Source organism: Salmo salar, chromosome 10 (genome assembly GCF_965601325.2).
Source record: "Salmo salar chromosome 10, fSalSal1, whole genome shotgun sequence".
Lineage (NCBI taxonomy): Eukaryota > Metazoa > Chordata > Actinopteri > Salmoniformes > Salmonidae > Salmo > Salmo salar.
Genome location: NC_138300.1, coordinates 63,365,095 through 63,491,514, shown reverse-complemented (window position 1 = coordinate 63,491,514; position 126,420 = coordinate 63,365,095). Strand labels below are relative to the sequence as shown.

Sequence of the window (126,420 nt, the reverse complement as noted above, 5' to 3'; positions counted from 1 at the left end):
AGCAATTTGAGTTAAGTGCCTTGGTCAAGGGCACAACAGATTTTTCACCTAGTCAGAGAGATTCGAACCTTTCAGTTACTGGCCCAATGCTCTTAACCGCTAGGCTACCTGCCGCCCCCATGGATCAGTGGTTTATCCAGTTAACTGTCCCCCAAAAAATATGTATTACTTAATCTCTTCAAGATAGTCAAAAGATTGGACACACCTAGTCAAGGGTTTTTCTGAATGTTTTACTATTTTCTACATTATAGAATAGTAGTGAAAAAACTATGAAATGATACATATAGAATCATGTAGTAACTAAAAAAGTGTTAAATCAAAATGTATTTTATATTTGAGATTCTTCAAACTAGCCACCCTTTGCCTTGATGACAGCTTTGCACACTTGGCCTTCTTTCAACCAGCTTCATGAGGTAGTCACCTGGAATGCATTTCAATTAAACAGGTGTGCCTTGTTAATTTGTTGAATTTCTTTCCTTAACGTGTTTGAGCCAATCAGTTGTGTTGTGACAAGGTAGGGGTAGTATACAGAAGATATACCTATTTGGTAAAAGACCAAGTCCATACTATGGCAAGAACAGCTCAAATAAGCAAAGAGAAATGACAGTCCATAAGTCCAAAAGGTCAGTCAATACGGAACATTAAGAACTTTCCACCGTACTTTAGTTTTTCGGGGGCACAGCTTGACAAGGTATACGGGGCACAGGGGGTGGCATCCCGTCGCATTGCTTCAGACTGAGCTGGTGTGGACCTGCCCATGGTTTTGGCTGCTGGGGAGCCCCATGCAGAGCTCATAGATGAAATTCTTGCTACGGCCGATTTCGTCTTGCGCATTTCCCGTTGCAGCATCTCGGTGGCACCTTTGATTGACTTTGTCGCAGGTGCCAGAGAAAGACAGGCAGTTGTACTTGGATGAGCAGATTTCTCCTACGGGGTTGTTTGGCTTGGCCCTGTAGTTTATGCAGTCTCGTTTTGGGGATAGAAACCAGGAAGCGGCGCTCCACGTGGTCCTTCTTTGGAGGACCATTGCTGCTGCAGTGACATCGTCTGCAAACAGAAGCCTTGTTCTGTTCTACAAGAGCAGCACCAGTCTGCTTGGCACAGGCACTGTTTTACTCCCATGGGTGAAGCTGGTCCACCCGCAGAGCAGGGGAGGCAGCAGCCCCTGTGCACCTAGCTCGATGAAAGGAGAGATGGCACGGTCCCCTCCCCAGATGTTCGCTGTGACAACAGTACTCCCAAATAGCATGACCAATTGGGGTACGTCACTGGAAGCCGAAGCCCTCGAACCCAGAGTGGACCGGGCTTCAGGCAAACGTTGGCACTTAGACACATTGTTTAAACTTGGGGTACGGTGTTCATGGGTGTCAAGAGTGTTGTGTCCTCCATATGTAAGCTTAATAAAAAGAGTCAATTCCCCACAGTCAGACACTCGGTTGTTCAGAGTGGTGAAAAAACAAAAGAGGCATGGAAAAATAAACAAATTCCCACAATCCACAAGGTGCCATTCCACCACTTTAAATGGCGCATTACGGGAGACTCTCTGTTGTCAACCAATGGTGCGCATGCTCAGTGTCGCCCTGGATTATGCGAACATTGACGTTGGGGTACAGGCTACAATTCGTTGTGCGTCCCCCACGTTTTTACAGCATCATTACCTTGACTCTTCCAGAGGCATCAGCGCCCGTTTTGAGGGAGGAGATTTCTTCCCTTCTTAAGAAGCAGGCAATCCAAGTGGCTCCTATGTCAGAGGGTCCTGGGCCTCTGGCTGGTTCCCAAAAGGGGCGGGACTTTGCTTCCCATTTTTATCCTGCGTGCCCTAAACAAGCACCTCAGGTCCTACAAATTCAGAATGCTCACGATCATCAGGGATGATTGGCTGGTGGTAGCGGAGTCAAGGAAGCAGGTGGTGTTACACACACCCATACTGAATCAAGAGAAGAGCTATTCAACTCCATCTCAATGCATTCCATTTCACACTGTAGAGCAGTGTGCACACAACCCGGGAGCCTCAACACAGGTGCAGATCTGCTATCCAGTGGGGGCCTCCGTTCCGGGAGTGGAGGCTGCATCCCTGGGTGGTCTCCCAGAGATGGGAAATGTTCGGGAGGGCCGACGCACTGTGAGGAAAAACTTGTGTCTGTTTCTCAATAAGCGACCTGTGCTCTGTTGAGAACGGACGCTCTCGCGCACACCAGTGGCCTCTGACACTCCTTTATGCGTTTCCACCAGTGGACATGGGGTGTATTCATTATGACAATTTTGTTGCAAAACATTGTCTGTTGCAAAATGTTTTGCAACAGAAATCATTTACTGCAAAGCCTGTTGAGTTTTATTTCTTAAATGGAAGTTGTAGTTCACTTCACGGCTGGAAGAAGTTAGAAGTAACCCTGTGGATTTCACTCCACTTTAGAGCATGGAAAAATCGATAATTTATAGACGTGCAGCTTGTGCCAAACACTTCACAGACAATTCGGATTGGAATGTAAACTCCTGGAAACCATACAATTAAAATGAACTACAACTTCCATTTAAAAACCCAACAGCTTTTACGTCATGTTGAAGAGCCTTTAGAGTAAACTGTTTCTGTTGCAAAACATTTTGCAACAGACAAAACTTATTGCAACAGAATTGTTGTAATGAATACACCCCTGATTCAGCCCATGCTGGGAAGGGTGAGTCATTGATCCTTTGTCGCTCGTGGAAATCATTCGCCTTTTAGGCAGGGACCCGTGGCAACTCCCGTTGAGCAGGGACCTGTTGTCCCAGGCGCATGGGCAGGATGGAGATTTGGAATCTGGGCCCTGAAAGGTCCATTCTGATGGCAAGGGGTTTACCTCTGAACATTATTGCTACTATACAGTCCACAAGGGCACCCTCCATAAGAGGGTTGTGTTGATATACAGTTGAAGTCGGAAGTTTACATACACCTTAGCCAAATACATTTAAACTCAGTTTTAAACAATTCCTGACATTTAATACTAGTAAAAATTCCCTGTCTTACGTCAGTTAGGATCACCACTTTATTTTAAGAATGTGAAATGTCAGAATAATAGTAGAGAATGATTTATTTCAGCTTTTATGTATTTCATCACATTCCCAGTGGGTCAGAAGTTTACATACACTCAATTAGTATTTGGTAGCATTGCCTTTAAATTGTTTAACTTGGGTCAAACGTTTCGGGTAGCCTTCCACAAGCTTCCCACAATAAGTTGGGTGAATTTTGGCCCATTCCTCCTGACAGAGCTGGTGTAACTGAGTCAGGTTTGTAGGCCTCCTTGCTCACACACACCTTTTCAGTTCAGCCCACACATTTTCTATGGGATTGAGGTCAGGGCTTTGTGATGGCCACTCCAATACTTTGACTTTGTTGTCCTTAAGCCATTTTGCCACAACTTTGGAAGTATGCATGGGGTCATTGTCCATTTGGAAGACCCATTTGCGACCAAGATTTAACTTCCTGACTGATGTCTTGAGATGTTGCTTCAATACATCCACATAATTTTTCTCCCTCATGATGCCATCCATTTTGTGAAGTGCACCAGTCCCTCCTGCAGCAAAGCACACCCACAACATGATGCTGCCACCCCCGTGCTTCACAATTGGGATGGAATTCTTCGGCTTGCAAGCCTCCCCCTTTTTCCTCCAAACATAACAATGGTCATTATGGCCAAACAGTTCTATTTTTGTTTCATCAGACCAGAGGACATTTCTCCAAAAAGTACGATCTTTGTCCCCATGTGCAGTTGCAAACCGTAGTGTGGCTTTTTTTATGGCGGTTTTGGAGCTGTGGCTTCTTCCTTATTGAGTGGCCTTTCAGGTTATGTCGATATAGGACTCGTTTTACTGTGGATATAGATACTTTTGTACCTGGTTCCTCCAGCATCTTCACAAGGGCCTTTGCTGTTGTTCTGGGATTGATTTGCACTTTTCGCACCAAAGTACATTCATCTCTAGGAGACAGAATGCGTCTCCTTCCTAAGCGGTATGACAGCTGCGTGGTCCCATGGTGTTTATACTTATGTACTACTGTTTGTACAGATGGACGTGGTACCTTCAGGAGTTTGGAAATTGCTCCCAAGGATGAACCAGACTTGTGGAGGTCTACAATTTTTTTTCTTAGGTCTTGGCTGATTTCTTTTGATTTTCCCATGATGTCAAGCAAAGAGGCACTGAGTTTGAAGGTAGACCTTGAAATACATCCACATGTACACCTCCAATTGACTCAAATGATGTCAATTAGCCTATCAGAAGCTTCTAAAGCCATGACATAATTTTCTGGGATTTTCAAAGCTGTTTAAAGGCACAGTCATTTTAGTGTATGTAAACTTCTGACCCACTGGAATTCTGATACAGTGAATTATAAGTGAAATAATCTGTCTGTATACAATTGTTGGAAAAATTACTTTTGTCATGCACAAAGTAGATGTCCTAACCTACTTGCCAAAACTATAGTTTGTTAACAAGAAATGTGTGGAGTAGTTGAAAAATAAGTTATAATGATTCCAACCTAAGTGTATGTAAACTTCTGACTTCAACTGTACATAGCGGGTGTTTACAGCGTGTCATGTGGGAGAATTATTGGTGCCACTCCAAGGTTTTTAAGGGGGTGTATGCCGTCTCAGGCCAGTTTCTAAACCTATTGCGCCCACTTGGGATTTGACTTTGGTTTTGGATGTGCTGTGAGGCCCCATTTGAATCAATAGACACTGCTAAAGACACTGTGGATCCTCTCCTACAAGATTGCACTGCTCGTGGTTTTGGTCTCGACTAAACGCGTTGAAGCTCTCCACGCGTTATCCGTTCACCCCTTTTGTTGGAAGTTGCCCTTGGCGACTCTAAGGTGACGTTGTGTCCTAATGCAGCCTTAGTCATGACTATGTCCTACAGGTCTCCAGCTCTACCCTTTCGCCTCCTCAGTTTGCTTCTGAGGAACCGCGGAGGTTACATGCCTTGTGTCTGGTATGAGTGTTATGCATGTACATTGAGTGGACCAGGGGTCGCGCAATACCCAGATACCACAGGTTGGCTTAGAACTCTGGGTGGTCTGCCGTGGGCCATTTCATTTGATGTTGGCTTGGGGCTACCCCCATAGCTGTGTTGTACAAAGTTGACAAAGGAAACGTACAGTTATGACTATAACTACTTTTCCCTGAAGGAGGGAAACGAGGTACACCTCTTCGGCCACGTGCCGCCCAGTTCTGGGCTTGGTGAAGAGCGGTACTGAATTGAAGGAATGAATCCGTGACTCTGGTTTATCGCCTGTGGAAGGTGGGGCTTACAGTTTGTCACGGTGTTCATTGGTCAGGCGTGATTCTAATGTTCTTCAGTAGAGGGCGCTAGCACGCAAGCTCCCGGTAGCTGTGTTGTACCTCATTTCCCTCCTTCAGAGAACAGTGGTTATAGTCATAACTGTACGTTTGTAAACGTGTGGTATGGAGGGTTGGAGCCTTGCTGTAGGTAAATCACAACAGTGTCCAAATTTCAGCTGTTGCAGATGCACCTCCCCCGACATCACTCGTAGACTTTCTGCAGTCGGTTGTGTTAGCCTTACTGCTCGAACATACCCAGTAAGTTGACAACAACCACCAATAAACAAATGTAGCTTTCTTAATCAGACAGAAAAACAGTGGCAGTTTATCAAAATTAGCTGGTTAACTTAATAATCCTGCTTTCTGTAATACCATACAGGGAAATACAGACAAGTAAATAACAGGACGATGACAGAGTTGGTGTTGAAGTTTTTTTTGTCCATTTAATGTTTTTTTTTTTTAATATATATATATATAAGGAAAAGCACAATTACTACAAATAACACTAATAGCGAATCACAGCCTACAAAGCAGATATTATGGATATTAAATGCTATAATACAAGATCTCATTCAAGTATTTTACATTTATTTGTATTCTTTTTCCCCCCCTGATGACAAGCCTAGGATATTGTGATGGTAATGAACTATTACAAAATGTGTGGTTCATATACAGCTATTTTTATTTATATGGCTTTATGGAATTGTGTCCTTTTCAGTCCCCAGACGATATCGCCATTCATAACCTCTGAATATTGACAAACCCAAAGTGGGTTACGTCCTCCCTTCCCCTCTTTCTCTCCAGTGTCCGGCCCAGTCCATCTGACGCTAGGGGGCCATGCCTGGTGTCTCTGCTGAGTTCATTGGAGCACCAACTGTTCCACCCACAGGGTTTGATGCACTATGCTAACGATTAGACTGGACCCCAAAGGACAGGTCTTACCTGTCCCCTCTATCCTGGTCTAGGACGAGTGGGAAACACACACACACACACACACACACACACACACACACACACACACACACACACACACACACACACACACACACACACACACACACACACACACACAGCCATAGGTCACATTCACTGGGGGTGCATTCGGAAAGTAATTTGTCTTTAATTCCTTGAGTAAACAATTTGAGTGATTCAATCAAGCCTATAAGCCCACTCAATTGACTCACAGCTCCCTTGAGTTAAACCCACAAGACAGGGAATAAAAGCTTAAAAAGAAAGTTAATTCTCGTGAAACTCAACTTTTTCAACAATGACAGTTAATGAAAATAGAATGTCCAATTGTCTTCATGTTTGTTTTAAATTTTAACACAGCAGAACCACCTGTGAATATGAATCACTTCTCAACCTCCAGCAGAAGGAACAGTTATAACTCTTATTTATGCCAATTGATATTTAATTAAAGAGGACCATTACACTGATCAATAACTAGTTAGGGGGAATATTTTGACTTTGGCTCATGATATGATTTGTGGAAAGTTTGAATTGCCGTGGCATGAACACACACACTAGTGCTTCACATCATGCAATTTGTAAACGGAATTCATCATAAAAAATATTTTAAATTCTGCAAATTAGCTATGTTTTGAAAATGAACTTGTTCTGGAAATGTGTGATTTGTTGTTGCATTGAATGTCAGTTGACGACCGAATGTAAATGTCCCTCCCTTTATTTGTACTATGTTCCCATTTCTGAAAGTCCAGAGGTTTCAACAAATGCATAGCAATACTGAGACATACCCACAGCATAGCTAGAAACACAGCAAATAAAAAAGCATTAGAATTTCAGACCCTTTAAAATAAAAAGTATGTACACATGTAAGGCGAATATATATAAACTGATCTATAAACAATAAAACAAGTAGCCGGGAGGTGTAAGTTCTGTCCCATTCACATTTTAGTGAAGAAAATTTTTAAATCACTCATATATTTGATACCATCAGTCCTCTGTCGGATAAAGATGATGTTATCCACACCAGATTATTATAGTTTATCTGACTGTAGTCAGCTGTTCATGGGAAGGTGGGTTGGGTTCAGGGCTCTCTGGAAAAAAAACATACTGAGGGGTGTGTGTGTGGAAGCGGTGGTGGGATGCAATGTTAAAGGCCATGCTAAGCTGCAGACTGAAACCCTGCCTTGTTTAGCCCTGGAAAGCAGGCCACAACCCCCAAACATAACCCACCACACATCTCCCCAAAGCAACCACCGCAGCACACCAGATCTACTGATAAACCTTTCCGCTCTTTTTTTTTCTTCAAGTAATCCAGATTGGTGATTCCAGTCCTGTAGCCTCAATGGTGATTGATGGATGGATAGATGTGGGGGGATGTCAGGAGCGGCTGCGCCCCCCCCAGCAAAAGCATTTTAGCACAAAGAGCCACAAATTGCAAACACACTGAGGTGTGGGCGAAGGGGTAGGCTTTAGGACACTTGGAAGACAGTTCAGCAGGTTGTGTTCAAAACTGTTTGGCAGGCAGGGAGTCACTGAGTGGCCACTACTGTAGGTGGTGACCAATGTTGCATATTTGCAATTATCAATGCTGTACAATCGACATCACGGTGGCGGGCACAAGTAAAGCAGAAAAAACATTAAAATAAGGCAACTTTCAATGATCTTGTTCATACTGAGGGATCGGTACAAGTCATTTTTTTAAATCATTTGGTTTGTGTTTTTTCATCTATTTTTTCTCCCTCTATTTCTCTCTCGCGCAAAAACAAGTTAAATATGTATATTTCAAAGCATCAATTTCTAATCCACCAACTAGATGTGTCAAGTGGAATGGGGGTCCATCAATAGAAAGGAATCACAAGGTTCGCAGTTGCCATCAAACGACCTCAGAAACCATGTCCATTCCCCACATTGTAACCACGGAAGAATATATGCCAAGGTTTGCAAAATAAAATACTTCATCCACTCCTTCAATAGTCATTCAGTTTCGTCTCTAATAAGTCAAAACGCTGGGTGTTTCAAACAAAATAAATCAAAATGGAAGAGCCTTGACTTATTCAATCACAAGCCGTTCGTCAGAAAGCCATTCTCTCATTCTTGCGGCGCCGAAAATATTTAATGACGTTGAGTTGATCCAAGTGGCTGAGGGTTGTCTGGGGTTACTTTGGTGGCTGGGCGTCTGATGCGGTTGCCGAGGCCTGGGCTGCGGGTCGCTGGCTCTGGCAGCTGATTTTGGCATCCTCCCTGGTGGGGCCCTGGGCGAACTGGGCTGGGCCGAAGCCAGTTTGGCTGTGGGGGCGGCTGGAGCCCTGGGAGGGGTGGTGGCGGCGACCGTCTCCGCTGGATGAGTGTCTCTTGCGGCCTCCCTCCTCCATCGGGGGCTGCAATGAAGGAAAATGGTGAGGTGTGGGATTGACTGGGGCTCTACAGACGTTCTAAAAGGGCAATTCCACATTAACGGAATTACACTGAGTCAGATTTTTCTCTTTAAAATCTATGCTAAACAAAAACTATTGATTTCAAAGTTTAACAAAGCAATAAACTATGCACACGGACTACTATGAACAATTTACACAGAACATTTCACAAAAACACATTTACTGGATAAACTGTGCAGATGCAGTGTGGTAACAGAATTACGGTAAAATATCCCTGTTTTCACGTGACCACATTTTCTCAAAACTTTGTTAAATATCTGCTTCGAAATAAAATTCAAAAGATGTCTGCAGAAAGAATGGGGTGTCAGCTATGACATACAAATCAAAATGTATTTGTCACATGCTTCGTAAACAACAGGTGTAGACTATCAGTGAAATATTTACTTCCCAACAATGGAGAGAAAAATAATAATACCATGGCTATACACGGGGTACCAGTACCAACTCTATGTGCAAGTGTACGAGGTAATTGACGTAGATAGAGTGCATTCGGAAAGTATTCAGACCCCTTTGCTCGAAATTGAGCTCAGGTGAATCCTGTTTCCATTCACAATCCTTGAGATGTTTCTACAACGTGATTGGAGTCCACCTGTGGTAAATTCAATTGGTTGGACATGATTTGGAAAGGCACACACCTGTCTATATTTACATTTACGTCATTTAGCAGACACTCTTATCCAGAGCGACTTACATATATAAGGTCCCACAGTTGCCAGTGCATGTCAGAGCAAAAACCAAGCCATGAGGTCGAAGGAATTGTCTGCAGAGTTCCGAGACAGGATTGTGTCGAGTCACAGATCTGGGGAAGGGCGCAAATTTTTTGGGGGCAGCATTGAAGGTCCCCAAGAACACAGTAGCCTCCATCATTCTTAAATGGAATAAGTTTAGAACCACCAAGCCTCTTCCTAGAGCTGGCTGCCCGGCCAAACTGAGCAATCGGGGGAGAAGGGCCTTGGTCATGGAGGTGACCAAGAACCCGATGGTCACTCTGACAGAGCTCCAGAGTTCCTCTGTGGAGTTGGGAGAACCTTACAGAAGGACAACCATCTCTGCAGCACTCCACGAAATCAGGCCTTTCTGGTAGATTGGCCAGACGGAAGCCACTCCTCAGTAAAAAAGGCACATGACAGCCCGCTTGGAGTTTGCAAAAAGGTACCTAAAGGACTCTCAAACCATTAGAAAAAAGATTCTCTGGTCTGATGAAACCAAGATTGAGTTATTTGACCTGTATGCCAAGCGTCACGACTGGAGGAAACCTGGCACCATCCAGCATGGTGGTGGCAGCATCATGCTGTGGGGATGTTTTTCAGCGACAGAGACTGGGAGACTAGTCAGGATCAAAGCAAAGATGAACGGAGCAAAGTACAGAGAGATCCTTGATGAAAACCTGCTCCAGAGCGCTCATGACCTCAGACTGGGGGGGAGGTTCAACCTTCCAACAGGACAATGACCCTACGTACACAGCCAAGAAAAAGCAGGAGTGGCTTTGGGACAAGTTTCTGAATGTCCTTGAGTGGCCCAGCCAGAGCCCGGACATGAACCCGATCGAACATCTCTGGTGAGACCTGAAAATAGCTGTGCAGCGACGCTACCCATCCAACCTGACAGAGCTTGAGAGGATCTGCAGAGAATGGGAGAAACTTCCCAAATACAAGTGTGCCAAGCTTGTAGCGCCATACCCAAGAATACTCGAGGCTGTAACCGCTGCCAAAGGTGCTTCAACAAAGTACTGAGTAAATGGTATGTACATGTAAATGTGATTTATATGTCTTTTTTTGTGCAAAAATTTCTAAAAACCCAGTTTTAGCTTTGTCATTGAGGGAGGGGGGGGGAATTTAATCCATTTTAGAATAAGGCTGTATCGTAACAAAATGTGGAAAAAGTCAAGAGGTCTGAATACACCGTATGTACACTACCGGTCAAAAGTTTTAGAACACCTACTCATTCAAGTTTTTTTTTTGGTCCATCCGCAGTGTCTGTGAGATGTGGTGTGGGTGAACGGATGATCTCCGCAAGTGTATTTCCCACCGTAAAGCATGGAGGAGGTGGTGTTATGGTGTGGGGGTGCTTTGCTGGTGACACTGTCTGTTTTTCATTTAGAATTCAAGGCACACTTAACCAGCATGGCTACCACAGCATTCTGCAGCAATATGCAATCCCATCTGGTTTGGGCTTAGTGGGACTATCATTTGTTTTTCAACAGGACAATGACCCAACACACCTCCAGGCTGTGTAAGGGCTATTTTACCAAGAAGGAGAGTGATGGAGTGCTGCATCAGATGACCTGGCCTCCACAATCCCCCGACCTCAATCAAATTGAGATGGTTTGGGATGAGTCGGACCGCAGAGTGAAGGAAAAGCAGCCAACAAGTGCTCAGCATATGTGGGAACTCCTTCAAGACCGTTGGAAAAGCATTCCAGGTGAAGCTGGTTGAGAGAATGTCAAGAGTGTGCAAAGCTGTCATCAAGGCAAAGGTTGGCGACTTTGAAGAATCTCAAGTATAAACTATATTTTGATTTGTGTAACACTTTTTTGGTTACTACATGGTTCCATATGTGTTATTTCATAGTTTTGATGTCTTCACTATTATTCTACAATGTAGAAAATGGTAAAAAGAAAATAAAAACCCTTGAATGAGTAGGGGTTGTAAAACTTTTGACAGGTAGTGTACATATAGGTAGGGGTAACGGGATAGATAATAAACAGTAGCAGCAGCACCGTATGTGATGAGTCAAGAGTTAATGGAAAAGGGGGTCAATGCAGATAGTCCGGGTAGCAATTTGGTGAACTATTTAGCAGTCTTATGACACCTTGAGTTTGAACATTTTTATTTTGGTTATTGAGCTACAGCAGGTGAAGTGTATTTACATCCGGTAACAGAATTATAGTACCGGATTTACATAATGGGTCCCTGATCTGTACTATACAAAAATGCAAATGATGGCAATGAATATCACTCTATTTGTGGTGATGTATGCTGAATAGGTACACAAAGGAAGAAATATGCAATATCCTTCTTTTGCATATTTGATTATTCATCAATACACTGGCTGTTATTGTAATGAGCTCTGCCCCTAAACAAGACCACATTTGGTTGGTCCAGACAAGGCCAAATCTTACACAATCAGACATCTACGTTTCACAAATTTGGCCATATTAGTAAAGCACAGTAGATATATTCAGTACATTACTGTACTCTTAACGTGTGCTATACTTAACGCTACTTTTATTTACTGCTGTACTGCGCTCTACTGTACTGTGCTGTCCAAACTTGTAAAACATAGATGTTTATGATTGGTTCAGATTTGGTCCGGCCAGGGCGGACTGACCAAAATTCAACTACTTTTCAAAGTCAATGGACGTCCGGTGTCGGTGCTCAGTTGGTGAGGACGCTTGTTACAGTAAATTGAAAGAGAGTAGGTGGTAGGTGTCATTGAGCTGCGAGAGCTGACATTTACTGGAGAGAGAGAAAGAGAAGAGAGGGAGGGGTTGTCCACAGTCTTGTTTTGACCAACAGACGACAGAAAGAGAGAAACATAACAGTATGCGAGTAGAAGGGAGGACAATAGCAGGTGACCCAACTGTGGTTTGTGACTACTAGGATTCCCAATTGTAGCAAATTCACTTGCAGTAATTCTGTTACAGATTTGGTAACAGAATTACAAGTTTTAATCACTTAATAATTCATAAACTTGATGTCAGTAAAAACACTAACTAATTGGTAGGTCAACCTTTACTTGTTACTTCTGTGAACATTCATCCTCCCTCATGAGAGAAATGAGAAAATATCATATGGGTTTTTGGTAACGGAATGACATGGCACAGGGCAATGTTTCTTAATCTTACAGAAGGCAAATAATTTATCCAAAATGAAATATAAGTGTTGAAATTACTTCAACATGATTGATTGTGTTTTGATCCCTTTTCCATTGGTTTGACCAGAATGCAAAGCCTTTGCTTATTCCACATTGTTAGGATGGAATATGGTTTAAAAATGTATATATGCCTTCATTTCTCAATTATATAGACTCTTGGCTTTCATTTGACATGCTCCTATGAACTTCACATGTTGGTGCTCATGGGTCCTTTTAGATGGAAATGCCTCTTACAGTTCGTTCTGTAACAAAGTCTGTCTCAAATGGCACCCTATTCCCAATATAGTGCACTAGTTTGACCAGGGCCCTATGTGCACTGCTCAAAAGTAGTGCACTATGTAAGGAATAGGGTGCAATTTGCGATGCAGACAAAGAGTACAGGTTGAACAGGGCAGGCCTGTTCTTTGTTAAAGGGATACTGAGAGAATTGTGTATTTTTATTTCTCTGCGTGCAGTTTGGAGATTGAAGTTAGCATATTGTTAGCTTAGCTGAAAGTCGCCAGCTCCTCTCAAAAGCAGAGGTAAAAACTGTGTGGTTGGTCATTTATAGTCTTATAAAGCTATACATAGTAATCAAATGTTATTCGTCACATGCGCCGAATACAACAGGTATACAAATACAACCTTAGAGTGAAATGCTTACTTACAAGCCCTTAACCAACAATGCAGTTAAGAAAAATAAGTGTTATATCGATGTTATAAAATCGTTAATTTCACTGATAATCATAAATGAAATTCTATCCACTTCCTCATTCTTTCCCCGTTACCGCATAAATATTTATAGAGATCGCAACTTTTCACCTGTCCCATTATGGCGTCTGAGCGCACGGGCAGCACCCTTGACAGATAACCCATGGGGTTAGGTTGCTGGATCGAAAGGTTGCTGGATCGAATCCCCGAGCCGACAAGGTGAAAATCTATCGTTCTGCCCTTGAGCAAGGCAATTAAACCTAATTGCTCCAGGGTCGCCCTCAATAATGGCTGATCCCCTGGCTGTGACCCCATTCTCCAAGGGTGCCTCAGAGGGAGTGGGATTTGCCAAAAATACATTTCCATTTCACACCCAACACTTGTCCAGGTTACCACCTTGTACATACATTGAAACAGGACTATATAAGCACCACCTAATTATTCTATTATTAAATACAACATTGATATTAGGTATGTCTTAACGTTTAAACAGCAAAGAATAAATAAAAAAATTACGTGAATTCAAAATTCAGATATGGTCCTGCGTATGACCGCTAGCGGGCAATGCAGTTCAATCTACCGCTGACCTGGCTACCTACCAGACCGTCGTCACCAGTTACTAAGGCTACAAAGTCAGAAGCCTGCAAATTTCTACAACTTATCTTCTTAAAATGTTATTTTAAACCTAACCTTAATCACAATGTTAACCTTATGCATAACCCTAAATGAAGACCAAAAAACACATTTTTGTTTTCATGAATTTATGATATATCCAATTTTAACTTTGTGGTTGTGCTATCTAGTGGAAACACTACAAGACAGCGCTCACCTTACTGCTGTCCCCCACCCACTCAGCAACAATGGTGCCATTTTAGGTTCACTAATGTGTGCCTCGCCTCTCCATGTTCTCAGTAGTGATGGGACTTCATTGTAGGCCTACTTGCATAACAATCATTGTACTATTTCATGTCATCTTGTGGTCTGCTTCTAGACATGTCATTAGGGCAACATTGAAGCCGACATCCTCTACCATTGACAATGGCTGCATATCAACTGCAATCATTTCTATAAACAGCGCTGTGATTTTCTCACTGTATTCCTTATCCCCCTGCTGCCAGCAACCGGTTGGGTCTCAAGGTGCCTCCTTTTCAGCATTGCACCTGTACTGCCACTGTAGCTCAGTTCCACCTCGCAAAGTTCACAATTCACCACCTTCTCATTTAACTTCTTAAAGTATTGGCATACAGGACTTCGCTGCTGTCACTTCCCTGTCTCACTCGGACATTTTTTTCAACGGTAAACGAGGATGACGTGCGGAGCGCTTTATATCCGTGGCAAATCATCTTAAAGATGCCCATCTCCTCCTACTAACTTTGCAGCATCATTGCTTTAGGTATTTGTTTAATTTAACATGTTCCCTTTATGATGATGATTGGGACCTGTTAGTGGTAGTTGTGATAACTGCACTGTGATTTTCGTTGTCAACAACAACAAAAAGTTTGGGATTTTTTGTAAATATTAAGGGTCCCTATTTTGTTTAAACGTCACACCCCTACTCTAAACATCTCTATGCAACAGGGATTCTTTGTTAACAAACCCACTTGCTCAGTACTTCGACCCTACAAAAGCCTGACGAAGCATGACAGCAATCACGTAGCCAGCAGTGAAAAAGTTGTAGTAAAGGTGTCTAAACGTGTACTCTGACAGGTTTCCCTAGTAGTAAAAAGCAGAAGAGAACATTCATTTAACTTTCTTTGACAGGTTTCCCTAGTAGTAAAAAGTAGGAGAACATTCATTTAACTTTCTTTGACAGGTTTCCCTAGTAGTAAAAAGTAGGAGAACATTCATTTAACTTTCTTTGACAGGTTTCCCTAGTAGTAAAAAGTAGAAGAGAACATTTAATTTTGACAGGTTTCCCTAGAAGTAAAAAGTAGAAGAGAACATTCATTTAACTTTCTTTGACAGGTTTCACTAGTACTGAAAAATAGAAGAGAACATTTAACTTTGACAGGTTTCCCTACTTACATCGATTCTGAAATCCTCGAGACGCTTAAACTTGCTCAAGCACTCCTGCAGCTTGGGGTCGATCCCCATGTTCTTGTTTTTGGAGTATTTAAGAAATGCCCAAAACTTCTCAAGTCCATACAGCTGGCCTGTGGGAGATGGGGACACAGAGACAGGCAGGTGTTGGCGAGAAGTCTAAGACTACGTCCCAAATGGCACCCTATTCCCTATATAAGCCTCTGGTAAAAGTAGTGCACTATATGGGGAATATGGTTCCATTTCGTACACTGTTTGTACTCATTGTGGAGGAACAGTAGTAACCAAATCGAGAGTTATTGCGCTGTGTGAATGTGTATGGTTGAAGTTCCCTAAGTGATGCATCTCACCAGCTTCGTAGTCTTTCATGGTCTCCTCCTGGAAGTCCTTGAAAATGTTTGGCCTGAATTTCCTTTCCAGTCCGTAGCTGTAGTACCTGAACAGGCACTCCAAACCGTACCTGCAATACAGACAACAGGTATTAATCAGCTGTGTGTGGTGATCGAGCAGACTAAACAAACACCCATTTACTAACACTAGTGGTGGTACCCGAATATGGTACTGGAATTTTCTATTCACCCTGACTGTCTAGCTTTTATTTTGGTGATTGTTAGTTCTTAAAGATTTTCAACTCAATAAAAAAATTAAAAGTCCCTTCTTCAGTACTCTGTCTTTCAAAGATAGTTCGTAAAAATCCAAATAACTTCACAGATCTTCATTGTAAAGGGTTTAAACACTGTTTCCCATGCTTGTTCAATGAACCATAAACCATTAATGAACGTTAAGACACTAACAGCTTACAGACGGTAGGCAATTAAGGTCACTGTTATGAAAACTTAGCACACTAAAGAGGCCTTTCTACTGACTCTGAAAAACACCAAAAGAAAGATGCCCAGGTTCCCTGCTCATCTGCATGAACGTGCCTTAGGCATGCTGCAAGGAGGCATGAGGACTGCAGATGTGGCCAGGGCAATAAATTGCAACGTCCGTACTGTGAGACGCCTAAGACAGCGCTACAGGGAGACAGGACGGACAGCTGATTGTCCTCGCAGTGGCAGACCACGTGTAACACCTGCACAGGATCGGTACATCCGAACACCACACCTGCGGGACAGGTACAGGATGGCAACAACTGCCCGAGTTTCACCAGGAACACACAATCCCTCCATCAGTGCTCACACTGTCCACAATAGGCTGAGAGTGGCTGGACTGAGGGCTTGTAGGCCTGTTGTAAGGCAGGTCCTCACCAGACATCACTGGCAACAATGTTGCCTATGAGCACATACCCACCGTCGCTGGACCAGACAGGACTGGCAAAAAGTGCTCTTCACTGACAAGTCGCAGTTTTGTCTTACCAGAGGTGATGGTCGGATTCGTATTTATCGTCGAAGGAATGAGCGTTGCACCGAGGACTGTCCTCTGGAGCGGGATCGATTTGGAAGTGGAGGGTCCGTCATGGTCTGGGGCAATGTGTCCCAGCATCATCGGACTGAGCTTGTTGTCATTGCAGGCATTCTCAACACTGTGCGTTACAGGGAAGACATCCTCCTCCCTCATGTGGTACCCTTGCTGCAGGCTCATCCTGACATGACCCTCCAGCATGATAATGCCACCAGCCATACTGCTCGTTCTGTGCGTGATTTCCTGCAAGACAGGAATGTCAGTGTTCTGCCATGGCCAGCAAAGAGCCCGGATCTCAATCCCATTGAGCACGTCTGGGACCTGTCGGATCGGAGGGTGAGGGATAGGGCCAAAAGGTCTCCTTTTTTCAGGGACACATTATTCTATTTCTGATAGTCACATGGCTGTGGAACTTGTTCAGTTTATGTCTCAGTTGTTGAATCTTGTTATGTTCATACAAATATTTACACGTTAAGTTTACTGAAAATAAACGCAGTTGACAGTGAGAGGACGTTTCTTTTTTTGCTGAGTTTATTATGAAAAAAATACACTGAACAAAAATATAAATGCACCGATTTTACTGACTTACAATTAAATAAGGAAATCAGTCAATTGAAATACATTCATTAGGCCCTAATCTATGGATTTCACATGACTGGGAATAAAGATATGCATCTGTTGGTCACAGATACCTTAAAAAAAGATGGGGGCATGGATAAAATAAGAAGTCAGTATCTGGTGTGACCACCATTTGCCTAACGCAGCGCGACACATTTCCTTAGCATAGAGTTGATCAGGCTGTTGATTGTGGCCTGTGGAATGTTGTCCCACTCTTCAATGGCTGTGCATAGTTGCTGGATATTGTCGGGAACTGGAACACGCTGTCGTACATGTCGATCCAGAGCATTCCAAACGTGCTCAATGGGTGATCTTGTCACGGTATCTTTGTGCATACAAATTGTTATCAATAAAATGTCATTGTTTTCGTTGTCCGTTGCTTAATCCTGCCCATACCATAACCCCACCACCACGGGGCACTCTGTTCACAACGTTTTCATCAGTAAACTGCTCACCCACACGACGCCATACACACTGTCTGCCGGTAGAGTTGAAACCGGGATTCATCCAGGAAGAGCACACTTCTCCAGCGTGCCAGTGGCCATCGGTGGTGAGCATTTTCCCACTAAAGTCGGTTATGACGCTGAACTGCAGTCAGGTCAAAACCCCAGTGAGGATGACTAGTAGCAGATAAGCTTCTGACAGTTTGTGCAGTTTCACAGTTTCATCAGCTGTCTGGATGACTGGTCTCAAGACGATCCCGCAGGTGAAGAAGCCAGCTGTGGAGGTCTTGAGCTGGTGTGGTTACACGTGGTCTGCAGTTCTGTGGCCGGTTGGACGTACTGCCAAATTCTCTAAATTCTCTAAAACAACATTGGAGGTGGCTTATAGTAGAGTAATGAACATTAAAGTCTCCGGCAACAGCTGTGGGGAACATTCCTGCAGTCAGCATGCCAATAGCACGCTCCCTCAACACTTGAGACATCTATGGCATTGTGTTGTATGACAAAACTGCACATTTTAGAGTGACCTTTTGTTTTATTGATCATGCTTTTTAAATCAGCTTTTCGATATGCCACACCTTTCAGGTGGATGGATTATCTTGGCAAAGGAGAAACGCTCACTAAACAGGGATGTGCACAAAACTTGAGAAATAATCTTTTTGTGCATATGGAAAATGTCTGGGTTCTTTTATTTCAGCTCATGAAACATGGGACCAACACTTCACATGCCGCCTTTATATTGTAGTTCAGTAGGTCCATTATCTTTTCTACATACTTTATATCTGGCTTTAGTTGTTTAAGCTTACACAAAACGTTTTTTTTTTCTTTCTGAAAAATTATTTTGTACACTGTTCAGACTTAGACAGCCCAAAAAAAACACTTAGGCAGACCACCCAAGGATTTAATTGGCAGAAATGTGCTTGATTGAGTCAGGTGTGTTAGAGCAGGGCTGGAACAAGTGTCTGCCCCTGTTGCCTCCCCTTCCCAAACACCATTTTAGGCCCAAACAATTTTACGGGTCAAAAGCCTTCACACATTCCGCTCTCCTTGCCCAACACGCAATTTTAGGCTCTTTACAATCAAAGTTCTGTGTATAATTGGTAGATGGGTAAGTATTAAGCAAAGAAGGAAATGAAGCATTACCTGTATCCCTCCTTGCTGTCCTCCACCACCAGATGTCTGAACTCCTCGTACATCTTCCTGTTGAAGTGATCCCTCAGGAAGAACGACCAGAAACGGAACAGTGTGTTCATCTCCTGGGATTGGCCAATGCCCAACCGCTTGCGTTCTGTGATTAGTGGGGTGGAGGGGTGAAAGGTCAGTCAGACACTGTAGCTGTGTCCCAAACGCCACCCCATTCCCTATATTTTCAAAAGTAGTGCACTATGTAGGCCATTTGACCATTTGGGATGCAACCTGTGTGACAAAGCAAGCAACATCTATTGTTTCTATACGCAGTGTTTCTAACTATTTACACACATGTATAATGTGACGTGTGTGACATTACTTTCTAGTCTCTGAATAGGAGATAGTAAACAATGGAAGAGGTATATGAAATGGTGTGGGTCATTTTTTTGAAATGGCAAAGGCTCTATGGCTCTACTGTGTAAGCGTGTGAATGAGTGATCATGTCTGTGTGTGAATGAATGAATGAATATGTCTGTGTGTGATCTATGTTCAGGGAAAAAGATATGGGTAGCTATGAGTACCGTTTAGGCAGCGTCGACGGTACTTGTGATAAACGTGTTGCGTGAAGCCGTTCTCCTTGAGCAGCTCGTGGGAGGGGTGCTGGAAATTGGGGAGCGACTGAGGGGTGCAGCCAATTCCCCCCAATGCAGGTGTACCCTCTGAGGGGCTGGCGTTGGAGCTGGAGAGAGAGGGAAGACGAGTGATTAAACGCACATACAAACACCACCGACAAATTAAGCCTGTATGAAATGGGTAAAAGTCAGCATTTTCCAAGCTCTGTCTTGGGGACCCCAATGTGTGCACATTTTGGTTTTTCCCCCAGTACTACACAGCAGATTCAAATAACCAACACATCATTGGGATCTGATCGTTTGAGTCAGCTGTGTAGTGCCTTGTGGGAAAAGAAGAAAACATCCTTGGGGTCCCCAGGACCGAGTTTGGGAAACGCTGGTATAAGTGATAAACAATTCTGTACGACTTCAACAATTCTTATTGCATTGAAATGTTCTAAAGAAGACATAAAGCCTTTTGTAGTAATATGAACAAGTGCACACGTTAGCAACAGGAGATGAGAGGTGGCTTGACTCACCTGATGGAGGTGGTGCGAGATCGGTGCTCCCGCGAGTCCATCACCCAGCCAACGTGGCACTCCATGGGGGGATTGGAGCTGTGCCTGGTCTTCCTTTTCCTGGGGGTCTGGAGACAGAGGGGGATAGAGAGAGGACAGTTAACCAAACAGTACCCACAGCAGTCAAGATTCCCAGACCCAAATCCGCCCCTAGTCGGAGGTTTCAGATGTAAATGAAAGACACTTCACAAATTAAATGTATTAGCATAAATAGAGGAGCAGTGTGCCGCCTCACAGATGTCAGATATGTCCAAATCAATAACCAATAGACAACTGTACCCTGGTAGATCTACGGGATGTGTGTAAGTCTAAGCAAAATGTCAGAAACAAAATTGTTACCTTGGCGTCGACGGGCCAGCTCTCCTTCACAACAGGGTAGAAACGGGGCGTCATGGCTGGGTCCTTCCGGTGCGGGGTGCGAGGCGTGCGGGGTGTCCGGGCAATGCGGTAGTTGGGCGAGTCAGGTACAGTAGTCGGGAGGGAGCGTGCTATTGTGGAAGGCTCAGGGGCACCGAACAGTTTGTTCGCCAAGGCGTCTACGGGAACTGAGAGATGAGTCACGTGTTCATATGGGTCATTTCTGTATCACAGCTTCAATATGCACATGAATAAGACTTATGTGGAGGTATTCCTATAGCCATAGAAACACCAATTTATTGAATGTATTATTCTGCTCTCTATATCTGGTGTTATTTCCCAATGTTGGTTCAGTAGAGTGCTTGTGTTTGGCATGTGATTAAGCCATAGCTGTGTGACCCCCACCTTAGTAAAAAAGGTCTGTGTCTCATCTGTTCATGTGTCTGTGGTACTCACTCTGCTGGGGCTTTGGGGGTCCAGGGGGCACCTCCTGATTGGGGTCGACGGGGGGTTCTGGGGTTAGGCAGTCAAACTCCTCTCGGCTGATCAGGTGAACCTTTTTGAAGTTCTCCACCTCTTGCTGCAGAGACAACCACATGACAGGGAGGCTCAGTGAAACAGCGGTGGTAAACTCAATGGGCTGGTTCGTTTCAGGGAGGCAGATCTAGTCCTAGAATAAAAAGCATGTACAATGGAGATTTTCCATTGAAAGTGCTTTTTAGTAAAAAGGTCTTCACGGGTCCTGGTTGACCTGATATACCCGAGACCCAACCGAAATTCTAACTTGTCCCTCGAGACCGAGTCCTTTTTGATTGTCATCGGGTCTACATAACTACAGCTGATAGACCCGAATGGACCTGACCACAGCTCTGCATAGCTTAAAGCATATTTATTTTCCACTAATAAGGTGCATTTATTTACTTATAGATGGCCCAATCTAGACCCGGATCCATTAGGGTTCAGGTCGGGTCTAGGTTGTTGTCCTCTGGGCCATTCGGGTCCGTTCGGTCGCCATTTTATTTTTTATGATCAGGTCAGGTCCAATTGTCCTTGGGTCCATTTAGATTCAGAGACCTCTACTTAGTCCAGGACTAGCCTTTATTTGTGTCCGATAAATCGTCCCAATATCAATCAGACCAGGTGATGAACATTCAAAAGCAAAACACTTGATCATGTCATCATTTACACCGCCTCATTGCATGTCCAAAAAACAGTTTTTCCTTCTTCAAGAGTCAAACAAAAGATGGGGGAAGTAGGAAATAGGCTGTAATCAACAATCTGTGTAGCATAATGTACCTTCTTCAAAGTTTGGTAACGGTCAGACATGCACCAACATGGCATGGTGACCAAGAATACTACTGGGCTATATTAACTTGGAAGTTCAATAAAGGCTCTATTTCAAACTAGGGCTTTGTCAACAGTAACAACCTCCAAACACAACACAGAACCCTCAACTTTACTCAGACAAAACTGGTGTAAAAATAGCAACAAAATTATAGGAACTAAACTACAACTTGGCTTCTACACACTGAGCTTTTGTCACAAATGGCACCCTATTGCCTATATAGTGCATTACTTTTGAACAGGGCCCATACATTTCTGGTAGTGCAGTAAATAGGAAATAGGGTGCCATTTTGGATGCAACCTAGGAAACAAGACTTACTTTTCAAGCACGAGCCATCTCTGACCTAGTTACCTCTGAAGACATCTGAAGAGCCATTTCCCCCCCTGAAACCCACTCCACAGAGCCCTTAGCTAGGCAGAGGCAGCCCAGGTAGGGTTTATTTATTAACACACCACTGGATTGGGGGGGGGCACGTGAACGGCACAAATTGCCCTGCCACAATAACTGGGACAAAAACAGCCCACTTAAGTTATATCAGTGATACGCGTTTGTTCATTGTTCATAACCGATTGGTTTATTATTGTTGTCAATTTGTTGTTGTTTTTTTATCTCTGAAGACTGTCACAAGAGTGTATTTTGTTTAAATGGTTTCCTGGTGGAAACTAGGCACATGCCTCATTTAGAGAATCTGTAATTACTTAGGCTGTCCCCAAATATTTAGTTACGACCTATTGAAAATTCTGATATCCATCCTCACAGTCCTCAAATTAATGCACCTATTCTAGATAATAGTGCTTGCTACCTGACTACAGAGTTAAAGTCCAAGTGAAAGGGACTGACCTTGATGGTGGCGTACTCGGGTTCGTAGTTGTCATCCCACAGGTCCGCTTCGTAGTAGTACAGGCCGTCGTTGATCACCTTCACCAGCTCATTGGTCAGCTTGGAGCGCGACGTGTGGTGGCCTGTGCGGTCACCCCCTGGGTGCTTGCGCAGGTAGGGCGGTGTCTGTGTCACAATGAGGATCTTGTTGACGTCGTTGTCGGCGATCTCGCAGTCCGAGTCCTCATCGGACCAGTCGGTAAATGTGTTCCTGCGGCCATCCATCTGCTCCATCTCCTCGTCAAACATGAAGTCCAGCTCCTCGGGCTCATCCTGCTCCTCCTTGGCTGAGGCGGCAGAGGGGACCAGGCTGAGGCCTGCCTTTGGCACCGGGGAGAGAGCGTCTTCCTTCTGCTGCAACGAAGGGGTCTACCATCAGTCAACGTCCATGGGAGAAGGCGTGGAGGGATAGATGGGTGCCAAGGTGGAGAGGGAGACAAGGAAGTAGAGAAAGGGCAATGTAGAGGTATGGAGCAGGCAGACAGTCACACTGTATACAGGCAGGGACACCATGAAGAGAGGTGCTGGTGAGAGGATGAATAGATAACACCACAGGCAGGGGGAATGGACTGGTGATGAACAGTAACATATTGAACATACCCCAAATGGCAACCTATTCCCTATGTAGTGCACTACTTTCAACAAACGCTTTAGTCTATGCCTACTACCTGGCAGAATTAGATCATGATTACTTGCATCAATCAAGTGGCGATTTGTTTAGCAAACTCTGCAATTGCATGTGCACTACAAAAACACCCTAATCAAACAAATCCCTGGCTGGTGAGCACTTGAATTAAAGGGTATCTACACCAAAAAATAAACATTTCTTAGATTTTTCGCAGAAAGTGGTCACCTGATGTGGTTTAAGCATTGCTGTGGACTTAAAGCTGCACTATTCAGAAATTGCTCTGCCATTTTCTGGTTGCAAAAATTCTAATACATAGCCAAATGTCAGACTCTACAATTGTTATATTGTACAGACTCATAGTACCATCTAAACCACTGTGAAAGATATTTTCCATAACCAAACATATTGTATTTTCAGCTGTTTGAACCTGGTGTACAAACCGAAAGTAAAAGAAACAAAAACAAAACTTAAGAACCGTAAGCATAGAAATAGCGCACATAAAAACTGCTTCTTAGACTTGTTTTCAATGAGAATGACAGATCTATAACACACACACACCTTTCCATGTGAATTTGATAATGTCATCAAAAAAGTTACATATTGAAGTTTTAAAACATTACATTGTTGTTTTTCTATTAAAAAAGGTGTAATTTTGAGAACAATCCCCCACACATAGGGGTGCAAAGGTTCCAAAACTTTCCAGTACATTTCTGGAATTTTTCCATGGGAAGTTAAAGCCAGGGAATTTTGATTCAATTCATTAAAAAAAAGTTAGCTTATAACAGTGAACCTTTTTTGTGGGATACACAAGGCAATTCTAGGTCTTGTGGCATATTTTGGTTAATCTACCCCCAATTCAATGGAATTGCAACCCTCTGCATGCACAGTGCATTCTTCCATCACATGTGCAGCTGATTGTCAAGATCTGGTACACTAATGAGATGCTATTGAGCCCACACTACTACACTGTCTGAGCCAAGGACTACATGCTTTGTGGTACATTTGGATTACAATACTGGGTGAGGTGAATATATTTTATAGGACATATATGATTTTTTGTTAACTAGTAAATAGTAGCCTACAACAAAGTGTGTTTAAATCATTTCTAACTTGTTAATTTCTGCTAGTAAGTTTTTGCTACCATGTGGGTTTTAGCTTGCTTGAGCCTGCTAACTGAGGAGTGTTAATTCACCTGTTTCCATACATGTTTCATTGTAAAACATTTATCTTACAAAGGAGTTGTTTAATCTAACTGCTTACCTACACTGCTCAAAAAAATAAAGGGAACACTTAAACAACACATCCTAGATCTGAATGAAAGAAATAATCTTATTAAATACTTTTTTCGTTACATAGTTGAATGTACTGACAACAAAAATCACACAAAAATAATCAATGGAAATCCAATTTATCAACCCATGGAGGTCTGGATTTGGAGTCACACTCAAAATTAAAGTGGAAAACCACACTACAGGCTGATCCAACTTTGATGTAATGTCCTTAAAATGAGGTTCAGTAGTGTGTGTGGCCTCCACGTGCCTGTATGACCTCCCTACAACGCCTGGGCATGCTCCTGATGAGGTGGTGGATGGTCTCCTGAGGGATCTCCTCCCAGACCTGGACTAAAGCATCCGCCAACTCCTGGACAGTCTGTGGTGCAATGTGGCGTTGGTGGATGGAGCGAGACATGATGTCCCAGATGTGCTCAATTGGATTCAGGTCTGGGGAACGGGCGGGCCAGTCCATAGCATCAATGCCTTCCTCTTGCAGGAACTGCTGACACTCCAGCCACATGAGGTCTAGCATTGTCTTGCATTAGGAGAAACCCAGGGCCAACCGCACCAGCATATGGTCTCACAAGGGGTCTGAGGATCTCATCTCGGTACCTAATGGCAATCAGGCTACCTCTGGCGAGCACATGGAGGGCTGTGCGGCCCCCCAAAGAAATGCCACCCCACACCATGACTGACCCACCGCCAAACCGGTCATGCTGGAGGATGTTGCAGGCAGCAGAACGTTCTCCACGGCATCTCCAGACTCTGTCACGTGCTCAGTGTGAACCTGCTTTCATCTGTGAAGAGCACAGGGCGCCAGTGGCGAATTTGCCCATCTTGGTGTTCTCTGGCAAATGCCAAACGTCCTGCACGGTGTTGGGCTGTAAGCACAACCCCCACCTGTGGACGTCGGGCCCTCATACCACCCTCATGGAGTCTGTTTCTGACCGTTTGAGCAGACACATGCACATTTGTGGCCTGCTGGAGGTCATTTTGCAGGGCTCTGGCAGTGCTCCTCCTGCTCCTCCTTGCACAAAGGCGGAGGTAGCGGTCATGCTGCTGGGTTGTTGCCCTCCTACGGCCTCCTCCACGTCTCCTGATGTACTGGCCTGTCTCCTGGTAGCGCCTCCATGCTCTGGACACTACGCTGACAGACACAGCAAACCTTCTTGCCACAGCTCGCATTGATGTGCCATCCTGGATGAGCTGCACTACCTGAGCCACTTGTGTGGGTTGTAGACTCCGTCTCATGCTACCACTAGAGTGAAAGCACCGCCAGCATTCAAAAGTGACCAAAACATCAGCCAGGAAGCATAGGAACTGAGAAGTGGTCTGTGGTCTCCACCTGCAGAACCACTCCTTTATTGGGGTGTCTTGCTTATTGCCTATAATTTCCACCTGTTGTCCATTGCATTTGCACAACAGCATGTGAAATTTATTGTCAATCAGTGTTGCTTCCTAAGTGGACAGTTTGATTTCACAGAAGTGTGATTGACTTGGAGTTACATTGTGTTGTTTAAGTGTTCCTTTATTTTTTTGAGCAGTATATTTATCTGTACATGGAATTGTATTTGTTTGTTTTTTACTCATTTTTTTTGTAATCTTTACAGGAAAATGCCACAGGCCCTATCTGAAGTGTGGAGACATTTCACTGCAGCTAATGTAGAAGAAAAAGCTGTGTACATTTGCAAATACAGTGCCAAATCATGTGAATGCAACAAAGATGCAGAATCATCTGGCCAAGTGCATAAAGTTCCCTCAGCGCTCACAACAAGCAACCTCTGACAAAACTCCCTCTACTTCTATTCGAGGTGAAAATGATGAATCAGACCCCTTATCCATAGCAACAGCTCATAGTCCTCCTGGAATCTGACTTTTCTTTTACTCAAATGGAGGAACGAAGTCAGAAAAATGCTGATGAATGTCTTGCTTGAGCTGTGTATGCAACTGGTTCACCTCTGATGCTCACAGGCAATGTGTATTGGAAGAGATTTCTGAATGTCCTTCGCGCAACATACACCCCTCCAACCAGACATTCTTTATATACTCATTTGCTGGATGCAGAGTTCCACAGAGTTCAAGTGAAGGTCAAGCAAATCAAAGAGAAAGACTATTGCAATCATCTCTGATGGGTGGTCGAATGTTCGTGGGCAAGGAATAATTAACTACATCATCTCCACCCCTCAACCAGTATTCTCCAAGGGACAACAGACACACCGGTCTCTACATTGCAGATGAGCTGAAGGCAGTCATCAATGACCGTGGACCACAGAAGGTATTTGCACTGGTGACAGACAATGTTGCAAACATTAAGGCTGCTTGGTCTAAAGTGGAGGAGTCCTACCCTCACATCACACCCATTGGCTGTGCTGCTCATGCATTGAATCTGCTCCTCAAGGACATCATGACACTGAAAAAAATGTATATACTCTACAAGAGAGCCAAGGAAATGGTTAGGTATGTGAAGGGTCATCAAGTTATAGCAGCAAAGTGAGAAGAATAAGAGCACCACATTGAAGCTGCCCAGCAACACCTGTTGGGGTGGTGTTGTCATCATGTTTGACAGTCTCCTGGAAGGGAAGGAGTCTCTCCAAGAAATGGCCATATCACAGTCTGCCGATATGGACAGCCCCATCAAGAGGATCCTCATGGATGATGTATTTTGGGAGAGAGTGGTAAGCAGCCTGAAACCTATGGCAGTCGTGCCAACATATCTCATCAGCCACCTGGTGGAAGGGACTTTGTGGGTCTGCTCTTTCCCCGGTTGCCTCCATCATTCTCCAAATCCCACCAACATCAGCCGCCTCAGAGCGCAACTGGTCCTTGTTTGGGAACACACACACACCAAAGCACGCAACAGGCTGACCAATACAAGGGTTGAACAATTGGTGGCCATCCGGGCAAATTTGAGGCTTTTTGAGCCTGACAACGAGCCATCCTCAACAAGGTTGGAAAGTGACAGTGAAGATGAGGCCTCAGAGTTTGATGTTCAAGAGGAGGTCCAGGGAGAAGACATGGAAGCCTGAGAGGAAGACAACCAAAGCTTTAGTTTCTTGATGTATGTTGAAAACGTTTTTGGGAGATGCGATGGATCATTGGGGATCATTTAATATTCCCTTTCGTTGTTCAGCAAAATCATCCCATGTGAAGAGTCAACTCATTTAACTAAAGTTCAATTTGTAACTAAATTGTTTTATTTAGATTAGAAGGATTTAATAATTTGCAATTTGTCTACTTACGATAAGGTAAAAGGTTTCTGTTTCCATATGATAAATATATACAACGCAAAAGACGACTACATTTAAATGGTATTAATATTAATTACCATATTTTCCCATTAATTCCAACGGAAAAAATACAAAACCTTGAAAAACAAAACTGAGAAAACGGAATTTGGGAAAAACAAAAGTGAATTAGGCAACAAACAAAAAATGACTGATTTTATATGGCCCTAATCAAATAGAACCGACATTCATCTTTGTTATAGAGATTTTGTTTTACAGGTATCATGTAGGATAATGGTGTGCGGTGAGAGCCATTACGCTGTATCCTCTTTCATTGCCAGACCACTCAACTGGACATAGAGTGACTGGATTAAGGGAGAGGAAGGCCAACACACAATCAGGTCATATCTATTCATCTCCACTCACCTTGGTTCTGGTCGGGGAGGGCTTGGGTCTCTTCTTCACCTCAATCCAGGACTCAGAGTCCAGGTCGGGCAGGCTGGCTGACAGTCCCTTGGGCATGCTCTTCAGGTTGGACACGTCCTGCTCCATCTTGGGCTGCATGGAGGCCCTGGTCATGCCCCTGGTGGGCGTGGAGGACCGGGGAGACCCTGGAGCAGACTCTGTCGATTAGATTGACTCTATAGGTGAGCACGAGACTAGACAAGCCTACAGAGTGGACTAGTGAGTGTAAGCTCACTCTATATCAGCTACCTTTCAATAGTTGTGTCTCAAATGGCACCCTATTCCATTTATAGTGTGCGCTTGGGATGCAGTCATAGCTACCACTCATACCCCTTGAACTACCTACCAGTCCTACCTGATTAAATAAGTGTTTTCGAATCATTGTCTATTAGACACAAAGCAGGAGAGCACTTGACTGAATCAGTGTACACAGAGAAGCGGTAAGAAATAAGCCCTTTATCCAATGGTTTTACACCTCACAGTATTACACTGTATCACAGTATTACACTGGCTGGCGGAGTACAGGGATTTTTCTGATATTGAAATCATTCCTTGAGCATATAAAAATTCACTGAATAACAGTAACGAGTAAAAACAACATGGCTATATACAGTAACGAGGTGATGTGCAGGGCTACGAGGTAGTTGAGGTAGCTACAGTGCATTCGGAAAGTATTCAGACCCCTTCACTTTTTTTCACATTTTGCTACGTTACAGCCTTTAAATGGGTGTCCTGACTCTGAGGTCATTACAGATCCCATGGCACTTATCGTAAGAGTAGGGGTGTTAACCCCGGTGTCCTGGCTAAATTCCCAATCTGGCCCTCATACCATCACAGCCACCTAATAATCCCCAGTTTACAATTGGCTCATTCATCCCCCTCTCCCCTGTAACTATTCCCCAGGTCGTTGCCGTAAATGAGAATGTGTTCTCAGTCAACTTATCTGGTAAAATAACACATAAATAAATAAAAAATGAATTCTAAAACGGATTAAATTGTTTTTTCCCCCTCTTCAATCTACACACAATGCCCCATAATGACAAAGCAAAAACAGGTTTACATTATTTTGCAAATGTATTAAAATTAAAAAACTGAAATACCACATTAACATAAGTATTCAGATCGTTTACTCTGTACTTTGTTGAAGCACCTTTGGCAGCGATTAGAGCATCGAGTCTTCTTGGGTATGACACTACAAGCGTGGCACACTTGTATTAGGTAAGTTTCTCACATTCTTCTCTGCAGGTTCAGGTTCAAGTCCGGGCTTTGGCTGGGCCACTCAAGGACATTCAGAGACTTGTCCCGAAGCCACTCCTGCGTTGTCTTGGCTGTATGCTTAGGGTTGTTGTCCTGTTGGAAGATGAACCGTCACCCCAATCTGAGGTCATGAGCGCTCTGGAGCAGGTTTTCATCAAGGATCTGTCTGTACTTTGCTCTGTTCATCTTTCCCTCAAAGTCGCCTAGTCTCTCCATCCCTGCCACTGAAAAACATCCCCACAGCATGATGCAACACTACCATGCTTCACCGTAGGGATGGTGATGAGCGGTGCCTGGTTTCCATCTGACGTGGCACTTGGCATACAGGCCAAAGAGTTCAATCTTGGTTTCATCAAAACAGAGAATCTTGTTTCTCATGGTCAGAGTCCTTTAGGTGCCTTTTGGCAAACTCCAAGCGGGCTGTCATGTGCCTTTTACTGAGGGGTGGCTTCCGTTTGGCCACTCCACCATAAAGGCCCAATTGGTGGAGTGCTACAGAGATGGTTGTCCTTCTGGAAGCTTCTCCCATCTCCAAAGAGGAACTCTGGAGCTCTGTTACGAGTAACAATCAGGTTCACGATTTGTTTAACACTTTTTTGGTTACAACATGATTCCATGTGTAATTTCATAGTTTATGTCTTCACTATTATTCTACAATGTAGAAAATAGTAAAAATAAAGAAAAATCCTTGAATGAGTAGGTGTTCTAAAACTTTGACCGGTAGTGTAGACAGGTGAGTGCCTTTCCAAATCATGTCCAATCAATTAAAATTACCACAGGTGGACTCCAATCAAGTTGTAGAAACATCAAGGATGATCAATGGAAACAGGATGCACCTGAGCTCAATTTTGAGTCTCATGGCAAAGGGTCTGAATACTTATGCAAATAAGGTTACAACATTTTTTTTTCTCGCTTTGTCATTATGGGGTATTGTGTGTAGATTGATGAGAAAAATATATAACATTTTAGAATAAGGCTGTAACGTAACAAAATGTGGGAAAAAGTCAAGGGGTCAGAATACTTTCTGAAGATTTCCCTTTACTGTAACTAAGGGGGCTAGACCAAACCCTGAAACAGCCCCAGGCCATTATTCCTCCTCCACCAAACTTTACAGTTGGCACTACGCATTCAGGCAGGTAGCGTTCTCCTGGCATCCGCAAAACCCAGATTTGTTTGTCGGACTGCCAGATGGTGAAGCGTGATTCATCGCTCCAGAGAATGCATTTCCACTGCTCCAGAGTCCAATGGCGGCAAGCTTTATGCAACTCCAGCCGACACTTGGCATTGCACATGGTGATCTTAGGCTTGTGTGCGGCTGCTCAGCCATGAAAACCCATTTCATGAAGCTTCTGACGAACACTTCTTGTGCGGACGTTGCTTCCAGAGGCAGTTTGAAACTCGTTAGTGAGTGTTGCAACTGAGGACAGACAATTTTTACGCCCTACAGCACTCAACGGTCCCGTTCTGTGAGCTTGTGTGGCCTACCATTTCGCGGCTGAGCCGTTGTTGCTCCTAGACATTTCCACTTCACAGTAACAGCACTTACAGTTGACCAGGGCAGCTCTAGCAGGGCAGACATTTCACGAACTGACTTGTTGGAAAGGTGTCATCCTATGATGGTTCCACGTTGAAAGTCACTGAGCTCTTCAGTAAGGCCATTCTACCGCCAACATTTGTCTATGGAGATTGCATGGCTGTGTACTCGATTTGTACCTGAAATGACAAATTCACTAATTTGAAGGGGTGTCCACATACTTTTGTATATATAGTGTGTGTGTGTTGGGTTGTCAGTGTATGTGTGTGGGTAGAGTCTAGAGGGTGTGGATAGAGTCAGCACAAGACAGTTAGTTAAAAGAAAAAGGGTAAATGCAGGTATTCCGGGTAGCAATTTGATTAGCTATTTAGCAGCCTTGTTTAGCAGTCTTATGGCGTGGGGGTAGAAGCGGTTCAGGGTCCTGTTAGTTCCAGACTGGTACTGCTTGCCGTGCGGTAGCATTGAGAACAGTCCATGGCTTGGGTGGCTGGAGTCTGACAATATTTTGGGCCTTCCTCAGACACCCCCTGGTATAGATGTCCTGGAAGGCAGGGTGCTCGGCAGTTGCCGTACCAAGCGGCAATGCAGCCAGTCAAGACACTATCAATGGTGTAGCTGAAGAACTTTGAGGATCTGAGAGAGCCCGTGCCTAATCTTTCCAGCCTCCTGATCGTCCAAAATGTTCACATTTTGACTAATTCTTCCAGGAGTCTTGATCATCCAGGTGCTTTTTGGCAAAACTTAAGTCAACTTTTTGGACGACATGGGTCACGTTATGTCTGGTGAAAACCAAATACTCCATCCCACAGTAAGAACATCATAACAACGGTCAAGCGTGGTGGTGGTAGTAGTGTGATGGATTGTGGATGCTTTGCTGCCTCAGGACCAGGATGACTTGCTGTCATTGAAGGAACCATGAATTCTGTTCTGTATTAGAAAGTTTTAACGGAGAATGTCAGGCAATTCGTACGTGAGTTGAAGCACAGCTGGGTCATGCTGCAAGACAAAGATCCAGAACACACAAGCAAGTCTACATGAGAATGGCTGAAAACAAACAAAATGTAAATTTCTGGAATGGCTTAGTCAAAGTCTAGATCCGATTGAGATGTGGCAGGATCTGAAACAAGCAGTTCATGCTCAAAAACCCACAAATGTTGCTGAGTTAAAGCAGTTCTGCATGGAAGAGTGGGGTGTTAAGAGACTGATCATCAATTACAGGAAGCATTTGGTTGCAGTCAATGCAGCTTAAGGTGGCACAACCAGTTAGAGTGTAAAGGGGTAATTACTTTTTCACGCAGGGGCATTGGGTGTTGCATACGTTTGTTAATTACAGTGCCTTCAGAAAGTATTCACTTTCTTTTTCCACATTTTGCTGTGTCCTAGCCTGAATTTAAGATCTATTAAATTAATATTTTGTCACTGGACTACACACAACAGCCCATAATGTCAGTGGAATTGTGTTTTTTGACATTTTTACTAATGAATTAAAAATGAAAAGCTAAAATTTCTTAAATGGGTTGAATACTTATTGACAAGGCCAGCCTGAATAAGTTCAGGAGTAAAAATGTGCTTAACAAGTTACATGGACTCTGTGAGCAATAATAGTGTTTAACATGATTTTAGAATGACTACCTCATCTCTGTACCCCACACATACAGATAATTGTAAGGTCCCTCAGTCGAGCAGTGAATTTCAAACACAGATTCAACCACAAAGACCAGGGATGTTTTTGAACGCCTCACAAATAAGTGCACCTATTTCGTAGATGGGTACAAAAAAGCAGACATTGAATATCCCTTTGAGCAAGGTGAAGTTATTAATAACACTTTGATGGTGCACCCAGTCACTACAAAGATACAGGCGTCCTTCCTAACTCAGTTGCCGGAAAGGAAGGAAAGCGCCTCAGGGTTCTCACCCTGAGGTCAATGTTGACTTTAAAACAGTTAGAGTTTAATGGCTGTGATAGGAGAAAACTAAGGATGGATCAGCAACATTGTAGTTTCTCCACAACACTAACCTAAATGACAGAGTGAAAAGAAGGACACCTGTACAAAATTGTATTTCTTACAAAACATGCATACTGTTTGCAATAAGGCACTTAAAACTGCAAAGAATTTGGGAAAGAAATGTACTTTATGCCCTGAACACAAAGTGTTATGTTTGGGGCAAATCCAACACAGCACATCACTGAGTACCACTCTTCATATTTCCAAGCATGGTTGCGGCTGCATCATGTTGGGGGTATGCTCGTCATCGGCAAGGACTAGGCAGTGTTTTGGGGGAAAAAAGAAAAGCAATAAAGCGAAGCACAGGCAAAATCCTAGAGGAAAACCTGGTTTAGTCTGCTTTCCAACAGACACTGGGAAACAAATTTCACCTCTCAGCAGGACAATAACCTAAAACACAAAGCCAAATATACATTGGAGTTGCTAATCGAGTTACAGTTTTGACTTAAATCAACTACCAATGATCAACTTGACAGAGGTGGAAGAATTAATAACATGTGCAAATATTGTACAATCCAGGTTTGCAAAGCTCTTAGGGAGACTTACCCAGAAAGACTCACAGCTGTAAATCGCTACCATAGGGGAGTCTAACATGTATTGACTCAGGGGTGTGAATACTTATGTGAATGAAACATTTCTGTATATCATTTTCAATAAAACTTGCAAAAATGTTTTCACTTTGTCATTATGGTGTATTGTGTGTAGATGATTAAATACATTTTGTTTCTCACCCCTTTTAGAATTCAAGCTGTAACAACAAGAATGTGGAATAAGTCAAGGGGTATGAATACTTTCTAAAGGCACTATAAATAAATGAAATAAGTATCAACATTTTGTGTTATTTTCTCAATCGGTTTTACTTTATTAAATTGTAGGTTTTGGTTGAAGATCTGATCACATTCAGTGTCAGAAAAATGCAAAAATTTAGAAAATTAGAAATAGGGCAACAACTTTCACGGCAGTGTACCCTGTTTTTATAGTGAGAGGTGAAATAGATGGTTGAATGTATAGCCACCCATTTTGATAGTGAATCTGCATAGCTAAGTCTCTATCAGTTGTATAGTGTGAGGCTGGCTAGGGGGTATAGCTACTATACCTGTCTGCTTAGTGGGCATCTGCCGGGGCACGAACTCAGGGCAGTGGATGAGCTGGGTCAGGTCCACCTGGTTGTGGGCCGGTCCCATGGACAGGCCAGGAAGTGGCCACTTCTCCGGCTCCACCTTCCGACGGATCTTCATGTCAATTATTTCCACCTCTTTGCTGTCCTTCAAAGACTACGGGTAGAATTTTAAAAAGTGTTGAGGGTATGAAACAATGAAATAGTATGCAACTGTCAAAATAAATAAAACACTTGAGTAAATGAGGTATATAAAGTATATTGAAAGCAGGTGGTTCCACACAGGTGTTGTTCCAGAGTTCATTAAGCAATTAACATCCCATCATCAAATCAAGCTTTATTTACGGTGCCTTTGGAAAGTATTCAGACCTCGACATTTTCCCACATTGTTACGTTACAGCCTTATTATAAAATTGATCAAACACACAATACGCCATAATGACAAAGCGAAAATACGTTTGAATAAATTTTGCAAATGTATTACACAAAAACTGAAATATCACATTTATATAAGTATTCAGACCCTTTACTCAGTACTTTGTTGAAGCAGTCTTCGTGGATATATCTTCTTGGGTATGACGCTACAGGCTTGGCACATCTGTATTTGGGGAGTTTATCCCATTCTTCTCCGCAGATCCTCTCAAGTTCTGTCATGTTGGATGGGGAGCGTTACTGCACAGCTATTTTCAGGTCTCTCCAGAGATGTTCGATCGAGTTCAAATATGGAATCTGGCTGGGCCACTCAAGGACATTCAGAGACTTGTCCTGAAGCCTCTCCTGCGTTGTCTTGGCTGTGTGATTAGGGTCATTGTCCTGTTGGAAGGTGAACCTTTGCCCCAGTCTGAGGTCCTGAGCGCTCTGGTACAGGTTTTCATCAAGGATCTCGCTGTGATTTGCTCTGTTCATCTTTGCCTTGATCCTGACTAGTCTCCCAGTCCCTGCCACTGAAAAACATCCCCACAGCATGATGCTGCCACCACCATGCTTCACCCTAGGGATGGTACCAGGTTTCCTCCACACATGACGGTTGGCATTCAGGCCAAAGAGTAAAATCTTGGGTTCATCAGATAAGAGAATCTTGTTTCTCATGGTCAGAGTCCTTTAGGTGCCTTTTGACAAACTCCAAGCAGGCTGTCTTGTGCCTTTTACTGAGTGGCTTCTGTCTGGCCACCCTACCAGAAAGGCCTGAACTCTAGAGGTCTGTCAGAGTGACCATCGGGTTCTTGGCCACCTCTCTGACCAAGGCGACTCTCCCCCGATTGCTCAGTTTGGCCGGGCAGCCAACTCTAGGAAGGGCCTTGGTGGTTCAAAACCTTTTCCATTTAAGAGCGATGGAGGCCACTGTGTTCTTTGGGACCTTCAATGCTGCAGATATTTTTTGGTACCTTTCCCCAGATCTGTGCCTCTCCACAATCCTGTCTCGGAGCTCTATGTACAATTCCTTCGACATCTTAGTTTGGTTTTTGCTCTGACATGCACTGTCAACTTTGGGACCTTATTTAGACAGGTGTGTGCCTTTCCAAATCATCTCCAATCAATTGAATTTACCACAGGTGGACTCCAATCATGTATAAACATCAAGGATGATCAATGGAAACAGGATGAACCGGAGTTCAATTTCGAGTCTCAAAGCAAAAGGGTCTGAATAGTTATGTAAATAAGGTAATTCTGTTTATAATTTTTCATACATTTGCAAAAATTTCAAAAAACGGTTTTCGCTTTGTCATTATGGGGTATTGTGTGTAAATTGTTGAGGAAATGTTTTTATTTAATCCATGTTAGAATAAGGCAGTAACGTATCAAAATGTGGATAAAGTCAAAGGGTCTGAATACTTTCCGAAGGCACTGTATACAGTACATTTCAGACATGGCTGCAACACATTGTGCTTCACAGAAAAAAGTAACAAATGTTTAAAAAAAAACTGAAATATTTACTAGAGGAGATATATATATATTAAATCACAATAAAATCAGACTAAAAAGCACCCTAAGGAAAAGCAGTGTTAAAAAGGTGCGTTTTAAGATCTTTTAATTATGTCCACCGTTTCGGCCCCCCTCAGGTTCTCTGGCAGGGTATTCCAGAGGCTGGGGGCATAATAACTAAAGGCTGCCTCTCCATGCCTCTTGGTCCTAGGCTCTGGGATAGTTAAAAGGCCAGTGCCAGAGGACCTGAGGGACCTACTGGGTACATAAATAAATAGCATGTCTGACATGTATTGGCGTGCACAATTGTGGATTGATTTAAAAACCAATAGAAGAATATTTAAATGAATTCTAAAACTCACAGGCAGCCAGTGCAGCCAGACTTTAAAACCGGTGTAATGTGTGCTCTATGTCTGGTCTTGGTCAGTACCTGTGCTGCAGCATTCTGTTTTGCAGTTGACCAATGGCTTTCTTGGGTAGATCAGACAGGAGAGCATTACAGAAGTCAAGCCTGCTTGTAATAAAAGCCTGGATGAGTCTATCAGCACCCTGGCAATGTTCCTCGGGTGGTAAAAAGCTATGTTGGTCACATTCCAATGTGTGATTCAAAACTGAGTTCAGAATCTAAAATTACACCTAGGTTTTTTTTTTAACCAGGTGTTTTGGCTTTATTACCAGTGAATTCAAATGTGAGGCTAGATTCTCTCTCTGTGCTTTGGCTCCAACAATAAGTACCTCGGTCTTGTCTTGATTTAGCTGGATGAAGTTGTGAGCCATCCAATATTTAAATCATTAATACTGTGTAATTTATCTGTGGAGCTAAAATCCTCTGGTGACACAGAAATGTGAAGTTGTGTATCGCCTGTGTAGGAGTGAAAATTAACTTCTGTGCTTTCTGATAACGCTGCCAAGGGGTAACAGAAACTGAACAGTAACACACAAAATCGAATCTTGTGGAACGCCACATCAAATCTATTTTCTCTGAGTTGTCCACAAATGGTGACAAAACTCTTGACCGGTTAAATAGGTCCTAAACCAATTTAGAACTGGAATGGAGAGGCCAACCTACCTCTCCAGAAGGACATCATGGTCAACAGTGTCGAATACAGCACTTAAATCCAAGAGTACAAGGACAGAGACCTGATTGGCATCTGTGTTGGCTCCAAGATAATTTATCAGTTTAACTAAGACTGTCTCTGTGCTGCTAAGAGTTGAATAATCTAGATTACTTTTCTTCAGAAGGTGTTTCACCATAGCAGTATTTAGTGCAGAGGGGAAAGTGCCTGTGAACAGGGAGTGATTAACAATAGCTTGCACTTCTTCAGATGTGCCATTAAAAACTGTTTTGAAGAAGGTGGTAGGGCATGGGATCAAGAAGGCAGGTGGAAGGCTTACATTTGTGATATCAATTTCCTGAGAATGTCTGTGTCAACCAGGGAAAATATAAATCCATATGCCTTTTCATAGTAGGCTAGGGCACAAAATGCTCATCAGGTTTTGCTTGACTGATAGCCAGCCTAATGATTGTTATCTGCCGCAAAGACATTACATTTAGACAAAGCAACATCAACAAGAAGATATGTCAATAGAAAGCTCCTTTGTAATAACCAGGTCCAGAGTATGGCCGAGGTTACGGGCAGGCTCAGTAACATGTTGAATAAAGTCCATAGAGCTCAAAAGATTCATAAATGCATTGGCCTCAGAGTCAGTCTGTCAACAGTAATATATCTCAAGGACAATAAACAAAAGTTCAGAGAAATGAGTAAAGAAAGTGGGGCAGTGCTTTGGTGGCCTATACAGGGTTATAGCCAGCACTGGTGGCTGATACTTTAAAATTATAGCATGATGCTCAAAAGATCAAGTCGACAAACAAATTGTCCTCACAGTTGAGAGCATTAGTAAAAAGAGGCTGTCCCCCCTCCCTTTTCCGATAGAGTATGAAAAGCTGTTGTCGGGGCAGAGGCTGTAATACGAGCGACACTATAATCTGAAGACAGTCATGTTTCAGTGAGAAATGCAAAAAAAACTGGGTCATTCACGAGAAAGAGCAATCACTAGTAAAACCAAACATTTAAAAGCGACATTCAATGAGTGTGGGCCACTCTGCCCCTGGGGCATCAGCCTTGAGGTAACGAGAGGAATAACCAAATTATTAACATTAAAAATCTGGTTTTCTGACAGGCTCCAATGTATCAGAATGGTAGGAGAAGACATTTTGTATAAACTCACTAGAAGACACAGTTAGTGGAAGGAACATCAATTCAGTTACTCAAAATAACCATAGTGCCATTTCTAAGTGAGTTGATGTGCTTTCCAAGTCCTGTGTTGCTTATAGTGAGGACTGGAGAACTACCAGACCCTGTCCATCAGTTTCTAAAACAGTTCATAAAGTTGCTGGAAATAATCCTGGAACCCCTGTGGTTAGGGTGAATCCCGTCTTTTAAAAAAAGTGCTTGTTGCACCCACAGCAAATCAAAAGTTGTCACAGAAGAGGCATTCCTTTCTTTGCAAAGTTACATCAGATTCTCATTTCGGGCAACGAGTCGGCTAAAAACTTTCCAAACCCCTTCGATAGCACGGAGGGGGCCAGAGATAATTATTCACTTCCCTGTGCTCGCGAGGGTGTTCACTTTTTTTTTGTCCTCCCTAAGTTCCTCAGATCGCCTAAAGCGGAGGTCATTAAAACATTTGAGTGACGATGGTGTCAATATTGGAGTAGTTTGTCAGAACCATGGACAGGAGGTAGTTGATATCATGATACGGGCTCCTGGGTGACAGTGGACCTTGGTCGTTCCACAGAATGCAGCAAATCTCGCTGTTGAGCTGCCCACAATGATGGTGCTCGTGATGGAATCCGATCGGGAAGGAAGCGAGGGAGTGGGATGGGACTGACTCAGGCAGGGCGGATGGAGGCTTCAAGTCAGGCTAACTTGACTCTTCGCACCAGTCGATGGCATCGGAAACCCCAGAAAGGTGGAGGATGGCACGAGACCGTTCCGTCTTGATTCAGCGACCTGCTGAACTGTGTGGGGTGACCATGGGTGTGGGTGACACTGGGCGGCCGCAGGTTTTTGGTATATTCCCAGGATCCGTGCTGACTCCCGGGGCTGTTAGGTCCGTCTCAAAGCTGTTTGATAGCTGGATCAGATCTTCTCGGATAGATGAAGGGTGGCCAGACTGCCTTCCCGATCTCATACGCCTTGTGAGTGTCCAGTCTCCCATGGGCCGCGGAGTTGAGCTGAACATCTGTCTGTTGGATTGGGACAGATCAACGCCGCTTGACTCATCAACAGCTTTGCTATAGGAGGCATTTAAAACTGAGATTGGGTTTGCCTAGACTAAAGCAAGATCGGTGTACTTAGAAAGCAGGTCATCCTTTTCTCGCAGTCGAGCTTGCAGCCGGAGGGTCTCTTCCCTAAGCTGCTTGATGGTGGTGCATTAAGGGCAGAGGAATCCCTCTCCATTTCTCAGTTTAGGGTCATGTATAAAAATGCCCAGTTGCCCATTATTTTGGCTACCATGGCTAAAAGAAGAAATCTCAGTGACTTTCAAAGAGGGGTGTCAAAGGAACATATGGGGTTTAAAGTGTGTGGCAGGTAGCCTTGCGGTTAGGAGCATTGCCTTTCAACACAATACCCCACAATGATAAAGCATAAACAGGTTTTAGTAATTTTTCAAATCTACAAAAAATAAAAAAGTATCTTATTTACATAAGTATTCAGACAATTTGCTATGACACTCGAAATTGAGCTCAGCTGCATCCTGTTTCCATTGATCATCTTTGAAATGATTCTTGATTAGATGTAACTTCATTAGAGTCCACCTGTGGTAAATTCCATGGATTGCACATGATTTGATAAGCACACACCTGTCTAAATAAGGTCCCATAGTTGACAGTGCACGCAAGAGCAAAAATCAAGCCATGAGGTTGAAGGAATTGTTCGTAGAGCTCTGAGACAGGAATGTGTCGAGGCACAGATCTGGGAAGGGTACCAAAAACATCTGCAGTATTGAAGGTCCAAGAACACAGTGGTCCATCATTCTTAAATGGAGGAAGTTTGGAACCAACAAGACTCTTCCTAGAGCTGGCCGCCCGGCCAAACTGAGCAATTGGGGGAGAAGGGTCTTGGTCTGGGAGGTGACCAAGAACCCAATGGTCACTGACAGAGCTCCAGAGTTCCTCTGTGGAGATGGGAGAACTTTCCAGAAGGACAACCATCTCTGCAGGACTCCACCAATCAAGCCTTTCTGGGAGTGGCCAGATGGAAGCCACTCCTCAGTAAAAGGCACATGACAGCCCGCTAAGAGTTGCCAAAAGGTACCTAACGGACTCTCAGACCACGAGAAACAAGATTCTCTGGTCTGATGAACCCAAGATTGAACTCTTTGGCCTGAATGCCAAGCGTCACGTCTGGAGGAAACCTGGCACCATCCCTACGGTGAAGAATGGTGGTAGTCATGCCATAGAAATGTTTTTCAGCAGCAGGGACTGGGAGACAAGTCAAGATCGAGGGAAAGATGAACGGAGAAAAGTAGAGCGAGATCCTTGATGAAAACCTGCTCCAGAGTTGAGGTCGACCGATTAATCAGAATGGCCGATTAATTAGGGTCAATTTCAAGTTTTCATAACAATCGGAAATCGGTATTTTTGGACGCCGATTTGGCCAATTTATATATATATTTTTTTACCTTTATTTAACTAGGCAAGTCAGTTAAAAACACATTCTTATTTTCAATGACGGCCCAGGAACGGTGGGTTAACTGCCTTGTTCAGGGGCAGAACGACAGATTTTTACCTTGTCAGCTCGGGGATTCAATCTTGCAACCTTACGGTTAACTACTCCAACGCTCTAACCACCTGCTTTACATTGCACTCCACGAGGAGCCTGCCTGTTACGCGAATGCAGTAAGAAGCCAAGGTAAGTTGCTAGCTAGCATTAAACTTATCTTATAAAAAAACAATCAATCATAATCACTAGTTAACTACACATGGTTGATGATATTACTAGTTTATCTAGCCTGTCCTGCGTTGCATATAATCGCTTAGGTACACGTTGCTCCAACCATAAACATCAATGCCTTTCTTAAAATCAATACACAAGTATATATTTTTAAACCTGCATATTTAGTAAATATTGCCTGCTAACATGAATTTCTTTTAACTAGGGAAAATGTGTCACTTCTCTTGCAAACAGAGTCAGGGTATATGCAGCAGTTTGGGCCACCTGGCTCGTTGCGAACTGTGAAGACTATTTCTTCCTAAGAAAGACAGCCGACTTCGCCAAACGGTGGATGATTTAACAAAAGTGCATTTGCGAAAAAAGCACAATCGTTGCACGACTGTACCTAACCATAAACATCAATGCCTTTCTTAAAATCAATACACAGAAGTATATATTTTTAAACCTGCATATTTAGCTAAAAGAAATCCAGGTTAGCAGGCAATATTAACCAGGTGAAATGGTGTCATTTTGCGTTCATTGCACGCAGAGTCAGGGTATATGCAACAGTTTGGGCCGCCTGGCTCGTTGCGAACTAATTTGCCAGAAATTTACGTAATTATGACATAACATTGAAGGTTGTGCAATGTAACAGGAATATTTAGAATTAGGGATGCCATCCGTTAGATAAAATATGGAACGGTTACGTATTTCACTGACAGGAAAAACGTTTTGTTTTCGAGATGATAGTTTCCGGATTCGACCATATTAATGACCTAAGGCTAGTATTTCTGTGTGTTATTATGTTATAATTAAGTCTATGATTTGATAGAGCAGTCTGACTGAGCGATGGTAGGCAGCAGCAGGCTCGTAAGCATTCATTCAAAACAGCACTTTCGTGCGTTTTGCCAGCAGCCCTTCGCAATGCATTGCGCTGTTTATGACTTCAAGCCTATCAACTCCCAAGATGAGGCTGGTGTAACCGATGTGAAATGGCTAGCTAGTAAGCCGGGTGCGCGCTAATACTGTTTCGAACGACACTCGCTCCGAGACTTGGAGTAGTTTTTCCTCTTGCTCTACATGGGTAAAGCTGCTTCGAGGGTGGCTGTTGTCGATGTGTTCCTGGTTCGAGCCCAGGTAGGAGCGAGGAGAGGGACGGAAGCTATACTGTTACACTGGCAATACTAAAAGTGCCTATAAGAACATCCAATAGTCAAAGGTATATGAAATACAAATCGTATAGAGAGAAATAGTCCTACAACCTAAAACTTCTTACCTGGGAATATTGAAGACTCATGTTAAAAGGAACCACCAGCGTTCATATTTTCTCATGTTCTGAGCAAGGAACTTAAACGTTAGCACATAATGCGCTTTTACTTTCTTCTCCAACACTTTGTTTTTGCATTATTTAAACCAAATTGAACATGTTTCATTATTTATTTCAGGCTAAATTGATTTTATTGAGGTATTATATTAAGTTAAAATAAGTGTTCATTCAGTAATGTTGTAATTGTCATTATTAGAAAAAATAATAATAAAACAATTATAATAATAATAATAAATAAATAAATATATATATATATATATATATATATAAAATTATTATTAAAAAAAGTATTTTTATATATTTAAATAATAATAAATAAATAAAAATTGGGCGATTAATCGGTATCCGTTTTTTTGGGGTCCTCCAATAATCGGTATCGGCGGTGAAAAATCATAATCGGTCGACCTCTGCTCAGGACCTCAGACAGGGGCAAAGGTTCACCTTCCAAAAGGACAACGATTCTAAGCACACAGCCAAGACAATGCAGGAGTGGCTTTGGGACAAGTCTCTTAATGTCCTTAAGTGGACCAGCCAGACCCCGGACTTGAACCCGATCGAACATCTCTGGAGAGACCTGAAAATAGCTCCCCAAATACATGTGTGCCAAGCTTGTAGCATCATACCCAAGAAGAATCGAGTCTGTAATCGCTGCCAAAGGTGCTTCAACAAAGCACTGAGTAAAGGGTCTGATTACTTATGTAAATGTGATATTTTTTGCTTTATCATTATGGGGTATTGTGTGTAGATTGATGAGGAAAAAATACAATTGAATCAAATTAAGAATACTGCTGTAAAATAACAAAATGTGGAAAAAGTCAAGGAGTCTGAACTTTCCTAATGCACTATCCATCCATCCATCTAGTACCAGTCAAACATTTGGACACACCTACTCATTCAAGGGGTTACTTCATTTTTTAAAACTATTTTCTACATTGTAGAATAACAGTGAGGACATCAAAACTATGACATAACACATATGGAATCATGTAGTAACCAAAAAGTGTTAAACAAATCAAAATATATTTTATATTTGAGGTTCTTCAAAGTAGCCACCCTTTGCCTTGATGACAGCTTTGCACACTTGGCCTTCTTTCAACCAGCTTCATGAGGTAGTGTAGTGGATGTATCAGAATTAGTTGGGTAACATAGATGATTAAGATGTTTTATTAGTATAATATGCTTATGTGAGATACTTGTCATTAGAAAGTATCCTTTCAGTTGCACGTTTCCCTTAGCTGGGGCTCAGTTACTGGGGGCTCAGTCACTGGGGGCCCAGAGAGACTTGTCTTTTATATGTGAATGTGTCTTTACCTATTCTTAAACCATGTGAAGGGATGGCGTGATTAATGGGGAACCAATGACTTGTCTCCACAATGTCTGTGAGCAAGTCACTCCCTCCTTTTCTTTATTGTGGGAGGTTTATGGCAGTGTCTGGGACCATTGTATGTCCTCTCTTAGACCTCGCACTTATCCTGTGAGGCTCAGTGAGCCTGTCCAGGAGTGGGGTCAAGAGGGGGTTTGCTTGAGATGGGAGTATCTAGAGTTGACAATTGATATATGCCATTGGATGAAATGGTGTTTTTGTTCTATGAAGTACCAGGGACGAGATTAGAACCTCGTCATTAGGGATCAAACTGAACGATAATTTATAGCGAATGCGATCTAGATACTCCTCTCTAAAGTAAACAGTCTTTCTTTGTGAACCGTTCCTAACTATCTGTGGTTTGTCATGTCAAAAGGGGGTGGATATTTGGGTATAAAATATCTCAGTAGCCATTGTGTTGGAACCTTCCTGGTTCATTCGAGAGTGCATTATTGAAGGTCAAGTGCTTTTGCAAAAGTATCTTAAGTATTAAAGATGTAGTTTAACTCAGACTGGTGTGTTTGTAACTCTCCTCATTTGGTAATGCAGAAATTAACCACCACAGTAGTCACCTGGAATGCATTTCAATTAGACAGGTGTGCCTTGTTAAAAGTTAATTTGTAGAATTTATTTATTTCCTTAATGCGTTTGAGCCAATCAGTTGTGTTGTGACAAGGTAGGGGTGGTATACAGAAGATAGACCTATTGGGTAAAAGACCAAGAACATATTATGAAAAGAACAGCTCAAATAAGCAAAGAGAAACGACAGTCCATCATTAGTTTAAGACATGAAGGTCAGTCAATACGGAACATTTCAAAAACTTTGAAACTTTCTTCAAGTGCAGTCACAAAAACCATCAAGCGCTATGATGAAACTGTCTCTCATGAGGACCACCACAGGAAAGGAAGACCCAGAGTTACCTCTGCTGCAGAAGTTCATTAGAGTTACCAGCCTCAGAAATTGCAGCTGGTGACTGTCGGTGATTCAAGGCACTCTTAACCAGCATGGCTACCACAGAATTCTGCAGCGATACGCCCTCCCATCTTGTTTGCGCTTAGTTGGACAATCATTTGTTTTTCAATAGGACAATGACCCAACATACCTCCAGGCTGTGCAAGGGCTATTTGACAAAGAAGTAGAGTGATGGAGTGCTGCATCAGATGACCTGGCCCCCACAATCACCCGACCTCAATCCAATTGAGATGGTTTGGGATGAGTTGGACCGCAGAGTGAAGGAAAAGCCTGGCTCGTAGTCAGCGTTCCAATTCATCCGAAAGGTGTTTGATGGGGTTGAGATCAGGGCTCTGTGCAGGCCAGTCAATTCTTCCACACAGATCTCGAAAAAAACATTTCTGTATGGACCTCATTTTGCGCACGGGGGTAGTGTCATACTGAAAGGGCCTTCAACAAGCTGTTGACAGAAAGTTTGAAGCTCAGAATCGTATAGAATGTCATTGTATGCTGTAGCATTAAGATTTCCCTTCACTGGAACTAAGGGACCTAGCCCGAACCATGAAAAACAGCCCCAGACCATTATTTCTCCTCCACCAAACTTTACAGTTGTCACTATGCATTGGGGCAGGTAGTGTTCTCCTGGCATCCGTTAAACCCAGATTGGTCCGTTGGACTGCCAGAAGGGGAAGCGTGATTCACCACTCCAGAGAACGAATTTCCGCTGCTCCCGAGTCCAATGGCAGCAAAAGTTACACCACTCCAGCTGACACTTCGCATTGTGATCTTAGGCTTGTGGGTGGCTGCTCAACAATGGAAAAACATTTCATTTCTTCAGTAAGGCCATTAAACTGCCAATGTTTGTCTGTCTATCAAGATTGCATGTCTGTGTGATCGATTGGATACAACTGTCAGCAACGGGTATGGCTGATATAGCCAAATCATCAAATTTTAAGAGGTGTCCACATACTTTTGTAGATTGATAGATATTAAACATCAACGTTTAAAGAGAGATCAGTCCTATTTAGTACGGTCTGCAGAAACTGGTTTTTACAAGTCAAAGCTCGATGAAAAGCCATGAATTACCTACAAATTATACAGCTGATGAGGCATAGAAACGTATTTAGTTATTTATGGGACTAAAGCCATCTGGCTATATAAACATGTAAATAAGGAACATAGTGTACCTCTATAATGAGGTTGACGTCAGTGGTGAGGGCCTGCACCCTGTGGAAGCTGGCAATCAGACCAAGTGACAGGAAGCCCTCCTGGTCCATCTTCCTGCGCAGGAAGAAATCCCGCTCCAGGTTGTCAAGGCTGAAGTAGTACTCACTACGGAGAGATGCGAAAGTTCAAAAACAAGGAGGATCAAGGTACTCTTCCTATAATTAAAACGCCTTTATTATGAAGCCATGTTCAACTGAAGAAAAACTTTCAGCAAAGCCCTTGTCAGGGAATACAATGATATAATGTGGGAAAAGTTGAGACTAAATATACAGCTCAAAAAAATAAAGGGAACACTTAAACAACACATCCTAGATCTGAATGAAATAAATAATCTTATTAAATACTTTTTTCTTTACATAGTTGAATGTGCTGACAACAAAAATCACAAAAATAATCAATGGAAATCCAATTTATCAACCCATGGCGGTCTGGATTTGGAGTCACACTCAAAATTAAAGTGGAAAACCACACTACAGGCTGATCCAACTTTGATGTAATGTCCTTAAAACAAGTCAAAATGAGGCTCAGTAGTGTGTGTGGCCTCCACGTGCCTGTATGACCTCCCTACAACGCCTGGGCATGCTCCTGATGAGGTGGTGGATGGTCTCCTGAGGGATCTCCTCCCAGACCTGGACTAAAGCATCCGCCAACTCCTGGACAGTCTGTGGTGCAACGTGGCGTTGGTGGATGGAGCGAGACATGATGTCCCAGATGTGCTCAATTGGATTCAGGTCTGGGGAACGGGCGGGCCAGTCCATAGCATCAATGCCTTCCTCTTGCAGGAACTGCTGACACACTCCAGCCACATGAGGTCTAGCATTGTCTTGCATTAGGAGAAACCCAGGGCCAACCGCACCAGCATATGGTCTCACAAGGGGTCTGAGGATCTCATCTCGGTACCTAATGGCAGTCAGGCTACCTACCACATGGAGGGCTGTGCGGCCCCCCAAAGAAATGCCACCCCACACCATGACTGACCCACCGCCAAACCGGTCATGCTGGAGGATGTTGCAGGCAGCTGAACGTTCTCCACGGCGTCGCCAGACTGTCACGTCTTTCACGTGCTCAGTGTGAACCTGCTTTCATCTGTGAAGAGCACAGGGCGCCAGTGGCGAATTTGCCAATCTTGGTGTTCTCTGGCAAATGCCAAACGTCCTGCACAGTGTTGGGCTGTAAGCACAACCCCCTCCTGTGGACGTCGGGCCCTCATACCACCCTCATGGAGTCTGTTTCTGACCGTTTGAGCAGACACATGCACATTTGTGGCCTGCTGGAGGTCATTTTGCAGGTCTATGGCAGTGCTCCTCCTGTTCCTCCTTGCACAAAGGCGGAGGTAGCGGTCCTGCTGCTGGGTTGTTGCCCTCCTACGGCCTCCTCCACGTCTCCTGATGTACTGGCCTGTCTCCTGGTTGCGCCTCCATGTTCTGGACACTACGCTGACAGACACAGCAAACCTTCTTGCCACAGCTCGCATTGATGTGCCATCCTGGATGAGCTGCACTACCTGAGCCACTTGTGTGGGTTGTAGACTCCGTCTCATGCTACCACTAGAGTGAAAGCACCGCCAGCATTCAAAAGTCACCAAAACATCAGCCAGGACGCATAGGAACTGAGAAGTGGTCTGTGGTCCCCACCTGCAGAACCACTCCTTTATTGGGGGTGTCTTGCTAATTGCCTATAATTTCCACCTGTTGTCTATTCCATTTGCACAACAGCATGTGAAATTTATTGTCAATCAGTGTTGCTTCCTAAGTGGACAGTTTGATTTCACAGAAGTGTGATTGACTTGGAGTTACATTGTGTTGTTTAAGTGTTCCCTTTATTTTTTTGAGCAGTGCATTTGCCTACGTTCAGTTTTGTTTGAGTTGGAGATAAACGTAATTTCAATTGTCATCAGTTGTTTAGGAGATGGAATTTGATAATGGAAATAGTATAAGCCTATAAGCCACATTGATTCAGATTCCATGTTATATTCTGGGGCCACCCATATGAGAAAGTATGCCTGCATGTTTAAGTCGGTTTGGATAAAAGTGTCTGCTAAATGGCATATATTATATTACACTATTCCAAGGCTGAAAAACAGTCATATCTGCTTCCTCTTGAAACATTGACCTGTAAAGCGTAGTAACCAATGGTAGTACATTTAAAGCAAAGTAACCAACGGTAGGTAGTACTCACATCTGCCTTTTGACATAGTCCTTGAGCAGGCCCTGGTCCACTGTGTACAGGTCATTGCTGCTCATGTTGTTGTAGTAATAGGTGACTGGAGCACCAAACTTCTGTCCGTAGGCGCCGTCCTTCCCGTTGTAGGCCTTGAAGCCATAATGGTAGTCAGAGTGACCTGGTGGGAGTCACAGCAGTTGTAAACCATTACAGGGCCACTGTCACAAGCCTACTACAAGTGAACAACAAGGCTACAAGAGTTCACAACAGCAGGGAGACATTTGCAGCACAGCTGTTGAATCCCGGGAAGGCGCGCAATGATTTACTAAATAGGAGCTAGCTAGGATTTAACATTTGGTGTCCCTCGGGGGGAAATTCTTTTACTTCTGAAAGCAACACTGTGTTCCTGAGAAGAGGGAAGAGTCGGAAAACTCAAAACCGGTGGTTCTCGGCCAAGTGAGAAGGAGAAGAAGGGCAGGTTTCATCACAACAGGGGTTGGGTGGAGGGAGGGAGGGAGGGTGTCACCTTTGCTCCTCTCCCCCTGTTCCACCCCCTTTCTCCTCAAATGAAGGGTGGCAGTGTTTTCCTGTCGGAGGCAGACTCCCATGGCCCAGTCAGAGGTGAGAGAGGAAAGGCTGGTTGCCAAAACCAACAGGCCCAAGCTAGGGACGTAGAATTTTTGAATATCCAAACGGATGTTAGTATTATGAATACTTCTGTGAGTACTACTGCGTCTCCCTCTCAATTCAATTCAATTCAATTCAAGGGGTTTTATGGGCATGGGAAACATATGTTAACATTGCCAAAGCAAGTGAGGTAGATAATATACAAAAGTGAAATGAACAATAAACATTGCACTCACAGAAGTTCCTCTCTCCCTCCGTCTGCTCCCTCCCATCTCACACCGGCCCCTCCACAGCTGCAGCAATAGAGCGCCACCCTCCCTCCCATCTCACACCGGCCCCTCCACAGCTGCAGCAGTAGAGCGCCACCCTCTCTCCCATCTCACACCGGCCCCTCCACAGCTGCAGCAGTAGAGCGCCACCCTCTCTCCCATCTCACACCGGCCCCTCCACAGCTGCAGCAGTAGAGCGCCACCCTCCCTCCCATCTCACACCGGCCCCTCCACAGCTGCAGCAATAGAGCGCCACCCTCCCTCCCATCTCACACCAGCCCCTCCACAGCTGCATCAATAGAACACCCCCCTCTCTCCCTCCCATCTCACACCAGCCCCTCCACAGCTGCAGCAATAGAACACCCCCCTCTCTCCCTCCCATCTCACACCGGCCCCTCCACAGCTGCAGCAATAGAGCGCCACCCTCTCTCCCATCTCACACCGGCCCCTCCACAGCTGCAGAGCGCCACCCTCTCTCACACCGGCCCCTCCACAGCTGCAGAGCGCCACCCTCTCTCACACCAGCCCCTCCACAGCTGCAGCAATAGAGCACCACCCTGCCTCCCATGTCACACCGGCCCCTCCACAGCAATAGAGCACCACCCTCTCTCCCTCCCATCTCACACCGGCCCCTCCACAGCTGCAGCAATAGAACGCCCCCCTCTCTCCCTCCCATCTCACACCGGCCCCTCCACAGCTGCAGCAGTAGAGCGCCACCCTCTCTCCCATCTCACACCGGCCCCTCCACAGCTGCAGAGCGCCACCCTCTCTCACACCGGCCCCTCCACAGCTGCAGCAATAGAGCACCACCCTGCCTCCCATGTCACACCGGCCCCTCCACAGCAATAGAGCGCCACCCTCTCTCCCTCCCATCTCACACCGGCCCCTCCACAGCTGCAGCAATAGAGCGCCACCCTCTCTCCCTCCCATCTCACACCGGCCCCTCCACAGCTGCAGCAATAGAGCGCCACCCTCTCTCCCTCCCATCTCACACCGGCCCCTCCACAGCTGCAGCAATAGAGCGCCACCCTCCCTCCCATCTCACACCGGCCCCTCCACAGCTGCAGCAATAGAGCGCCACCCTCTCTCCCATCTCACACCGGCCCCTCCACAGCTGCAGCAATAGAGCGCCACCCTCTCTCCCATCTCACACCGGCCCCTCCACAGCTGCAGCAATAGAGCGCCACCCTCTCTCCCATCTCACACCGGCCCCTCCACAGCTGCAGCAATAGAGCGCCACCCTCTCTCCCATCTCACACCGGCCCCTCCACAGCTGCAGCAATAGAGCGCCACCCTCTCTCCCATCTCACACCGGCCCCTCCACAGCTGCAGAAATAGAGCGCCACCCTCTCTCCCTCCCATCTCACACTGGCCCCTCCACAGCTGCAGCAATAGAGCGCCACCCTCTCCCTCGCGCAGCAGTGCTCGGGTCACAAACTTAAGCTAATAAACCCCACATGGATTTTGAATAAGCAACACATTTATGATACTACTCCAATAGTGAAATTATTTCAAACCCTAATACCGAGCAGCATGTCTAACCCCACTGCCCTGAGGTATCACAGGTCTTGACACGTCCTAACACACTCTGGTTGTTATTAAATTGCTTTGTTTATACTGTTTCCTTAGTGAGGCCGGATCAGGGTCACACAAGACCAAGGCAAAGCTGTCAGACAGATCATTCCACCATTTCCACATAAGCACAACCACACAGAGCGGAACAAGCAATAGAGCGCAACCACACAAAGAGAGAGAGCTAGTAGAGTGGAGAGCTGGGCTGGGCTTTAAGACATGTGGCGAAGCTCCATTCAACAGTATGGTTCTACAGAGAATCAAATGCGCTCAAACCATCCAGCCCCCCATGTAACAATTCATGATTTTCCACTAAGGGGATTCTGGAAATTTAACCAGTTTATAGACTGACAGCACTAACAAAAACTAAAGAATTCATAACAGATTTGTTCTTGCACAATATAGGTTCAGCATACCCACTTACCCAATTAGATGCCTTTAAGACTGCCTTTAGAGGCCAATGAAATGTTTAATGCTTAAAACAAAACTTCCAGAGAAAAATTAACATTACAAATCAATGATGTGGAAAAGTGTTTTACATGAGTACTGAATAATTTAGAGGCAAAACAAAAATAGTTTGAGAAATGTATTCAGGAGAAATTTGGTTTAATTTATCTAACCTTCAATATATTTAACCTTCATAACAATAATATATTTAACCTTCAATATAGAAACGCATAAAAAAAAGGACATACAGAAAATTGTTACAAACAACGGAGAAACCCTTGTTTCACCTAAGGATATTTTGACTGAAGTAGAATATATATATAAATATATATATATATATATATATATATATATATATATATTTATTAAGTGTATAAAAATTAAGTGTTTCCAACTTAAGAATTTTATGACAGCTTCTTACCTAAGAATTATGTGAAACTATCGACGATACAAAAAAAATAATTAGAGAACAAACTATGGTTAGCAAATGACTACTTTCAGACACAGAAAACCCCAGGCCTTGATGGCACGCCATCAAAGTACAGGTATATCAAACATTTTATGACTCGATGGAAGATCTACTAGCAATCTTTAATTATTCATATACACTACTGTTCAAAAGTTTGGGGTCACTTAGAAATGTCATTGTTTTTGAAAGAAAAGCACATTTTTTGTCCATTAAAATAACATAAAATTGATCAGAAACACAGTGTAGACATTGATGTTGTAAATAACTATTGGAGCTGGAAACTAAAGATTTTTAATGGAATATCGACATAGGCGTACAGAGACCCATTATCAGCAACCATCACTCCTGTGTTCCAACGGATTAGCTAACACAACGTGCCAAGTTTATAATTTTAAAGGCTAATTGATCACTAGAAAACCCTTTCGCAATTATGTTAGCACAGCTGAAAACTGTTGTTCTGATTAAAGAAGCAATAAAACTGGCCTTCAGACTAGTTGAGTATCTGGAGCATCAGCATTTGTGAATTCGATTACAGGCTCAAAATGTCCAGAAACAAATTACTTTCTTCTGAAACTTGTCAGTCTATTTTTGTTCTGAGAAATGAAGGCTATTCCATGCGAGAAATTGCCAAGAAACTGAAGATCTCGTACAACGCTGTGTACAACTCCCTTCACAGAACAGTGCAAACTGGCTCTAACCAGAATAGATTGGAGTGGGAGGCCCCGGTGCACAACTGAGCAAGAGGACAAGTACATTAGAGTGTCTAGTTGGAGAAACAGACGCCTCACAAGTCCTCAACTGGCAGCTTCATTAAATAGTACCCGCAAAAAACTAGTTCTGTCAAGTTGGCTGGATGTCCTTTGGATAGCGGAACATTCTTGATACACGGGAAACGGTTGAGCGTGAAAAACTCAGTGTTGCAGTTCTTGACACACTGAAACCGGTGAGCCTGGCACCTATTACCATACGCCGTTCAAAGCCAGTTCAATATTTTTTCTTGCCCATTCAACCTCAATGGCACACACACACACAATCTGTAGTGGAGGACCTGTTGGACTCTATGTTCTTAGCACTACGTGTTCTCTCCCAGGTGCTTGTAAGGTCACAGATGACACACAGGTAGGATTCCAGTTGAGGTGGTTTAATGACGCTGATTCACATAGAGCAGGAACAGCACAGCGTATGGCTTGACAATTGTGTCAACCAAGAGTGTGTCATTTCTGAAGGACGCACACTGGCCTGGCTAAACAAAGAATGCTAACTAAAAGGTAATCACAGGAGATAGGCTGGATCACTTGCTTGTGTACTTTCTCTAGTTACTTCTTGACTCCACATCACCGGTGGGCGGAGCAACTGCTCTCCTATGATGAACTAATATTTTCTCTCAATAGTCTTTCATTCAGCCGCCCCCAAATTGTGCCGTCAATTTGCACCTGAGAAAGGTTAAGGGTTCTTGGGAGGGGTTAAGGCAGGTGTACTGCCGTCTTCTCTATCCGGGAGAGCTGGGAGGACTACCTACTGGGCAACAGGACAGGTGTATGTTCTGTCCTTGATCCTGACCTCGGCAGACCACTGTAGTGTAGAGTGCGGTCTTAATGGAGCGAATCTCTCTCTCCCAAACTATGAAGTACAGTGCTGCAGGGGGGTTGAAGCAGAAGGCAATCTGTTTTGCAAAATACTCTTGCAGGTTGGGAGACAAATCAGCGAAGGCCTCGTGCAGCTCCTTCTCACCTCCTCGGAAGTTCGTTCCCTGGTCAGATGAATCTTCTAAAGGGCCATCAGAAAGGAGTCTGCATTGATGTTGGTCAAGCGGTCCAAGTATACAACCCTCGTGGGGAGACACTTGAAGATTATCCCCAATCTCCGACACGCCGGCGCAGTTTGACCTTAGAGGGCCGAAGCAGTCCATGCCCGTGGAGTAGAAGGCTGGCTTGAAGAGGTGCAGGCGTGCAACTGGCAGGTCAGCCATCTTGGGGACAGCAGGTCTGGATTTCCATCTATGGCATTCTGTGCAGGTGTGCTGGAAGCGGCGAATGGCTTCCCCCCCGCAGAGGATCCAAAAGGTGCAGCGGATCTCTGCAAACACCCTCTCAGGGCTGGGATGGCACAGACGGCTGCCGTGATCTTGGATCAGGAGTCTATTGGATGGATAACAAGGATGGAGGACAGCGGGATGAACTGTTCTAGATCTTTGGCAAGACGTAGTCTAGAACTCGGATGAGCTCTCCGGACTCATCAAGCTCAGGTGACAAAGTAATTAGGCAACTGCTGGATGGGACAGGCTTACCAGCTTTCAGGTGATGGAGTTCATCTGGGAAACTCTTGCTGGGCTCTCGAAGATGACGGTCTCTGCTTTCACCACCCTGACCTGCCACCCAGTGTAGCACTTGTGTAATGACTTCTAGAAGCTCCTTCCAGGTGGAACACACTAGCTCACAACTGGGTCTAGGGGACCGGCAATTGCAGTGACACCGCAGAAATTGGGCTTCCGGAGTTCAGACGCGTCCTCTTCAGGATGAGCGTTTGGCTTAGTAGGCAACGCATCTGGACTTTGAAGGAGAAACGATGCTCGGATGGTGTATGGCAGAATGAACCCAAGGGGGTCGTACCGGCTGGCGAGAACATTTTACATATTCCGCATGGTCGGCCCTCCGGAGTCCACGGCTTGATGCTTGCACCCCAAGGTGTCAGACTGGCAATGCCAGCTGAGCCCTAGGGTAGACTCAGTTGAATCTTCTTTCTCTAGGGCAAACCAAAGCTCAAGGTTGTCTGTTCTGGCCTCCTTTGATAGGTGATTGATGCTTGGCATGTTGCTGGCCCACTGGTCTAGCTCGAACCCGCCAGATGCCAGGAGCTCTCATAGCTTGTTCACTAGCTGTCTGGCTTCTGCTGGTGTTGGCATGCTCTGGAGGCAGTTGTCAATGTAGAATCACCTCTCTACGGAGAAACTAATATCTTCACCAGGCTCGCTGTTTTTTGTGACATGCCTCTGGAAGGCAAAGGTTGCGCAGCATTGGCTGCATGTGGTGCCAAAGGGAAGGACCTGCCACTCAAAGACATCAGGAGACTCTTCTCTCTTCATGTCACGCCAAACAAACTGTAGGAGGGGCCTATCTTCAGGTAGGAGACAGACCTGATGAAACATCCCCTTGATGTCTACACTTATCCCGACGGCATGCTCACGGAACCGCAACAGTACTCCCAAGAGTGACCCACCCAAGGTAGGTCCTGGGAGCAAGGACTCGTTCAGGTTGAGACCCTGGAACTGGTAGGAGCAGTTGAATTCTTGCCGTTGTGACTCAACATGTGGTGGAGGATGTACCATGATTCTACCTCTTCAGAGAGAGCATGTTGGAGCTTAACTTCTTAACTGAGCCTGCTTGCATTAGCTTCTGTATCTCAGCACTGTATGATGCAGCTCTCTGGTTCCTTAGCAAGCCGTCTCTCCATGCATCTAAGGCTTTGCATCACCGCTTCCTTCGGGGCTTGGAAGCAGGGTATCTCTAGCACAGTAGTGGGATGGTGTAGCAAAACACTCAGTCTACCTCTATGCGTGCAGTCTTGGTCTCGATCAGGTCGACGGCTTCCTGGTCCTGCCTCAACTTGCCAGAGCTTCTTGACGTTCCTAAACAACTCAGAATGTGACGGACGTCACTAAACACCGTGTGGCCGGAGGTGTTACTCCAACCTTGCCGGACCCTGAAGCAGCCATCCAAGTCTGGTCTGGACAGCTGCTGGCCTGCCCGGAGGACCCAACCTGATATGGGTGATCAATTTAGGATGATCTGCACCAATGAGGTCTAGAGGCTTGGCGTTGATGAACGGCTGTTGGGGGAGACCAACCAAGTGCTTGCACCTCTTCTGACGGCTGGTCACTGGATAGGAATGGTCTGCTAGTCCAAGGTGAGTTGTGGTGAAGGCCCTTTTGATCTGGAAACTGGTTTTTGGTTGAGGCAGGAAGGTCACTGATGCACTAGGAAGGGTCTGGATGTCCTGCCAAATAGTTCTGAGGTCTAGTTCTTCTGGGGTACCCTGTAACCCAAGCTTCTGTGCAGCATTTGGAAGGAGCATGGTACGCTCGTAACTGTTGTACAGAACAGCGTAGGTGTCGAGGGTATGGTCCCCATGGTGTAGGAGCACCCTGATCACCTTCAAAAGGATGTGATCACAGTTAGCTGGTCTATGTAGGTAAAGCACATCCATGGCTGTGCTTACCAGGCAGCTCTCCTCTTTTGGTGCCTCTTTGGGGTTTTTGTCATTGACCTCGTGAAAGACTTCTAGAAATGTTCACAGGCAGAGACCGCAGGGCTTCTTGAGGGTGCACTGGAATGCATGATGGTGCCTTCCACAATGCCAGCACTTCTTGTTGGTCTTGCTCCACTCTTACTTGCTCCTTGGTGAGCATCTGGATGGCTGAGCACTGGTTGAGATATTGCAATAAGCCTGAGCACTAAGGACAGTATGGCTTCGCCTTGCCTTTGTTATTGCTGGCAGCTGAAGTGTTGAATGCTGAGGCAGAGGCTCCACTCTCCGGGTTGTCTTTAGCTCCAGAAGGGCGCCACGTTTTCCGTGGAGCCCTTCTGACTTATACCCAAGTCTGTCCTTATGCCCTTTGCTTGATGACTGGCCATCGTAGTCTTGACACCAGGACTTGTACTGTAACCACTAAGAACTTGAGTAAGGTGTATGTGGTACCAGGCTGATGAAAGACAACGGCGGAGGTCTGACCTAATCTCAGGTGGAAGCTTGCTGAGTAGGCATTCCACATAAGACCCGTACATCAGCTCTGTGCTGCCATCTAGACCCAGTGTCCCGGAGCATGCCCACTAAGGGCTGGACCTATTGTGTGACTTCTGGTATCTCCACAGCGTACATCGTGAGAGTCCATGACACTGGCTATCTTCTTCAGGGCGACATGGTGTGGCTGTCCAAACTTCTCATTCAGGGCTGCCATGGTGTTTCAGTAAGGTGTGGGGGAGTTGAGGTATGAATCTGCCACTAGGCAGGCTTCTTCTAGCTTTAAGTGATCCACTAGGATTTGATACATGAAGAGCTCGTTCCCGTCAGCTGGCAGGAGGTTCCCTAGTGCAATCTTCAGGCAAGCAAACTCACTTGAGTCTCTGCTGTTGAAGTTAGGGATGGTTGGCCTAGGCCATGTGTAGGTCTGCACTGCTGCCGCCGGCGGTGAAGCCTCTAGGGGGCTGCGGAAGGGGTTGAGGGTCTGACCTCGGTATCCATGGAACCTGACCTGGTCGGCGACCTGGTGGGTGCTCTGGTTGCCTTTGGCTGGCGGCTCTTCGTGGCTCATAGGCTGCTGCATGAGGGTGAGCCCTAGGAGGAAAAAGACTGCCGGGTCAGTGCACCAACGTAGCGCTGTGAAGGTGCAGCACTGGCTTGGTGAGGAGGTAAGCTATAATCCCCATCAAGGTGGTAACGACTCTCTGAGATATGGCAAAGGTGTAGCCTCTCTTGGTGTAGCCTCTCGGAGTCCTGACAACTGATTCTGGTCTGCTCTGCTTAGCTTAGCAGCAGCGGAAGTAGCCTGATCCCTCATGACTTTGAGCTCACTCATCTTGTCCAGAAGGTCTACTACTTGTTCTTTCTCTAGCTGATCTAATTCTTCCTCTGTAGGCTATGGTGGTGGATCAGGCCACTCACTGTCATCGCATTCCTCTTCATCGTTATCGCACTCCTCGCTGAACTCTTTCTCTAGCTCAAGTGGGGGGAATGAGGTGGACTGGGAAAACCGACTCAATTCGTACAGCGGGGCCAGTCTGTTGCTGAGTAGACTTTGGGGGGGTATAGCTGGCTGCAGTCGGGTCAAGGGGTGGCAGCAGACCTTATTCACAAGCTTCCTCATCTCCTGTTTAACGCCATGAACCTCGGCAAATTCTCTCTACGGCTAGTTGGGATATCCGGTGTCCTGTGTGAATTTAAGTATGCCCTCTCCAATTCTCTCTTGGAGGACCTGAGCCCTAGGACCATGCCTCAGGACAACCTGGTCTGATGACTGTCCCCAGTCCACCTGGCCGTGCTGCTGTTCCAGTTTCAGCTGTTCTGCCTGCGGCTATGGAACCCTGACCTGCTCACCGGACATGCTACCTGTCCCAGACCTGCTGTTTTCAACTCTCTAGAGACAGCAGGAGCAGTAGAGATACTCTCAATGATCGGCTATGAAAAGCCAACTGACGTTTACTCTTGAGGTGCTGACCAGTTGCACCCTCAACAACCACAAATTATTATTATTTGACCCTGCTGGTCATCTATGAACATTTGAACATCTTGGCCATGTTCTGTTATAATCTCCACCCGGCAGAGCCAGAAGACTGGCCACTTCTCATAGTCTGGTTCCTCTCTAGGTTTCTTCCTAGGTTCTGGCCTTTCTCGGGAGTTTATCCTAGCCACCGTGCTTCTACACCTGCATTGCTTGCTGTTTGGGGTTTTAGGCTGGGTTTCTGTACAGCACTTTGAGATATCAGCTGATGTAAGAAGGGCTTTATAAATAAATGTCATTGATTTGATTGATATATGCAGCTTCTTGTTCTCTTTCCAGATCTCCTCTAGCTCTGCTTGGTAAGCTGTTGGCAGCTTCCTGTGTTCCCGGTAAGGGTGTGTCTCTGCTTACCTCCATGTGTTGTCGTCTTCTCTGCAGGCTGTGGGCTTTCTGGGATTCTGAACCATACCCTCTGTGGTGATGGCTCTGAGCCAGCATCCCATTGAACCTGGCGAGTGGATGAGGTTGCATGTGACAAGGTGAAGGGGGTCATCTTTGCCGCTCCTTCATGATGAAAATACCACTCCTCTTCTTGACCATTTACATCATAGGGTGTTGTGCTATGGTGTGGTGAAGTATGCCGTGTATGGCTCACATAGCCTACCTCGTAATCTTGTAGATGCTCTGGTGGCTGTGTCTGATGCGTCAAACGAAATGCTGGATGTGTAAAAGCTCACGTAGTAGTCTTGCATCTTGCGCCTGGGAAAAGCACTGAAGATCCGTCTCGAATGGACCACAATGTAGTGGAGGAGGACCTGTTGGACTGTATATTTGGGCTCCCGAGTGGCGCAGCACTCTAAGGCACTGCATCTCAGTGCTAGAGGCATCACTACAGACCCTGGTTCAATTACAGGCTGTATCACAACAGGCCGTGATTGGGAGTCCCATAGGGCGGCGCACTATTGGCCCAGTGTCGTCCAGGTTAGGGTTTGGCAGGGGTAGGCTGTCATTGTAAATAAGAATTTGTTCTTGACTTCACTAGGGTAGGGGGCAGCTTTCGGAATTTTGGATGAAAAGCGTGCCCAAAGTAAACTGCCGGCTAACTCAGGTCCAGAAGCTAGGATATGCACATAATTGGTAGAATTGGATAGAAAACACTCTAAAGTGTCCAAAACTGTTAAAATTATGTCTGTGAGTATAACAGAACTGATATGGCAGGCGAAAATCCATCCAGGAAATGCTTTTATTTTGAAATGGCTGTTTTTCCATTGAAAGCCTATCCACCATATAAAGACTTATGACCCAGTTCACGATCTCTATGGCTTCCACAGCATGTGGCCAGTCTTTAGGCATTGTTTCAGACTTTTACTCTTTTACTGAAAAATGAGGGAGAAACAGCACTTTCAATGAGAGGACAGTGGAAGTTTCAGACATGAGTCCAGCACGTGACCGGGAGCGTGCCTTTCTTGTTTTTCCTTTTCTATTGACAAAGCTATTGTCCGGTTGAAATGATTGATTATTTATGACAAAAACAACCTGAGGATTGATTATAAACATCGTTTGACATGTTTCTTATGGTACTTTTTAGATTTTTGTCTGTCTGTTGTGAACACGCTTTGTTCCATTGGATTACTGAACAAAACGCACCAACAAAAGAGGGACATTATCGAACAAAACGAACATTTATTGTGTAACATGGAGTCTTCGGAGTGCAACCATATGAAGATCAAAGGTAAGTCATTAATTTTATCGCCATTTCTGACTTTTGTTATTCCTCTCCTTGGCTACTAACTGTTTGTAATGATTTGTCTGTTGGGCGCTGTTCTCAGATAATTGCATGGTTTGTTTTCGCCGTAAAGCCTTTTTGAAATCTGACACCGTGGTTGGATTAACAAGAAGTTCATCTTTAAACCGATGTATAACATTTGTATGTTTCATTAATTTTTATAATGAGTATTTAGGTTTTTGAATTTGGAGCTCTGCAATTTCACTGGATGTTGGCCAGGTGGGACGCTAGCGTCCCACACCCCCTAGAGAGGTTAACTGACTTGCCTAGTTAAATAGAAGGTTGCTTGAAAGGGCCCAGATGGCAGACAGATAGAATTCCAGTTGAGGTAGTTTAATGATGTTGATTCACAGAGCAGGAACGGCACAGCACACTGTATGGCTTGACAATTGTGTCAACCAAGAGTGTGTGATTTCTGAAGGACGCACACTGGCCTGGCTAAACAAAGAATGCTAACTGAAAGGTAATCACAGGAGATAGGCTGGATCACTTGGCTTGTGTACTTTCTCTAGTTACTTCTAGACTGCACATCACCAGTGGGCGGAGCTACAGCTCTCCTGTGATGAACATTTTAAGCAAACACTTTTTATTTTTTTTTATTTTACTGTTGCTATTATTCTTTACTGTAGCCCATGCCATTTAATAAACTGTAGTATCAATCCACAATCGACTAGGACGAGAACTCTGCGCCCCAATTCAGATTGGAGTTTATGAAAACGCAAAGATTGTCAATAACCTACAGTTAAGATAACTGCATGCAGTACTAAGCCATGGAAAGCCTTGATTGGCCAGTGAGTGGCCCTTGTCACACCAACAATTGAGTTATTAATCAAAACCCAGCCCTTTCGTGCCACCACCAAATATTACGCTCATAGTTGCCGCTGTGAAAATATTTAAAAAAATACTTCGGACCTATAGTGCTACACCAGCGAAGATGTAGGTTTGTTAAAATAAAGCACTAAATTGGAAACCTCAAATGGAGTTTTAAAGAACTGCAACTCAGTAAAATCTTTACAATTGTTGCATGTTGCATTTATAATTTTGTTCAGTATAGTTACAATATGATATGACTTTGACCATTTAAATTGTATTGCATTTTTGGGGGAGATACAATCATTTTTTTGCTTACCTCTAGAGCCTCTGCCTCGTCCCCGGCCCCTGCCATGACCCCGGAACCCGGCACGGAAGGGAGCACCCTCGCTCCTCACGCTGGACACCTCATCGTGGTCGTCACTCCATTCACGCTCGTACTTCCCTCTGTACCAGTCTGAGAACATAAAATATACAAAAGTATATGTGATTTCGGCTATTTCAGCCACACCCATTGCTAAAAGGTGTATAAAAATCAATACAAAGCCATGCAATCTCCATAGACAATCATTGGCATTAGAATGGCCTTACTGAAGAGCTCAGTGCCTTTCAACATGGCACTAACATAGGATGCCACCTTTCCAACAAGTCAGTTTGTCAAATTTCTGACCTGCTAGAGCTGACCCAGTCAAATGTTAGTGCTGTTATTGTGAAGTGGTAACATCTAGGAGCAACAACGGCTCAGCAGCAAAGTGGTAGGCCACACAAACTCACAGAACGGGACTACCGAGTGCTGAAGCACGTAAAAATCTTCTGTCCTCAGTTGCAACACTCACTGCAGAGTTCCAAACTGCCTCTGGAAGCAATGTCAGCACAATAACTGTTCGTCAGAAGCTTCATGAAATGGGTTTCCATGGCTGAGCAGCCGCACACAAACCTAAGATCATCATGCGCAATGCCAAGTGTCGGCTGGAGTTGTGTAAAGCTCACCACCATTGGACTCTGGATCGGTGGAAATTAGTTCTCTGGAGTGGTGAATCACGCTTCACCATCTGTTAGTCTGAAGGACGTATCTGGGAAAGCTACCTGCCTGAATGCATAGTGCCAACTGTAAAGTTTGGTAGAGAAGAAATAATGGTATGTGGCTGTTTTTCATAGTTCGGGCTAGGCCCCTTAGAAAACTTAACACTATAGAATACAATTACATACGAGACAATTCTGTGCTTCCAAATTTTTGGCAACAGTTTGAGGAAGGCCCTTTCCTGTTTCAGTATGACAATGTCCCCGTGCACAAGGCGAGGTCCATACAGAAATGGTTTGTTGAGATAGGTGTGGAAGAACTTGACTGGCCTGCACAGAGCCCTGACCTCAACCCCATCGAACATCTTTAGGATGAATTGGAACGCCGACTGCGAGCCAGGCCTAATCAACCAACATAAGTGCTCAACCTCATGCACGCTCGTGGCTGAATGGGAAACATGTCCCCGCAGCAATGTTCCAACATCTAGTGGAAAGCCTTCCCAGAAGAGTGGAGGCTGTTTTGCAGAAAAGGCGGGACAAACTCCATATTAATGCCCATTATTTTGGGATAAGATGTTTGACGAGCAGGTGTCCACATATTTTTGGTAATGTAGTGTACATATTAAAACACACTCAAATAAGCAAATTAGTTGAGGTACCCATTTATAAAGCCTAAGTCCATGTATTGATACATGGACCAGTTTGGGCTTTTACTTTTACGGTATTTCAAAGTTTGATTTGTTAAAGGTGTTACGCCACTCCGCCTCATGTCCGTTTTTATATAGTGTCCCCCCTTGGTAACACTTTACTTGACACCCAGAGTCATAACACGTTATGGCATAGCAATAACCATGTCAAAATGTCAACCTGTCATATGGTCAGAACACATTGCGTTATTTTACGGCTACAAGGAGAGCAGTTTTTGCTGTTCACTCGCAGTGACAGTCTGCATGGTCAATGCTGCAGATGTAGGTGACGACAATACTGCTTTCCACTTTGCTTCTTCAAATAACAGCTAGTTTGTCTTCCCTTAGCAAGTTGTGGCTAATATAAATTGTTACCCGCTAATGCTAAATCTCTAGCTAGTAGAGGTCGACCGATTAATCGGAATGGCCAATTAATTAGGGCCGATTTCAAGTTTTCATAACAAATCGAAAATCAGTATTTTTGGACGCCGATTTGGCCATTTTTTTTTAGACCTTTATTTAACTAGGCAAGTTAGTTAAGAACACATTCTTATTTTCAATGACGGCCTAGGAACGGTGGGTTAACTGCCTTGTTCAGGGGCAGAACGACAGATTTTTACCTTGTCAGCTCGGGGAATCAATCTTGCAACCTTACGGTTAACTACTCCAACCACCCGCTTTACATTGCACTCCACGAGGAGCCTGCCTGTTACGCGAATGCAGTAAGAAGCCAAGGTAAGTTGCTAGCTAGCATTAAACTTATCTTATAAAAAACAATCAATCATAATCACTAGTTAACTACACATGGTTGATGATATTACTAGTTTATCTAGCCTGTCCTGCGTTGCATATAATCGCGCTTAGGTACACGTTGCTCCAACCATAAACATCAATGCCTTTCTTAAAATCAATACACAAGTACATATTTTTAAACCTGCATATTTAGCTAAAAGAAATCCAGGTTAGCAGGCAATATTAACCAGGTGAAATTGTGTCATTTTGCGTTCATTGCACGCAGTCAGGGTATATGCAACAGTTTGGGCCGCCTGGCTAGTTGCGAACTAATTTGCCAGAATTGTACGTAATTATGACATAACATTGAAGGCTGTTCAATGTAACAGGAATATTTAGACTTAGGGATACCACCCGTTAGATAAAATATGGAACGGTTCCGTATTGCATTGACAGGAAAAACGTTTTGTTTTCGAGATGATAGTTTCCGGATTCGACCATATTAATGACCTAAGGCTTGTATTTCTGTGTGTTATTATGTTATAATTAAGCCTATGATTTGATATAGCAGTCTGACTGAGCGGTGATAGGCAGCAGCAGGCTCGTAAGCGTTCATTCAAACAGCACTTTTGTGCATTTGCCAGCAGCCCTTCGCAATGCATTGCACTGTTTATGACTTCAAGCCTATCAACTCCCAAGATGGGGCTGGTGTAACCGATGTAAAATGGCTAGCTAGTTAGCCGGGTGCGCGTTAATAGCGTTTCAAACGTCACTCGCTCTGAGACTTGGAGTAGTTGTTTCCCTTCCTCTACATGGGTAACTGCTGCTTCGAGGGTGGCTGTTGTCAATGTGTTCCTGGTTCGAGCCCAGGTAGGAGCGAGGAGAGGGACGGAAGCTATACTGTTACACTGGCAATACTAAAGTGCCTATAAGAACATCCAATAGTCAAAGGTATATGAAATACAAATCGTATAGAGAGAAATAGTCCTATAATTCCTATAATAACTACAACCTAAAACTTCTTACCTGGGAATATTGAAGACTCATGTTAAAAGGAACCACCAGCTTTCATATGTTCTCATGTTCTGAACAAGGAACTTAAACGTTAGCTTTTTACATGGCACATATTGCACTTTTACTTTCATTAGTTTCATTATTTATTTGAGGCTAAATTGATAGTATTTATGTATTATATTAAGTTAAAATAAGTGTTCATTCAGTATTGTTGTAATTGTCATTATTCAAAATAAAAAAATTTAAATATTGGCTGATTAATCGGCATCAGCTTTTTTGGTCCTCCAATAATCAGTACCGGTGTTTAAAAATCATAATCGGTCGACCTCTACCAGCTAGCTAAATGTACTTCGTCAGAGCGAACGGAGCTACTGTGCCTTCAGAAAATATTCACACCCCTTGACTTTTTCCATATTTTGTTGTGTTACAGCCTGAACGTAAATGCATTAAATTGAGATGTTGTCATCACTGGCCTACACACAATACCCCATAATGGCAAAGTATAAATATATTAAGAATTTTTTACAAATTAATAAAAAATGAAAAGCTGAAATGTCTTGAGTCAATAAGTATTCAACACCTTTGTTATGGCAAGCCAAAATAAGTTCAGGAATAAATACTTTCCTAACAAGTCACATAATAAGTTGCATGGACTCACTGTGTGCAATAGTGTTTAACATGATTTGTTAATGACTACCTCATCTCTGTACCCCACACAGCAGTGAATTTCAAACACAGATTCAACCACAAAGACCAGGGAGGTTTTCCAATGCCTCGCCAAGAAGGGCATCTATTGGTAGATGGGTAAAACAAGACAAAGCAGACATTGAATATCCCTTTGAGCATGGTGAAGTTATTAATTACACTTTGATGGTGTATAAATACATCCAGTCACTAAAGACACAGGCATCCTAACTCAGTCGCCAGAGAAGAAGGAAACCACTCAGGGATTTCAACATGAGGCCAATAGTGACTTTAAAACAGTTAGTTTAATGGCTGTGATAAGAGAATGGATGGATCAACAACTTTGATGTTACGCCACAATACTAACCTGATTGATATAGTGAAAAGGAAGCCTGTACGTAACAAAAACATGCATTTTGTTTGCAACAAGGAACTAAAGTAATGTTTGGGGCAAATCCAACCCATTACGGTGTTCCACTCTCCACATTTGAAACATAGTGGCGGCTGCATAATGTTGTGGATATGCTTGTAATCATTAAGGAGTTTTTCAGGATGCTAAAAAAACTAAATGGAGCTTAGCACAGGCAAAATCCTAGAGGAAAACCTGGTTCAGTCTGATTTCCACCAGACACTGGGAGATTAATTCACCTTTCAGCAGGAAAATAACCTAAAACACAAGGCCAAATCTACACTGGAGTTGCTTACCAAGAAGACAGTGAATGTTTGAGTGGCCGAGTTACAGTTTTGACATAAATCTGTTTGAAAATCTATGGCATGATCTGAAAATGGTTGTCGAGCAATGATCACCAACCAATTTGACAGAGCTTGAAGAATTTTGAAAAGAATGGACAAATATTGTACAATCCAGGTGTGGAAAGCTCTTAGACTTACCCAGAACACCTCACAGCTGTAATCACTACCAAAGGGGATTCTAACACTCAGGGTGTGAATACTTATATAAATATGCTATAAAAAGTCACTAAAATACAAAAATTCCCAAAACATGTTATCCCTTTGTTATTATGGGGTATTGTGTGTAGATTGGCGAGGAAAAAAAAGCAATTTAATCCATTTTGAATTCAGGCTGTAACACAACAATATGTGGAATAAGTCAAGGAGTACAACTACTTTCTGAAGGCACTGTAGATAATACAGCCCAATACCAGTGCAGAGGGATATACTATAAAGCAGGATCAATGCCAGCTAGCCAGCTCACTTCCCTAAATATTATTGCATAACTTCGTTTTTTTGAAAGATAAGCTTGAAAACAGGAATGATCTAGCTCACTCAACACCCAAAATCACATATCTAAATGTAGCATTCGAAAGAAGCAGAAAATGTGGTTATTTCTGGTTGTTTATCAAAGTTAGCTGGCTAACTCATTGATCCCGTTTTATAGTATACACCTCTGGTGTTGGCTAGATCAGCATGTTTGTGCAACAGTATATTCTAAAATCAGAGAGGAATAGGAATGAATATTTGAGCTACATCGAAGCTACAATAAAATAACATTTCATGTAACATCTAATTAGGGTCCACTGGGAAAACACTGACCAACACTTTGGGTCCTAAACTGTCACAATAACCCCTCCATGACTTTTTCATGTCAAACAACATTGTATTCAAAGTGCCCACTATATTCCATCTTTTGGTTGAACAAAACAGAATAGACTAAGACACATAAAAAAAAAACGTTGATATATGTGTTGCCACCACCACCTAGGGTCATGCACTACAGTTACTTATAAAGCACATTTAGAATGTTTATTATTCAAAAACATCTCATTATATGACATAACGTTTATGTACAGGTAACTGCCAAAATAAAGGATACACATGAGTAAATGAGGGATACAAAGTATATTGAAAGCAGGTGCTTCCACACAGGTGGGGTTCAAGTTAATTACGCATTGTCCAGTTGCCCATTATTTAGGCTACCATGGCTAGAAGAGAACTCAGCAACTTTAAACGAGGGGTCTCAAAGGAGCATAGGGGGTTTAAAGGGTGTGTGTGTGTGTGTGTGGCAGGGTGTATCTGTTGGTCGATAAAAAACCCCCGAAAAAAAACAAAAACGATCCAAATTGTCCGGGAGGGGGAAAAAATCCATAGCAAAATAATGCTTTTTATTGATAGAATTCATTGATAGAAATACCAGTCAATGTTCTCCAACTTCAAATGAAAATATACTTCACAGGCTAACAAATCCTCAAGATGCTTCGAAATTAGTGTCGGGTGTGTGCGTTTCTATTTTACTCACGCAAAAGACATGAGATAAGGGACTTCAGCTAAGTGTACCGACTGGGCAAAATTAGCAAAGATAGTGTGATTATCCCAATTTCCAGTGTGCCCGCCAAAAGGGGCTTCTTTCTACAAAACAGAGCAAAGACCGTGCCTTCTTGATGACAAAGTAACGAGGCTGACACGCATTGCAAGCTGCTCCAAGGAGTTGGACAGTTTTGACTTCCAATCAACAGCAGCTCACTTTGAGCAGGCTAAGGTGTGTTGCAAACACAAGTAAATTAGAGGTAAATGATGTGTTAGTCAGGCCTGGTCCTAGCGGTTCTTCTGCCACCCTAAGCAAGATCAACATATTTTCAATGCCCTGGCTGAGGGAAGGATGTTCTCACCCAAGATTTGACGGTACATGGCCCCGTCCATCGTCCCTTTGATGCGGTGAAGTTGTCCTGTCCCCTTAGCAGAAAAACACCCCCAAAGCATAATGTTTCCACCTCCATGTTTGACGGTGGAGATGGTGCTCTTGGTGTCATAGGCAGCATTCCTCCTCCTCCAAACACGGCGAGTTGAGTTGATGCCAAAGAGCTCCATTTTGGTCTCATCTGACCACAACACTTTCACCCAGTTGTCCTCTGAATCATTCAGATGTTCATTGGCAAACTTCAGACGGGCATGTATATGTATTCTTGAGCAGGGGGACCTTGCGGGCGCTGCAGGATTTCAGTCCTTCACGGCGTAGTGTGTTACCAATTGTTTTCTTGGTGACTATGGTCCCAGCTGCCTTGAGATCATTGACAAGATTCTCCCGTGTAGTTCTGGGCTGATTCCTCACCGTTCTCATGATCATTGCAACCCCACGACGTGAGATCTTGCATGGAGCCCCAGGCCGAGGTATATTGACAGTTCTGTGTTTCTTCCATTTGCGAATAATCGCACCAAATGTTGTCACCTTCTCACCAAGCTGATTGGCGATGGTCTTGTAGCCCATTCCAGCCTTGTGTAGGTCTACAATCTTGTCCCTGACATCCTTGGAGAGCTCTTTGGTCTTGGCCATGGTGGAGAGTTTGGAATCTGATTGATTGATTGCTTCTGTGGACAGGTGTCTTTTTTACAGGTAACAAGCTGCGGTTAGGAGCACTCCCTTTAAGAGTGTGCTCCTAATCTCAGCTCGTTACCTGTATAAAAGACACCTGGGAGCCAGAAATCTTTCTGATTGAGAGGGGATCAAATACTTATTTCCCTCATTAAAATGCAAATCAATTTATAACATTTTTGCATTGCGTTTTTCTGGATATTTTTGTTGTTATTCTGTCTCTCACTGTTCAAATAAACCTACCATTAAAATTATAGATTGATTCTTTCTTTATCAGTGGGCAAACGTACAAAATCAGCAGGGGATCAAATACTTTTTTCCCCCACTGTATATCACAACCGACACGAGTCAGGATTGGAAACAGGTGTTATCAATAAGCCATGTATATCACAACCGACACGAGTCAGGATTGGAAACAGGTGTTATCAATAAGCCATGTATATCACAACCGACACGAGTCATGATTGGAAACAGTTGTTATCAATAAGGCATGTATATCACAACCGACACGAGTCATGAGCCCACGAAAGGTCAAATGACATTAACATCATCCAGTAGAACTGTAAAAAGATTGAGATATCATTTCAGCTTTGAAAACAAGTTCTTTCATAAATGCATGGCGTGGGCCTCTTCACAGGAGCATTGGAAAATAAGCTTCCTCTCAACGAACCAGCCACAACTAATTGAGTTTATTTACATATTGAACTTGATTTTAAAACTGTTGTTGCACACTTTCTTAATTTTGTGGGCCCCTAGAGTGGCCTCTTTCCACTCATATGGTGCTGAATCGCAGCGGGAATGGGGAGCGGGGCAGGCCGGCCCTGGTGTTCGTAGACAGCCTTGTTCTGTTACTTATTAGGCCAAATTAAAATGTTCATGCCTAGGCTAAATGAAATTAGAAAGCCCTAGATTCAATTTGAAAACAGCTGTGTTTGGTTATTTATTAATTTAAATGTTAATACAAATAGCCTATAGGACAGGTGGGTCCGCAAATTATATTATATTTAGACGGTGTATTTTATTACTGCTGCTGGGTTCTGAGAATATGAAATGTAGTTATTCATGTCACTGAGGGAGTGCTTAGGTTTAGAGGGTCTACTTCAGAAGTTAATGGCTATCTGTAGGGGGAAAGTATATGGCGGGGGCAATTAAGGTTGGAATGTACTGAGTGTAGGGGAAAGCGATCACGTGGCAGGCATCGATAAGCGGGGAGAGGCATGGATTAGTGATTTGGGGGGGGGGGGGGGGGGGGGTCGAGATCAGGTCAGGTCACAGGTTAAGGGAGAAATAAGAGTTTTGCTTTTTACATTAGCATGTGACGTTCAGAACTAGCATACCCCCCGCAAACTTCCGGGGAATTTACTAACAGTTTGCTAAATTACTCACGATAAACGTTCACAAAAAGCATAACAATTATTTTAAGAATTATAGATACATTACTCCTCTATGCACTCGATATGTCCGATTTTAAAATTGCTTTTCGGATGAAGCACATTTTGCAATATTCTAAGTACATAGCCCGGCATCACAGGGCTAGTTATTTAGACACCCACGCAGTTCAGCCTTCACCAAAATCACATTTCCTATAAGAAAAATGTTCTTACCTTTCTTGTTCTTCGTCAGAATGCAGTCCCAGGACTTCTTCTTCAATAACAAATGTAGGTTTGGTCCCAAATAATCCATCATTATATCCAAACAGCGACGTTTTGTTCGTGAGTTCTAGACACTATCAGAATGGTAATCCACGGTCACGAGCATAGCGCATGGCGTGACAAAGAATTTCTAAATATTCCATTACCGTACTTCGAAGCATGTCAACCGCTGTTTAAAACCAATTTTTATGCCATTTATCTCATAGAAAAGCGATAATATGCCGACCGGGAATCTGCAATAAACTAAACAGCCGAATTAAAATACTCCACGGGGGCTAATCGCGCACGCGCCTCACTCCATTGTCACCTAATGGGACACTTGAATAAGATGATAATCTGTTTCAGCCTGAGGCTGCCTCGTCAACCTTCATGATTTTCCCGCGTCCTGAGAGCCTATTGGAGCCCTGGGAATTGTCACGTTACAGCTAAGATCCTTACTTTTCAATAAACAGATGCAAGACGCACGACTCCTTGTCAGACAGGCCACTTCCTGCATGAAACCTTGTCAGGTTTTTGCCTGCCATAGGAGTTCTGTTATACTCACAGACACCATTCAAACAGTTTTAGAAACTTTAGGGTGTTTTCTATCCAAACCTGAACAATAATATGCATATTCTAGCTTCTGAGTTGGTGTAGGAGGCAGTTAAAAATGGGCACATATTTTTTCCAAAATTCTCAATCCTGCCCCCTAGCCCAAACAGGTTAAGTATTGCAGTGCATCTCCTCCTCATGGACTACACCAGATTTGCCAGTTCTTGCTGTGAGATTTTGCCCTACTCTTCCACCAAGGCACCTGCAAGTTCCTGGACATTTCTGGGGGGAATGGCCCAAGCCCTCACCCTCCGATCCAACAGGTCCCAGATGTGCTCAATTGGTCTGAGATCCGGTCTCTTCGCTGGCCATGGCAGAACACTGACATTCCTGTCCTGCAGGAAATCACACGCAGAACGAGCAGTATGGCTGGTGGCATTGTCCTGCTGGAGGGTCATGTCAGGATGAGCCTGCAGGAAGGGCAGCACATGAGGATGTCTTCCCTGTAACGCACAATGTTGAGATTGCCAGCAATGACAACAAGCTCAGTCCGATGATGCTGTGACACATCGCCCCAGACCATGATGGACCCTCCACCTCCGAATCAATCTCGCTCCAGAGTACAGGCCTCAGTGTAACGCTCATTCCTTCAACGATAAACTCGAATCTGACCATCACCCCTGGTGAGACAAAACCGCTACTCGTCAGTGAAGAGCACTTTTTACCAACCCTGTCTGGTCCAGCGACGGTGGGTTTGTGCCCATAGGCGACGTTGTTGCCGGTGATGCCTGGTGAGGACCTGCCTTACAACAGGCCTACAAGCCCTCAGTCCAGCCTCTCTCAGCCTATTGCGGACAGTGTCAGCACTGATGGAGGGATTGTGCATTCCTGGTGTATCTCGGGCAGTTGTTGTTGCCATCCTGAACCTGTCCCGCAGGTGTGATGTTCGGATGTACCGATCCTGTGCAGGTGTTGTTAGACGTGGTCTGCCACTGCGAGGACGATCAGCTGTCCGTCCCGTCTCCCTGTAGCATTGTCTTAGGCGTCTCACAGTACGCACATTGCAATTTATTGCCCTGGCCACATCTGCAGTCCTCATGCCTCCTTGCAGCATGCCTAAGGCACATTCACACAGATGAGCAGGGACCCTGGGCATCTTTCTTTTGGTGTTTTTCAGAGTCAGTAGAAAAACCTCTTTAGCGTCCTAAGTTTTCATAACTGTGACCTTAATTGCCCACCGTCTAAGCTTTTAGTGTCTTTACGACCGTTCCACAGGTGCATGTTCATTAATTGTTTATGGTTCATTGAACAAGCATGGGAAACGGTGTTTAAAACCTTTATAATGAAGATCTGTGAAGTTATTTGGATTTTTACGAATTATCTTTGAATGACAGGGTCCTGAAAAAGGGACGTTTATTTTTTTGCTGAGTTTACGTTTGTACAGATGAGTAGGAGGAGACTCAGCCTAGGAGGAGCGGTTAAATATCAGTGCTTGTGTGATAATGTTTTTGTCTAATGCAGCTGTATTGATCCTCTGGGAAGAATAAACTTGGTTAAGCTTTCATAATGTCCGTAGAGTTTTTACTCTGACCATTAGAACCTAACACTGCGTAGGCGATTTGTTCTTCTAGGACAAATGTTTTTAATGATATTCATTAATGATTTATTCCAGGGACGAAGACCACGGGCAATGTTTTACTTTTCAATAAAACCTGTTATGTTGGTATAGGAAACATTCTACTTTATTTTATTACAACTTTATTACTTTTCTGTTAAGATTAAATCAAATAATCTAAAATGTGATTCTGAGCACCGTGGGTGGAATCCCTAATGTGTTACGGGAAATTAAAATCTTTCCGGTGCAACATTTTTCTTACAGAAACCCTGGTGTGTGTGTGTGTCATTCAACAGATCTCAGCCAAATTGAACACTTAAGGGAGATTCTGGAGCGGCACCTGAGACGGCGGTTTCCACCACCATCAACAAAAACCCATTTATAGAATTTCTCATGGAAAAATGGCATCCCATCCCTCAAATATAGTTAGAGAAACTTGTAGAATCTATGCCAAGGCGCATTGAAGCTGTTCGGGCGGCTTGTGGTGGCCAACACCCTAGTAAGACACTATGTTGGTGTTTCCTTTATTTTGGCAGCTACCTGTAAATCCCCTATGGGCACAGGTCAAAAGTAGTGCACTATATAGGGCATAGGCTGCCATAAGAGGTCAGGTTGGCGATGAGAGATGTCACTCACCTCTGAGGTCGTTCTTCCTGTTGGGGGGCATCCTGGGCACCTCGTTCTGACGGGTGTTGTTCCTTGAGGCTGAGCGCTCTCTGGGCCCCTCAGACTTCACCTCGATCATAAGTGGCACCCACTTATGCTTGTTTCCTACAAACACACACACAAAAACACCACTGTTAGGGAGGCGCCTGTCTGTCACAATGTAGTTATTTTGTTGTGGTGTTTCTTTGTTGTCCAAGAGTCCCTGTCTGCAGTGAAATGCAGGCAGGCTGGCAGGGATAGTATGAAACTAGTTGTGTTTAAGGGGAATGGACAGAGCAGCACTGAACAAGCTGCACTGTAACTTATCGTGCTAGACCAATTAAGTTTAAAAGGTTTCACGGCTGGGATTGTGAAAGGGAATTCTAATCCTATTGAGAGGTGAGAAAAAACATCCAAAGGAATACCTCACGTTTTACTTGGTTGATATATAAACCCACCCCAAAAAGCTATTCAGCCTAATATGTAGTTCCCCATGCTGGCCAGCAGGCTGTGTCAGTGGTCTGTTAGTGGAGTGTGTGCATAGGTTTAAAGCACTTAAGTTGTATTTTCAAGTATTTTTACTAAAGTCGTTTTTTGGGATATCTGCACGTTACTATATTTCTGACTACTTTTACTTCACTACGTTCCTAAAGAAAATTACGTACTTTTTACTCCATACATTTTACCCGACACCCAAAAGTATGTCACATTTTGAATGCTTAGCAGAGAGAGCGAGACAGCGAGAGAGAGCGAGACAGCGAGAGAGAGCGAGACAGCGAGAGAGAGCGAGAGAGCAAGAGAGAAATAGCGAAAGAGAGTGGAAGCGAGAGCCAGAAAGTTAAAGTGATCGAGAATGTGAGATGGCAAGAGCAAAAAGAGCGAGAAAAGAGAAAGCGAGAGAAGAGAGCCGAGGGAAAAAGAGCGAAAGAGCCAGAAAGAGTGATAGAAAGGGAGCGAAAGAGAGAAAAGGGAGAAAGAAAGAGGCTGAAAGAAAGCGCGACAGAAAAAAGAGAGCGAGAGAGCAAGAGAAGGAGAGCGAGAGAAAGAGTGAGCTAGAAAAAGGCATGGGAAGTCTCATTCTGAAGGTCAAAAAACACTTGCTGGGAGGCTGGTGGAATTTCAACCCCTTATTGCTGCCAACACATCTCCCTGCCTGCATGGCCTCGTACTCATTCTCTCGCTGTGCATTGAAGTTTCAAAGGAGTGTGGGTTAGGCTCAGTGTAGTAGTCCCTACTAGGGCTGTGGCGGTCACAAAACTGTGTCAGCCGGTGATTGTCAGGCAAATAACTGTCGGTCTCACGGTAATTGACCGTTAATTGACAAACACTTAGCATCTCCTGGCTCCCACACATAGTCTACAAGCCACTGATGCAGACCTTTGGAACATCTACATTTAAAAAAGTCTAATAAATCCATGTAATATAGCCTACACCTTCACAATAAATCTATCATTTATTTTTAGACAGGTCTAAAGAAACATGATATGAAGAAAATGTGGTCTATTTCAGCAGAATAGCATACTCTGTTTTCCTTATGTTAGGTCCTGATCTGGCTATGCCATATGACTGTGGGCTATACTAGTTCATTTAGCAGACAAGATTTTCTTAGAATTCTGTGGCATTATTTGATATTATTTTACAGTATGAAGAATACAATTGAACAAAGCTGAATAAAATAGATTTTATCCAAATGATTTGATTGAGTGCGCACATAAGGGTATTCTATGTTGAGCGGTTAAAGAAATAGGTACTCCTATATGCTTACATTTAGAGTTAATGTAACAGTTGTTCTACAAACGTTGGCCTATATGTTTTGATTTGTAATACATTGTAATACTGCATGATGCAACTAATGATGATTTAAAAAAAGTTGCCTGAAAAGCAGGAGTTCTGCTTTGTTTTTTGTGCAGGCTGTACACACTTCATCAGTCTCTCATTCACAATTGAACAAGCACTTGATAATGCGAAGAATTTCCCGGTGGCATCCCCTTTGTGTTGCCGTAATGCACCCTAAAAGAATCCATGATTTTGCGGCCAGTGGCAGTTGTTCCCTTCACCCCGAGTGCTCCGAATCACCTTTCACGCACATGGCTCTCCATCACGTGATCGGGTTTTTCTCACAGGCTACCGTTGAAGACAGACACTTTGGGGACGCAACTGCATGCGTCCTTATCCAATTCCGAGGGGTATATTGGAGATATTGGAAGAACTGTCCACATTTACTTTTCGTCAGCCAACAAGATGAGTAGGCCTAACGAACAGCAAATGCATTAGCCTATGTCAATATGCTATCCCCCAATGTACAAAAGTTGACCTATTCTATGCGAGAAATTTCAAACAGGCTGGGACAGTTGTGGGATGATCCCAAATTAATACAACATTAAAAAAAATAAAGTTTTACACAATGAGGCTGATACAACAGATCAAAACATTTAGCTTAAAATAAACTATTAGGCGATTTCTTCACATTATAAGCGCAGCAGTAGGCTATAAGCATGAATGTTCCATTAAGGGGAAGACACCATTATCAAAAGCGACCACAAATGCATGTAGTGTGTGTGTGTGTGTGTGTGTGTGTGTGTGTGTGTGTGTGTGTGTGTGTGTGTGTGTGTGTGTGTGTGTGTGTGTGTGTGTGTAACAAGCATAAGTGGGTGCCACTGATGATCGAGGTGAAGTCTGAGGGGCCCAGAGAGCGCTCAGCCTCAAGGAACCTGTGTTTACACAAGTTTGCTGAAAATAAACGCAGTTGACAGTGAGAGGACGTTTCTTTTTTTGTTGAGTTTCGTTGTGATACAAACCTTATTAAAACATATAGGCTAGGCTACATGCAGTGTGTGACTGTTCTTTACCTTATGCTGGGCATCATTCACAAGTGATAATATATAAATCACAAGTGATAGGCTAATATTGTCACATCAGTCACATCAGACTGTTCTTGATTTATTCTTGTCTTCACATATACTTGTATGTGTGAAATTATCATGCACTGGTCTCGATACAGGGCCAAAAATACATAATCTATGCACTTAAATAGCAAATGGAGGACGCTTTTCCCATGGTCCTTTTCATGCCAGCCAGGTAGGCTATACTCCTGTTGTAAAGAGTAGCAATATGCTTAATATCAGGAAATTGAGAATTAAATATAGTAGGCCTAGCCTATAGAAAGCTGATGGGATCCTCCTATTTTTAATAGAAGCCATCACTCTGTTTTCTTATGCAATTGCAGAAAAATGCAACATTAGCCGATGCGCTCCCACTGAAGTGTTTGATTAGATTATCGATTACATTTGCATTGATGTCAGAGTGATTAAAGGGACAATAGAGTGCTGAGTACCAGGCAGTTAGCAAGTTTGGTAGGTTACTAATGACCATCAGCAGCATCAGAGCTTGGAGAAGCCTAATTACCATGACTAAACGGTCACATGGAATATGACTGCCTTCATGACTTGTGACTGCCGGTGTGGCGGTAATACGGTCACCGAAACAGCCCTAGTCACTACAAAGCTAGACTGGGTCCTGCCCTATACAAAAAAAAATAGGAGGATAAATTATTAATTTTCCTCAAGTGAGAAAGTATCTTCCCACATTGTTAAGGCCTATAACATGTGTACATTAGGGTAAAATTAAACATGGACAGCTACTCCAAAAACAGTTAAACTGTTAATATAATGATTGTAAAAAGTAGGCTATTTGCTATAGTTTCTTGTGTTTCCACACAAACATTTACTCTGTGTAAAATCCCTAAGGTCGGAAGACCTGCTGCACACAGCCCATGCGGCCTTCCTTTTCTCTTAGCCCTGTACAAACTTAAAGTGGAACTCCACCATGTTGAAGCCTCATATTCACTACCTCCAGCACCATACCAGCATCTACATATGTGACCAACCGGCTCGATCTTATGTAACAAAATTTGAGATTATGTTTTTTACAGTGGATAAAGATAGATTCCTAACTAGAAAATACGTGTAACTACTACAGTTGAGGAACAATGGGAAAGTAATTCTGCATTGAAAGTTGATAAACTTGTAACCCCACTTTAGAGAAAATGGCACCCTCTTGGGCCATGAGCTAAACACTGAGTACGGTCGTGTAAAAAACAAAGATTAAGGCTGAAGTCTGGTTTATATTACATCTATCAACATCTCTGTATACAGTTGTTGAACATTATTACAGGGAAATAAACTCAGAGCGAGAGAAAGAGAAATTTAGAAGTTAATGTCAAGCTAATTACAGAAAATAGCTTATGCGTGTGAGTGTGACAAAATAAAAGCAGGGCATTTTAGAACTTGGACACTGTCTTGATGGCCTAACGTTATATCCTAATTTGACTTTGGTACAGGTCATGTTCTTCACATTACTGTCTCTGGTAAACACACACTATATCAAATAAAATCTATGTTTATTTGTCACATGCACAGGATACAGAAGGTGTAAACGGTACAGTGAAATGGTTACTTGCATAGTGGAGTCTTGTTTAGACATGTAAACAATGACCCATAATCCCAACTCATAACATTACTACCCTGCATGAATCTACAGGTAGCTAAATGCTAACCAACTAAGTTCAATGTTAGTTAGCTAACATTAGGCTATAACTAGCAATGCAAATGGTTCTGAGATACAAATAATATAACTACACATATCATACACGTAATGTTAGCTAGCGAGGCAGCCAATATTACCTAGCTAGTTAACAGTACGCTTTAACTTGCAATGAAAACATCTTCCTGATAAAATTAGATATGTATAATATCTGAAAATGTAGCTCGCTAGACTCTTATCCATTTACATGGATGAACGCTTCTCCCTCTGTCACAGATACCATGGTTGCCCTTAGTTTGAAGATGTAATCCGGAGACAGGTGTTTTACAATAGCCTTCTGTGATCTCTTTTCGACTCCCTCAGCATTCACAATCAAATGCCTGAATATTCTCCATCTCCTTAGCCACCATACTCTGCTTCCACTGGGCATTCCAATGATTTCAATACTCTGTCCTCCAGAAAGTGGAGAGCCATCTTCCAAAGAAATCTGCATTAGAAAGGATTACCTACACATACAATGCAGCTCATTATAGACAGAAGGGTGCTACATGGCAGACCAATCCAAAATCATCTCTTGGCATTTCCAGGCCATCCATTATCTACATGGCTAACGGGAAGGTTCCTCACTTTTTCTGTGGCTAAACCAACTACGCTCGTAATTTAACCATTTTATTCGTATTTACAGATGGCAAACAAGTTTGTTATTAAGGCACATGAAACTTCACATGTTCCAGAAGGCCTCTGGCAAAAAACGCATTTTGAAAAATAAATAAATAGTTTACGTTTAATTGGCTCCCCTGTGAAGTAGTGACATTGGACATAGTTTCCTGAAACGAGTCACTTGTAGAAAAGTGCCGTTTTTTCACACGTTCTGTCATTAAAAAGATAAAAAGAAAAGGTCAATCCAAGTAAAGGAACGCACCTTTCTTCTTCTGTCCGTTCTTCTGAGAGTCCTCGTCGCTGTTCTTCTGAGAGTCCTCGTCGCCGTTCTTCTCCTCTCCAGAGTCGTCCGACTTCGCATTCTGGTTCTCCTTGCTCTCCTCGTTGGTGTCACGCTTCTCCTTCAACTCTTTCTTCACCACAGGCTTCTTGGGGGCCTGGGGGGGGGGGGGGGGGGGGGGGTTTAGTTAACACAGGGTACAATATCACAGCAGGTTTACCACCCAGGTTTAGGAGCATCACTTAGGCTGCGTCCCAAATGGCACCATAGTCTTTATATGGCCACTGGTCAAAAGTAATGTTTTAAATAGGGAATATGGTACATACACTAAGGCTGCTGATCACTGGCTACACTCACCTACAGTACACTCAGGTGAGACTGACCTGGCTACTGGAGTTGCACATAAGCCATCATCATTTGGGGCAAATCCTAACTTCCATTTAAGTCAAATTTTAACTTTGTCATGCTTTGATGTCAAAGGGAGACTAAGTGAAAATCTGACAGAGTTGGAAGTTAGGATTCCCACTGTAGTGCTCTCAAGGTGCAACTCAATTGTGCATGGGAAAGGAAACCAACTAAGCACAGAAATCCCATTCTATTTATTATTGCTGTCACTCATGGACACAACCAGTCCGGTGGTTAACCTGTTATGGCTAGGGGGCAGTATTTTCACGGCCGGATAAAAACCGTACCCGATTTAATCTGATTATTACTCCTGCCCAGGAACTAGAATATGCATATAATTATTAGCTTTGGATAGAAAACACTCCAACGTTTCTAAAACTGTTTGAATGGTGTCTGTGAGTATAACAGAACTCATTTGGCAGGCCAAAACCTGAGAAGATTCTGTACAGGAAGTACCCTGTCTGACCATTTCTTGGCCTTCTTGATTATCTCTATCCAATACAGGGGATCTCTGCTGTTACGTGACACTTCCTACGGCTCCCATGGGCTCTCAGAAGGCAGCAAAAAGCTGAATCGTGGCTTTGCAGGCTCTGGCTGAAAAACATTAGCGCGTTTGGATAGTGGCTGGTCACAGTACTGTGAGACTCAGGCTCGTGCACGAGTAGACTCCATGTTTTATCTTTGAACGAAAACCACCACTCCCGGTCGGAATATTATCGCTTTTTTACGAGAAAAATTGCATAAAAATTGATTTTAAACAGCGGTTGACATGCTTCGAAGTACGGTAATGGAATATTTAGAATTTTTTTGTCACGAAATGCATCGTGCACGTGACCCTTATTTACACTTCGGATAGTGTCTTGAACGCACGAACACAACGCCGCTATTTGGATATAACTATGGATTATCTTGAACCAAACCAACATTTGTTATTGAAGAAGCAGTCCTGGGAGTGCATTCTAACGAAGAACACCAAAGGTAATCAAACTTTTCTAATAGTAAATCGGAGTTTGGTGAAGGCTAAACTTGCTGGGTGTCTAAATAGCTAGCCCTGTGATGCCGGGCTATGTACTCAGAATATTGCAAAATGTGCTTTCACCGAAAAGCTATTTTAAAATCGGACACCTCGATTGCACAAAGGAGTTCTGTATCTATAATTCTTAAAATAATTGTTATGTTTTTTGTGAACGTTTATCGTGAGTAATTTAGTAAATTCACCGGAAGTGTTCGGTGGGAATGCTAGTTCTGAACGTCACATGCTAATGTAAAAAGCTGGTTTTGATATAAATATGAACTTGATTGAACAAAACATGCATGTATTGTATAACATAATGTCCTAGGGTTGTCATCTGATGAAGATCATCAAAGGTTAGTGCTGCATTTAGCTGTGGTTTTGGTTTTTGTGACATTATATGTTAGCTTGAAAAATGGGTGTGTGATTATTTCTGGCTGGGTACTCTGCTGACATAATCTAATGTTTTGCTTTCGCTGTAAAGCCTTTTTGAAATCGGACAGTGTGGTTAGATAAAGGAGAGTCTTGTCTTTAAAATTGTGTAAAATAGTCATATGTTTGAAAAATGGAAGTTTGGGGATTTTTGAGGAATTTGTCATTTGCGCCACGCCTATCATTGGATATTGGAGCAGGTGTTCCGCTAGCGGAACGTCTAGATGTAAGAGGTTTTAAGACTAAGACTAGTGACTGGTGAGTGACATGGGCCATATAGATGGCCAGACTATTTAATTAAAAGGTACTGCTCCTAATAATAGCACCGAGTGAGCTCAAACATCAAGTGAACTAAACTTGCATTTGATTTGACCAAGTCACACACTGCATGACGAGCAAAAATGATTGTCCTATCCCCTATATAATGCACTCATTTTGACCAGGACCCATAGGGTTCATCATTGAAGTCATTGTTGGTATGAAGTGGATAAGATCCAGGCAGGATGCACACACAGAGAGCTGACTACAGACAGTTGCAGATTAACACTTCCACTCATGTAAATAACTCCTCTTTTGGGGCACTTTTGCAAAGCATTCAGTTGAAGGGTTAGTTTTGCAAGAACAGGTTGTTTTCTAGCTTCACACACTTTTACTACACTCACTTAAATATGCGGTGGGATGTTGTTTTTTACTTGTCACAAATGAAGTAATCCACAAAAAACCCTGTCACCTATTTAGCAAGGACAGCCCTAATGACTCACTGCACTAGGGCCTTACTTGGACATCCATTCAAATGTGATGGAAAACTATATCGCTATACAAACCCATAATCACACTCAAATAGAAGATGAACTGTACACTTCCTGCATTTGAACTGGATCCAGAATAGCTGTTCACATTAAGCATAAATGAGTAACTACCGGAAAACCAATTGCAAAAAATAGGAAGTTAATGGCCATTGAGTGAATACCTAATATAAAGCCAATTTCACCCAGCAGCAGGCTTTTCCACCATTATACTCCTTCTGGACATCCAAAGACAGCTGGTTGCACAGACCCACATTACGACAACTACTTGACTAAACCATGTTCATGGTGAGTCACCATTGATTGGTAGTTCAACCCAGGAGTAGGCTTAGTCAGAGTCTGTGCAACAGTCTCTCCATATTATTATTAACTCCCCAGCAAGCTTTTGATTGGTTAACATCACTCCAGGTAACAGGCCATACCACTAAACTCCTGCTGAGTAAGTATCCTGTGTTTTCATTCAGGTTATATGGAGCCAGGAGGCCGGAAACTCCAAGTCCAGGCTGCTCCAGGTCCCTGTGGAGGGTGAACTTACTGGGGATCTCCGTGTGGAGCCCACTTCTCTGACCTGCCTGACGGGCATGGGGCATGACACAGTCCGATTCACAACCTCAATCTGAGCAGATGGGACAGAAGGGAGGCTTTTAGGACAAAAGGGCGCAATCACAATCACAGGGTTGCGTCATGGAGGAAAATAAAATGTTTGCCATTTCAACAGTAGCACACACACGACAGATGATGACGTGTGGGTTCAATGCCTTGTAATGGGAGTGTGTATTGAAAATGGTATGGAATCAGTCATTGTTATGAGATTGTGTTGGTGGCGAAAAAGTGCTTACGAAATGTGCTCTGAATCATTCTACAGAATTTGCTGTCATTCATTGGGCAGAACTCTATACAATGTGCTATCATTCTACAGGCAGAATTTTAAACACTATTCTCATTCTGTGGACAGGAAGGATACTCAGAAGATTCTAAAGGAGATCGGTGTCTGGGAAGGGTTGTTGTGATAGTTGAGGTGTGGCACCCAAACTCAGGCCCTCCACTCATAAGACCAGGGACACAGTAAACTACATTCACAAACCTAAACACTACGAAAACAACATTTAACCAACACCTTCACAGCCCTAGTACCTTTCTGGGAAAAACAGCAACCTATTTTAAAACGGAAAGTAAAAAAATGTCAATACCAAATTCTCAGTGACAACATTGTCAAGTAACTGACTGATTTAGCTGTGTTTGAAAAAAGTTTGGTTGCCGACAGCTCCCGGAATAGCAGGAGAGGTCCGGGGGTGGCAGGGGGACGTATTGTGGGGATCCCTAAAACCACATCCCTCTTATTAGGGACCCGTCCAGGCCTGGTTATTCCTGGCCGAAAACCTACACCTCCTCAGGCCTGGTTATTCCTGGCCGAAACCTACACCTCCTCAGGCCTGGTTATTCCTGGCCGAAACCTACACCTCCTCAGGCCTGGTTATTCCTGGCCGAAACCTACACCTCCTCAGGCCTGGTTATTCCTGGCCGAAACCTACACCTCCTCAGGCCTGGTTATTCCTGGCCGAAACCTACACCTCCTCAGGCCTGGTTATTCGGCCGCCTCCCCCCGGCGGCCGGCCGAAACCTACACCTCCTCAGGCCTGGTTATTCCTGGCCGAAACCTACACCTCCTCAGGCCTGGTTATTCCTGGCCGAAACCTACACCTCCTCAGGCCTGGTTATTCCTGGCCGAAACCTACACCTCAGGCCTGTGCTCGCTTGGCAGAATGTAGGCAGTAGCCCCTCACCTCGTCTAAAAACAAGAAGAAAAAGGAAGAAAAAATCCCTCTGCCAGTTACAATCACCCAAATCCCCGCGATCAGAAATATCCTGCGGGATTATGCTACTGTAAGAGGCCACAAATGAAGTGTTCTGTCCGGGGACCAACTGACCCATCGCCTCGGAAAATGGAGGACGGGATGGATGGATGGATGCATCAGGTGCACTGCAGAGAGAGTCCATATACCCGTCTCAGGTGTGTATTTAAGTCTACAGTGCTGAGCCTTGTAGCTCATGTTTGCACTCTCAAGATGATCTCTCAGGTAGTTATACCCCCTCAGATGGAGGGAGGGTTATTTTTCTACCATAGTGAAGTGTTATCTCAGACTATTTTCTCACACTGTGTAGGGAATAGGGTGCCATTTCGGACCTAAACTAACACTCCTGTGTGCACCCTAAAGTAGACATACCTTGTGCTAACTAAGGCTAAGCAGAAAGACCACAAAGACAAAGAGCAAGTTGAGTCTCTCGTCGAGCACCCTCCCCCCCGCCCCGTCGTGTCTCAGAGGGGAGAGCGTCCTTTATTACATCTCGACGCTCCACCGGCCACCCCCGTCGGCCGCACCCCGGCGGGAGGGGGGGGCTGGTTAAGACTGCAGAGGTCCTGAAGGGACTTCTGAATAAACAAGAGCTGTGTGTTCACTACAACTGCAAACAGCACTGTGCCCTACTCAACTGGCCACTGGGGGGGATGGTGGTGTGTGTGTCAGTAGTATTACCTCCAGGCACTGACTTACCTGCGTTTCTTTAGTTGCAATCTCCCCTGGGGTTGGCCACTTCATAGCATCACCAAAATCTCCAACCTAAAAAGAATATCAAGGGAATTTAACAGACTCTTCAGCACTTCTGTCACAAATTGCACCCTATTCCATACATAGTGCACTACTTTTGACGGGCCCATAGGGTGCCGTATATAGGGTGCCATATGGAATGCAAATATGTCTTTATGCTCATCACATTAAAGCGTCACCATATCAACAAGGTGTGGCCCAATACAAACAATCCTCATTTACGACATAAATCTAAAACAAAATACAGTGCATTCGGAAAGTATTCAGAACCTTTGACTCTTTCCACATTTTGTAATGTAAAAAAAAAAAAAAAGAATCCTCAATCTACACACAATGCCCATAATGACAAAGCAAAAATAGTTTTTTAGAAATAAAAAAAATGGAAATATTTAGACCCTTTACTCAGAACTTTGTTGAAGCACCTATGGCAGCAATTACATCCTTGAGTCTTCTTGGGTATAATGCTACAAGCTTGGCACACCTGTATTTGGAGAGTTCCTCCCATTCTTCTCTGCAGATCCTCTCAAGTTCTGTCAGGTTGGAATGGGGAGCGTTCCTGCACAGCTATTTTCAGGTCTTTCCAGAGATGTTCGATCGTGTTCAAGTCCGGGCTCTGGCTGGGCCACTCAAGGACATTCAGAAACTTGTCCCAAAGCCACTCCTGCTTTGTCTTGGCTGTGTGCTCAGAGTCGTTGTCCTGTTGGAAGGTGAACCTTTGCCCCAGTCTGAGGTCCTGAGAGCTCTGGAGCAGGTTTTCATCAAGGATCTCTCTGTACTTTGCTCTGTTCCATCTTTCCCCCGATCCTGACTAGTCTCCCAGTCCCTGCCGCTGAAAAACATCCCCACGCCATAATGCTGCCACCACCATGCTTCACCGTAGGGATGGTGCCTGGTTTCCTCCAGACGTGATGCTTGGCATTCAGGTGACGCTTGGCATCTTGGTTTCATCAGACCAGAGAATCTCGTTTCTCATGGTCTGAGAGTCATTTAGGTACCTTTTGGCAAACTTGGCCGGGCAGCCAGCTCTAGGAAGAGCTTTGGTGGTGCTAAACTTCTTCCATTTAAGAATAATGGAGGCCACGTTGTTCTTGGGGACAATGCTGCAAAGAAAATTTGGTACCCTTCCCCAGATCCGTGCTTCAACACATTCCTGTCTCGGAGCTCTACGGACAATTCCTTCGACCTCATGGCTTGGTTTTTGCTCTGACATGCACTGTCAACTGTGGGACCTTATATAGACAGGTGTGCCTTTCCAAATCATGTCCAATCAATTCAATTTACCACAGGTGGACTCAAATCAAGTTGTAGAAACATCTCAAGGATGATCAATGGAAACAGGATGCACCGGAGCTCAATTTTGAGTCTCATAGAACCTTGGCTGAGTACTTATGTAAATCAGTTTTTTTTTTTGTTTTTTTTTATACATTTGCAAAAATGTCCAAATCTGTTTTTGCTTTGTCATTATAGGGTATTGTGCGTAGATTGATGAGGATTTTTGCTGTAACGTAACAAAATGTGGAAAAAGTCAAGGGGTCTGAATACTTTTAGAATGCACTGTATAATGGCGAAAATGTGTTTGGAGGTACCTTTCCAACTAATAGGTCGCCCTCACAAAAGGAGGTGTTTAACCTCAATGGGTCTTACATGGTTAAAGGTTAAATAAAATAGGCTGTCAAGAGTTCACATATTCACTTGATAAGACAAGTGACCATTTTTATTTTGCTAACGTATGATAAGGGTCCCTTGGTCGCCGGTTTGCCTGGGAGGTGGTCTTTGGGCAAGAAAAGGTTGAAGACAGGGGTTCCCAAACTTTGTCACTCGGGGGGGCCCCCCTTCCAGCATTGGGGAACATCCCGCACCATATCTATTTCCATTGGCACAAGCACTGTTCATGACAAACTGTTCACACCCCTCTTGTTGGCGGAGAGAATTTTGCAGGTTTAAAGATTCATTCCTGCAATTCTACACATTTTGTTATGGAGCAAAGAAATGTTCCAGTTTTAAAGCAAATTTTCTTGCAATTGAATACATTTTGTCATGTCTAATGTGACATGAGTGACAAAAAATTACAACATCTATGGGCTAAAAAAAGTTAATAAAAAAACATTAGCTGACATGGGCTAGTTGATCTGGACATTTCTGACAAGTTATAAATAGCTCTCAAACATGCTGACCACACTGCCCGAGTCACGTGCGCGAAAGTTGCAAAATAATGTACACATACATGTTATTCAATCATTGCGCCCACACTGCTCGCGCACGTTAATGAGCGTCTGCGTAGCCAGACACTAAAATAGAACATGGTTCTATTTTAGATGGGAGAGGCAAGTCCTGCCTCTCCCATCTCCTCATTGGTTTTTAGGAGCATATACCCACGTAGGGGATTGAAAGATGAATTGAGGTCCACACTCCAGTCCAGTTGGTGGTGGTAATGCACCTTAAAGTTGGTTGCCAACTGCCATATAGAGTCCAAAGAAGAAGGAGCCTGAAGGAGGAGAGATTACTAGAAACAAACTTGGTTTACCCTTTTATCTGTGGATGAATTGTCGGAGTAGAGGACCTTGTGCATTTCTGGTAAAATAACAACCAAATGTTTATAACCCAGGACAAATTAGCTAGCAACAGCAAGCAAGCTAGCTAAATTGTCAAAATGTTTCATCCTTTTCGATTTGTCCCCAAATTAATATAGTTGGTTCAGAGTTCGTTTTGATATTTCAACCTGCGTGTCCTGATGGTGTCTGGTGTGGGTGGACAAAATCAACATGAGCGGTCTGGTCAGCATTTTAGGTCTACAATGGCTAACATGACAAGAGGAACTGATGATGCACTACCCAATTTACAAAATGCACCTTGTGCCTTCTATTACAACTTTCAAGAGTACGTTTCAAGCAGGACTGAGTTCCTTTAAAAACCCACCCCATAGTTTGAGAACCACTGCTTTAGAGTGTTTATACGCCTCATCTGACAGACTCCCCATGTACTACCACCTGCATACCAGGAAGCATGGACTGTTTATAAGCATAGCCTCAGGTGTACACACAGGCACACACACAGGCACACGCGCACACACACACAATTTTGGCCAATAGGTGGAGGACGTTACCCTTTCTCCTCTCCGAGGCCGGGGGTTTGGGGCCTTCACCACCTTGGCTGGGCCTGTTGTGGGTGGCGGCTCTGTGGAAACAAGAAATACGGTGGACATCAACAGTCTGCTACAGCCATCAACAAAAACTACAGTCATGGAACCATGTAATCACATTTGTCTCCTTTCAGTTCCACTAGCAGAACAGACAATGAATATGTTATTGGGTCAGTGAGGGGCTGTCCGTGAGGATCGCACAGCTGTGTCCCAAATGGCACCCCATACCCTATATAGTGCACTACCTTTTCATATTTTTTTTTATACAAACGCAATATTAACGTACATCTCAGACGTTTGTTGCATCTATCTCATTTTTCATTCATGAGCACGTTAAGTAGCTGATAAACCTCAGTCCTCCACTAGGGCTTTGGTCAAATGTAGTGCACCATATAGGGAGAATGGTGCCATTTAGGACTCATCCACAGTCAACTCCTTATATGGGCCTAAGCAATGGCATGGGACTGTCTGAAGTATATGTGCCCTGTGAAACTGCACAAGTTCTGAGCCAGTAAAAAGAAAGCACTGTGCTACGTTGAATTGGGACTGGTGGCGAACTGACTGCACTTGACCGTTCACTAGGGGTACATTACCTGTAATAGGTACAGGGACCTCGGTACATAAAAGATATACAAAAAAAATGACCAGGCCTATAGGCTATGCCTACACTGCGTTGTTGGGCTTTTGAGTAAACTTGAGCTGAAAAAAACATGGTCAGGCTATTACTTTACAACTAGAGCATTAAGAGCACCTAAAATTGGAGTTGCACATCGTATAAGTGCCTAAATAATTGATTAGACAAAGTGTATAGTGTGACACCATGTGTGACAATCAATGTCAGTCCATGTCCACGTAGAATGCTGTCATTCTAATTTCGTGCTGTCAACTAATTTCCAAGATGGCGGATGTGAAATTCACAAGTCAATTTAACCAAAATTCTCCTTTAAACTTTTTTTACCCCCACAAACATTTCTAGTCTTCACAAACAAAAATATTTCAGCTCCCCTTTCACTTCGAAAAAATTGTCAAAATGTCCAACATCAGCCAATTACGTTTTAACAATGACATTGTGTTCCCCTGTGCATTTTCCAATCAACTGGTCAATTTGCTTTCATGTAATAGGATTATGGTGGTCTAAGATACAAATAATTAAAATGGAGTTAATGGCATTAGTTAATCGCGATTAACAAATATATATATATATATATATATATCTTTTACATATATATGTAAAAAAAAAAAAATGTCCCTTTTCCGGACCCTGTCTTTCAAAGATAATTTGTACAAATCCAAATAACTTCACAGATCTTCATTGTAAAGGGTTTAAACACTGTTTCCCATGCTTGTTCAATGAACCATAAACAATTAATGAACATGCACCTGTGGAATGGTCGTGAAGACACTAACAGCTTACAGATGGTAGGCAATTAAGGTCACTTATGAAAACTTAGGACACTAACACTAAAGAGGCCTTTCTACTGACTCAAAAACACCAAAAGAAAGATGCCCAGGGTCGCTACTCATCTGCGTGAATGTGCCTTAGGCATGAGGACTGCAGATGTGGCCAGGGCAATAAATTGCATTGTCCGTACTGTGAGACGCCTAAGACAGCGCTACAGGATGGACAGCTGATCGACCTCGCAGTGGCAGACCACGTGTAACACCTGCACAGGATCGGTACATCTGAACATCACACCTGCGGGACAGGTACAAGATGGCAACAACAACTACCCGAGATACAACAGGAACGCACAATCCCTCCATCAGTGCTCAGACTGTCCGCAATCTGGTTTCCGAGCTGGTCACGGGTGCACCTCAGCCAAGCACAAGGTCATAGACGATATCATAACCACCATCGATAAGAGACAATACTGTGCACCTGTATACATCGACTGGCAAAGGCTTTCGACTCTTTCAATCACCACATTCTTATCGGCAGACTCAACAGCCTTGACTTCGGCGATGTCATTTACAAAATAGCCTCCAACACTCTACTCAGCAAATTGGATGTAGCCTATCACAGTGCCATCCATTTTGTCACCAAAGCCCCATATACTACCCACCACTGCGACATGTATGCTCTCGTTGGCTGGCCCTCGCTTCATATCCATCGCCAAACCCACTGGCTCCAGGTAATCTATAAATCGTTGCTAGGTAAAGCCCCGCCTTATCGCAGCTCACTGGTCACCATAGCAACACCCACCCGTAGCACGCGCTCCAGCAGGTATATCTCTCTGGTCACCCCCAAAGCCAATTCCTCCTTCGGCCGCCTTTCCTTCTAGTTCTCTGCTGCCAATGACTGGAATGAACTGCAAAAATCACTGAAGCTGGAGACTCGTATCTCCCTCACTAGCTTTAAGAACCAGCTGTCAGAGCAGCTCACAGATCACTGCACCTGTACATAGCCAACCTGTAAATAGCCCATCCAACTACCTCATCACCATATTGTTAGTTATTTTGCTCCTTTGCACCCCAGTATCGCTACTTGCACACTCATCTATCACCCCCATGTTTATTTTGCCAAACTTTAATAATTTCACCACTATGGCCTAATTATTGCCTCACCCCCCTTATCCTACCTCTTTTGCACACAATGTATATAGACTTTCTCTATTGTATTATTGACTATGTTTGTTTAATTCCATGTGTAACTCTGTGTTGTTGTTTGTGACGCACTGCTTTGCTTTATCTTGGCCAGGTCGCAGTTGTAAATGAGAACTTGTTCTCAACTAGCCTATCTGGTTAAATATTATTATTATTATTTTTTTTTTTAAATAGGCTGAGAGAGGCTGGACTGAGGGCTTGTAGGCCTGTTGTAAGGCAGGTCCTCACCAGACATCACCGGCAACAACGTCGCCTATGAGCACAAACCCACCGTCGCAGGACCAGACAAGACCCAAGCCACCCTAGTCATAGCCTTTTCTCTCTGCTACCGCATGGCAAGCGGTACCGGAGTGCCAAGTCTAGGACAAAAAGCCTCCCCAACAGTTATTACCCCCAGGCCATAAGACTCCTGAACAGGTAATCAAATGGCTACCCGGACTATTTGCATTGTGTGCCCCCCCCCCCAAACCCTATTTTTACGCTGCTGCTACTCTGTTTATCATATATGCAGTGTCACTTTAAATATACATTCATGTACATACTACCTCAATTGGGCCGACCAACCAGTGCTCCCGCACATTGGCTGACCGGGCTATCTGCATTGTGTCCCACCCACCACCCCCTCTTATACGCTACTGCTACTCTGTTCATCATATATGCATACCGTAAATTCCAGACTATAAACCGCAACTTTTTTTCCCAGGCTTTGAACCTCGCGGCTTAAACAATGACGCGGCTAATATATGGATTTTTCCCGCTTTCAATTTTTTTATTTTTTTTTAAACACATTCTGTGACGTGCTCAGTTTTTTGGCGGAATGAAACTTTCATTAGGCCAATGAAATTTCCAAACGGGTTAAGGTCCAAAAACTTTTTTGATTACTGTTTAGATTAAATCGAGCGCGCTCAAACTTCCCATCATTCTGATTACGGTAGTCATTTTGTCACCCTCATCATGGCAAAGACACGGAGAAATGCATATGATGCAGCTTTCAAGTTGAAGGCGATTGATCTGGCTGTTGGAAAAGGAAATAGAGCTGCTGCACGGGAGCTTGGTCTTAATGAGTCGATGATAAGACGTTGGAAACAGCAGCGTGAGGAATTGACTCAGTGCAAAAAGACAACTAAAGCTTCCTGCTAATTTTCTACTTTTAGTTACAAGCCGTGTTTCGTTAAATATAAATTCAGTGGGTGCGGCTTATATTCAGGTGTGCTTAATAGTCCGGAAATTACAGTAGTCACTTTAACCATATCTACATGTACATACTACCTCAATCAGCCTGACTAACTGGTGTCAGAATATAGCCTCGCTACTGTATATAGCCTGTCTTTTTATTTCTTTACCTACCCATTGTTCACCTAATACCTTTTTTTCACTATTGGTTAGAGCCTGTAAGTAAGCATTTCACTAAGGTCTACACCTGTTGTATTCGGCGCAAGTGACAAATAAACTTTGATTTCATTTTGACTGGCAAAAAGTGCTCTTCACTGACGAGTCATGGTTTAGTCTCATCGGGGGTGATGGTCAGATTCGTGTTAATCGTCGAAGGAATGAGCGTTACACCGAGCACTGTACTCTGGTGCGGGATCGATTTGGAGGTGGAGGGTCCGTCATGGTCTGGGACGTTGTGTCACAGCATCATCGGACTGAGTTTGTCGTCACTGCAGGCAATCTCAACGCTGTGCATTACAGGGAAGACATCCTCCTCCCTCATGTGGTACCCTTCCTGCAGGCTCATCCTGACCTGAAAATGCCACAAGCCATACTGCTCGTTCTGTGTGTGATTTCCTGTAAGACAGGAATTTCAGTATTCTGCCATGGCCAGCGAAGAACCCAGATCTCAATCCCATTGAGCACGTCTGGAACCTGTTAGATCGGAGGGTGAGAGCTTAGGCCATTCCCCCCGGAAATGTCCGGGAACTTGCAGGTACCTTGGTGGAAGAGTGGGGTAACATCTCACAGCAAGAACAGGTAAATATGGTGCAGTCCATGAGGAGGAGATGCACTTCAGTACTTAATACAGCTGGTGGCCACACCAGATACTGACTGTTACTTTTGATTTTGACCCCCCCTTTGTTAAGGGACACATTATTCCATTTCTGTTAGTCACATGTCTGTGGAACTTGTTCAGTTTGTCTCAGTTGTTGAATCTTATGTTCAAACGACTATTTACACATGTTAAGCTTGCTGAAAAAAAACGCAGTTGACAGTGAGGATGTTTCTTTTTTTGCTGAGTTTATTTGCTCAAATTTGGCCCTAAAGAAAGATTTGTCCATTTAAAAAGAAGTGGATTGAGGTACAGGCATACTTTGATTGTAGCACGGAACCCAAACTGGCTGCATGCACGCGTGCGCCATCGTGCATACATTTATTTTGTCCCCCTACACCAAACGCGATCACGACACGCAGGTTAAAATATCAAAACAAACTCTGAACCAATTATATTAATTTGGGGACAGGTCAAAAAGCATTAAACATTTATGGTAATTTAGCTAGTTAGCTTACACTTGCTAGCTAATTTGTCCTATGTAGCTAGCTTGCTGTTGCTAGTTAATTTGTCCTGGGATATAAACATTAGGTTGTTATTTTACCTGAAATGCACAAGGTCCTCTACTCCGACAATTAATCCACACATAAAACGGTCAACTGAATCATTTCTAGTCATCTCTCCTCCTTCCAGGCTTTTTCATCTTTGAACTTATATGGTGATTGGCATCTAAACTTTCATAGTATTACTACACCGACCAGCAAAACAGTTCGTCTTTCAATCACCCACATGGGTATAACCAATGAAGAGGGCACGTGGGTACCTGCTTCTATAAACCAATGAGGAGATGGGAGAGGCAGGACTGGCAGCGTGATCTGCGTCAGAAATAGGAATGACTTCTATTTTAGCCCTTGGCACTGCAGACGCTCGTTGACGCACACGAGCAGTGTGGGTGCAATAATTGAATAACATAGATTCCTAAATTTATTTTGCAACGCTCACATCGTGGTCAGCCTGTTAGGGACTGAAAGACAAAATCATCTACATCAGAATGGTTTAAATCAAATTTTCATCATAAAGACCACAAAAGTCACTAACTTAACTACAGCTATTAACCTCTATGGGCTAGGTGGGACGCTAGCGTGCCACCCGTGGTGCACTCCATCAACAGCAGGTGCATTTCAAGAGCGGCAAATTTGAATCCAAATAAATGTCAAAATTCAAATTTTTCAAACATACAACTATTTTACACCCTTTGAAAGATAAACATCTCCTTAATCTAACCACGTTTTACGATTTCAAAAAGGTTTTACGGCGAAAGCATAAATTTAGAGTATGTTAGGACAGTACATTTACAAGAGTTGTGTGTAATGTTTTGTCAATTCAAAGACAGGGTCACCAAAACCATAAAACCAGCTAAAATGATGCACTAACCTTTTACAATCTCCATCAGATGACACTCCTAGGACATTATGTTAGACAATGCATGCATTTTTAGTTCTATCAAGTTCATATTTATATCCAAAAACAGCGTTTTACTATGGCATTGATGTTGAGGAAATCGTTTCCCTCCAATAACCGGCAGTCAAGTCAGCGTCACAAATTAAATAATAAAAATTAGAAAACATTGGTAAAATATTATATTGTCATTTAAAGAATTATAGATTTACATCTCTTGAACGCAATCAACTTGCCAGATTTAAAAATAACCTTACTGGGAAATCACACTTTGCAATAATCTGAGCACTGCGCCCAGAAAAATACGCGTTGCGATACAGACTAGACGTCATGTTGGGGAGATCTAAAATCGAAAATACTATGTAAATAATCCATTACCTTTGATTCTCTTCATCAGATGTCACTTCCAGGTATCACAGGTCCATAACGAATGTAGTTTTGTTCAAAAAAGCTCATCATTTATGTCCAAAAATCTCTGTCTTGTTAGCACATGATCTAAGCCAGCCGGACTTCTCGTCATGAACGAGGGGAAAAAATATATTTACGTTCGTTCAAACATGTCAAACGTTGTATAGCATAAATCATTAGGGCCTTTTTTAACCAGAACATGAATAATATTCAAGGTGGACGAATGCATACTCTTTTATAACGTATTGGAACGAGGGTACCCAACATGAACTCGCGCGCCAGGTGTCTAATGGGCCATCATCGTTCCATGGCTCTTGTTCGGTCAGATCTCCCTCCAGAAGACTCAAAACACTTTGTAAAGGCTGGTGACATCTAGTGGAAGCAATAGGAAGTGCCAAAATATTCCTCAGCCCCTGTGTTTTTCAATGGGATAGGTTTAAAGGTAATACAACACATCAGGTATCCACTTCCTGTCAGAAAATGTCTCAGGGTTTTGCCTGCCAAATGAGTTCTGTTATACTCACAGACACCATTCAAACAGTTTTAGAAAATTTAGGGTGTTTTCTATCCATATGTAATAAGTATATGCATATTCTAGTTACTGGGTAGGAGTGGTAACCAGATTAAATCGGGTATGTTTTTTATCCAGCCGTGTCAATACTGCCCCCTAGCCCTAACAGGTTAAAACCTCTTAAGCGTCTCGTCCCGTCAGCGGGATCAAAATCCAGCGAAAAATCATATCGCCATTAGCATAACAATATTTAATAAAAAAATAAAAAACAATTATATCGTTTTATAGATACACCTCTCCTGAATCGACCCACGTCGTCCGATTTCAAAAAGGTTTTACAGGAAAAGCAAATCATTAGATTATGTTAGAGGAGTCCATCGTAAAAAGCAGCAACATAGCCATTTTCCGACCAACCACATGCATCACAAATAACCAAAAAACAGCTAAATGCAGCACTAACCTTTTACAAACTTCATCAGATGACACACCTAGGACATCATGTTACACAATGCATGCATTCTTTTGTTCAATAAAAATAAAAATAATTTCAGACTATAGCTGAAAAACAGGTCATAGCCAAGAGGTTTTAGGCCTATCTGCTGCTACAAAAATCTGCATAATCCCACTTTAAATAGAAACAAGGATATAGCAGATGATGTTGAAGCACAGGTTTTAGACAGAGCCTGCGCATCAAATTGGTTTACAATCCAATTAGATGAGACAACTGACATGCCCGCGTTTTGTTTATATTCTCTTCATATGAATAATTTATTTGGTGCAAAAGATTTGCCTCAGAATACAACTGCAAGGGACATTTTCTGTGTTCTGAACGAGTACATAACGAGACATGGATTACGATGGGACTGTTGTATCTGGATCTGTAACGACGAGACTGCCGCTCAACCTATCCATGCAAGTGACATTTTCCAAGCAAACGATAAAATTGCCGCTTTCAAGAAAAAGCTGTGTGTCTGGAGAGCCTGAGTGGATAGAGGCATTTTCGATATGTTCCCCCTATTCTCAACTCTGGTTGACAAGATGTAGACATGGATCACATATTTCTATAGTTTTGGTCATTTACAGACAGCCCAGAGAGAGACACTGCCCATGAAGACAGCACAGATAAACCATGAAAGTAGCTAAGTAAATACATCATTCATTATTTTAGAGTAAAGTAAAAATCAATGAACAGTTTTTCTTACTTTAAAGAAAAAAGCGATTATCTATTTTTTACCAACGCGGTCCCGAGAACAAGAAGGCCATGACTTGCTGGTCCCCTGCACAAAAAAAAGTTTGAGAATGACTGAACTAGGCTACAGATTTCAGGCAAGAGCTTCCTTGCCGCAACAAGGCAGTCTCATCCTGTAAAGGTGTATGTACTCAGGTTTAAAAACAAATTATACATTAACTTTCCAAGAGAAAATTCCCCAATTCTCAAACTCCTGCTTAAAATAGGTTATCAGCAATGCGGATTGTGAACTCAAGGTGTTTTCCAGTATGACCTTCAGAAAGATAATGCTGAAACACAAAAGATAAATTAAAACAGCCAGAGCATGATCAATGAGACAGCCTGAGGTTGTGCGAAGGACAGTAAAATTATCCTGCTGTAATGCAGTTACCCATACTGTCAGAGGCATTGAAAAGCCCCCTCAACTAACTTTTCTAAACATGGACAAAACTCTGGGATTGGTGTTTAGTGGTAAAACTACGTATCCACATGGGCACATCCCCACAGCATGATGCTGCCACCACCATGCTTCACCGTAAGAATGGTGCCGGGTTTCCTCCAGACGTGAATCTTGGCATTCAGACCTAGCAGTTCAATCTTGGCTTCATCAGACCAGAGAATCTTGTTTCTCATGGTCTGAGAGTCGTATAGGTGCCTTTTGGCAAACTCCAAGCAGGCTGTCATGTGCCTTTTACTGAGGAGTGGCTTTCGTCTGGCCACTCCACCATAAAGGCCTGATTGGTGGAGTGCTGCAGAGATGGTTGTCCTTCTGTAAGGTTCCCCACCTCCACAGAAGAATTCGGGAGCTCTGTCAAAGTGACCACTGGGTTCCTGGTCACCTCCCTGACCAAGGCCCTTCTCCCCCGATTGCTCAGTTTGGCTGGGCGTTCAGCTTTAGGAAGAGTATTGGTGGTTCCAAACCTCTTCCATTCAAGAATGGAGGCCACTGAGTTCTTGGGAACCTTCAATGCGGCAGAATTTTTTTGGTTCCCTTCCCTAGATCTGTCTCGGAGCTCTACGGACAATTCCCTCGACCTCATGGCTTAGTTGTAATCATGTCCAGTCAAGTTGTAGAAACATTTCAAGGATAATCAATGGAAATAGGATGCACCCGAGCTCAATTTCGAGTCTCATAACAAAGGGTCTGAATACTTATCAAAATAAGGTACCCTTTTTTTTTTACTTGCTAAAATTTGAAAAAAGCCATTTTCGCTTTGTCATTATGGGGTATGGTGCTTGGATAAAAGAAAAAAAAATCCTCTATAAATCTATTTCAGAATAAGGCTGTAAAGTATCAAAAAGTGCAAAAAGGGAAGGGGTCTGAATACTTTCCGAATGCACTGTATATGTTAGAGAAGCTTCCATTGAAGAACATTGGGTTCTATTGGATAAATAACTCCAACCATGTGATGGCAGGTGATGTAAAGCTATAGCAAGTGAGTTTATTGAATAACAATTTACGACCAAGAACATCGAAGGCTGGGGCCTCCCGAGTGGCCAGCGGTCTAAGGCATTGCTTCGCAGTGCTTGAGGCGTCACTACAGACCCGGGTTCAATCCCAGGCTGTGTCACAACCGACCGTGACTCCCATAGGGCAGCGCACAATTGGCCCAGCGTCGTCCAGGTTAGGAGAGGGTTTGGCTGGAGGGGGGGGGCTTTACTTGGCTCATCGCGCTCTAGCGACTCCTTGTGGCGGGCCAAAGCGCTTGCATTCTGACTTCAGTTGTCAATTGACCGGTGTTTCCTCCAACACAATGGTGCGGCTGGCTTCCGGGTTAAGCGGGCGGGTGTTAAGGAACGCTGTATGGCGGATCATGTTTTGGAGGATACATGACTCGACCTTCGCTTCTCCCAAGCCCGTTGGGGAGTTACAGCAATGAGACAAGATCGTAATTGGAAACCACGAAATTGGGGAGAAAAAGGAGGTAAAATACACACAAAATAGCTCCAACTAAGATGACTAGCAATGACTATGTCCTGAAAACAAAGCGTCACGTTTGGGCAAATCCAACACAACACTTCACTGAGTACCACTCTTCATATTTCAAGTATGGTGGTGGCAGCATCATGTTATGCTTTTTTTTTTAGAATAAAGAGAAACGGACTAGAGCTAAGAACAGGCAAAATCCTAGAGGAAGACCTGGTTGTCTGCTTTCCAACAGACACTGGCAGATGAATCCACCTTTCGATAGGACAATAACCTAAAACACACAGCCAAATATACACTGGAGTTGCTTACCAAGATGACATTGAATGTTCCTGGGTGGCCTAGTTACAGTTTGAATTATCTGCTTGAAAATCTCAAATTGCAAGAAAATGGTTGTCTAGCAATGATCAACCACCAACTTGCCAGAGCTTGAAGAAGTTTAAAGAATAATGTGCTAATATATGACACATAATATGGAGACTATGGATGCACGATATAATCGGTGAACATATCGGCTGTCTAGTTTATGTCTAGTTTAACACCCGATGTGCAAAACCGATGTCAAAGCTGACGTGCATACCTGTATAAACCTAGGTACATGACGTAATGACGCCGCATAAAATGTTGCACTATACGTGCAACACTGCGTTCCTAAACTAGCCCACAAAGTCTGCTGTGTGGATCGAGCAGTCAACAAGTCAAGCTGTCATTTGAAAGAGAAAGAACATTTCAGCGAGACAACTCAAAGGTGAAATCCATTAAAGCCAAGATAATGGAATTCATTGCCCTTGACAATCAACCATTCTCTGTCACGGGTGATGTTGGCTTTCGCCGACAGGTCGAGCACCGGTACACACTACCAAGTGCACTATTTTTCAGATGTTGCCCTTCCAGAGTAACTGCTATTAGCTAAACGATATACATAGTATGGAAAACCGTTTGGGTCTTTGCGTGTCAAAATAGATACAGTAGCAATGTCAAAGCCGTAGAAAAAGTCAGCAAAAAAGGCTACGAACGATGTGTTTACAATACCGCGTTGGTAATAAAGCATAATTTGTTCAACCGCAAATTCTGGGGTAGTTAGCTTTAGCTTGGTACCTAGCTAGCACCAATACAAGCTGGAAAATAACGACCAGTAAAAACCGCTGTCATTTTAATTATTCTTAGCAATGATTTAGGGATCCTTGTGAGTAAGTTTAAGCTAGGTTTCCACTTGTTGTTCACCTATTGAAATTGAACTTCAGTTCATGAAAATAAATGCTAGCCAGCTACTGTTGCCCAAAGCTAATGTTATAAGCAGCCAGCTAGCTTCATCTGGCTAGTGATGCTCGACCGGATCGGGTTGTGTGTTGTGAAGCTAGCCACAATAAGGATTAGGCACAATAGTGGACTTTGCGGTTAGCCTTCAAAATAAAAGTATGACATTTACAATGATGCAAATGAATACAAATAGTAGAATTATGCCATACTTTTATTTTGAAGGCTAACCGCAAAGTCCACTATTGTGGCTAATCCTTATTGTGGCTAGCTTCACATAGATGGGTCCGACAATTAATCAAATAATAACTGTCTTATAAATTAGGGTTATTTTAGATGACACCTAACTATAGCTACTGAAACAGATAGTTGTTTTGCTATGTATTTGGGGAAGAACATTGTTTGCATCCATGAGCTGGCTAGCTTTGTTTTAGAATCATAGCATAGGTATCGATGAATCGTTGTGACATGAAATACGAGTGAGTGTAAACAATGTGTAATAACTACGTAGAAAATGTATTAACGCGTTAAATTATTATGAGATGTGCAGTCATATTCAGGTCCTGATTGGTCAACAAGCTTATTTGACACGTTAAATAGTGTTAAATTGTATATTTTTTGACACGCAAAGACCCAAACTGCGTTCCATAGAAATCCTGGTTGAGAATGAAACGACTGAACAAAGAAACAGCACAACAAATAAGTGAAAGAAATGTTGATTATGTTTTACTGTTAATGGGAACACACGTAAATGCCAACAAAATAACTTTTTGGTCAGTGTGGTGTGTGTGTAACCTTTATTTACCTAGGCAAGTCATTTAAGAACAAATTCTTATTTACTATGACGGCCTACCCCAGCCAAACCCGGACAACGCTGGGCCAATTGTGCGCCACCCTATGGGACTCCCAATCACGGCCGGATGTGATACAGCCTGGATTCGAACCAGGGAATCTAGTGACACCTCGTGCACTGAGATGCAGTGCCTTAGACCGCTGCGTTTGTGTGTATGATAACTATTTAACTGTACTAGAATGCTTAAAAATGCCACCATTTTTGTAATAATCGGTATCGGCCAAAGATGTCATATTGGTGCATCACTAATGGAGACAAAATAAATACGTATGTGTGATGTTGGGATGAAGCTACTGGAGAAGGACCTACAGTGCCTCCAGAAAGTAGTCATACCCCTGGACTTAATCCACATTTTGTTGTGTTACAGCCTGAATTCAAAATGGATTCAGTTGATGTTTTTTCTCACCTATCTACACACCCAAAAATGACAAAGTGAAAACATGTTTTTAGAAATTGTTGGAAATGTATACAGAATTATCTAATTTACTAAATATTCACACCCCTGAGTCAAAACATGTTTGAGTCCCCTTTGGCAGCAATTACAGCTGTGAGTCTTTCTGGGTAAGTCTCTAAGAGCTTTCCACACCTGGATTGTGCATTCACTTGCCCATTTAATCTTTTCAAAATTCTTCAAGCTTTGTCAAATTGGTTGTTGATCATTGCTGGACAACCATTTAAGTCTTGCCATAGATTTTCAAACAGATTTAAGTCAAAACTAACTCTTCCACTCAGGAACATTCACTGTTTTCTTGGTAAGGAACTCCAGTGTAGATTTGGCCTTGTGTTTTAGGTTATTGTCCTGCTGAAAGGTGAATTCATCTCCCAGTGTCTGGTGGAAATCAGACTGAACCAGGTTTTCCTCTAGGATTTTGCATGTGCTTTGCTTCATTCTGTTTATTTTTTATCCTGAAAAACTCCTGTCTTTAACGATTACAAGCATACACATAACATGATGCAGCCACCACTATGCTTGTAAATTTGGAGAGTGGTATTCAGTAATGTATTGGATTTGCCCCAAACATAAGTTCGCATTCAGGACATTTTTTGCTGTTGCAGCATTACTTTAGTGCCTTGTTGCAAACAGGATGCATGTTTTGGAAATGTTTATTCTGTACAGGCTTCTTTCTCACTCTGTCATTTAGGTTAGTGTTGTGGAGTAACTACAATGCTGCTGATCCATCCTTAGTTCTCTTATCACAGCCATTAAACTCTGTTTTAAAGTCACCATTGGCCTCAGGGTGAAATCCCTGAGTGGTTTCCTTCCTCTCCGGCAAATGAGGTAGGAAGGACGCATGCATCTTTGAAGTGACTGGGTGTATTGATACAACATCCAAAGTGTAATTAATAACTTCACCTTGCTCAAAGGGATATTCACTGTCTGATTTTCTTTAAAAAAAATAAAATTATCTACCAATAGGTGCCCTTCTTGGCAAGGTATTGGACAACCTTCCTGGTCTTTGTGGTTGAATTTGTGTTTGAAATTCACTGCTCGACTGAGGGAACATAGATAATTGTGGGGTACAGAGATGTGGTTGTCATTAAAAAAGTACATGTTAAACACTTATTGCACACAGTGAGTCCATGCAACTTATGTGACTTGTTAAGCACATTTTTACACCTGAACTTATTTAGACTTGCCATAAAATGGGTTGAATACTTACTGACTCAAGACATTTCAGCTTTTCATTTATATATATTTTTAAAACAATACCATTATGTCATTATGGGGTATTGTGTGTTTATTTTTTATTTAATTATTTAACTTGTCAAGTCAGTTTAGAACAAATTCTTATTTACAATGACGGCCTACCCCGGCCAAACCCGGACGACGCTGGGCCAATTGCGCGCCGCACTATGGGACTCCCAATCACGGCCAGATGTGATGCAGCCTGGATTCGAACCAGGGACTGCAGTGACGTCTCTTGCCCTGAGATGCAGTACCTTAGACCGCTGCGCCACTCGTGTGTAGGCCAGTGACAAAAAAATCTCTATTTAAAATTCAGGCTGTAACAACAGAATGTGGAAAAAGTTAAGGGGTGTGAATACTTTCTGAAGGCAATGTATATACCGAATTTCAGGGGACGAGGTCACAGTTTGCATTTTCAGTTGCTTGTTTTAGCGCCACCATGTGGCCAATTGGCATGAGATCGCATGAGGGTGTGGCCCATGGCCTTTTACCATCTTGCAAAGTTGCACCCTCCTGGGCCTTACGATCTCACGGAAATGTGCATTTTTAAACAAAATTGACAGAGGAACACAAATAATAATAGGCAACAAATACAATAGGGTTTTACCCATTTTTGCTGGCTAGAACCCCTAAACAAAATCTGACTGTGTGGTTACAGCTTCAAGGGATGTATAGCAACATGCTCAAATGTATGATTGCAAGGAGAAGAGTGTTCTGTTCCACCACTCCAGCTTGTGTGTGTTCAGCCCAGCAGCAAGCCGCTATGGTCCAGCCTCCACTTATGAGGAATCGTCAACAGGGTCTTTTCTGCATAGAAAACTATACTAAGTCCAAACAACCCAAAAATGAACAAAAATATTTGTAACGGTAAAACGTTAATGGAAACGTTAATAATGGAGATAAATGGACCTATATACACTAAGTGGCTAGTTTTTTTAGGTACATTTTACATTTGAGTGATATCGCAGACACCCTCATCCAGAGCGATTTACAGTGGTGAGTACATACATTTTCGTACAAGACCCGGTCGGACCCACCTTCAGAACAGGCTGAATTCTCTGGGGGCCTGGATTCTACAAGGTGTGGCGTTCAAACGTTTCTCAATTGTTATCAAGGAACTTAACGTGTGCCAGGAAAACATTCCCTACACCATTACACCACCAGCCTTAACCGTTGTCACCAGACAGGATGGGGCCATGGACTCAAATCCTGACTCTGCCATCAGCATGACGCAACAAGAACCGAGATGCATCGGTCTAGGCAATGTTTTTCCACTCTTCAATTGTCCAGTGTTGGTGATCATGTGCCCACCGGAGACACCTTTTCTCATTTTTAGATGATAGGAGTGGAAACCAATGTGGTCGTCTGCTGCAATAAACCCCATCTGTAACAAGGACCGACAAGTTGTACGTTCCGAGATGCCGTTCTGCACCGTTATTTGACCGTTTGTGGCCAACCTGTTAGCTTGCACAATTCTTGCCATTCTCCTTTGAACTCCCTCATCGAGCTGTTTTCGCCCACTGGACTGCCAGACTGGATGTTTTGTTTGTCGCACCATTCTCAGTTAACCCTAGACACTGTCGTGCGTGAAAAGCCCAGGAGGCTGGCCATTTGAGATATTAGGACAAAGTCGCTTAGGTCACTCGTTTTGCCCATTCTAGTGTTCAATGGAACAGTAACTGAATGCCTCAATGCCCGTCTGCCTGCTTTATATAGCAAGCCACAGCCACTTGACTCACTGTCTGTCGGAGCGAACCCATTTTCATGAGCTGGCCCAATAAACTGGCCACTGAGTGTATTTTTAAATCCTCTTTGAGAACTAACAAATCACCAAAATAAAGGCTAGACAGTCAGGGAGAATCTGACATTCAAAATATTATAGATTGAGGTACTTTGTCATTGCACTGATTGTAATGTTTGAGTCACTCATAGCATAAAAACACAGCATAAGCCATGGCAAAATGTGTTGAATTTCAGGAAATTAGCTTGAAAACTGCCACACCAACCACCTAAACCTAATTTTGATCCAGAAAAACCCTGGTCAACCTCATGGGCTGCAGCTCTATGACAGCTCCTGGGAATCGCAGCACTCTGTCCAGCCGCGGCCTTCCAGCCACCCCCTACCTTTATACCCTCTCTCGCTCAATCATTATCTCCCTCCCTCTCTATTTCTCTACGTCTCCATCTCACTCCCACCCTGCAGTCAGATCAGAGCCAAGTCTGCAGCTTGTCGTGTACACAGACAGCCAGACGCAATGATTAGCATTAGCCAACTGTATTGGCCGCCCCCACCAGTATCCCACTATCCACCTTGTGTCAGTCACTCCCTACTCCCATCCTACTCTCTTATACACAGCCACCTCCCTCCCCGCCAAACCTCTTCAGGTGGAGACAGCTTCATTCTCAGAGGAATAACCTGAAATCAGCAACAAAAAATATCCCACAGGATATGGGGGCTATGAATAAGCATTGTGCCACGTAGGCACAAAGGTCTATAACACTGTACCAGGGGGCAATATTAAATCAAACCCCATTAATGAGCAGAGAGCCACCAGACAGAGAGAACGAATAGGGCCACTGCCAATGTACTGCACTCCGTGTTGTAGCTAGCCAATGTAAGAAATGCAACCAAGACATGAGCAAAGCAAGCAACCTAGAAATGGGATATGTCAGAGCTTAATTAGAGCATGTGAGACATGATTGCTAAATTCTCAACACTACCAACCGCATCAGACATGAAAGACATCAAAGAAATGTTGTTTTGTCTATCAGCACTTATTCTGACAGAAGCTGCACAAGAACTGGGCTCGGGGGAAGATCAACTGAATCAACTGAAATAGAAAGCAGTCTGTAGCGGGCTGCATCTAAGGCATTTCAACAGACAGTAGTGTCCTAGATTAGATCTAAGGAGCAGAGCTGCTGCAACACCATGACAGCCGAGGTCAGTGAGAACCAAACATGGAGGAAAAGACAGCAGCAGCCATTCACACTCCCTCCCTCTCTCACACACATCTCGAAGACACTCACTAGCGTCACATGATCCGTAGGGTGACATCACCAGCTGAGTAACAAGCTCAAACACTGGAGTGCTGGCTGAGCAGGAAAGAGGTCACTGTGCCTCTGCCTGAGGCGACAGCAATACACACCCTAGACATAGGCCAGCACTCCCATCTGAAGAACAGTGTGCTTTCACTGGGATGTGTCCGTGTCGCTGAGCCCAAAACAGATGCAACTCTTTAAAGGGATATTGCAAGATTCTGGAACTCGTGGATACCATGTTTATGTCTCTGCGGGCAGTATGAAGGAACTAGGTAATTTCACGAGCCAATGCTAACTAGCATTAGCGCAATGGCTGGAAGTCTACAGGTACACTAGTGCAGGGTTCTCCCCAAAGAATGTAATAGAGGCGCTGAGAGACCTGGGTAGACGGGCTGATATAAACAGCTGAGAGAGAGGAAGGGAGGACTTCACTACCCAGAGTTTAGCTTTTTGCTATACTAAGCAAGTACCTCAGTGAACCAAAAAGTAGCTTTCTAAACTAATGATTAGAGCTGCATAGTGCATATCACCGTCTGGTCAAGAGCATTATGCTTTGGGAGAAAAATTTAAATTGACGTGAAAGAATTGCCTATTCCACCACAAACCTAGACCCAGCTAATGTCTTCCCCATCACTGAGAAGAACCCCTTCAAAGCTGTGCTGCTGGGTTTAAAACGAACAGCTGTTACAGCATATAGTAAACACTTCATGGCAAAAATAAAAAGCCAAAAGAAGAGGATCACAGTTGTAACTTTACTGCAGCCTACAGTCTAGGGATGGGCATGACATTATTTTATTGTTCGTGGCCTCGCCTGATTGTTTTTCAGTACTCTAATAAAAACAGGCCCACACTGGAAAAATAAGTTCACGTTTATCTATATGCCAACAGTGCGCAACACTGCCTAATTTATCATAACTATTACAGATAACAAATCCTAATTGCCTCACATACACTATATACAAAGGTATGGGGACACCCTTTCAAATTAGTGGATTTGGCCATTTCAGCCACACGAGTTGCTGAAAGGTGTATAAAATCGAGCACACAGCCATGCAATCTCCATAGACAAACATTGGCAGTAGAATGGCTTTACTGAAGATCTCAGTGACTTTCAACATGGCACGGTCATAGGATGCCACCTTTCCAAGAAGTCAGTTGGTAAAATTCCTGCCCTGCTAGAGGTTCCCCGGTCAACTATAAGCCTTGTTATTGTGAAGTGGAAATGTCTAGGAGCAACAACAGCTCAGCAGCGAAGTGGTAAGCCACAAAAGCTCACAGAACGGGACTGCCGAGTGCTGAAGTTCGTAAAAATCATCTGTCCTTCGTTGCAACATTTGCTACAGAGTTACAAACTGCCTCTGCAAGCAACATCAGCACAAGAACTGTTCATCAGGAGCTTCATTAAATCGGTTTCCATGGTCGAGCAGCCGCACACAAGCCGAACATCACCATGCGCAACACCTTTGGGATGAATTCCAACACCGACTGCAAGCTGGGTCTAATCGCCCAACATCAGTGCCCGACCTCAATAATGTTCATGGCTGAATGGAAGCAAGTCCCCTCAGCAATGTTCCAACATCTAGTGGAAAGCCTTCCCAGAAGAGTGCTGGCTGTTATAGCAGAAAAGTGGGGGGGACTAACTCCATATTAAGGCCCATGATCTTGGAATGCGATGTTCAACGAGCAGGTGTCCACATACTTTTGGCCAGGTGTATATTTAGTTGATTAAAAAAGAGAAGTGCCATTTAAGATGAATTTATTGAAATCGTAATATTAACTGGTTATATTATATAGTGGAACACAATCTTCAAAAAGGTAGTAAGATCAGCAGTGGCGCTTGCTTGTAGAAGCCTAAGCAACAGCATAGCCTTGTTTTGTTCATTCTTAAAAGTCTATATGGAATTGTTTTAAGATGGTCTACTATGGTTCATTTAGCCATATCATTTTTAATTGTAGGTATCAAAAAATAATTTGGCTTTTACTACTATAGCCCAGACAAGCGCATTGAATAACACATTCATAAAAGGCAAAAAAAAAGATATATTTTTAAAGAAAAATTCGGGCTATACATTAGGGTACGTTTTTTCCCCCCTCGCCTGAGTAGCCTCGTTTCACTGCCAAAAATAAAATTAAACCATCTAGTGTTCAGTGAAATAACAACAACGTCAAATACAGGTAGCCTAGTCAAATAATTAACATCCAATCACATTAACCGTTACTCTCTCGCGGGAAACCTTCCCTCTTGTGCATACATTTAGAAACATGACAATGTGAAAAATAAGGCACTCGACTTTCGAGTAGTAAGACATGTACAAAAGCAACAGATACCATTAATAAGAAGGGGCTAGAAGTGTCTTATATGGTGAGCTACCGAGTGGCTAGGACAGGCAAGCCCCATACCATTGTCAAAGACTTAATTCTTCCTGCTGCCGCAGATATGGCTGGGACAACGCTGGGGGAAAAGGCCAAAAAAGCTATACAGACAATGCCTTCATCAAACAACACTTTCACGACGCATCAGTGACATGTTTTGAAACAATTATACAAGCCAGTGAATTCTGTGTTTTACAGCTGGATAAGTCAACAGACGTGGTGGGCCTGGCACAGCTCCTGGTATATGTCCGTTACGTTTATGGGGGGGTCAATTAAGGAAGACATCCTTCTGCAAACCAGGACATGAGAGGATATTTTTAAAGTACTGGACAGTTTTGTTGCATCAAATGGACTTTGGTGGTCAAGATGTGTTGGTATCTGTACTGATGGCGCAAAAGCCATGACAGGGAGACATAGTGGAGTGGTAACGCGCGTGTAAGCAGTTGCTCCCGACGCCACCTGGGTACACTGCAGCATCCACTGAGAGGCTCTTGCTGCCAAGGGAATGCCTGACAGCTTGAAAGACGTTTTGTGTAAGAGGGGCCTTGCTTTATGTTAAAGCAAGGCCCCTGAACGCATGTATTTTCTGCATTACACAATGATATGGGCAGCGACCATGTAACTCTTTTACAACATACAGAAGTGCGCTGGTTATCAAGGGGCAAAGTATTGAAACGTTTTTTTTTTAAATTGAGAAACAAGCTTCAAGTTATCTTTACTAAATATAATTTTCACTTGTCTGACCGCTTGCATGATGAGTTTCTCACACGACTGGCCTATCTGGGTGATGTTTTGTCTCGCCTGGATGATCTGAATCTAGGATTACAGGGACTCTCTGCAACTATATTCAATGTGCGGGACAAAATTGAGGCTATGATTAAGAAGTTGAAGCTCTTTTCTGTCTGCATTAACAAGGACAACACGCAGGTCTTTCCATCATTGTATGATTTTTTGTGTGCAAATGAACAAGCTTACGGACAATGTCAAATGTGATATAGCGAAGCACGTGAGTAAACTGGGTGTGCAATTACGCAGGTGCTTTCCCGAAACTGATAACAAACAACTGGATTCGTTATCCCTTCATGCCCTGCCTCCTGTCTACTTACCGATATCTGAACATGACAGAAATTGCAACAGGCGGTTCTGTGAAAATGTCATTTAATCAGAAGCCACTGCCAGATTTATGGATTGGGCTGCCCTTAGAGTTTCTTGCCTTGGTAAATCGCGCTGTTAAGACATTGATGCCCTTTGCAACCATGTACCTACGTGAGAGTGGATTCTCAGCCCTCACTAGCATGAAAACTAAATACAGGCACAGACTGTGTGTGGAAAATTATTTAAGACAGACTCTCTCCAATACAACCCAACATTGCAGAGTTATGTGCATCCTTTCAAGCACACCCTTCTCATTAACCTGTGGTGAGTTATTCACAATTTTTGATGAACAAATAAGGTTTTATATGTAAGATTGCTAAGAGCAAAATTATTCATTAGTATTTGTGCCCTGGTCCTATTACAGCTCTTTGTCACTTCCCACGAAGTGATGGCAAAAAACAACATTTGAGAGTGCGCTGACCCTGGTACGCAGCTGGAGGTTGACTGTTTGAAGGGGTACGGGACTATAAAAAGTTTGGGAACCACTGGCCTGGGCTAAACAATTCAAAATGGCACTAGCAGTTCGTAAAGTAGGGTCTTCACTAGTTACCACAGCAACAAAGTTACAAACCCTGCTTATTATTAACATTTATCTTGCTCAAATCGGATTTTAAACCTAACCGTTACCCCTAACCATACTGCTAACCTTTTGTCTAATCCTAAATTAAGACCCAAAAGCACATTTCTGTTGTTATCATTTTGACATTGTGGCTGTGGTAACTAGTGACACCTGCAAAGTAGCCTAAGCTGAAAATAGACGGGACGCAATTATTCCAAAACTGCAGGTCGTGGTAACACATATTTCCCTACTTCATTCAAGCAGTCTATTTTGAATTTGTAATAAAACTGTCGTCATTTGGCAAGGAATGTAGCTTGGGTATCCCATCAGTTAGATACTGTAATGAAACAGGCAGAGAGCAGGTCTCGAACCCTCGACCTTCTAGCCCGAAGTCCAGCGCGCTAACGTCTGTGCCGCAAAAGCATGCTCGAGCGGCAGAGTCGATATCCGCGCTTATGAACCCAGGGTCGTTACAATACGTTTGTATACGCATTTATTTCTGTAAGCCTAATGATGATTGTATGCGCACTAAGCACACGTGTGTAGAGGGAGGGGTCGGTACGCAATTGAGTGAGTGATACATGGAGGGGAAAGGGAGAATACGTGTGAGATGCTTGGCTTATTTATTTTTTACTTGTGGAAATCTGTTGCAGCTCAAGTCGACTACAAAACCCATAATGTAATGCTCTCCCTGTGGGCTGGCTGGCTAGCTAGAAAATGTAACTACACAGAATAATACCAGACAATATCATCTTGTAAAGTTGCTAGTTAGTGTAGTTTGTTTAGGCAATTTTACAGCTATCAATTAGAGGTCGACCGATTAAAATCGGAATGGCCAATTTATTAGGGCCGATTTCAAGTTTTCATAACAATCGGTAATCGGCATTTTTGGACACACGATCATCGGCGATTACATTGCACTCCACGAGGAGTCTGCGTGACAGGCTGTCTACCTGTTATGCGACTGCAGCAAGGAGCCAAGGTAAGGTGCTAGCAAGCATTAAACTTATCTTGTAAAAAACGATCAATATTAACATAATCACTAGTTAAACTAGTAATATCATCAACCATGTGTAGTGATCTAGCTTGTCCTGCGTTGCATATAATCGAACGGTGCCTATTCATTTATCATAGCCTACTTCGCCAAACGGTGATTTAACAAGCACATTTGCGAAACAAAGCACTGTCGTTGCACCAATGTGTACCTAACCATAAACATCAACGCCTTTCTTAAAATCAATACACAAGTATATATTTTTAAACCTGCATATTTAGTTAATCTTGCCCGCTAACATGAATTTATTTTAACTAGGGAAATTGTGTCACTTCACTTGCGTTCAATACACGCAGAGTCAGGGTATATCCAACAGTTTGGGTCGCCTGGCTCGTTGCGAACTAATTTGCCAGAATTGTACGTAATTATGACATAACATTGAAGGTTGTGCAATGTAACAGGAACATTTAAACTTATGGATGCCACCCGTTAGATAAAATATGGAACGGTTCCGTATTTCACTGAAAAAATAAACGTTTTGTTTTCAAAATTATAGTTTCCAGATATGACCATATTAATGACCTACGGCTGGTATTTCTGTGTGTTATTATGTTATAATTAAGTCTAGGATTTGATATTTGATAGAGCAGTCTGAGCGGTGGTAGGCAGCAGCAGGCTCGTAAGCATTAATTCAAACAGCACTTCCGTGCGTTTGCCAGCAGCTCTTAGCTGTGCTACAAGCATTGAGCTGTTTATGACTTCAAGCCTATCAACTCCCGAGATTAGGCTGGTGTAACCGATGTGAAACGGCTAGCTAGTTCACGGGGTGCGCGCTAACAGCGTTTCAATCGGGGACGTCACTCGCTCTGAGACCTTGAAGTAGTTGTTCCCCTTTGCTTTGCAAGTGCCACGGCTTTTGTGGAGCGATGGGTAACAATGCTTCGAGGGTGGCTGTTGTCGAAGTGTTCCTGGTTCGAGCCCAGGTAGGGGCGAGGAGAAGGACGGAAGCTATACTGTTACACTGGCAATACTAAAGTGCCTATAAGAACATCCAATAGTCAAAGGTATATGAAATACAAATCGTATAGAGAGAAATAGTCCTATATTTCCTATAATAACTACAACCTAAAACTTCTTACCTGGGAATATTGAAGACTCATGTTAAAACCTCTTACATCTAGATGTGCCGCTAGCGGAACGCCTCGCCAATATCCAATGAGAGCGTGGCACGAATTACAAACACCTCAGAAATCCAAAAACTTCAATTTTTCAAACATATGACTATTTTACACCATTTTAAAGACAAGACTCTCCTTTATCTAACCACATTGTCCAATTTCAAAAAGGCTTTACAACGAAAGCAAAACATTAGATTATGTCAGGAGAGTACCCGGCCAGAAATAATCACACACCCATTTTTCAAGCTAGCATATAATGTCACAAAAACCAAAACCACAGCTAAATGCAGCACTAACCTTTGATGATCTTAATCAGATGACACTCCTAGGACATTATGTTATACAATACATGCATGTTTTGTTCAATCAAGTTCATATTTATATCAAAAACCAGCTTTTTACATTAGCATGTGACGTTCAGAACTAGCATACCCACCGAAACTTCCGGTGAATTTACTAAATTACTCACGATAAACGTTCACAAAAAACATTATTTTAAGAATTATAGATACAGAACTCCTTTATGCAATCGCGGTGTCCGATTTTAAAATAGCTTTTCGGTGAAAGCACATTTTGCAATATTCTGAGTAGATAGCCCGGCCATCATGGCTAGCTATTTTGACACCCACCAAATTTGGAACTCACCAAACTCAGATTTACTATAAGAAAAATTGGATTACCTTTGCTGTTCTTCATCAGAATGCACTCCCAGGACTTCTACTTCAACACCCAATGTTGTATTGGTTCCAAATAATCCATAGTTATATCCAAATAGCTGCGTTTGTTCTTGCGTTCAAGACACTATCAGAAGGGTGACGCGCCAGCGCATATCGTGACAAAAAAATTCAAAATATTCCATTACCGTACTTCGAAGCATGTCAAACGCTGTTTAAAATCAATTTTTATGCGATTTTTCTCATAAAATAGCGATAATATTCCGACCGGGAGACCTTGTTTTCGTTCAAACACTGAAAATAGAAAATGGAGTCTTCACATGCACGCGCGCACCCGTGTCATTGTTCTCAGATCGACAACTTTCCAAAACCCCTACTGTTTCTCGCCCAGGAACCGCAGAGACATCATTCCCCGTTCTGGCGCCTTCTGAGAGCCTATGGGAGCCTTAGAACATGTCACGTTACAGCAGAGATCCTCTATTTTCCATAAAGAGGCTATAGAAGGCCAAGAAATGGTCAGAGAGGGCACTTCCTGTATGGAATCTTCTCAGGTTTTGGCCTGCCATATGAGTTCTGTTATACTCACAGACACCATTCAAACAGTTTTAGAAACTTTAGGGTGTTTTCTATCCAAATAAAATAATTATATGCATATTCTAGTTTCTGGGCAGGAGTAATAACCAGATTAAATAGGGTACGTTTTTTTATCCGGCCGTGAAAATACTGCCCCCTATCCTAAACAGGTTAACCTGTTAGTATTGCAAGCGTCCCACCTAGCCCATAGAGGTTAAAAGGAACCACCAGCTTTCATATGTTCTCATGTTGTGAGCAAGGAAATTAAACGTTAGTTTTTTTACATGGCACATATTGCACTTTTACTATCTTCTCCAACACTTTGTTTTTGCATTATTTAACCTGTTGGGGCTAGGGGGCAGTATTTTCACGGCCGGATAAAAAAACGTACCCGATTTAAACTGGTTACTACTCTTGCCCAGAAATGAGAATACGCATATAATTAGTAGATTTGGATAGAAAACACCTGAAAATTTCCAAAACTGTTTGAATGGTGTCTGAGTATAACAGAACTCATATGGCAGGCCAAAACCTGAGAAGATTCCATGCAGGAAGTGCCCTGTCTGACCATTTGTTGTCCTTCTGTTGCATCTCTATCAAAAATACAGCATCTGTGCTGTAACGTGACACTTTCTAGGCTTCCATTGGCTCTCTAAAGCCGCCAGAAAGTGGAATGGGGTGTCTGCTGTCTCTGGGCAAAGTACAGCAGCAGAGTTTGTAAGTGGTCAGCCTGGGGACAGTGAGACAGATGCGGGTTCACGAGACATCTCAATTTTTTTCTTTCAGCCTTTGAATGAATACAACGTTGCCCGGTTGGAATATTATCGCTATTTTACGAGAAAAATGGCATAAAAATTTATTTTAAATAGCGTTTCACATGCTTCGAAGTACGGTAATGGAATATTTCGATTTTTTTTGTCACGAAATGCGCTCGCGCGTTACCCTTCGGATAGTGACCTGAACGCATGAACAAAACGGAGGTATTTGGATACAACTATGGATTATTTGGAACCAAAACAACATTTGTTGTTGAAGTAGAAATCCTGGGAGTGCATTCTGACAAAGAACAGCAAAGGTAATCCAATTTTTCTTATAGTAAATCTGACTTTGGTGAGCCCCAAACTTGGTGGGTGTCAAATTAGCTAGCCTATGATGGCCGAGCAATGTACTAAGAATATTGCAAAATGTGCTTTCGCCGAAAAGCTATTTTAAAATCTGACATAGCATTTGCAAAAAGGAGTTCTGTATCTATAATTCTTAAAATAATTGTTATGTATTTTGTCAACGTTTATCATGAGTAATTTAGTAAATTCACTGGAAGTTTTCGGTGGGTATGCTAGTTCTGAACATCACATGCTAATGTAAAAAGCAGTTTTTTGATATAAATATGAACTTGATTGAACAAAACATGCATGTATTGTATAACATAATGTCCTAGGAGTGTCATCTGATGAAGATCATCAAAGGTTAGTGCTGTATTTAGCTGTGGATTTGGTGACATATATGCTTGCTTTGAAAATGGCTGTGTGATTATTTTTGGCAGGGTACTCTCCTGACATAATCTAATGTTTTGCTTTCGCTGTAAAGCCTTTTTGAAATCAGACAATGTGGTTAGATTAACGAGAGTCTTGTCTTTAAAATGGTGTAAACTAGTCATATGTTTGAGAAATTGAAGTTATAGTATTTGAGGTATTTGTATTTCGCGCCACGTGAATCCACTGGCTGTTGACTAGGGTGGGACGCAAACGTCCCACCTAGCCCAGAGAGGTTAACCTGTTATGGCTAGGGGGCAGTATTTTCACGGCTGGATAAAAAACGTACCCGATTTAATCTGGTTACTACTCCTGCCCAGTAACTAGAATATGCATATAATTATTGGCTTTGGATAGAAAACACCCTAAAGTTTCTAAAACTGTTTGAATGGTGTCTGTGAGTATAACAGAACTCAAATGGCAGGTCAAAACCTGAGAGATTCCTTTACAGGAAGTGGCCTGTCTGACCATTTCTTGAACTTCTTTGCCATCTCTATCTTTTACAAAGGATCTCTGCTCTAACGTGACACTTCCTACGTCTTCCATGGGCGCTCAGAGCCCGGGAAAAACCTGAATGTCGTCATCCCAGCCCCAGGCTGAAACACATTATCGCCTTTCTCAAGTGGCCGATCAAGGGACTGTGGGCTTAGGCGCGTGCCCTGGCCGCCCCTGTCTTTGTGATTTTTCCTCTGTTTGCCGAAAAGGAGATTCCCGGTCGGAATATTATAGCTTTTTTACGAGATAAATTGCATAAAAATTTATTTTAAACAGCGGTTGACATGCTTCGAAGTACGGTAATGGAATATTTCGAATTTTTTTGTCACGAATTGCGCCATGCGCACGACCCTGATTTACCATTTCGGATAGTTTCTGGAACGCACAAACAAAACGCCGCTATTCGGATATAACGATGGATTATTTTGGACCAAACCAACATTTGTTATTGAAGTAGCAGTCCTGGGAGTGCATTCTGACGAAGACAACAAAGGTAATAACATTTTTGTTATAGTAAATCTGATTTTGGTGAAGGCTAAACTTGCCGGGTGTCTAAATAGCTAGCCCGTGATGGCTGGGCTATGTACTTAGAATATTGCAAAATGTGCTTTCACCAAAAAGCTATTTTAAAATCGGACATATCGAGTGCATAGAGGAGTTCTGTATCTAAAATTCTTAAAATAATTGTTATGCTTTTTGTGAACGTTTATCGTGAGTAAGTTAGTAAATTGTTAGCAAATTCCTCCGGAAGTTTGCGGGGGGTATGCTAGTTCTGAACGTCACATGCTAATGTAAAAAGCTGGTTTTTGATATAAATATGAACTTGATTGAACAAAACATGCATGTATTGTATAACAATGTCCTAGGTGTGTCATCTGATGAAGATCATCAAAGGTTAGTGCTGCATTTAGCTGTCTTCTGGGTTTTTGTGACATTATATGCTAGCTTGAAAAATGGGCGTCTGATTATTTCTGGCTTGGTACTCTGCTGACATAATCTAATGTTTTGCTTTCGCTGTAAAGCCTTTTTGAAATCGGACAGTGTGGTTAGATAAAGGAGAGTCTTGTCTTTAAAATGCTGTGAAATAGTCATATGTTTGAAAAATTGAAGTTTTTGTATTTTTGAGGAATTTGTAATTCGCGCCACGCCTATCATTGGATATTGGAGCAGGTGTTCCGCTAGCGGAACGTCTAGATGTAAGAGGTTAAACCAAATTGAACATGTTTCATTATTTATTTGAGGCTAAATTGATTTTATTGATGTATTATATTAAGTTAAAATAAAAAAGTTCATTTAGTATTGTTGTAATTGTCATTATTACAAATAAACAAAATGTTTAAAAAATAAATAAATGTAAAAAAAATAAAAAAAATAAAAATAAATAAACATTTCGGCAGATTAATCGGTATCGGCTTTTTTGGGTCCTCCAATAAATTGGTATCGGTATTGAAAAGTCAATCGGTCAACCTCTACTATCAATATAGGAGTCTACAATCTCATGTTCAACCTGCAGATCGATGTGCCTCACAGAGTGGAGCCTAACATTCGCAACGGCAGATACACTTTTGAGATGGGGAAACGTTGCCCATGCTATGTCAATGGGCCGCGCAGTGCGTTCTGGGACAAGGAGCGCTCTTGTCCCAACATTAGCACGAATTGTGTCAACAAGTGGAACAACATTACAAATCTTTTCTGAGATAATGAACTTGCTATCTAGTATCGTATACCTTTGGAATCGCGACATTACGAACTTGAGGAAAATAGGCAAGTTTCTCGACATATACACTGACTTTAAGAAGGGATTGCGAGACGATTAGTTTAGCAACCGCGTGACGCAACATGACAACCTGTACATGATTGGTCGACAGTCTGCTGGGTGGGGCGTTATTATTCATTCATTGAATTCCTTTTTATAACATCTCTGGCAATGGGAGCCTTGCAATGCACCCTGGATTAGAGACAAATTACATATTTCTCAAGGTAGGATTATCGCAAAAATATGATCAATGGCTCATTCGAGAGAAGACATCATCCTGCGTTATGACAATGGCCAGTATTAGGGCTGGACGATATGTCCAAAATAATATATCAAGGTATTTGAAAAATGTAACAGTATAAAATAATCAGAATGGAGAAAGACCAATTGAAATAACTTAATGTATGTGTTGCCACCCTAGGGTCACACACTTCTCATAAAGCAAATGTAGAACTATTGTTATTAAAAAACATAATACCATCAAAAAAAATGTTTAAACCAAAAAGTCATCATTTTCAATTTCTTCATATGAGATAATTTCTACACTACTACGTAGGGCTACACGATATTGGCAAGCAATCTGGGCCTTATTTTTAACCACGTTGCAATTTGACTTGCGATTTAGAGCAACACACTTGGGTTAACTGTTGAAATCATGGAAATAGAATGTCTATTGTAATTATATATACTGCTCAAAAAAATAAAGGGAACACTTAAACAACACATCCTAGATCTGAATGAAAGAAATAATCTTATTAAATACTTTTTTCTTTATATAGTTGAATGTGCTGACAACAAAATCACACAAAAATAATCAATGGAAATCCAATTTATCAACCCATGGAGGTCTGGATTTGGAGTCACACTCAAAATTAAAGTGGAAAACCACACTACAGGCTGATCCAACTTTGATGTAATGTCCTTAAAATGAGGCTCAGTAGTGTGTGTGGCCTCCACGTGCCTGTACGATCTCCCTACAACGCCTGGGCATGCTCCTGATGAGGTGGCGGATGGTCTCCTGAGGGATCTCCTCCCAGACCTGGACTAAAGCATCGGCCAACTCCTGGACAGTCTGTGGTGCAACGTGGCGTTGGTGGATGGAGCAAGACATGATGTCCCAGATGTGCTCAATTGGATTCAGGTCTGGGGAACGGGTGGGCCAGTCCATAGCATCAATGCCTTCCTCTTGCAGGAACTGCTGACACACTCCAGCCACATGAGGTCTAGCATTGTCTTGCATTAGGAGGAACCCAGGGCCAACCGCACCAGCATATGGTCTCACAAGGGGTCTGAGGATCTCATCTCGGTACCTAATGGCAGTCAGGCTACCTCTGGCGAGCACATGGAGGGCTGTGCGGCCCCCCAAAGAAATGCCACCCTACACCATGACTGACCCACCGCCAAACCGGTCATGCTGGAGGATGTTGCAGGCAGCAGAATGTTCTCCACGGTGTCTCCAGACTCTGTCACGTGCTCAGTGTGAACCTGCTTTCATCTGTGAAGAGCACAGGGCGCCAGTGGCAAATTTGCCAATCTTGGTGTTCTCTGGCAAATGCCAAACGTCCTGCACGGTGTTGGGCTGTAAGCACAACCCCCACCTGTGGACGTCGGGCCCTCATACCACCCTCATGGAGTCTGTTTCTGACCGTTTGAGCAGACACATGCACATTTGTGGCCTGCTGGAGGTCATTTTGCAGGGCTCTGGCAGTGCTTCTCCTGCTCCTCCTTGCACAAAGGCGGAGATAGCGGTCATGCTGCTGGGTTGTTGCCCTCCTACGGCCTCCTCCACGTCTCCTGATGTACTGGCCTGTCTCCTGGTAGCGCCTCCATGCTCTGGACACTACGCTGACAGACACAGCAAACCTTCTTGCCACAGCTCACATTGATGTGCCATCCTGGATGAGCTGAACTACCTGAGCCACTTGTGTGGGTTGTAGACTCCGTCTCATGCTACCACTAGAGTGAAAGCACCGCCAGAATTCAAAAGTGACGAAATCAGCCAGGAAGCATAGGAACTGAGAAGTGGTCTGTGGTCCCCACCTGCAGAACCACTCCTTTATTGGGGGTGTCTTGCTAATTGCCTATAATTTCCACCTGTTGTCTATTCCATTTGCACAACAGCATGTGACATTTATTGTCAATCAGTGTTGCTTCCTAAGTGGACAGTTTGATTTCACAGAAGTGTCATTGACTTGGAGTTACATTGTGTTGTTTAAGTGTTCCCTTTATTTTTTTGAGCAGTGTAGTTACAATATAATGGTGGGCACTTTAAATACAGTGTTGTTTGACATGACAACAAATGAAAATGCCAGGGAGGAGTTATTGTGACAGGGTAGGAACTAAAGTGTTGATAGGTATTTCCTAGGGGGCCCTAAAAATCTTTGGCTACATTGAATGTTCTCTTAGCTACTTCATGTAGCTAACATATTCTTGCTTTGCGTTTACCTCTTTGATTTAGAAAATACTGTTGCAGAAACATGCTGATTAAGGTCTACACCATCACTGGTATTATCAGGCTGAAAAGCTAAATTACGCTTGCTCTTACTCAGTACATTTATTAGCTATCTAGCAATTAGCATCTAACAATCAGCAGCTAACAAGATTTAGGAACAACTTGCTAAGGAAAGACAAACTAGCTGTTTGCTGATGTAAGAAACAAGCTAATAGTTTAATTATAGAATCCTAGTAGATTTATATTAAGAAGCAAAGTGGCAACAGCACCGTTGTGCACCTATTAACTTCCAGTGTAGTGAGAGCGACTACCACAGTGCTACATCATACTGGTCTGAGCTGTCATATGTGACAGACTTGTAAAGGGTGCTTCAAACAATGTACATTTGTTGTTTGCTAGGCATACAAATCAGATCATTTCTTGATACATTTGAAACAAGGTCTAGTTATGGCCGAAACCAGACTAGATTGTAAACAACTCCTGGCGGAAGGCCTTGTTTGGCTGCCGTGAGGGTGATAAGTACAATGTTGTTCACGAAGTGCAGCCCCCACAAACAACTCGTTCTCGAGTTTGTTGAGCAGAGGCTTTGTATGTTTTGGTTCTTTAAAGATGTGTCCATCGGAACATTCAATAATAAATTAATTTCATTCATTCTTGCACCATGCTATCAATTATCAGTTCTAAACATGTATTTTTTTCTCTTCTCTCCTTTCATGATTTTCCAGAAAGTTGGTGGTCAGAGGACGTCTCTGGAGCCGCTGAGTGTGAGGAGCATGTATTAATCCTGCTGTAGGACTCATTGCGGACAGCATTAGCAGATCAAATTAACGGCTTAAATGAACGAGTCACTCAGAAAAACTTATGACTGGAGTCCATACAAAAAATGTTTAATTAAAAGACTTGTTCAAAAAGAATGAATAGTTTGCGAACTGCACATCAAATTTTACACTGCTCTCCTCACAATCTGTGTCAAACACAGTGACACAGATAACACTGAACTTGCTAGCAAGGTAACCAACTACACTGAACAAAAATAAACACAACATGTAACAATTTCAAAGACTTTACTGAGTTACAGCTCATATAAAAAAAATTGTCAAAGACTCCAGTCACCCCAGTCATAGACTGTTCTCTCTGCTAATGTACAGCAAGCGGTACCGGAAAGCCAAGTCTAGAATCAAAGGTCTCCTTAACAGCATCTACCCCTAAGCCATAAGACTGCTGAACAATTAATCAAATGGCCAGCAGACAATTTACATTGACACCCCACTCCATTTGTTTTTACACTGCTGCTACTCACCGTTTATTATCTATGCAGTCACTTTACCGCTACATACAGTTGAAGTCGGAAGTTTACATACACCTTAGCCAAATACATTTAAACTCAGTTTCACAATTCCTGACATTCAAACCTAGTAAAATTCCCTGTCTTAGGTCAGTTAGGACCACCACTTTATTTTAAGAATGTGAAATGTCAGAATAATAGTTGCGAAAATGATTTATTTCAGAATTTCTTTCTTTCATCACATTCCCAGTGGGTCAGAGGTTTACATACTAATTGAGTGTAGCATTACCTTAAAGTTGTTTAACTTGGATCAAACGTTTCGGGTAGCCTTCCACAAGCTTCCCACAATATGTTGGGTGAATTTCGGCCCATTCCTCCTGAGAGAGTCAGGTTTGTAGGCCTAATTGCTCGCAAACCCATTTTCAGTTCTGCCCACAAATTCTCTGTAGGATTGAGGTCAGGGCTTTGTGATGGCAACTCCAATACTTTGACTTTGTTGTCCTTAATCCATTTTGACACAACTTTGGAAGAATGCTTGGTCATTGTCCATTTGGAAGACGCATTTGAGACCAAGCTTTAACTTCCTGGCTAATGTCTTGAGATGTTGCTTCAATATATCCACATAATTTTTTCCCGCCTCATGATGCCATCTGTTTTGTGAAGTGCACCAGTCCCTCCTGCAGTAAAGCACCCCCACAACATGATGCTGACACCCTCGTGATTGACAGTTGGGATGGTGTTCTTTGGCTTGCAAGCCTCTCCCTTTTTCCTCCAAACATAACAATGGTCATTATGGCCAAACAGTTCTATTTTTGTTTCATCAGACCAGAGGACATTTCTCCAAAAAGTATGATCTTTGTCCCTGATTTATTTTGATTTCCCCATGATGTCAAGCAAAGATGAACAGAGTTTGAAGTTAGGCCTTGAAATACATCCACATGTACACCTCCAATTGACTCAAATTATGTCAATTAGCCTATCAGAAGCTTCTAAAGCCATGATATCATTTTCTGGAATTTTCCAAGCTGTTTAAAGGCACAGTCAACTTCGTGTATGTAAACTTCTGACCCACTGGAATTGTGATACAGTGAATAAGTTAAATAACCTGCTGTAAACAACTGTTGGAAAAATGACTTGTGTCATGCACAAAGTAGATATGCTAACTGACTCGCCAAAACTATAGTTTGTTAACAAGAAATGTGTGGAGTGGTTGAAAAACAAGTTTTAATGACTCCAATATAAGTGTATGTAAACTTGCGACTTAAACTGTACATGTACAAAATAACTCGACTAACCTGTACCCCAGCACATTGACTTGGTACCCGCTACCCCCTGTATATAGCCTCGTTATTTTTATTGTGTTACTTTTTATTTTAAATTTAGAATTTTAGTTTATTTTGTAAATATTTTCTTAACTCTTTCTTGAACTGCATTGTTGGGCTTGTCAGTAAGCATTTCACGGTAAGGTCTACCTACACCTGTTGCATTCGATGCATGTGAAATCAAATTTGATTTGATGTACGGAAATCAGTCAATATAAATTAATTAGGCCCTAATCTATGGATTTTACATGATGCATCTGTTGGTCACATCTTTAAAAATAAAAAAAAACGGTTGGGGGGTGTTTCAGAAAATAGTATCTGGCATGACCATTTCTGCAGAAATTCTTTGGTTGTGCAAACCCAGTTTCATCAGCTGTCCGGGTGACTGGTATCAGACGATTCCACAGGTGAAAAATCTGGATGTGGAGGTCCTGGGCTGGCGTGGTTATACGTGGTCGGCGGTTGTGAGGCCGGTTGGACGTACTGCCAAATTCCCTAAAATGACGTTGGAGGCGGTTTATGGAAGAGAAATTAACATTAAATTCTCCGGCAACAGCTCTGGTGGATATTCCGGCAGTCAGCATGCTAATTGCACTCCCTGAAATCTCAAGACATCTGTGGCATGGTGTTGTGTGACAAAACGGCACATTTTAGAGTGGCCTTTTATTGTCCCCAGCACAAAGTGCACCTGTGTAATGATCATGTTGACATTCCGTTAGTGAGAATTTCTCCTTTAAAGATAAACAATCCACCTGACTTGTGGCATATCAAGAAGCTGATTCAAATTGTGTACAACATTTGAGAGAAATTATATTTTGGTGTGTATGGAACATTTCTGGGATATTTTATTTCAGCTTATGAGATCAACACTTTACATGTTATGTTTATATTTTTGGTCAGTGTAATAAAACTAGGGTCTCATTTATTCTTTATCAGAAGGATATGATAGAACGTATTAGGCGACTGGTCCACAACAAACGAATTGGGTTGTCTCCATCCAAGCTGATAGGTAGCTAGCATAGCAAATGAGCTAACTAACTTACTGGCTAACATTAAGCTAACATCAAGCTAACATGTGATCATGTGGCGGCTGTAGACATGAGGAAGCAATACAATTCAAGATCCAGCCATCTGCCACCAATAGGTTAATCATAACACAAAACTTGCCGTGTTGTACGACAGAACGGTGAAATTGTTAGAAATTCGACCTAAACATACATTTTAAATAAAAGTATTGTTCCTGGCCATTTGGTGGATGAACACGTGACGTTCCATAAACAAACAAACATTGGTTTTCATCCCGTTAGATAAAACCGCGCAAATATTTTCCAACGCTGAATAAGTGTCAAACTATCTGACATAAGTGTAGTGTTAAATAACGTGATTCGGGTTCCGTCAGCTGCCTGCTTTACCCAACTAGCTAGCTCTAGCCTGAAGATTAGCTAACTACCGTTAGCTGGGCCCAGCTGCTAACGTTGTTAGTCATCAGCACTCACGTTCAGCGTGGACGGCTACTCTTTCTCACATTAAAACGGGAGCTTCAAACGTCCTTTGGCAGCATGTCACTGTAAACAGTGCTTCACAATTATCGGCAAAAAAAGTAGTAACTACCATGAGTTACCTAGCGTCGAATCGTAAAAGTTAAAGCGCCGTGCCACCTATGACAATGCTAAGGTATTAATGTACCTTGCTGATTCAGTTCAGACATCGTGTTACTGCCAACATTGTCTATACAGCTATGATAGCTAGCCACGCAACTGTAATGGGAAAGCGATGGTCAACCCAAGTCACTTCATCCGCAGCTGGCACAAAAATAAAGACGTGCAAAGAAAAGCTCATTTGCACAGGCGATGTCAGTAGTGTAATGATAACGTTATGGTTTTTAAATATCACAACATGTGAAACCTCGCTGGGTTCAGCCTGTAACGTACCCTAGTGAGGCCTGACACTGTCAAAAAACCTATTCTAGCCATCTGCTTCATTTATCTTATTGCATTTGTAGAACAGGTGTCCTCAGTCAGAGACGACAGAGTACGATGTTTTGAACGTTAACTCAAATTATATCGTGGAAGAAGCTTACAATCCACTCTATTACAGAAATAGTTTGAGGCCTTACTATATATACAGTTGACTATCTAGAGCGGTATACTAGATAGGAGCTTGCAAAGCAGCATTATCCTGTGAGGAACTCCCTACTATCATAGATCTGACAGCAACAGATCATGCTTGGCCTTCAAGTGTTTCAGGTGAATGCACCCTAAACCCAGGCAGTAGTAGTGGCAACACGAACATTTTTGTTATGGGAAGAATACAAACCATGATGTGATTGTCCATTCAGGCTGACCACGGTCACCGCATTATTTTTCTTAGTCCATGGGTTCACCTTGGGCGGGGGTGCTTCAGCAAACTCATTTTTACTGCATTTCAAACAGTCTTCCGTTTGATCAATCGTGTGCTTCTCTTGATCCAGGGTGTCTTTCTCTTGATTGTTACTCTCTTCTTTTGCCTGTTTAGAGCGTAGCTCCTTCGTTGCAATCCCACCCTGTTCCGAGTTGTTTGTTTTCATATTGCTAACGTTACCCTCGTCGGAAACGCATGTCTGCTTCACACCCTTTTCAGCACAATCCTCTCCATGCTGTATCATCTTGCTCGCATGCCCATTCTCCTCTGGTTTAATAAGAGGAGTGTTGGGTAGGAGAGTCTCTACCTGAGTAGCCATTTCTCCTTTTCCTCACGATACCACCAAATTCGCCTACAACTCAAGAAAGAAAATGTGAAGTATTCCTCGAATGAACTCCTTTCTCCACTCCACCCCTAGACTAAATAGCATTCAGTCTAAGACGCAGAGTGGTTTGTGTGGAATTAAAACATTTAAAAAGCGCCCGAGAGCCACTTCTAAATTACAAGCTAAACTTCACCACTAGCAGCAATATGGATGATCACCACCACGCGATAGAAGGGTGCGCGCACGTACGCTCGGGGGGCGTGACCACGCAAGGATGTGCGCGCAACAGGGTTCTTCTTCTTCTTTGGTATAATGGCGTTCGCAACAATTACATGTACATTCCGCCACCTACTGTACAGGTGGATAATAAGCACCCAAAAAGGGAACAAAGCAGGGTTGCCTATCACTCCAGAAAATCCATGGGCCTTGCAGAGCAAGGGAAACAACTACTTCAAGGTCTCAGAGCGAGTGACGTCACCGATTGAAACGCTATTAGCGGGCACCCCGCTAACTAGCTAGCCTTTTCACACCAGTTACACTCACTCCCCTTTGACCTCCTCCTTTTCCACAGCAACCAGTGATCCGGGTCACGGCACTAATGTAACAGTGTTGCTTTTGTCCCTCTTCTCGCTCCTACCTGGGCTCGAACCAGGGACCCTCTGCACACCTCAACAACTGCCTACCACAAAGCATAGTTACCTATCGCTCCACAAAAGCCGCTGCCCTTGCAGAGCAAAGGGAAACAACTACTTCAAGGTCTCAGAGCGCGTGACATCGCCGATTGAAACGCTATTAGCGCGCACTACGGGCCATAACCCTCCCAGTCAACCAGGTACTGGAAACCCCTGCTCTGAGGTCGAACCTTCAGGAGACGCCTCACCGTGTACGCCGGTTGGCCTTCGATGAGATGGGGGAGGGGGGTGGGCCTGGAAACAGGAGACAAAAGGCTGTGAGTCATGGGTTTAACTCTGGACACGTGAAAGGTGGGATGTATGCGGAGGGTACTGGGCAACAGAAGACGAACAGCAGAGGGGCTAATGACCTTGGAGATGGGAAACAGACCGATAAACCGGGGGGAGAGTTTGCGGGATTCCACCTGGAGGGGCAGATTCCGGGTGGACAGCCATACCTTCTGCCTGAGACGATACCGAGGAGCCTGGGGCCGGTGGCAATCTGCTTGTCGTCAATACCTGGAGGTGGTCGTGAGGAGGGCCGACCGGGCCCGTGGCAGAGCAGGGAAGAGTGTTGCGGGCGTATTCAACCCACAAAAACTGCTGGCTCCAGGTGGTGGGGTTGGCGGAGACCAGCCAGCGCAGAGTAGTCTCAAGGTCCTGGTTGGCTTGCTCCGACTGGCTGTTGGACTGGTGGTGGAACCCGGAGGACAGGCTGGCCAATGACCCAATGAGGGTGCAGCACCTCTTCTAGAACGAGAACTGAGGACTCCGGTCGGAGACCATGTCAACGGGCAGTCCATGGATCCAGAAGACGTGCTGCACCATGAGCTGGGCCGTCTCCTTGGCAGAGGGTAGCTTGGGGAGAGGAATGAATTGAGCAGCTTTGGAAAAAGGGATAATGGGGAGGATGGGTGACACCTGGAGGGGATGGAGACAAGCACAAAGACAGGTAAAACAGATCAGGGTGTGACATATCTCTGTAGCCCAGGGGTATTCAACCGGGGGATGTTTTTTATGAATATCAATCGCAACAACAGAATAAACTGATTTTGAATTACATACCTACAGTAGAAAAGAGGAGAAAATCTTATTTCTAATGACCTGAACTTTATTTCTCAACTCCTAATATTGAGAACATTACACTCATTGGAGCTAATTACAGTCACTGGAGTATCTGACATAGGCTTTGAAAAAGCCCCCGCGAGTACCAGTCGTGGCAAGTGACACTTAAACACTGGATATGTGGTTCCCATTATAACAATATACACTGCTCAAAAAAATAAAGGGAACACTAAAATAACACATCCTAGATCTGAATGAATGAAATAATGTTATTAAATACTTTTTTCTTTACATAGTTGAATGTGCTGACAACAAAATCACACAAAAATAATCAATGGAAATCCAATTTATCAACCCATGGAGGTCTGGATTTGGAGTCACACTCAAAATTAAAGTGGAAAACCACACTACAGGCTGATCCAACTTTGATGTCATGTCCTTAAAACAAGTCAAAATGAGGCTCAGTAGTGTGTGTGGCCTCCACGTGCCTGTATGACCTCCCTACAACGCCTGGGCATGCTCCTGATGAGGTGGCGGATGGTCTCCTGAGGGATCTCCTCCCAGACCTGGACTAAAGCATCCGCCAACTCCTGGACAGTCTGTGGTGCAACGTGGCGTTGGTGGATGGAGCGAGACACGATGTCCCAGATGTGCTCAATTGGATTCAGGTCTGGGGAACGGGCGGGCCAGTCCATAGCATCAATGCCTTCCTCTTGCAGGAACTGCTGACACACTCCAGCCACATGAGGTCTAGCATTGTCTTGCATTAGGAGGAACCCAGGGCCAACCGCACCAGCATATGGTCTCACAAGGGGTCTGAGGATCTCATCTCGGTACCTAATGGCAGTCAGGCTACCTCTGGCGAGCACATGGAGGGCTGTGCGGCCCCCCAAAGAAATGCCACCCCACACCATGACTGACCCACCGCCAAACCGGTCATGCTGGAGGATGTTGCAGGCAGCAGAACGTTCTCCACGTCATCTCCAGACTCTGTCACGTCTGTCACATGTGCTCAGTGTGAACCTGCTTTCATCTGTGAAGAGCACAGGGCGCCAGTGGCGAATTTGCCAATCTTGATGTTCTCTGGCAAATGCCAAACGTCCTGCACGGTGTTGGGCTGTAAGCACAACCCCCACCTGTGGACGTTGGGCCCTCATACCACCCTCATGGAGTCTGTTTCTGACCGTTTGAGCAGACACATGCACAATTGAGGCCTGCTGGAGGTCATTTTGCAGGGCTCTGGCAGTGCTCCTCCTGCTCCTCCTTGCACAAAGGTGGAGGTAGCGGTCCTGCTGCTGGGTTGTTGCCCTCCTACGGCCTTCTCCACGTCTCCTGATGTACTGGCCTGTCTCCTGGTAGCGCCTCCATGCTCTGGACACTACGCTGACAGACACAGCAAACCTTCTTGCCACAGCTCGCATTGATGTGCCATCCTGGATGAGCTGCACTACCTGAGCCACTTGTGTGGGTTGTAGACTCCGTCTCATGCTACCACTAGAGTGAAAGCACCGCCAGCATTCAAAAGTGACCAAAACATCACCCTGGAAGCATAGGAACTGAGAAGTGGTCTGTGGTCACCACCTGCAGAACCACTCCTTTATTGGGGGTGTCTTGCTAATTGCCTATAATTTCCACCTGTTGTCTATTCCATTTGCACAACAGCATGTGAAATGTATTGTCAATCAGTGTTGCTTCCTAAGTGGACAGTTTGATTTCACAGAAGTGTGATTGACTTGGAGTTACATTGTGTTGTTTAAGTGTTCCCTTTCTTTTTTTGAGCAGTTTAATTTCTTGGCCCATGACACCTGTAATTATGTCACTTGTCTCATAGCTGAGCTTTGAGAGTACTAAGGTTGTTTTAGTGTCAACACTGCCATTACATGGCATGCCAGTATATCATTTCTGATGATTTACTTACCTTGAAATGAGCAAGGAATATTACGAGTGAGTGTAATAAATCATCTGTGTGTGTCTCAACTGAGTTGTACTTTGTTTGACACGTGGTCCATGAACAGAATGAGAGAGTGAGATTTGAGAGTGTGAGCAAAACACAAAGAGAGACAGAGATATGGAGAGAGAGAAAGTGTTCCCCTGGGGAAATACTCAGATCCACGCCCTGAGAACACCTCATTGGGCTACAACTGTCCTTCCTATCCTCATACCTGTTCTGTGGGAAGAGCCTTCAACACACTCTGAGGCAGCCAGCCAATCTTGGAGGGTGGAGGTCAAGCTTTTCTTTCAGTGCTGTCCAGCCTTATGTTTTTATAACAGACTCCTGGGTCCATCTCAGAGTAAGAGTGCTGGTTTAGGAGCTTTCCTTTACGATCCAACTAAAAGTCCAAACGGATCCTGAATACACGCCCAGGAGACACTAGGGCCCAGTCCCAAACAGCTCCCTCACCCCTACCCAATGCCCATGTTGCAGAAACTCCATCCAGCCAATCATAAGGCCAGGTGGAGCTATTACCATGCTATTACAATGTAGCTGATACCTGACAAAGTATAGATCTGCAAGGGGGAATCAAGAAAGAAGGCCTGGTGTATATTGCTAGGGTCTAGGATTTGGATAAGTAACCTCACTCCCCAGGTT

The 126,420-nt window shown here is 43.4% G+C and overlaps 1 protein-coding gene and 1 non-coding gene across 6 annotated transcripts; both read right to left on the bottom strand.

The window, feature by feature from the left end:
• Positions 1-5,729: 5,729 nt before the first annotated feature.
• LOC106560735 (La ribonucleoprotein 1, translational regulator) lies at positions 5,730-122,338 on the bottom strand. Of its 5 annotated transcripts, none has more exons than XM_014123920.3 (20): positions 121,686-122,338; positions 86,027-86,097; positions 82,870-82,935; positions 80,853-80,933; positions 77,645-77,819; positions 72,172-72,306; positions 60,593-60,730; positions 48,095-48,257; positions 45,877-46,021; positions 34,164-34,341; positions 28,232-28,416; positions 22,641-23,048; positions 20,912-21,035; positions 20,438-20,643; positions 20,060-20,166; positions 19,491-19,648; positions 18,925-19,069; positions 15,670-15,779; positions 15,305-15,432; positions 5,730-8,656 (listed from the first exon to the last, which is right to left on the bottom strand). In XM_014123920.3, the coding sequence occupies exons 1-20, from the start codon at positions 122,086-122,088 to the stop codon at positions 8,435-8,437; spliced, it is 3,348 nt and encodes a 1,115-aa protein (XP_013979395.2). In that variant the 5' UTR covers positions 122,089-122,338; the 3' UTR covers positions 5,730-8,434. The 5 variants fall into 5 exon arrangements, with proteins under 5 accessions (XP_013979395.2, XP_013979394.2, XP_013979396.2 ...); XM_014123919.3 differs by having other exon boundaries at positions 28,232-28,428; positions 121,686-122,337; XM_014123921.3 differs by having other exon boundaries at positions 22,641-23,033; positions 28,232-28,428; positions 121,686-122,337.
• On the bottom strand, positions 28,102-28,190 carry LOC123724995 (small nucleolar RNA SNORA49). The gene has a single exon (XR_014379297.1). It is a non-coding gene; the product is annotated as a small nucleolar RNA SNORA49 (small nucleolar RNA).
• Positions 122,339-126,420: the final 4,082 nt, after the last annotated feature.

Coding starts and splice junctions, on each gene's coding strand:
- LOC106560735 (XM_014123919.3), bottom strand. CDS start 122,088: ATGGCTACTCAGGTAGAGACTCTCCTACCCAACACTCCTCTTATTAAA. Junction 34,342..45,876: donor ACGTCAACCTCATTATAGAG/GTACACTATGTT, acceptor TTCTACCCGTAG/TCTTTGAAGGACAGCAAAGA. Junction 8,657..15,304: donor TCGAGGATTTCAGAATCGAT/GTAAGTAGGGAA, acceptor CCTTCATTGCAG/CCCCCGATGGAGGAGGGAGG.